This window comes from Hyperoodon ampullatus (genome assembly GCF_949752795.1).
Source record: "Hyperoodon ampullatus genome assembly, chromosome: 5".
Classification (NCBI taxonomy): Eukaryota; Metazoa; Chordata; class Mammalia; order Artiodactyla; family Ziphiidae; genus Hyperoodon; species Hyperoodon ampullatus.
Genome location: NC_136918.1, coordinates 90851266 through 90982478, shown reverse-complemented (window position 1 = coordinate 90982478; position 131213 = coordinate 90851266). Strand labels below are relative to the sequence as shown.

Sequence of the window (131213 nt, the reverse complement as noted above, 5' to 3'; positions counted from 1 at the left end):
GCTCAGTTGAATAACTTTGGTCATTTGTAAACATGCTCTTTGGACCCTCATCATTTATACTTTGGAGAGATTTTTTTTCTGCCTTAAAAGTTTCTAATTTTACTTTCTCATGCTGGGGGATTACTGTTTGTGTATAGTTGTTTCTTATGACAGAGTTGACACCCACTGAGCTAAAGCTGCACATCTAGAGCTTGTCACTGAGAACTTTCATTCTTAGAGGTCAAAAACCTATTTTGAAATTAGTACTGTGTAAATTCTATAAGTGTTGTACATGTCTCTAGCTACAAAATTAAAAGAATTCAGTGACCTTGTTACACGGTTCATATTATTTTCCATAAATTAATGAAATTCATACTGTGAATAAGTGTTTCCTGACTCAGCAACTATTTTACCTGTATATTTCAGTGTAACTATATCTTGAATTTACTTTAAATCTCTATTTAAAATTATTTCTATAATTGTATGCTAAATGTTTTCTTCTCTAATGAGAATAGACTAGAAAATGTGGAGGAAAATACCCCAAATGAAGGCAGTCATCTAGACATGTAAAGTGCCAAGAATGTCTTAGAATTGTACGATTCAGAACTTAAAGGGCCTTTAATAATTATCTTGTCTAACACCTCAAGGTCATGGTCATATAGCAAATTACCTTTAAAACAAATATTTTTTAGTGTATGTTTACAACTGTAATTTCACTTTCATGTGGGAAAGAATAAATGTTTCTTAATTGAATAACTATTTTATCTGTGTATATTACTTTGTGTCCTAAAGCTACTTGAAATCTCTATTTAAAACATCTGTTTCTGTTTCATTGTGCTTAAACTTTTTCTTCTATTGTGAGAAAGGATGGGAAAATATCCAAAAGGAAGGCAGTCATCTAGACTTGTAAAGTACCAAGTATACCTTAGAATCACAGAATGTCAGAGCTTATAGGGTCCTTAATGATCCTCTGATCTATTTCCTCATTTTACAGGAACATCTTGCCCTAGGTCATGTGGCTAAATAGTGGCTGAGCCAGTCCTAATACTTGAGAGTCCTGATACTCAGTAAGTCACATGCTTCCTCCACAAATTCAGGCTGCTAGGCTGTATTGGTGCTGAACTGCTGTTCTTGGCTCCAAGGAGGGGGCCAGAAGACTTAACAGGATAGCTGATACAGTGAGAGTATAGTAGGACCATGCTCTTGAAAGTCATATCCAATTCTGCAGATGCTGAAGGTAATGGGATTTTTTTTTTGAAGTATAATTTAACAATAAAGACAACTGTAGTGGCCATTCTTCTATAAACAGTGATCACTCTCATGCCTGTGGCTGCTGAAGGATCCAGAACACCATACTACACAGAAATTCAGTGAGGGAAGTAGCAATATTTACATCAAAAACAATCTGTAAACATCCTGTAATATCACTGCAGCTGCTGTCAGATAATATGTCTTGTAATGTTTTCCTTCATATTTATTGTCCATGTGTATAATAATATTTTCTAGCTTTTATGGGACACTTTCCTTGATCAAATGTTATTTTATTTGATCCACTAATAACTTTAATGTGGATACTCTCCTTTTTTACAGATGATGAAACTGAGGCTCAAATAAGAAGGAAATAATTTGTCTGAGGTCATAGCTATGAAGTGGCATTCTGGGACCTGAATGCAGATCTTCTGTGCCTTAGCTGGTTTTCTCTTTCAGTACTTTATTGCTGCATCCCAATTTCAGATTGAATGTACGCACAGATATTATTTTAAATAATATTCTTCAAGATAAGAAAATGAAATGAATGGTAAACCTACTGATTGTTTTGGACTACGAACATGGTATTGAGTATATAATAAAATATATAATAATGATACAACATGGTAAGAAAAGTTTGACTTTTCCCTCAGATGTCTTGGTTTGCTTGGGTTGGTTCCAGTTAATGCCCATTGTCTTGACATATTATATTATTAATAGCGCTCCCTTTTACTCTCAACAGTGTTCTAATATGGATGATGAATTATATTTCATCGTTAATTTTTTTACAAGATTCAAAATTTAGCAGAACTCCTCTGCATTTATAAAATGCTCCTGGAATACCTTATCATGTAGCCTGTCAGGTAAGTCTCATCCACACGCATAGCCTCTGAAGCAGGAAATCATCCACACACAGATATGATATCAAAACCAGCAATCGTGAGGAGAGTACAAATGCAGGATATTGGAAATGCATTTGAAATTAAGAGACTTCCGGGGAAGATGGCAGAAGAGTAAGACGCGGAGATCACCTTCCTCCCCACAGATATACCAGAAATACAGCTACATGTGGAACAACTCCTACAGAACACCTACTGAACGCTGGCAGAAGACCTCAGACCTCCCAAAAGGCAAGAAACTCCCCACGTACCTGGGTAGGGCAAAAGAAAAAAGAATAAACAGAGACAAAAGGATAGGGACGGGACCTGCACCAGTGGGAGGGAGCCATGAAGAAGGAAAGGTTTCCACACACTAGGAAGCCCCTTCGCGGGCGGAGACTGTGGGTGGCGGAGGGGGAAGCTTCAGAGCCGCGGAGGAGAGCACAGCAACGGGGGCGGAGGGCAAAGCGGAGAGATTTCCACACAGAAGATCAGTGCCAACCGGCACTCATCAGCCTGAGAGGCTTGTCTGCTCCCCCGCCAGGGCGGGCGGGGCTGGGAGCTGAGGCTCAGGCTTCAGTCGGAGCGCAGGGAGAGGACTGGGTCTGGCGGCATGAACACAGCCTGAAGGAGCTAACGCGCCACAGCTAGCCGGGAGGGAGTCCGAGAAAAAGTCTGGACCTGCCGAAGAGGCAAGAGACTTTTTCTTCCCTCTTTGTTTCCTGGTGCAAGGAGAGGGGATTAAGAGCACTGCTTAAAGGAGCTCCAGAGACAGGCGCGAGCCACGGCTGAAAGCGCGGACCCCAGAAACAGGCGTGGGATGCTGGGGCTGCTGCTGCTGCCGCCAACAGGCCTGTGTGCGAGCTCAGGTCACTGTCCACGCCCCCCTTCCGGGGATCCTGTGCAGCCCGTCACTGCCGGGGTCCTGGGATCCAGGGACGGCTTCCCCGGGAGAGCGCATGGCATGCCTTGGGCTGGTGCAACATCACGCTGGCCCCTGCCGCCTCAGGCTCGCCCCGCACTCTGTGCCCCTCCCTCCCCCCAGGCCTGAGTGAGCCAGAGTCCCTGAAGAGGCTGCTCCTTTAACCCTCTCCTGTCTGAGCGAAGAACAGACGCCCTCCGGCGACCTACACACAGAGGCGGGGCCAAATCCATAGCCGAGACCCGGGAGCTGTGAAAACAAGAGAAAGGGAAATCTCTCCCAGCAGCCTCAGAAGCAGCGGATTAAAGCTCCACAATCAACTTGATGTACCCTGCATCTGTGGAATACATGAATAGACAATGAATCACCCCAAATTGAGGAGCCATGTGGATGAAAGGCTCTTGGTGCTGCGGCCAGGAGTCAGTGCTGTGCCTCTGAGGTGGGAGAGCCAACTTCAGGACACTGGTCCACAAGAGACCTCCCAGCTCCACATAATATCAAAGAGCGAAAATCTTCCAGAGATCTCCATCTCAACACCAGCACCCAGCTTCACTCAACGACCAGCAAGCTACAGTGCTGGACACCCTATGCCAAACAACTAGCAAGACAGGAACACAACGCCACCCATTAGCAGAGAGGCTGCCTCAGACATGGACCTGCCTACCAGAAAGACAAGATCCAGCCGCATCCACCAGAACACAGGCACTAGTCCCCTCCACCAGGAAGCCTACACAACCCACTGAACCAACCTTAGCCACTGGGGACAGACACCAAAAACAACAGGAACTATGAACCTGCAGCCTGAGAAAGGGAGACCCCAAACACAGTAAGTTAAGCAAAATGAGAAGACAGAAAAACACACAGCAGGAGAAGGAGCAAGATAAAAACCCACCAGACCTAACAAATGAAGAGGAAATGGACAGTCTACCTGAAAAAGAATTCAGAATAATGATGGTAAAGATGATCCAAAATCTTGGAAATAGAATAGAAAAATGCAAGAAACAGTTAACAAGGACCTAGAAGAACTAAAGATGAATCAAGCAACAATTAGAAACACAATAAATGAAATTAAAAATACTCTAGATGGGATCAATAGCAGAATAACTGAGGCAGAACAATGGATAAGTGACCTGGAAGATAAAATAGTGGAAATAACTGCTGCAGAGCAGAAGAAAGAAAAAAAAAATGAAAAGAACTGAGGACAGTCTCAGAGACCTCTGGGACAACATTAAATGCACCAACATTCGAATTAAAGGGGTTCCAGAAGAAGAGAAAAAGGAAGGGACTGAGAAAATATTTGAAGAGATTATAGCTGAAAACTTCCCTAATATGGGGAAGGAAATAGTTAATCAAGTCCAGGAGGCACAGAGAGTCCCATACAGGATAAATCCAAGAAGAAATACGCCAAGACACATATTAATCAAACTGTCAAAAATTACACACAAACAAAACATATTAAAAGCAGCAAGGGAAAAACAACAAATAACAAACAAGGGAATCCCCATAAGGTTAACAGCTTATCTTTCAGCAGAAACTCTGCAAGCCAGAAGAGACTGGCAGAACATATTTAAAATGATAAAGGAGAAAAACCTGCAACCAAGATTACTCTACCCAGCAAGGATCTCATTCAGATTTGATGGAGAAATTAAAACGTTTACAGACAAGCAAAAGCTGAGAGAGTTCAGCACCATCAAACCAGCTTTACAACAAATGCTAAAGGAACTTCTCTAGGCAAGAAACACAACAGAAGGAAAAGACCTACAATAACGAACCCAGAACAATTAAGTAAATGGGAATAGGAACATATATATCGATAATTACCTTAAATGTAAATGGACTAAATGCTCCCACCAAAAGACACAGATTGCTGAATGGATACAAAAACAAGACCCATATATATGCTGTCTACAAGAGACCCACTTCAGACCTAGAGACACAGACAGAAAGTAAGGGGATGGAAAAAGATATTCCATGCAAATGGAAACCAAAAGAAAGCTGGAGTAGCAATTCTCATATCAAACAAAATAGACTTTAAAATAAAGACTACTAGAAGAGACAAAGAAGGACACTACATAATGATCAAGGGATCGATCCAACAAGAAAATATAACAATTGTAAATGTTTATGCACCCAACATAGGAGCACCTCAATGCATAAGGCAAATACTAACAGCCATAAAAGGGGAAATCGACAGTAACACATTCATAGTAGGGGAATTTAACACCCCACGTTCACCAATGGACAATCATCCAAAATGAAAATAAATAAGGAAACACAAGCTTTAAATGATACATTAAACAAGATGGACTTAATTGATATTTATAGGACATTCCATCCAAAAACAAGAGAATACACATTTTTCTCAAGTGCTCATGGAACATTCTCCAGGATAGATCATATCTTGGATCACAAATCAAGCCTTGGTAAATTTAAGAAAATTGAAATTGTATCAAGTATCTTTTCCAACCACAACTCTATGAGACTAGATATCAATTACAGGAAAAGATCTGTACAAAATACAAACATATGGAGGCTAAACAATACACTACTTAATAACGAAGTGATCACTGAAGAAATCAAAGAGGAAATAAAAAAATACCTAGAAACAAATGACAATGGAGACACGATGACCCAAAACCTACGGGATGCAGCAAAAGCAGTTCAAAGAAGGAAATTTATAGCAATACAATCCGACCTTAAGAAAGAGGAAACATCTCGAATAAACAACCTAACCTTGCACCTAAAGCAACCAGAGAAAGAAGAACAAAAACACCCCAAAGTTAGCAGAAGGAAAGAAATCATAAAAATCAGATCAGAAATAAATGAAAAAGAAATGAAGGAAACGATAGCAAAGATCAATAAAACTAAAAGCTGGTTCTTTGAGAAGATAAACAAAATTGATAAACCATTAGCAAGACTCATCAAGAAAAACGGAGAAGACTCAAATCAATAGAAATGAAAAAGGAGAAGTAACAACTGACACTGCAGAAATACAAAAGATCATGAGAGATTACTACAAGCAACTCTATGCCAATAAAATGGACAACCTGAAAGAAATGGACAAATTCTTAGAAATGCACAACCTGCCAAGACTGAATCAGGAAGAAATAGAAAATATGAACAGACCAATCACAAGCACTGAAATTGAAACTGTGATTAAAAATCTTCCAACAAACAAAAGCCCAGGACCAAATGGCTTCACAGGCAAATTCTATCAAACATTTAGAGAAGACCTAACACCTATCCTTCTCAAACTCTTCCAAAACATAGCAGAGGGAGGAACACTCCCAAACTCATTCTACGAGGCCACCATCACCTTGATACCAAAACCAGACAAGGATGTCACAAAGAAAACTACAGGCCAATATCACTGATGAACATAGATGCAAAAATCCTCAACAAAATACTAGCAAACAGAATCCAACAGCACATTAAAAGGATCATACACCATGATCAAGTGGGGTTTATTCCAGGAATGCAAGGATTCTTCAATATACACAAATCAATCAACGTGATACACCATATTAACAAATTGAAGGAGAAAAACCATATGAGCATCTCAATAGATGCAGAGAAAGCTTTCGACAAAATTCAACACCCATTTATGATAAAAACCCTGCAGAAAGTAGGCGTAGAGGGATTTCTCCTCAACATAATAAAGTCCATATATGACAAACCCACAGCCAACATCGTCCTCAATGGTGAAAAACTGAAACCATTTCCACTAAGATCAGGAACAAGACAAGGTTGCCCACTCTCACCACTCTTATTCAACATAGTTTTGGAAGTTTTAGCCACAGCAATCAGAGAAGAAAAGGAAATAAAAGGAATCCAACTCGGAAAAGAAGAATTAAAGCTGTCACTGTTTGCAGATGACATGATACTATACATAGAGAATCCTAAAGATGCTACCAGAAAACTACTAGAGCTAATCAATGAATTTGGTAAAGTAGCAGGATACAAAATTAATGCACAGAAATCTCTGGCATTCCTATATACGAATGATGAAAAATCTGAAAGTGAAATCAAGAAAACGCTACCATTTACCACTGCAACAAATAGAATAATCTATCTAGGAAAAAATCTACCTAAGGAGACAAAAGACCTGTATGCAGAAAGTTATAAGACACTGATGAAAGAAATTAAAGATGATACAAATAGATGGAGGGATATACCATGTTCTTGGATTGGAAGAATCAACATTGTGAAAATGACTCTACTACCCAAAGCAATCTACAGATTCAATGCAATCCCTATCAAACTACCACTGGCATTTTTCACAGAACTAGAACAAAAAATTTCACAATTTGTATGGAAACACAAAAGACCCCGAATAGCCAAAGCAATCTTGAGAACGAAAAATGGAGCTGGAGGAATCAGGCTCCCTGACTTCGGACTATACTACAAAGCTACAGTAATCAAGACAGTATGGTACTGGCACAAAAACAGAAAGATAGATCAATGGAACAGGATAGAAAGCCCAGAGATAAACCCACACACATATGGTCACCTTATCTTTGATAAAGGAGGCAGGAATGTACAGTGGAGAAAGGACAGCCTCTTCAATAAGTGGTGCGGGGAAAACTCTACAGGGACATGTAAAAGTATGAGATTAGATCACTCCCTAACACCATACACAAAAATAAGCTCAAAATGGATTAAAGACCTAAATGTAAGGCCAGACACTGTCAAACTCTTAGAGGAAAACACAGGCAGAACACTCTTATGACATAAATCACAGCAAGATCCTTTTTGACCCACCTCCTAGAGAAATGGAAATAAAGACAAAAATAAACACATGGGACCTAATGAAACTTAAAAGCTTTTGCACAGCAAAGGAAACCATAAACAAGACCAAAAGACAACCCTCAGAATGGGAGAAAATATTTGCAAATGAAGCAACTGACAAAGGATTAATCTCCAAAATTTATAAGCAGCTCATGCAGCTCAATAACAAACAAACAACCCCATCCAAAAATGGGCAGAAGACCTAAATAGGCATCTCTCCACAGAAGATATACAGACTGCCAACAAACACATGAAAGAATGCTCAACATCTTTAATTATTGAAGAAATGCAAATCAAAACTACAATGAGATATCATCTCACACCAGTCAGAATGGCCATCATCAAAAAATCTAGGAACAATAAATGCTGGAGAGGGTGTGGAAAAAAGGGAACACTCTTGCACTGCTGGTGGGAATGTGAATTGGTACAGCCACTATGGAGAATGGTATGGAGGTTCCTTAAAAAACTACAAATAGAACTACCATATGACCCAGCAATCCCACTACTGGGCATATACCCTGAGAAAACCGTAATTCAAAAAGAGACATGTACCAAAATGTTCATAGCAGCCCTATTTACAATAGCCCGGAGATGGAAACAACCTAAGTGTCCATCATCGGATGAATGGATAAAGAAGATGTGGCACATATATGCAATGGAATATTACTCAGCCATAAAAAGAAACAAAATTGAGCTATTTGTAATGAGGTGGATAGACCTAGAGTCTGTCATACAGAGTGAAGTTAGTCAGAAAGAGAAAGACAAATACCATATGCTAACACATATATATGGAATTTAAGAAGAAAAAAATGTCATGAAGAACCTAGGGGTAAGACAGGAATAAAGGCACAGACCTACTAGAGAATGGACTTGAGGATATGGGGAGAGGGAAGGGTAAGCTGTGACAAAGTGAAAGAGAGGCATGGACATATATTCACTACCAAATGTAAGGTCGATAGCTAGTGGGAAGCAGCCACATAGCACAGGGAGATCAGCTCGGTGCTTTATGACCGCCTGGAGGGGTGGGATACGGCGGGTGGGAGGGAGACACAAGAGGGAGGGGATAGGGGAACATATGTATATGTATACCTGATTCATTTTGTTATAAAGCAGAAACTAACACCACCATTGTTAAGCAATTATACTCCAATAAAGATGTAAAAAAAAAATTTAAGAGAACAGCAACTTAGAACAATTATATATATATATACACACACACATCATATATATATATATATATATATATATACACACACACACACACATACATATATACACACACTGCTATATCAAAACCTTATGGTAACTGCAAACCAAAAATCTACAATAGATACACACACAAAAAAGTAAAAGCAATCCAAGCACAACACTAAGGATAGTCATCAAATCATAAAAGAGAACAAAAGAGGAAGGAAATAAAAAAATCCTACAAAAACAAATCCAAAACAACAAGATGGCAATAAGAACATACATATTTGTAATTACCTTAAATGTAAATGGATTAAATGTTCCAACCAAAAGACACAGACTGGCTGAATAGATACAAAAACAAGACCCATATATATGCTTTCTACAAGAGACCCACTTCAGATCTAGGGACACATACAGACTGAAAGTGAGGGGATAGTAAAAGCTATTCCATGCAAATGGAAATCCAAAGAAAGCTGGAGTAGCAATACTCATATCAGACAAAATAGATTTTAAAATAAAGATTGTTACAAGAGACAAAGAAGGACAATACATAATGATCAAGGGATCAATCCAAGTGGAAGACATAACAATTGTAAATATATATGCACCCAACATAGGAACACCTCAATATATAAGGCAAATGCTAACAGCCATAAAAGGAGAAATCAACACAAACAAAATAATAGTGAGGGACTTTTAACACCCTACTTTCATCAATGAACAGATCACCCAGGCATAAAATCAATAAGGAAACACAGGCCTTAAATGACATATTAGACCAGATGGAGTTAACTGATATTTATAGAGCATTCCATCCAAAAGCAGCAGAATACAAATTCTTCTCATGTGCACGTAGAACATTCTCCAGGACTGATCACAAAGTGAGCCTCAGTAAATTTAAGAAAATTGTAATCATATCAAGCATCTTTTCCGACCACAACACTGTGAGATTAGAAATCAACTACAAGAAAAAACTGTAAAAAACACAAACGTGGGGGCTAAAGAATATGTTATTAAACAACCAATGGATCACTGAAGAAATCAAAGAGGAAATCGAAAAATACCTAGAGATAAAGGACAACAAAAACACAGTGATCCAAAACCTATGGAATGCAGCTAGGGGCTTCCCTGGTGGCGCAGTGGTTGAGAGTCCGCCTGCCAATGCAGGGGACACGGGTTCATGCCCCGGTCCAGGAGGATCCCACATGCCGCAGAGAGGCTGGGCCCGTGAGCCATGGCCGCTGAGCCTGCGCATCCGGAGCCTGTGCTCTGCAGCGGGAGAGGCCCGCGTACTGAAAAAACGAAAAACAAAAACAAAACAAAACAAAACCTATGGAATGCAGCAAAAGCAGTTCTAAGAGAGAAGTTTATAGAAATACAATCTTACCTCAGGAAACAAGAAAAATCTCAAACAACCCAACATTACACCTAAAGCAACTAGGGAAAGAAGAACAAACAAAACCCAAAGTTAGTAGAAGGAAATAAATCATAATGATCTGAGCAGAAATAAATGAAATAGAAACAAAGAAAACAATAGCAAAGATCAATAAAACTAAAAGCTGGTTCTTTGAAAAGATAAACAAAATTGATAAACCTTTAGCCAGACTCATCAAGAAAAAGAGGGAGAGGACTGAAATCAATAACATTAGAAACAAAAAAGGAGAATTTACAACTGACACCACAGAATTAACAAAGGATCATAAGAGACTACTACAAGCCACTATATGCCAATAAAAGGGACAAACTAGAAGAAATGGACAAATTCTTAGAAAGGTACAACCTCCCAAGACTGAACCAGGAAGAAATAGAAAATATAAACAGACCAAACACAAGTACTGAAATTGAAACTGTGATTTAAAAACTTACAACAAACAAAAGTCCAGGACCAGATGGCTTCACAGGCGAATTCTGTCAAACATTTAGAGAAGAGTTAACACCTAGCCTTTTAAACTATTCCAAAAAATTGCAGAGGAAGGAACACTCCTGAATTAATTCTATGAGGCCACCATCACACTGATACCAAAGCCAGACAAAGCACAAAAAAGAAAATTACAGGCCAATATCAGTGATGAACATAGATGCAAAAATCCTCAACAAAATACTAGCAAACAGAATCCAACAGCACATTAAAATGATCATACACCATGATCAAGTGGGATTTATCCCAGGAATGCAAGGATTCTTCAGTATATGCAAATCAAACGGTGTGATACACCACATTAACAAACTGAAGAATAAAAACCATATGATCATTTCAATAGATGCAGAAGAACTTTTGACAAAGTTCAACACCCATTTATGATAAAAACTCTCCAGAAAGTGGGCATAGAGGGAACTTACCGCAACATAATAAAGGCCATATATGACAAACCCACAGCTAACATCATTCTCAATGGTGAAAAGCTGAAAATATTTCCTCTAAGATTGGAAATAAGACAAGGATGTCCACTCTCACCTGTTTTTTGTTTGTTTTTATTCAGCATAGTTTTAGGAGTCCTAGCCACAGCAATCAGAGAAGAAAAAGAAATGAAAGGAATCCAGACTGGAAAAGAAGTAAAACTATCACTGTTTGCAGATGGCATGATACTATACACAGAAAATCCTGAAGATGCTACCAGAAAACTACTAGAGCTCATCAATGAATCTGGTTAAGTTGCAGGATACAAAATTAATATACAGAAACCTCTTGCATTTCTATACACTAACAATGAAAAATCAGAAAGTAATTAAGGAAACAATCCCATTTACCATCACGTCAAAAAGAATAAAATACCAAGGAATAAACCTACCTAAGGAGGCAAAAGATGTGTACTCTGAAAACTATGAGATGATTATGAAAGAAATTGAAGATGACACAAACAGATGGAAAGATATACCATGTTCTTGAATTGGAAAATTGATATTGTCAAAATGATTATACTACCCAAGGCAATCTACAGATTCAATGCAATCCCTATTAAGTTACCAATGGCATTTTTCAAAGAACTAGAACTAAAAAATTTTTAATTTCTATGGAAACACAAAAGCCCTCTAATAGCCAAAGCAATCCTGAGAAAGAAAAATGGAGCTGGAGGAATCAGGCTCCCTGACTTCAGACTATACCAGAAAGCTACAGTAATCAAAACAATATGGTACTGGCACAAAAACAGAAATATAGATCAATGGAACAGGATGGAAATCCCAGAAATAATCCCACACACCTATGGTGAATTAACTTAGGGCAAAAGATGGCAAGAATATACAATGAAGAAAAGACAGTCTCTTCAATAAGTGGTGCTGGGAAAACTGGACAGCTACATGTAAAAGAATGAAACTACAACATTCTCTAACACCATACACAAAAATAAACTCAAAATGGATTAAAGACCTACATGTAAGACCAGATATTATAAAACTCTTAGAGGAAAACATAGGCAAAACACTCTGACATAAATTGCAGCAGGATCTTTTTGGATCTACCACCTAGAGTAATGAAAATAAAGACAAAAATAAACAAATGGGACCTAATTAAACTCAAAAGCTTTTGCACAGCAGAGGAAACCATAAACAAAATGAAAAGACAACCCACAGAATGGGAGAAAATATTTGCAAATGAAGTGACTGACAAGGGATTAATCTCCAAAATATACAAAAAGCTCATGCAGCTCAATATCGAAAAACAAACAACCCAATCAAATAATGGGCAGAAGATCTAAATAGACATTTCTCTGAAGAAGACACAGATGGCCAAAAAGCACATGAAGAAATGCTCAACATCGCTAATAGAGAAATCAAAACTGCAATGAGGTATCACCTCACACCAGTCAGAATAGCCATCATCAAATGTCTACAAACAATAAATGCTGGAGGGGGTGTGGAGAAAAGGGAACCTTCCTACACTGTTGCTGGGAATGTAAATTGGTACAACCATTTATGGAGAACAGTGTGGAGCTTTCTTAAAAAAGTAAAAATAGAACTACCATATGATCCAGCAATCCCACTCTTGGGCATATATCCAGAGAAAACCATAATTCAAAAAGAGACATGCACTCCAATATTCATTTACTTAGCCATAAAAAAAGAATGAAATAATGCCATTTGCAGCAAAATGGTTGGACCTAGAGATTATCACACTAGGTAAAGTAAGTCAAACAGAGAAAGATAAATATCATATGATATCACTTAGATGTAGAATCTAAAAAAGTGATACAAATGAACTTATTTATAAAACAGAAACAGACTGAAAGACTTCAAAAACAAACTTATGGTTACCAAAGAGGAAGGGGGTGGGGAGGGATAAACTAGGAGTTTGGGATTAACATATACACACTACTATATATAAAATAAATAATCTGCAAGGATTTACTGTATAGCACAGGGAACTCTACTCAGTAATCTGTAATTACGTATATGGGAAAAGAATCTGAAAAAGAATGGATATACGTATATGTATAACTGAATCACTTTGCTGTATACCTGAAACTAATACAACATTTTAAGTCAACTATAATATAAAATAAAAATTAAATTAAAAAAAAGTGATCAGGAACTAACAAAATAATAAAACAACAAAATTTAACAAATCTCCTCTGCATTTATAAAATGCTTCTGAATACCTCATCACATAGCCTCTCATGTAAGAATTCTAGGACTGCAGTAGCTGAGGAATATCTGGTTTATAGCCAGATAAAAATAACAAAGGAATACTAATTTATTATAAAACTATATGGTTTCTGATTTTCTTGAGTAGGCAGTTTTTAGAGCTAATGGACTATTGATCTTAAATATGAATCTTGGCCATGTCACATTTACCCGGTGTGTTCATAAAAATGCATATTCCAAGAGGCCACCTGGGAATCTGTTTGGAATGAGTACCTAGTTGTTCTGAAGCACACAAAATATTGAAAACCATTGGTGTAGAAAAAAGTGGCTTTTTCAGGCAGATCTAGATTTGAACTTTTGAATTCCATCTGGCATGTTGTGTCATCATAAACAAATTATTTAAATTTTTTTCAACCAAATCCTCTGTAAAATGGGGGAAAGACTACTTGTCTGACAGAGTTATTGTTGGTAAATATCTGTATTAGTCTTTGTTCTCACAGTAACAAGCCTTCTATTAGTCACTCAACCTGTTTGAATTTACTCCTTGATGAAAAATTCTTAAAAGTTTTTTTTATCTTCAACTATCCTTATTAAAATGAAGGGAGGAAAGAATAGAACCATTAGTCCCACTTCCAGTTTTACATGGCCCCATAATGTTGAGTAGTAAATCTATTGCATAAAATACCACATCTCCCTAACATTTGATTGATCCGCTTGAACTACATAAACTTTAATAATCCCTAATACTGCCTAGCAAGATTGGTAACTGACAATGATCTAAAAGACTGAAAGTTTTGAAGGTATGTAGGGAAGATTTCATCTCCATTTGGACATTATAAACAGTTATAAACATTATATAAACATTATAACAGTAATTTAAAAATTGGAAATATCACTCTCAATTCCTTGCTCTAATAAATCTACTGTTATTGAACTTTAATTCTTTCTGTTTCTGATACACATGCAAATGGCTACTGAGGTACAATTGTAGCATCAGTACAGTTTCTTAATATTTTTGTCATTTGTCATAGTAAGAAAAAGCCTTTCTGGGGTAACTGCCTGAAATTATAAAAAGAAAACATATTACTATCAAGCCAATTGAAGGGAAAATGGAATAGTAAAAAAAAATAGTTGATTAAGCCAGAAGGCAAGAAAGAAACAAAAGAGAAACAGCACAAAAGACAAATATGAAAACATAGAAATATAGTAGATTTAAATGGCAAATATATTAGTAGTTACATTACATAACAGTGACTGAAATTTTCTACATGAAAGACAAGAACTGCAAGCTCAGATACAAAAAATAAATGAAAGGAATAAATAAAAACAACAATGATTTTTTATATTGAAGGGAAACACCTTAAAGGTAAGAACACAGAAGTGTTGAAATTAAAAGTATGTAAAAAGTAATATGCAAACACTAAGCCAAATAAACTTGGTATAGCTATATTAATATCAGATCAAAGAGACATGAAGGCAAAAATTATTACTAGGGTTACTGAGAGAGATAATGATAAAGGGCTCATTTCAAGGGAGATATTTACAAAAATCCTCAATTTGGGGATATTTTGTAACAAAGCCTTTGTAAAACTGAAATAAGTAAAAGGAGAAAGAGATGAATCCATAATCATTGTGGGATATTTCATATACCTGTCTCAATAAGTGATGGAAAAAGCAGACCTTGACATTAATAGAATACTGCTTTAAGCAACTGCAGATTACATGTTCTTTTCAGCTACATTCGGAAGGCTGACCAAAGCAGACCATATGCTGTGCCACAAAGCAATTGTCAACAACTTTCAAAGGGTAGGAATAACACATGGTATATTCTCTGACCATAGAATTAAACTAGAAATCAATATCAAAAGTAAACATAAGGACTTCCAGTTTCTAGTCCAACATGGGAAGAGCTTGGAATTCATCACTCCCAACCGGATAATAAGAAAAAAGCTGAACAAACTGAAAATCAACAACTCTTCTTGAATCTGTCAAAGAATTGAAGTCAAAGGGCAAATAGCTGCTCTGAAAATGGGGGGAGGAGAATACAGAGAATCACAGCTTACTGGGAATAGAAGACTCTGCTGGAGCCAGTAACTAGTAAAAACACTTAAAAGGCAATTGACTAATTGTTGGAGACTGAGTGTGGACTAGCTTGAGAATAAGCTCCCTGCACTCAGCCTAAAGGAAGGCCTCACCCCAATTTTGTGAGTTTTACCTCCAAGAGCCCCACCAGGTTGTCAGTGTGAAGGTAAGAGAAAAATCCCCATGTGCCTCTTAATTAAGACACAAAAAGGTCTAACCATGAAAGAGTGGATTAATAATCTATATTTCATTACAACTAAGAGTTTACCTCTACCTCTATCTTGCCCCTCTCCTCTTCCCTCTCCCCACTGGTAACCACGAATCTGTTTTCTTTATATGTGAGTCTGTTTCTGTTTTGTTATATTCGTTTTATTTTTTAGATTCCACATAAGTGATGACATATAGTATTTGTCTTTCTCTGACTTATTTCACTAAACATAATACCCTCCAGGTCCATCCATGTTGTTGCAAAAGGCAAAATTTCATTCTTTTTTTTATTGTTGCATAGTATTTCATTGTATGCATATATACCACATCTTCTTTATCCATTCCTCTGTTGATGGACATTTAGGTTGCATCCACATCTTGCCTATTGTAAATAGTGCTACAATAAGCATTGGGGTGCATGTATATTTTAGAATTATGGTTTTCTCTGGATATATGCCCAGGAGTGGGATTGCTGAATCATATGGTAGTTGTATTTTTAAGTTCCATGAGGAACCTCCATACTGTTTTCCATGGCAGTTGCAAAAATTTACATTCCCACCAGCAGTGTACTAGGGTTCCCTTTTCCTCGTATCTTCTCCAACATTTGTGGTCTTTTTGATGATAGCCATTCTGACAGGTGTAAAGTGATTATTGTGGTGTTGATTTGCATTTCTCTGATGACTAGCGATGTTGAGCATCTTTTCATGTGCCTGTTGGTCATCTGTATGTCTTCTTTGTAAAATGTCTATTCAGGTCTTCTGTACATTTTTTTTCTGTCCATTTTTTAATTGGGCTGTTTGTTGTTGTTTTTATTGTTGTTTGATATTGAGTTGTATGAGCTGTTTATTTTGGATATTAACCCTGTATCGGTCATATCATTTGCAAATATTTTCTCCCATTCAGTAGATTGTCTTCATTTTGTCGATGGTTTCCTTTGCTGTGCAAAAGCTTTTAAATTTAATTAGGTCCCATGTGTTTATTTTTGCTTTTGTTTCCTTTGCCTTAGGAGATAGATCCAAAAAAATATTGCTATGATTTATGTCAAAGAGTGTTCTGCCTATGTTTTCTTCTGGGAGTTTATGGTTTCCAGTCTTACATTTATGTCTTTAATCCATTTTGAGTTTATTTTTGTATATGATGTGAGAAAATATTATAATTGCATTCTTTTATATGTAGCTGTCCAGTTTTCCCAGCACCACTTATTGGAGAGAATATATTTTCTCCATTGTATATTCTTGCCTCCTTTGCTACATATTAATTGACCATAAAGGCATAGGTTTATTTCACATAGCTCTCTATTCTGTTCCACTGAGCTATGTGTCTATTTTTGTGCTGTTTTGCTTACTAGCACACGTCTGAAGTCAAGGAGCGTGATACCTCCAGCTGTGTTCTTTTTTCTCAAGTTTGCTTTGGCTATTAGGGGTCTTTTGTGGTTTAGGATTGTTTGTTGTAGTTCTGTGAAAAATGTCATGAGTATTTTCATAGGGATTGCATTAAATCTGTAGAGTGCTTTTGGTAGTATGGACATTTTAACAATATTAATTCTTCCAATCTATGAACATGGGATATCTTTCCATTTAAATGAATAATCTTCAGTTTCCTTCGTCAGTGTTTTATAGTTTCCAGAGTATAGGTCTTTCACCTCCTTGGTTAAATTTATTCCTAGGTGTTTTATTCTTTGATGCTATTTTAAATGGGATTGTTTTCTTGCTTTCTCCTTCCAATAGTTCATTATTAGTGCATAGAAAAGAAACAGATTTCTGTATATTAATCTTGTGTCCTGCAACTTTGTTGAGTTCATTTATTAGTTCTAATAGTATTTTTGGTGAGGACTTTAGGGTTTTCTATATAGAGTATCATGTCATCTGCAAAGAGTGACAGTTTTACCTCTTCCTTTCCAATTTGGATGGATAAAAGTTTCTTTTTCTTGTCTGATTACTGTGGCTAGGATTTCCAATACTATGTTAAATAAAAATGGCAAGAGTGGGCATCTTGTCTTGTTCCTGATTTTAGAGGAAAAGTTTTCAACTTTTCACCATTGAGTATGATGTTAGCTCTGGGTTTGTGATATATAGACTCTATTATGTTGAGATATGTTCCCTCTATATCCACTTTGATGAGAGTTTTTATCATGAATGGATGTTGAATTTTGTCAAATGCTTTTTCTGCATGTATTGAGATGATCATATGATTTTTATATTTACTTTTGTTATGTGGTGCATCACAGTAGTTGATTTGTGGATACTGAACCACCCTTACATCCCTGGAATAAATTCCACTTGACTGTGCTGTATGATCCTTTTGATGTGTTGTTGAATTTGGTTTGCTAATATTTTGTTGAGGATTTTTGCAGCTATATTCATCAGAGATATTAGTCTATAATTTTCTCCTTTTTTGTAGTGTCTTTTTCTAGCTCAGTATCAGGTAGTGGGGGCCTCACAGAATGAATTGGGAAGTGTTCCTTCTTCAATTTTTTAGAATAGCTTGAGAAGAATGGGTATTAGCTCATCTTTATATACTTGGTAGAATTTCCCTGTGAAGCTGTCCAGTGCTGGGCTTTTGTTTACTGGCATTCCTAATTCAGTTTCACTACTAGTGATCAGTCTGTTCAGACTGTCTATTTCTTCCTGATTCAGTCTTGGGAGATTATATGTTTCCAGAAATTTATCCATTTCTTCTAAGTTGTCCAATTTGTTGGCATATAACTGTTTGTAGTATTCTCTTATGATTTTTTTTTATATCTGTCAAATTGGTTATAATTTCTCCTCTTTCATTTCTTATTTTGTTTATTTGTGTCCTTTTTTTTCTTGATGAGCCTAACTAAATGCTTATGAATTTTGCTTATCTTTTCAAAAAATTAGCTCTTGCTTTCAGTTATCTTTTCTATATTTTTCTCTCTTTTTTTGGTTTCTAATTATTTCCTCTCTGATTTTTATTTCCTTCCTTCTGCTGACTTTGGGCTTTGCTTGTTTTTCATTTTCCAATAACATTAGATGTTAGGTTAGGTTGCTTATTTGAGATTTTTCTTGTTTCTTGAAGTAAGCCTGTATTGCCATTAAATTCCCTCTTAGAACTGCTTTTGCTGCATCCCATAGAACAGAAAGTTCTGTTTTTCATTTCATTTGTCTCGAGGTATTTTCTGATTTCCTCTTTATTTCTTCATTGACCTATGACCCATTGCTTTTTTTAAATAGCTTGTTTTTTAGTCTCCACATGTTTTTGTTTTTCTCATTTTTCTTCCTGTAATTGATTTGTAGTTTCATACCATTGTGGTCAGAAAAAATGCTTGATATAATTTCTATCCTCTTAAATTTGTTGAGACTTGTTTTGTGGCCTAGCATATGATCTATCCTGGAGAATGTTCCATGCACATTTGAAAAGAATGTATATTCTGCTGTTTTTGGATGGAATGTCCTGTAGCTATTCATTAAGTCCAACTGTTCTAAGGTTTCATTTAAGACTACTGTTTCCTTATTGATTTTCTGTCTGGATGCTCTGTCCATTGATGTAAGTGGGGTGTTAAAGTCTCCTACTGTAATTGTATTATGGTCAATTTATCTCTTTATCTGTTAATATTTGCTTTATATATTTAGGTGCTCCTATATTAGGTACATATATTAATGAATGTTATATCTTCTTCTTGTATTGATCCCTTCATCATTATATAATTCCATTCTTGTTTTTTGTTATAGACTTTGTTTTAAAGATTATTTTCTCTGATAGGAGTATTGCTACCATAGCTTTCTTGTTGATTCCATTTGCATGAAATATCTTTTTTCATCCCCTTTACTTTGAGTCTGTATGCCTTTAGCACTGACATGAGTCTCTTATAAACAGCTTATAAGTGGGTCTTGTTTCTTATCCAAATCATCCTTGTGTCTTCTTTTTGGAGCATTTGGTCCACTGACATTTAAAATGATTGTTGATAGGAATGTAGTTATTACCATTTTGTTACCTTTTTGTAATCCTTCTAGTTTTTCTTCTTTTAGTTTCTTCCCTTATGGTTTGATGATTTTCTTTAGTGCTATCCTTAGGTTCCTTTCTTTCTAGTTTCTGTGTATCTATTGTAGGTTTTTGATTTGTGATTACCATGAGGTACATATACGTTGACCCCTGACTATATCTACCTGTTTTAAACTGAAAGCTATTTAAGTTGAAACACATTCTAAAATATCTACTTTTATTTTACTCCCCTCCCCCACATTTTGTGTTTTTGGTGTTATATTTTACATCTTCGTATATATTTCTTTACTGTTTATTTTAGTTATACTTGATTTAAAAATTTTTGTCTTTTAAATCTTCATACTAGCCTTTACTATGTATTTACCTTTAGTAGTGGGATTTTTCCTTTCCTATAAATTCTTCTGCTTGTAGTCTTTTCTCTTCCACCTAGAGAAGACATTTTAACATTTCCTTTTAGGGTTGGTTTGGTATTGATGAACTCTTAGATTTTGCTTGTCTGAGAAGTTCTTTATCTCTCCTTCAATTCTGAATGATAATCTTACTGAGTATCTGAGGTTGTAGGTTTTCCCTTTCAATATTTTAAATATATCATGCCACTCCCTCTGGCCTGCAAAGTTTCTACAGAAAAATCAGCTGATAGCCTTATGGGGGTTCTCTTGTATGTAACTCTTTGTTTTTCTCTTGCTTTAGAATTCTCTCTTTAACTTTTACCATTTTAATTATGATACATCTTGGTGTTGGTCTCTATGGGTTCATCCTGTTTGGGACTCTCTGTGATTCCTGTACCTGGATATCTGTTTCCTTCTTCAGGTTCGGGAAATTTTCAGCCATAATTTCATCATATACGTTTTTGACCCCGCTCCCTTTTCTCCTTCTGGGACCCCTATAATGAGAATGTTAGTATGCTTGATGTTTTCCCAGATTTCCCTTAAACTGTCTCTTTTTTTGTTGTTTTTCTTTTTGCTGTTCTGCATGAGTGATACTATTCTATCTTCCAGATCACTTATGCATTCTTCTTCCAGATCACTTATGCTTTCTTCTGTATCGCTTCATCTGCTGTTAATTCCTTCTAGTGTGTTTTTTTAAAATTTCTGTTATTGTATTCTTCAGCTCTGACTTCCATTCTTTTTAATATTTTCTAGTTCCTTGTTAAAATTATCACTGTGTTCATCTATTCTTTTCTCTAGTTCAGTTAGCATTATTATTACTAATGCTTTGACCTCTTTATCTATTAAATTGTTTATCTCTGTTTCAAGGGGTCTTTTCTTGTTCTTTCGTTTGGAACAAATTCCTCTGTCTTCTCATTTTGCTTAACTTTTTCTGTCTCTATGAAATTGGGTGAAATAGTTACCTATCCCAATCATAAAGGCGTGACCTTGTGCGGGAGCATCCCTGTGGAGTCTGTGTGTGTCCAGTGACTTTGGCGGAAAAGCTTGATCTGAAGTGTGCAGGGGTCATTTCTTCTCCCAGGTAGCTGCTATTACCTTGGTGGGAAGTGAGGCTGGAGATGGAGGGGCCAGAGCCAGAGCCAGGTATGAGCCAGGGCTTCTTCCATGCTCAGTGGCTGTCACCACCCTACTGGGGCCAGGAGTAGGTGCCAAGGTGCTAGAGCAGAAACCCTGATGATTGGCTCCAAGCTCTTTCCATTCCCTCTAAGTGTGTGGTCTCTTCACTCCTAGCAATGATACCTTCACCCCAGAGGGGAGCAGTACTGGAGCAAGAGGGGCCAGAGCGGGTTCCCAGTGAGGGCTGGGATGTGCACTGGTGTGGTCCCAGAAAACAATTCAGAGCTCAAAACAGTTCCCAATCCACGCCTCTGCCAGCACTGGTAATGCCTGCCCTTGCTCCATTCAGTTGCAGTGTCAGGTCCTAACCAGCTCTGTCCCCCACAGTTGCACACTCTCCTTGGCAATTACAGTCTTCACCCTAGGAGGGAGTTGTGCTGGAGTCAGAGGGGCCAGAGTGGGCACTTGGCTCATGTCAGGGTACACACTGCGACAGTCCTGGCATACCAGTGAGAGCTCCAGCCTGATCCCCATCTGCTGCCTCTATGGAAACCAGTAATGGCTGCCCTCTCCCTCTTCAGATGCGGTGCTGGGTCCTAGTTGGCTCCCCCTCTCAATCACGCACCCTCTTCAGCAATCGTAGTCTTTGCCTTAGTGTGGAGCTGCACTGGAGCTAGAAGTGCCACAGTAGGTGCTTGGCATGGGCTCAGGCATTCACTGGAGTGGTCATTGGAAACTGGCCAGAGTCCTGGGCAATTTCAATCTTCTTTCTCTGCCTTGTTCCCAGGAGTAGTAGGCAAGTGTGTGCCTGCTCAGCACAAGCAGAGTCTAGGTTTCTCTCAGCCCTCTGGTTAGTCCCACTGGTTTTTAAACCAGCTGAGGGGACTCATCTTCCAGTGTTACACTTCAGGGCTGGGGTGCCCAATATGTGGTTTGTGTAATCCCCCTCCTCTTATATGTCCCCTCCTAGGGGCACAGATCTCAACCTGATCACTTCTCTTCCCTTACTCCATGTAGATCTTTCTTTACAGACTTGGTTGTATAAGACTCTGCCAGTCTCCTGTCTGTTTTCAGTGAGAGTTGCTCCACATGTAGATGTATTTTTGATGTGTTTGTGTAGGGAGGTGAGCTCAGCATCCTCCTACTCTGCCATCTTGATATCCCGACATAACCACTTTGTAAAACTGATTTGTAAGATCTATCAAAGCTAAGAAATGACCTACTCTATAATAGATAGACACAATATAAATATGTACAAATGTACATCAAAATACATGTGTAGGTATGTCCATAACAATACTATTCACAATAGCTATAAACTGGACATAACCCATCAACAACAGGATGGATAAATCATAGATTCTTAGAGTGGAGTACTATAAATCAATTAAAAAGAACTACTTCCTCCCACAACAATAGGGATAAACCATGTAGACATAATTTTGAATAAATTAAATACAGATAAAAATGAATACATACTGAACGACTACCTTTAAACAAAATCCAAAAGAGAAGATAAACTATATCTGATAGAAAGGGCATGTCTGGGGATGGGCATTAAGAAAGAGTCTGAAATTTATGTAGTGATCTATGTATCTTGAACTGTACGTCATGTACTTTGCAATACTTATGTCATATTTCAATAAAAACTAAGGCAAAAAATGAGAATGGCATAAAGCTACAACACAGAAAAACAGAAGGAAAAAAACATTCATAATTCACCCAGTCATGACTGTTAACATTTTTATTTATAGTAGTTTGTGCTTAAAAATTATTTTAAACTAAGGAATATGATTTATCTGGCATAGTCTTTGAATGAGATATGCCTCTTCCAGGGTGTTTTCTATCCCAGCTCATGCACATACTGCTCACAAGCCCACACAGTTTACCTTCCAATTTCCAGATATCAATATACAACAGAATTCTTTCATTAAAGACTCTGATACTTCTGACACAGGTTATCTAGCCTCTACTCAGGCACTTCTAGTAAAAGGGGACTTTCTACCTCAAACGACAGCATTCTCCATGGTTGTATAATTCTAATAGTTGAAAAGTCTTTCTTTATCTCAAGCCCAAGACAGCCATGTAACTTTCACAGATTGTTGGTACTATCCTATTTCTTATTTATGAGAGTATATAAAAGAGGACTTCAACTCCTTCCACAGGACAGGTTTTTGTTATCAACTGTGATAAGATAGCTATTATGAACCCTTTTCTACATCCTCTCTTCTACATAATAAGGATCTTCAGTTCTATTACTCATCCATATATGACATGATTTCAAGGCTCCTAACAATCCTGGTTCTCCTGTTGGTACCAATAAAATGTGATACTTCATCACTTGCTTCCTACTCCCATTCATAACCAAATCGGAGACATCCACTCTTAGTCACCACACCAATAACTTCTTCCATTAAGTTCTTTAGAACACTTATTATTTTGGATTTCTGAGGTTATTTAATCCTGATACTCCAATTCCTAGGGCATGTTTTAAATGTGTTTTAATTCAGTCATTGCCTCCAGGATCTTGCTCCATCAATTTTCTACTCACACCAAAAGAGGTATATTAAACTGCTGGGGTCATAAGAGAAGAATAGATAATCTCCAAGACCACTGTATCACATATAAAATACTCTCTGTATTTGGACATAGCATGCAATAATTGAGATGGGCTAATTCTCAAAGCTTTCTGAGTTTGTGACAAATGGACAAATTAAGAAGATGAAGAGAGATAGGATTGGGCAGGACTAGAACTGGAGATATTGACCTTACTATGAAGCTGGATCCAGGCTTACAGGACCTTTAACTCTTTATCCAGTAATGCTAAGATTTAAGCATGAGAAAATAGAAGTTTACACAAGAAATTTATATAGAATAAGTAGTCTCATTAGTAGGTGTAATGGTTAATTTTATGTGTCAACTTGGCTAGGATGCAGTACCCAGATATTTGGTCAAACACTAGCCTAGATGTTGGTGTGAAGGTACCTTGATGAGATTAATATTTAAGTCAATAAACTTTGACTAAAGCAGATTAACCCAAGTGAGTGAGCATAATCTAATCAAGTGAAGCCCTTAGAAAAAAGACTGACTTTCTTGAGGAAGAGGAAATTCTGCTTGCAGTCTTCCTTTGGACTTGAACTGAAACATCAACTTTTCCCTGGGTCTCCAGCCTGTCAGCCTACTGTGCAGATTTTGGACCTCCCAGCCTTTACAGTCATGAGAGGCATGAGCCAATTTCTTAAAATCTCTCTCTCTCTCAAACCCACACACACATGTGTGCACATACAGACACTCACTCACTCACCCTATTGGGTCTATTTCTCTGGAGAACACTGACTAATACAGTAGGAAAGAGAAAACTTTCTCAAAAACTGTGCAAAGTGAACATCTGCTTCCAGCCAAGATGGAAGACTGGATTTATCCTCTTGTCCAATAAAACTAAATATATATTTAACAACAGTACTTAAGACATCAAACAATGAAAGACAGTGATTGCTGAAATATGGCCAACAAACAATGTAAATTCTATAATTTCCCTATCTTACTGCCTAGAAAGAGTTTCAATTCTATGCTCTGGGGAAGGGAAGCCTAGATACAGCCTGGCAAACTCCCTGCTTGAGGGGATAGAGCTGGGAGTCCATTGCAGCATAGGCAGCTGGATCCTGCAGATTAGAATGCTGGAGAGGTAAGAGATACACAGGGAGAGGATTCCAGAGGTCTACAGAGGGTTCTTATTGAGAATTCAGTTGAATAACAGTTTATGCATCTGAGGAAATAATCCAAAACTAGAGGGAAAAAAACTGAAAAAATTAAGTGGAATAATCAGCAAGGCCAATACAGGGCTTGGAATAGTGCCTTTTCACACCATCTTGAGTAGAGGAATACACAATTCAGAGGGCATGGGTAAAACTACTCAGAATGGTTTCACCTCAGGAGTGTGTTAAATTACAAAACCAGACCATATTCTTGGCCATAAAACAAGTTCTCAAAGAGAATTCAAGTTATACAAAGTATGCTTTATGATCACAATGAAATTAAATTGGAAATCCATAACAGAAAGATATCAGGAAAACCTCAAATATTTAGAAACTAAATGGGTTTAGTCACCCATAGGTCAACCAAAAAAGGGAGACAAAAAATAGATAGTAGTCTGTACTGAATAAAAATAAAAATACAGCATATAAAAATTAGTGAAATGTTGAAATACTGATGCTAAGTACTAATTCAGTGCTCAGAGGGAAATTTAGAGCACTAAAGGCTTATAATAGAAGAATGGTATCCAGTCAATGATCTCAGCCTCTACCTTAAAAAATTAGAGAAGAGCAAACAAATCTAAAATAATAAGGAAAAAGGAAATAATAATTACAATGGAGAGGGGGATCAAGATGGCAGTAAGAGGAGGTGAAGGTCACCTCCCTCTCACAAACACAGAAAAAATACATCTACATGTGGAAAAGTTTTCATGGAAAACTAACTGGAAACTGGCAGAAGAACTATACAACCAAGGTTGCAAGGAAGATTTCCACATAATTGAGTAGGATGGAAAGAAAAGCATCAGGTGAGGACCTGCACCCCTGGGAGGAGATTAAGAGGAAAAGGGAGATCACACGGGAGGACATTCACACTGGGCACTGAATGAGTTGAGTCACAGACTGGACATCCAAGTCCTGGGTTCCTGTGAGGAGGAGATAAGCCCCCTTTGCTGCTTGGAGAACTGCTGGGACAGATAGAAAGGCTGGAGAAGCCTAGATTCCACTCATGAGGGGTACACAGGTGCTGGCTTGACACCAGACAGGGCAGAGAGAGGTCTGCCCAAGAGGTCACTGCCTTGCCATGTTCCCCAATCTGAGCCGAGTGAACACCCTGGCCCCACTCATTCCATGTCATAGCTTGGCACTGGATCTAGGGCAGACAGTTCCTGGGAAAAGACTCAATCTAGGGAAACAGAGGTGACCCAGGGGCCTGGACTATGGTTCAACTGGGGCAGAGGCAGCCATTTTTGGTGCTTACTCAAACAACACCCCAGAAATAGCCCAGACTTTTGATGGCAGCCCAGCTGCTTCAATTCCTGCAAGCACAATGCCAAGATCCCCAGTGTCAGGCAAGAAAACACTCCAGCTCTGCTCACTCCACACCATGACCTTGCACTAGATCTGGGATAACCACAATAAGGAAAGAGATGCAACCCTGGGCTTCGTCTGAGCAGAGCCACAGATGCCTACACAGGCAGCACATCAGACCTCTGTAGGCACATGAGCCACACTTACTAAGTACTCTTCTCCTTTGAGGCAAAGGCCCCAGTGTGGAGAGAAGTAAAAACACACACTTAAAGGGAACATAGCCAGCTCAAGCCCAACCCTTAGGGCATCTGTTCCAACAACTTAGGAGAAGACCCCACCCATAAAAGGGCGGCAACTGCCACTGAGTAGAGGAGAAGTCTCACCTCACACCCCTCGAATTCTCTACATCCTCCAACACCAGCCACACCTACTATTGATTGAGGTGATAGTGGCCAGAACACTGTGAGAAAATACGGGGCTGGCATTCACATCAAATCCAGCACCAAATACACTGGGCATACACTGTCTACATAGGGATGCTCTCACAGAAAAACATTCTTTCAAGATCACAATAGATAACTGTTTTACCTAAATTCATAGAGACAGAAAAAGCTAAGTAAAATGAAAAGGCAGAGGAACTACTCCCAGTTGAAAGAGCAAAAGAAAAGCCATAAAAAATAAATAATGAAACAGAGATAATCTGTCTATCAGACAATGATTTCAATAAGTTGGTAATAGGGCCTCCCTGGTGGCGCAGTGGTTGAGAGTCCGCCTGCCGATGCAGGGGATACGGGTTCGTGCCCCGGTCTGGGAGGATCCCGTATGCCGCGGAGCGGCTGGGCCCGTGAGCCATGGCCGCTGAGCCTGCGCATCCGGAGCCTGTGCTCCGCAACGGGAGAGGCCACAACAGTGAGAGGCCCGCGTACCGCAAAAAAAAAAAAAAAATAAGTTGGTAATAAAAACACTAACCTAATTAAGAAAGAAAATCAGTCTAAGCACAGATCATTTTAACACAGAACTAGAAACTATAAAGAGGACCCAATCAAAATAGATAATCCAATTTCTGAGATAAAAAGCACTCTAGAAGCAATGAAAGCAGACTAAATGACACAGAAGAACACATAAGTGATCTGGAAGACAGAATAATGGAAATGATCCAATCAGAACAGCAGACAGAATGACATGAAAAAAAATGAAAGCAACATACAAGATCTATGTGATAATATAAAACATGGCAACATCATCTTTATAGGGGTTCTAGAAGGAGAAGAGAGAGACAAGGGGATCAAAGTATATTTGAAGAAATTATGGCTGGAAACTTCCCAAACCTAAAGAAGGAAATAGATATTCAGGCACAGGAAGCACAAAAGTTCCCAAACAAGATGAATCCAAACAGACCAACACCAAGAAATATCAAAATTAAAATGGTAAAAGTTAACAATAAAGAGAGAATTATAAAGGCAGCAAGAGAAAAATATTCATATACAATGGAACCCCCATAATGCTATCAGCTGATTTCTCTGCAGAACCTTTGCAGGCCAGATGGGAGTGGCATGATATATTCAAAGTACTGAAAGGGAAAAACCTGCAACCTAGGATGATCTACCCAGCAAGGTTATCATTTAGAATAGGCGAGATAAAGAATTTCTCAACAAAAACTAAAAGAATTCAACAACACTAAAACTACCCTAAAAGAAATGTTGAAGGCTCTACTCTAAATGGAAAAGAAGTAAGAATCTATAGTAAAAGGAAAATCCTAATAGGAAAAAAAAAATCCCAATAGGAAAGGCAAATATATAGTAAGAATTAAAGATGACTTATATAAGCCAGTATGTAGATTAAAAACAAACAAAAAAATGTAAAAGCAACTATAACTACAGTAAACAGTAAAGCGATAAGCATGAAAATGTAATATATGACATTGAAAACACAAAATGTGGGAGAGGGGAGTAAAAACGTAGATCTTCTAGAATGGTTTTGAACTTCATGATTATCAGTTTAAAGCAAGTAGATATAGTTATGGTCAACATATGTGAATCCCATGGAAACCACAAATCAAAAGCCTATGAAAGATACACAGAAGTAAAAAGATAGGAACTCAGAATACCACAAAAGAAAATCATCAAGCCACAATGGGAAAAGAAAAAAAGAAGAAGAAATGAGCAAAGAAGAACTACAAAAACAACTGGAAAACAAGGAATAAAATGGCAGTAAGTATATACCTGTTGATAGTTGCTCTAAATATCAATGGACTAAATGCTCCAATCAAAAGACATAGGGTGGCTAATTGGATTAAAAAAACAAGAACCTTCAATATACTGTCTATGATAGACTCACTTCAGGGTGAAAAGTGCACAGACTGAAAGTGAGGGGATGAAAAATGATATCATGTCAATGGTATTGACAAACCTGGAGTAGCAACAGTATATCAGAAAAAGTAATCTTTAAAACAAGGTCTATAATGAAAGACAAAGAAGGGCATTATGTAATGATAAAGGGATCAATACAAGAGGAGGATTTTATACTTGTTAGCGTATCACACCCAATACAGGAGCACCTAAAATGTAAAGCAACTACTAACAGACATGAAGGGAGAACTTGACAATAATACAATAAGGGTAGGGGCCTTAAACACCCCACTTATATCAATGGACAGATCATCCAGACAGAAAATCAATAAGGCAATAGAGGTCCTAAATGACACAGTGGACCAGTTGGACTTAACTGATATCTACAGGACACTACATCCAAAAGAAGCAGAATACACATTCTTTTCAAGTGTGCATAGAACATTCTCTAGGATAGAAATTATTTCAAGCATATTTTCTGACCACAACAATATGAAACTAGTAATCACCTACATATAGAAAAATGAGAAAAGTACAAACAAATGGAGACTAAACAACATGCTACTAAAATAACCAGTAGTCAACAATGAAATCAGAAAGGAAGTCAGAAAATACCTCAAGACAAATGAAAATGGAAGCACAACACTCTAAAATCTATGGGATGCAGCAAAAGCAGTTCTTAGAGCAAAGTTCATAGGGATACAGGCCTTCTTCAAGAACAAAGAAAAATCGCAAATAAACTAATCTACCACCTAAAAGGATTAGAAAAAGAAGAACAAAGCCCAAAGTCAGCAGGAGGAAATAAATAATAAAGATCAGAGGAAATAAATAAAATACAGATCAATAAAACAATAGAAAAGATCAATGAAACAAAGAGCTGGTTTTTTGAAAAGGTAAACAAAATTGATAGACCTTTAGCCAGGCTCACCAGAAGAAAAGAGAGTGAACCTAAGTAAACAAAATAAGAAATGAAAGAGGAGAAATAACAACCAATACCCACAGAGACACAAAAAAATCATAAGAGAGTACTATAAACATTTATATGCCAACAAACTGGACAACCTAGAAGAAAGAGACAAATTTCTAGAAACACAGCCTACCAGGACTGAGTCAAGAAGATACAACTTGAACATGCTGATCACTAGAAGAGAAACTGAATCTGTAATTTAAAAAACTTTCTGCAAACAAAAGTCCAGGACTGGATAGTTTCACAGGGGAATTCTACCAAACATATAAAGGAGAACTTATACCTATCCTTCTAAACTATTCCAAAAAACTGAAGAGGATGGAACACTCTCAGATTCATTCTACAAGACCACCATTACCCTGATTCCAAAATCAGACAAAGATACTACAAAAAAAAATTACAGGCCAATATCTTTGATAAATACAGATGCAAAAACAAGCAACAAAATATTAGCAAGCCAAATCCAACAATATGTAAAAAGAATCATACACCATGATCAAGTTAGATTTATTCCGAGATCACAAGGATGGTTCAACATACACAAATTAATCAATGTAATACACCACATTAACAAAAAGAAAGACAAAAATCACATGATTATCTCAGTAGATGCCGAGAAAACCTGACAAAATTCATCATTCACTCATGATAAAAACTCTCATCAAAGTGGATATAGAGGAAACATATCTCAACATAATAAAGGTCGTTTATGACAAGCCCACAGCCAACATAATACTCAATGGTGAAAAGCTGAAAGCCTTTTCACCAAACTCAGGAACAAGACAAGGATGCCTACTCTCACTGATTCTATTTAACACAGTATTGGAAGTGCTAGCCACAACAATCAGAAAATAAAAAGAAATAAAGCCATCCAGATTGGAAGGGAAGAGGTAAAACTGTAACTATTTTCAGATGACACAATACTCTATTAAATAACCTAAAGTTTCCACCCCAAAATTATTGGAACTAATAAATGAATTCAGCAATATTGCAGGATACAAGATTAATATACAGAAATCTGTTGCATTTCTATACACTAATACTGAAATATCAGAAAAATAAAGTAAAAAAAATCTGGTTTAAAATCATATCAAAAAATACCTAGGAATAAACTTAACCAAGGAGATGAAAGACCTACACTCTGAAAACTCTGAAACACTGATGAAGGAAATTGAAGATGAGTCAAAGCAACGGAAAGATATCCTGTGCTGTTGGATTGGAAGAATATTATTAAAATGGCCATATTACCCAAAGCAACTACAGATTTAATGCAATCTCTATCAAAATAACCAGGACATTTTTCACAGAACTAGAAAAAATAATTCTAAAATTTATATGGAACCACAGAAGTGTCTGAATTTCCAAGGCAATCCTGGGGAAAAAAAGAACAAAGCTGGAGGCATAACCCTCCCAGACTTCAGATTATACTACAAAGCTTCAGTAATCAAAGCAGTATGGTACTGGCACAAAACAGACACATAGATCAATGGAACAGATTAGAGAGCCCAGAAATAAACCCATGCACCTCCAGTCAATTCAACTATGACAAAGGAGGCAAAAATATACAATGGAGAAAAAACACTCCTTTAACAAGTGGTGCTGGGAAAACTGGACAGCCACATGTAAAACAATGAGATTAGAACAATCCCTAACACCATATAGAAAAATAAAGTCAAAATAGTTTAAAGTCCTAAATGTAAGACCTGAAAACATAAAACTCCTAGAAGAGAACATAGGCAGAACACTCTTTGACATAATTGAACCAATATTTTCTTGGATCACCAAGGCAAAAGAACCAAAAGCAAAAATAAACACAAGGGACCTAATTAAACTTAAGAGCTTTTGCACAGCAAAGGAAACCATCAACAAAACAAAAAGACAACCTAGAGAATGGGAGAAAATATTTGCAAATGATACAACAGACAAGGGGTTAATATCCAAAATATAAATAGCTTGTGCAACTCAATATCAAAAAGAAAAAAAAAAGTCCACTTAAAAAGTGGGCAGAATGGCTTCCCTGGTGGCGCAGTGGTTGAGAGTCCGCCTGCCAGTGCAGGGGACACGGGTTCGTGCCCCGGTCCGGGAGGATTCCACATGCTGCGGAGCAGCTGGGCCCATGAGCCATGGCCGCTGAGCCTGAGCGTCCGGAGCCTGTGCTCCGCAACGGGAGAGGCCACAACAGTGAGAGGCCCGTGTACCGCAAAAAAAAAAAAAAAAAAAAAAAGTGGGCAGAAGATATGAATAGACACTTTTACAAAGAAGACATACAGATGGCTAACAGGCACATGAAAAGATGCTCAGCATCACTAATAACTGGAGAAATGCAAATCAAAACCACAATGAGGTATCACCTCACCCTTGCCAGAATGGCTACCATCAAAAAGTCTACAAATAACAAATGTTGTGGAGGATGTGGAGAAATGGGAACCCTCATACACTGTTGATGGGAATGTAAATTGGTGTAGCCACTATAGAAAACAGTATGGAGATTCCTTAAAAACTAAAAATAGAACTACCATATAATCCAGCAATTCCACTGCTATGTATATATTTGGAAAAAATGAAAACACTAATTTGAAAAGATACATGCACCCCAGTGTTCATAGCAGCACTGTTTACAGTGGGCAAGACATGGAAGAAAGCCAAGTGCCCATCAATAGATGACTGAATTAATATAATGTGGTATACGTGTGTATACATGCATACACACCCACACACACACAAACAATGGAATATTATTCAGCCATAAAACAATAAAATACTGCCATTTGCAGCAATGTTGATGGACCTAGAGAATATTATGCTTAGAGAAAGGCAAATACTATGTAACTTACATTTGGAATCTAAAAAATAATACAAATGAATTATCTGCAAAACAGAAACAGACTCACACATACAAAAACTAAACTTGTGGTTACCAAAGGTGAGAGGAAATGTGGAAGGGACAAATTAAGGGTATGGGATTAACAGATACAAATTACTATATATAAAATAAGTAGGTGGTGGAGCTTCAAGATGGTGGAGGAGTAAGACGCAGAGATCACCTTCCTCCCCACAAATACATCAGAAATACATCTACATGTGGAACTGCTCCTATAGAACACTTACTGAACGCGGGCAGAAGACCTCAGACTTCCCAAAAGGCAAGAAACTCCCCACGTTCCTCGGTAGGGCAAAAGAAAAAAGGAAAAACAGAGACAAAAGAATAGGGACGGGACCTGCACCAGTGGAGGGAGCTGTGAAGGAGGAAGGGTTTCCACACACTAGGAAGCCCCTTTGCGGGAAGAGACTGATAGTGGCGGAGGGGGGAAGCTTCGGAGCCATGGAGGAGAGCGCAGCAACAGTGGTGTGGAGGGCAAAGCGGAGAGATTCCCGCACAGAGGATCAGTGCCGACCAGCACTCACCAGCCCGAGAGGCTTGTCTGCTCACCCGCCAGGGCGGGCGGGGGCTGGGAGCTGAGGCTCGGGCTTTGGAGTTCGGATCCCAGGGAGAGCACTGGGGTTGGTTGCGTGAACACAGCCTGAAGGGGGTTAGTGCGCCACAGCTAGTCGGGAGGGAGTCCAGGAAAAAGTCTGGAGCTGCGGACGAGGCAACAGACTTTTTCGTGCCTCTTTATTTCCTGGTGCGGGCGGAGAGGGGAATAAGAGCGCCGCTTAAAGGAGCTCCAGAGACGGGCATGAGCTACGGCTATCAGCACAGACCCCAGAGACGGGCATGAGACGCTAAGGCTGCTGCAGCCACCACCAAGAAGCCTGTGTTCAAGCACAGGTCACTATCCACACTGCCCCTTCCGTGAGCCTGTGCAGCCCGTCACTGTCAGGGTCCCATGATCCAGGGACAACTTCCCAGGGAGAACACATGGCATGCCTCAGGCTGGTGCAACGTCACACTGACCTCTGCCACCACAGGCTCGCCCCGCATCCATACCCCTCCCTCCCCCCGGTCTGAGTGAGCCAGAGCCCCTGAATCAGCTGCTCCTTTAACCCCGTCCTGTCTGAGCGAAGAACAGAAGCCTTCAGGCAACCTACATGCAGCGGCGGGGCCAAATCCAAAGCTGAACCCCAGGAGCTGTGCGAACAAAGAAGAGAAAGGGAAGTCTCTCCCAGCAGCCTCAGGAGCAGCGGATTAAAGCTCCACAATCAAATTGATGTACCCTGCATCTGTGGAATACCTGAATAGACAATGAATCATCCCAAATTGAGGAGGTGGACTTGGGGAGCAAAGATATATTATTATTTCCCATTTTCCTCTGTTTGTGAGTGTGTATGTGTATGCTTCTGTGTGTGATTTTGTCTGTATAGCTTTGCTTTCACCATTTGTGCTAGGGTTCTGTCCATCCATTTTTTTGATTTTTGTTTTACTTTTTAAAATTTTTTCTTAATAATTATTTTTTATTTTAATAACTTTATTTTATTTTACTTTATTTTATTTTTTCTCTTTCTTTCTTTCTCTCTCTTTCCTTTTCTTTCTCTTCCTTTCTTTCTCTTTTCTCCCTTTTATTCTGAGCCGTGCAGATGACAGGCTCTTGGTGCTCCAGCCAGGAGTCAGCGCTGTGCCTCTGAGGTGGGAGAGCCAACTTCAGGACACTGGTCCACAAGAGACCTCCCAGCTCCACGTAATATAAAATGGCGAAAATCTCCCAGAGATCTCCATCTCAACGCCAAGACCCAGCTTCACTCAACGACCAGCAAGCTACAGTGCTGGACACTCTATGCCAAACAACTAGCAAGACAGGAGCACAGCCCCATCCATTAGCAGAGAGGTTGCCTAAAATCATAAGGCCACAGACACCCCAAAACACACCACCAGACGTGGACCTGCCCACCAGAAAGACAAGTCCAGCTTCATCCACCAGAACACAGGCACTATTCCCCTCCACCAGGAAGCCTACACAACCCACTGAACCAACCTTAGCCACTGGGGACAGACACCAAAAACAACGGGAACTACGAACCTGCAGCCTGAGAAAAGGAGACCCCAAACACAGTAAGTTAAGCAAAATGAGAAGACAGAAAAACACATAGCAGATGAAGGAGCAAGGTAAAAACCCACTAGACCTAATAAATGAAGAGGAAACAGGCAGTCTACCTGAAAATAATGATAGTAAAGATGATCCAAAATCTTGGAAATAGAATAGAGAAAATACAAGAAATGTTTAACAAGGACCTGGAAGAACTAAAGAGCAAATAAACAATGATGAACAACACAATAAATGAAATGAAAAATTCTCTAGAAGGGATCAATAGCAGAATAACTGAGGCAGAAGAACGGATAAGTGAGCTGGAAGATAAAATAGTGGAAATAACTACTGCAAAGCAGAATAAAGAAAAAAGAATGAAAACAACTGAGGACAGTCTCAAGAGAAATCTGGGACAACATTAAATGCACCAACATTCAAATTATAGGGGTCCCAGAAGAAGAAGAGAAAAAGAAAGGGACTGAGAAAATATTTGAAGAGATTATAGTTGAAAACTTCCCTAATATGGGAAAGGAAATAGTTAATTAAGTCCAGGAAGCAAAGAGAGTCTCATACAGGATAAATCCAAGGAGAAACATGCCAAGACACTTCATAATCAAACTGTCAAAAATTAAATACAAACAAAACATATTAAAAGCAGCAAGGGAAAAACAACAAATAACAAACAAGGGAATCCCCATAAGGTTAACAGCTGATCTTTCAGCAGAAAATCTGCAAGCCAGAAGGGAGTGGCAGAACATATTTAAAGTGATGAAGGAGAAAAACCTGCAACCAAGATTACTCTACCCAGCAAGCATCTCATTCAGATTTGACGGAGAAATTAAAACCTTTACAGACAAGCAAAGTTAAGAGAATTCAAAAAAAAAATGTTAAGAGAATTCAGCACCACCAAACCAGATTTACAACAAATCCTAAAGGAACTTCTCTAGGCAGGAAACACAAGAGAAGGAAAAGAACTCCAAAAACAAACCCAAAACAATTAAGAAAATGGTAATAGGAACATACATATTGATAATTACCTTAAATGTAAATGATTAAATGCTCCAACCAAAAGACATAGACTGGCTGAATGTATACAAAAACAAGAGCCGTATACAGGCTGTCTACAAGACACCCAGACCTAGGGACACATACACAGTGAAAGTGAGGGGATGGAAAAAGATATTCCATGCAAATGGAAATCAAAATAAAGCTGGAGTAGCAATTCTCATATCAGACAAAACAGAGTTTAAAATAAAGACTATTAGAAGAGACAAACAAGGACACTACATAATGATCAAGGGATCAAACCAAGAAGATATAACAATTGTAAATATTTATGCACCCAACATAGGAGCACCTCAATACATAAGGCAAATACTAACAGCCATAAAAGGGGAAATCGACAGTAACACATTCATAGTAGGGGACTTTAACACCCCACTTTCACCAATGGACAGACCATCCAAAATGAAAATAAATAGGAAACACAAGCTTTAAATGATACATTAAACAAGACGGACTTAATTGATATTTATAGGACATTCCACCCAAAAACAACAGAACACACGTTCTTCTCAAGTGCTCATGGAACATTCTCCAGGATAGATCATATCTTGGGTCACAAATCAAGCCTTGGTAAATTTAAGAAAATTGAAATCGTATCAAGTATCTTTTCTGACTACAACTCTATGAGACTAGATATCAATTACAGGAAAAGATCTGTAAAAAATACAAACACATGGAGGCTAAACAATACACTATTTAATAACCAAGTGATCACTGAAGAAATCAAAGAGGAAATCAACAAATACCTAGAAACAAATGACAATGGAGATACAATGACCCAAAACCTATGGGATGCAGCAAAAGCAGTTCGAAGAGGGAAGTTTATAGCTATACAAGCCTACCATAAGAAACAGGAAACATCTCAAATAAACAACCTAACCTTGCACCTAAAGCAATTAGAGGAAGAAGAACAAAAAAACTCCAAAGTTAGCAGAAGGAAAGAAATCATAAAGATTAGATCAGAAATAAATGAAAAAGAAATGAAGGAAACGATAGCAAAGATCAATAAAACTAAAAGCTGGTTCTTTGAGAAGATAAACAAACTTGATAAGCCATTAGCCAGACTCATCAAAAAAAAAAGGGAGAAGACCCAAATCAATAGAATTAGAAATGAAAAAGGAGAAGTAACAACAGACACTGCAGAAATACAAAGGATCATGAGAGATTACTACAAGCAACTCTATGCCAATAAAATGGACAACCTGGAAGAAATGGAAAAATTCTTAGAAATGCACAATCAGCCGAGACTGAATGAGGAAGAAATAGAAAATATGAACAGAACAATCACAAGTACTGAAATTGAAACCATGATTAAAAATCTTCCAACAAACAAGAGCTCACAACCAGATGGCTTCACAGGCGAATTCTATCAAACATTTAGAGAAGAGCTAACACCTATCCTTCTCAAACTCTTCCAAAATACAGCAGAGGGAGGAACACTCCCAAACTCATTCTACGAGGCCACCATCACCTTGATACCAAAACCAGACAAGGATGTCACAAAGAAAGAAAACTACAGGCCAATATCACTGATGAACATAGATGCAAAAATCCTCAACAAAATACTAGCAAACAGAATCCAACAGCACATTAAAAGGATCATACACCATGATCAAGTGGGGTTTATTCCAGGAATGCAAGGATTCTTCAATATACACAAATCAATCAACATGATACACCATATTAACAAATTGAAGGAGAAAAACCATATGAGCATCTCAATAGATGCAGAGAAAGCTTTCGACAAAATTCAACACCCATTTATGATAAAAACCCTGCAGAAAGTAGGCATAGAGGGAACTCTCCTCAACATAATAAAGGCCATATATGACAAACCCACAGCCAACATCATCCTCAATGGTGAAAAACTGAAAGCATTTCCACTAAGATCAGGAACAAGACAAGGCTGCCCACTCTCACCACTCTTATTCAACATAGTTTTGGAAGTTTTAGCCACAGCAATCAGAGAAGAAAAGGAAATAAAAGGAATCCAAGTCGGAAAAGAAGAAGTAAAGCTGTCACTGTTTGCAGATGACATGATACTATACACAGAGAATCCTAAAGATGCTACCAGAAAACTACAAGAGCTAATCAATGAATTTGGTAAAGTAGCAGGATACAAAATTAATGCACAGAAATCTCTGGCATTCCTATATACGAATGATGAAATATCTGAAAGTGAAATCAAGAAAACACTCCCATTTACCATTGCAACAAAAAGAATAAAATATCTAGGAATAAACCTACCTAAGGAGACAAAAGACCTGTATGCAGAAAATTATAAGACACTGATGAAAGAAATTAAAGATGATACAAATAGATGGAGAGATGTACCATGTTCTTGGATTGGAAGAATCAACATTGTGAAATGACTCTACTACCCAAAGCAATCTACAGATTCAATGCAATCCCTATCAAACTACCACTGGCATTTTTCACAGAACTAGAACAAAAAATTTCACAATTTGTATGGAAACACAAAAGACTCTGAATAGCCAAAGCAATCTTGAGAACGAAAAATGGAGCTGGAGGAATCAGGCTCCCTGACTTCAGACTATACTACAAAGCTACAGTAATCAAGACAGTATGGTACTGGCATAAAAACAGAAATAGAGATCAATGGAACAGGATAGAAAGCCCAGAGATAAACCCACACACATATGGTCACCTTATCTTTGATAAAGGAGGCAAGACTATACAGTGGAGAAAAGACAGCCTCTTCAATAAGTAGTGCTGGGAAAACTGGACAGGTACATGTAAAAGTATGAAATTAGAACACTCCCTAACACCATACACAGAAATAAATTCAAAATGGATTAAAGACCTAAATGTAAGACCAGATACTTTCAAACTCCTAGAGGAAAACATAGGCAGTACACTCTATGACATAAATCACAGCAAGATCCTTTTTGACCCACCTCCTTGAGAAATGGAAATAAAAACAAAAATAAACAAATGGGACCGAATGAAACTTAAAAGCTTTTGTACAGCAAAGGAATCCATAAATAAGACCAAAAGACACCCCTCAGAATGGGACAAAATATTTGTAAATGAAGCAACTGACAAAGGATTAATCTCCAAAATTTACAAGCTGCTCATGCAGCTCAATATCAAAAAAACAAACAACCTAATCCAAAAATGGGCAGAAGACCTAAATAAACATTTCTCCAAAGAAGATATACAGACTGCCAACAAACACATGAAAGAATGCTCAACATCATTAATCATTACAGAAATGCAAATCAAAACTACAATGAGATATCATCTCACACCAGTCAGAATGGCCATCATCAAAAAATCTAGAAACAATAAATGCTGGAGAGGGTGTGGAGAAAAGGGATCACTCTTGCACTGTTGGTGGGAATGTAAAGTGATACAGCCACTATGGAGAAGAGTATGGAGGTTACTTAAAAAACTAAAAATAGAACTACCATATGACCCAGCAATCCTACTACTGGGCGTATACCCTGAGAAAACCATAATTCAAAAAGAGTCATGTACCACAATGTTCACTGCAGCTCTATTTACAGTAGGCAGGACATGGAAGGAACCTAAGTGTCCATCGACAGATGAATGGATAAAGAAGATGTGGCACATATATACAATGGAATATTACTCAGCCATAAAAAGAAACAAAATTGAGTTATTTGTAGTGAGGTGGATGGACCTATAGTCTGTCATACAGAGTGAAGTAAGTCAGAAAGACAAAAACAAATACTGTATGCTAACACATATATATGGAATCTAAGGAAAAAAATGTCATGAAGAACCTAGGGGCAAGACAGGAATAAAGACACAGACCTACTATAGAATGGATTTGAGCATATGGGGAGGGGGAAGTGTAAGCTGTGACACAGTGAGAGAGTGGCATGGACATATATACACTAGCAAATGTAAAACAGATAGCTAGTGGGAAGCAGCTGCATAGCACAGGGAGATCAGCTCGGTGCTTTGTGACCATCTAGAGGGGTGGGATGTGGCGGGGGAGACACAAGAGGGAGGAGATATGGGAACATATGTATATGTATAACTGATTCATTTTGTTATAAAGCAGAAACTAACACCACCATTGTAAAGCAATTATACTCCAATAAAGATGTTAAAAAAAAAAAGTAGGCAACAAGGTATACTGTATAGCACAGGGAATTATACCCATTATCTTTTAATAATCTATAATGGAGTATAATCTGCAAAAATACTGAATCAATATGCTGTATACCTTAAACTAACACAGTATTGTAAATCAACTATACTTCAAATTTAAAAAGATTACAATGGAAATTAATGATAAGGAAAACACAAACAATAGAGTAAATCAATAAAACTAGAATTTATTTCTTTGAGAGACCAATAAAATTGATAAACCTCTAAAAGAGTGATCAGAAAAATAAAGCAAGAAGACACAGATTGACAATATCAGGAATGAAAGAGCTAATATCACTATAGTTTCTACAGATATTAACCAATAATAAGAGAATACTAGGAACAAGTTTATGCTAATAAATTCAACAACTTAGATGAAATGGACACATTGTTTGAATGACACAAACAACCAAAACTTAAGGAAAAAAATAACCTAAATAGCCCTATATTTATTTTTAAAAATTAAATTTATAGTTATACTTTTTTCCACCAAGAGAACTTCAGGCCCATGTGATTTCACCTGGGAATTCTATCAAATATTTAAGGAAGAATAATATCACCTATACACAAACTCTTTCAGAAAATTAAAGAATGAATCCTTCTGAATCTATCCTATGAGGCCAGAATTATTCTGATACCAAACCCAATAAATACACTTCAAGAAAAGAAAATTATAGACCAATGTCCCTCATGAACATGGATAGAAAATTAACAGCATTTAAAAAATGTAATGTAACAGTATATAGAAAGAATAATGCATCATGACCAAATGGGGTTTACCCCAGGAATGCAATGATGAGTTATCATTTTTAAATCAGTGTAATTCATCATATTAATAGATAAGAAGAAAAGCCATATGATCATCTTAATGCAGAAAAAGCATTTGACATAAGCCAACATTCATTCTTGATAAAAATATTGAACAATTAGGAGTAGAAGAAAATTTACTGAATCGGATAAAGACCATCAATTATAAAACCCTACAGTTAACACTGAGTAGTGAAAGACTAAATGCTTTTCCATTATGTTCTGGAAAAGGCAAGGATGTCTGCTGTCACAACTTCTATTCAAAATTGTATTGAATGTTCTAGCCAGTGAAATAAAGCAAAAAAAAAAAAATGTGAAAGGCATTCAGCTTGGAAAGTAGAAGTAAAACCCTTTTTGTACACAGATGACCTAAGTATATGAAGAGAACTACCATCTTCATGGATTGGAGCACTCAATATTGTTAAGGTCTCAATTCTCCCCAAGTTGATCTATAAATTCAACAGAATCTCAATTAAAATCCCAACTGACTTTTTTTTGGTAGAAATTTACAAGCTGATTGTAAATTTGATTTGGAAATTCAAAGGACCTAGCATAGGCAAATCAACACTGAAGAAGAACAAAGGTGAAGAACTTTCACTACCTGAATTCTACACTAATTTTAAAGCTATAGTAATCAAGACAGTGAGGTAGTATGTCAAAGTAGAAAAATATATCAATGGGAACAGAATAGAGTCTAGCCTTACATATATGGGCAACTGGTTTTTACCAAAAGTTAAAGGCAATTCAGTGGAAAACACTAGTGCTTTCGACAAATGGTACTGGAATAATTAAATACCCAAATTAAAAAAAAAGCATTGAACCATACCTTGCACCCTGCATTGGATCATAGATCTCTGTGTAATATTTTAGACTGTAAAAATTATAGAAAAAAATATAGAAAAGATTTTTTTGTGTCCTTGGGTTAGGCAAAGAGTTCTTAAATAAACACCAAAATGGCAATCCGCAAAAGGAGAAACTGATAAATTAGACTTCATCTGAAAGTAAGAACTACTCTTCAAAAGATGCTGTTAAGAGAATAGAAAGGCAAGCCATAGACTGGGAAAAATATTTTCAAATCTTGTAAGTTACATTTATCCAGTACATATAGAGAACTTTCAAAGTGCAATAATAGAAAAACAAACAATTCCATAAAAAATGGGCAAGAAAATAGAACACATACACACACACTTCAAATGAATATACAAAAAGATGCTCAATATCACTCGTCATTAGGAAAATGCAAATTAAAACCACAATGACATGCCACTATACATTTATGAGAATATCTAAAATTAAAAAGATTGAATATACCAAGTGTTGGTAAGTATGTGGAACATATGGAATTCTCATATGATGCTTTCAAAATGTCACTTTGGAAAACAGTTTGAAATTTTCATACAAAGTTTAACAAACACCTTCTACATGACCCAGACATTTCACTCCTAGGTATTTGTCCAAGAGAAATGAAAGCATATGTCCATACAAAGGCTTGTACATTAATGTTCACAGAAGCTCTACTTGTGAATAGAGCTTAAACTGAAAATAACCCAAACGTCCCTCTGAGCTAGTTTTACTCACAATACTTCTGCACCAAATGTGTGGGGTTTTTCCACACCAACAATCAGTGTTCCAGTGCTCTGGACACCAACTGGGTGACTTACCAATTCAGTTTGGTTCTGACACTAACTACGTAGAGTCAGCACAGACCTCACAGATTAAGGGCTCAGACCCACAAGACTGCACCAACTTCAGATGCCAATCACAAGTCCCTGGACTCCCATATTTCTGACTGACTGGCTGTAAATTGAGGGTTTCCATGACCCCTTCTTCAGGGTCAATAATTTGCTAGAATGGCTCACACGACTCTGGAAAGCTCTTTCCTTACAATTATTACCCGTTTATAATAAGAAATACAACTCAGGGGGGCTTCCCTGGTGGCGCAGTGGTTAAGAATCCACCTGCCAATGCAGGGGACATGGGTTCGAGCCCTGGTCCGGGAAGATCTCACATGCCGCGGGGCAACTGGGCCCATGAGCCACAACTACTGAACCTGCGCGTCTGGAGCCTGTGCTCTGCAACAAGAGAGGCCGCGACAGTGAGAGGCCCGCGCACCACGATGAAGAGTGGGCCCCGCTCGCCGCAACTAGAGAAAGCCCTCACACAGAAACGAAGACCCAACACAGCCAAAAATAAAATAAATAAAAATAAATAAATTTAAAAGAAAAAAAAAGAAATACAACTCAGGAACAGCTAGATGGAAGAGATGAATACCACAAGGTATGGGGGAGGAGCACGAAGCTCCTATGCCCCTCTCTATGTGTGGTACCCTCCTAGCACCTTGGTGTGTTCACTAACTGGGCAGCTCTAGGAACCTGTCACTTAAGGGGTTTAATGTAGGTATAATTGATTAAATCACTGGTTATTGGTGAGTACTTCAATCTCCAGTCCCTCTCCCATCCCTGAAGGAATGGGGTTGGGGCACTGAAAGTTCCAACATGTCTCAGTCTTTCTGGTGACCAGCCCCCATCCTAAAGCTATCAAGGGAGCCCTCGGCCAAGAGTCATCTCATTAGCATGCTGAGCAACTTATCACTCAGACAATTCCAAGGGTTTTAGGAGCTCTGTGTCAGGACCTAGAGACAAAGACCAAATACATATTTCTTATTATATCACAACCCCTTACCACCTAAATGGATAAACAATAAAAAGAACAAATCTTTGATGCATACAACCATTTGGATAATCTCAAAATAATTCTGCTTATTGAAAGAGGCCAGACAAAAATGTAATATATATGATTCCATTTGTGTAAAATTCTAGCAAGATTGGGATTGACATATATACACTAATATGTATAAAATGGATAACTAATAATAACCTGCTGTATAAAAAAATAAATAAAATTAAATTAAAAAAAAAAAAGAAAACATCTATTGTTTTTGGCCTCGCTAGGCGGCATGAGGGATATTAGTTCCCCAACCAGGGATCGAACCCGTGCCCCCTGCAATGGAAGCGTGGGGTCTTAACCACTGGACCGCCAGGGAACTCCCCATAAAACTTATATATATTGACAAAGAGCAGATCATTAGCTATCTGGGAGCATGGAGGAACAAGAAGGAGGTATTACAAAGAAGCACACAAAAAATTTAGGGGATGGCAGATATGATCATTATAGTGGTGATAGTTTCATGGGTGCATGTATATACCAATACTTACCAAACTGTATGCTTTAAATATGTGCAGTTTATTGTATGTCAATTATATCTCAATTAAGCTGTTTTTTTTTTAATGAGTACTGAATTTCACATAGTAATATGGTCATTACTTCCTGAGGAGGTTGCCTTAGTCAACTGGAGAAAAGACAATAAGACAAAGTCTCAATCCAGACCATCCAGCTGGGCAGATCTGAGCTCCTCTAGTTTTCTGCTGATTTTATCCCCAGGAAGCTTTAAGTTTGGATCTTTCCTCACATTCCATTCTGATGACTCTGGAATTGGCAATCACCCTATTTCTACCTATCACTCCTGAAAATGCTCCCACTTAAAAAATCTAATCTACTCTGGGAGGCACAGCAGGAGAGGGGCAATGGTACCTGGGATGGGGAAGGTAATATAACACAACATGAGCTTCAGAGTGCAATGAACACTATTCTCTAACTACATAACCTTGGGCAAATCACTTTACCTCTCTGAACCGCAATTTTCTCATTTCAAAAATATTTAACAATTCCTACCTGACAGGGTTGTCTTGAAGTCATAGATGAAAGGATGAGACGATTCCTGGCCAAAGGACGAGCGCATTAGGAACACCTCTCCTTTCTGCTGTTGTTTGAAACGGCCTCCTAAGCCGGTGATTCTGCGCATTCCCGTTATCACATGCTTTCGTGACTCCAGCTGAAGCCTCCCGTGTAAACTGTAAATGAGGTTCAACACTAGTGAGTCTCAAGTGTGCTATATATTAGAAACTCCTGGGGAGGTTAAAAAAAAAACAGCAAAATAAATGATGCCTGGGTTCTACCTAGGGGTTCTGATTTGAGCCTGTCATGCAGCTGGGCATTGGGATATTTAAAAGCTTCCCAAGCAATGTTAATATGGGGCTATGTTTGTGAAGCACTATTCTAATGCTACTCGAATTCTAATGTCCGCTGAATCGCTGGAGATCTTGTTCAAATTCAGATTCTTATACTGTAGGTTTGAGATTCTGCATTTCTAATAAGCTGTCAGCAGATGCTGAGGCTGTTAGTCCTCGAACAACACTGAGAAAAAAGGCTTAACTCTGGCTGAGCATCAGAATCACCTAGAGATCTTTTAAAGCTGTGCTTCTCTTACTGAAAACCATGGATCTAGTCAACCTTTTACACCTGAGGACACTGTATCTCCAAGAGGCAGTGTGACCTCTATCCTGATGTAAATTTCTGCCAGGAAAGTTCATTACTGAATGAAATGTATTTTCAATGGGAACATTTCCTGGTGTGTAGGTTTCCAGTGCTGATTGGGAACTGCAATCTGTAGCATGAGTCGAGTGTGACCATTTCATTAACACACAGCTCAGAACCTAGCCGAGGAGTAGACTGGATGATGAATGGGGTCCTGGGTTCTACTTGAAGCATTATCACGTAATATATCAGCTTTATGTCAAATGAACTGATGGTTTTATGGCCTTTCCATTCAAGCTGATAGTAGGCTCCTTATCATGGGCTCCTTTGAATATAGCTAGAGGGCATTTTTTGGCGGTGATGACATAGTGATTTATAAAACCCACTTCATGTATCAGCCACACGTATGTAAATCAGAAACATTTCTTTCTGGGGAAAATTGTCACTGCCATCATGTGATAAATAGGTGCATGTTCAATGAGCAGGCATTCATCAAGACACAGATTTGAATTCATTTTTCTGTATACCATACGACAAAACAATTAGCACCATACTGGGAAATCGTCTTGTAATTCAGGGTCCTTCCTAGGAGGGGACATGCAGCAAACTGAGCTTGGTGCCAATTTGACCCTCACTGTGCTGCAGCAAGGTGGCCGGGGACTCAGCTGGAGACCCCACAGCATCAGCCAGAGGTGGAGGAGGAAGAAGAAAGGAAGCATTCTTTTATTTTTTTTAATCGCTAAGTTCTAGAATTCTTATAGAACTTAATATTCTTCACCTTATTTAGTCCTCAAACATGCTGCAAGGTAGGAATTATTATCTACATCTTAAAGATAAGGAAACTAAATTTAAAAGACTCACAGGAACCATGAAGTCAGGTCACTCTAACTCAAAAGCCCATATTCCTCCAGCTCCACTATAATGTTTTCACAAAGCAGGAGCAGCACCTGCAGGTCAGTAGAAGTGAATCGTCACCGTGATACCAGCTTTGATGAGACCAGACTTCGGCTCTCTGCAGTTGTACCTGCCATCTGCTTCCTGTGCCCAGCCTTGAATCTGTAGGGAAATGACATCAGAAGTGCTAATGCTAAAATGTGAAAGGTCAAAAAAAAACCCCACAAAAACTCTCTTTAACTGATGGGTGAAGTCAAATATCTGCAATATTCTTAGCTACTTGTGTGAAATAAACTTGTAACTAAAGAAACTTCCTAGAAATAATTGGCAACAGAAATACATGAAATGAATTTGAAAGGAATACATTTTATTTCCTAAATATTTGTGAAATTTGTTGGAGGGAGGCTTACATAGGGGAGCAAAATTTGCCATCTCAAAATATGTTTCTTTGGCATGAAGATTATTTTAGGCTGATTATTTTTTAAGAAACAGAAGACTCGAGAACTTCTTTCTTTTATGCAACCCCCCCGCCCCCCGCTTAACTACCTAAAAGAATTTAGACAAAGAGCCTGGTCCAGGAGGAGCACTATCCCCAGAGATACCTACAAAGAATACGGGCTACATGTGGTATGGGGAGCTCAGCAGAGCCTGGAACCCAAAGTCCTCCCTGTGTCCCATTGTCTCTGCATGGCCCAGCAAACATTTGTTACCAAACATTTGTTTTTCCATCCCCATGTGAATTCCCTTCCTCCCCTTTGAAGTCCCAATACTCTACCCCCTTCTTCTCTCAGATGGCATATTAAGCCTCAATTGCCTAACTTGTCCCAGGGTCTCATTTTTCTTATAAGGCCCCTGTACATACATAACTAAATTTGATATTTTCCTGTTAATCTGTCTCATGTCGATTTAATTCTTAGACCAGCCAGAAGAACCCAGAAAGGGTCGAGGAAAACGTTTTCCCTCCCCAACACTTATAACATTTCCTCCATGGAATTCTTAAGATGTTATACCTAAGAAAGAGGCAGCTCATCTAAAAAATAATAATAATAATTAACTTTTGCAAAACTTTCAACATTTGTAAGTGACTTTTACAAATATTATGTGAGCCTCATGACGTTTCTATGATATTGGCAGGTATTATTTGATGCATTTTGAGATCATTTTTGATGACCAAGTCTCCAAGACCCAGAAATCGGGATCCTAGCCTCAAAAATGGTCACACAGCCAGTAATCAGGAGACCGTTCTCCACACTCTAAGTTCCATATGTTGTCCACTGCTCAAGAAAATATTTTCTTTAAAAACTACTCTTCTGCTTTCCCAAGTCTCCATATCAAAGCAGAAAAACATTTACTCCAATGATTACAGTTACAAATATATTCTTTCCCTTTTAAAGAGGTAAGAGATTTGTCAACTCAAATATTTGATTGGGGACTTCCTACGTAATTTCATATCCAGAATGTTATCCTGGATTGGATATTTCAAATCACTCTTTTCCTCATTCCATCCTTTCTCTAAATATAAAATCAAAGGTGGATATTTAGTAGACAGAAAAAAGCAGGGGCATTAGACTTCTAAACTTTGTCAGAGAAAATATATAATGTAAACAGGATGCCCACCCCTCCAACACAGCGGAAATGGAAAAAATAGATCATGGGTCTGGATTCTTTTGGAAGAAGAGGGAGGGGACAAACAGGATATATAGTGAAAGAATTGGTTTGGGAAGGGATTCTGGGGCTTCCTTAATGTCAAGAATATTTCGTGCTTTTATCCTGAGTGTTCCTTGTCAGATGGAAAAACTTCAGGTAGTGAAATGGTCTGGATTCTGGCAGGAGAGTGGCCCCATGCCTCTCAGGTGGTGGTGTCGGTGGTACCACGATCTAGCAATGCTAGGAGCAATCTGGAGACCACTTTGGTGACTGGAAACCACCAGTCACTTAGGAATTTGTAGAATTTATGAGTTACCAGGCTTCCATTCCTCTCTCTTCCTGCCATTTCAGCTAAATGAATGAATTAATAATAATAATAATAATGCTAAATTTAAGCCAGATATCACATGAATTTTCTAACTTGATCCCCATGACATATTTATGAAGTGCAATAATTACCCCCATTTTACTGGTGAGGAAAGAAGCCTAGAGAGGGAAAGAAACTTTCCCCAGTGCCTCTTGTAGAGATGGAGTTTGAACCTAGACAGTGTGCCTGCAGTGCATTCAGCAGGCAGTTCCGAAGTTAAGGCCAGACTGAAGAAATCCTCAGTTACTTTTCTTTCTGTTATTCCTTTTTTAATCATAGGCTGGTGGCCTAGAAGACACCTGTTAGATAAGCATATACCGTCCTGATTGATAGAGGCAAAGAAGCAAGTCTATCTACACACAGATGGCTAACAGGATTTATGAAGCATTATTTTAAAATAGATATGGATACCTGGTAGACCTAGCCAGGAGAAGAGGCCTCAAATATGAGCAGATAATGTCTATAGGTCCATCTATAAACTGGAACACCTGCATTCAGATTATGAGGTAAGGGCACTTTTTCAGGAGCCCTTCCCCAGCCTCTGGTCAAACTTTAATCTCCTGGTATTTATTTCTATAACACCCTGTCCACCCCCTCCCTACACTCACCTGGTTTGTGCTTATTTTGTGTTTGCAAGCAAAGCTGTCTTTGTCTGATTCGCCTCTGATCCCTATCAGGTAACACAGGGTTGTATATGGTTTTAAAGAAATATTTGTTAAATTGAAATGGAAAAGGTGTCCTAGAATTTTGGATGACATGGAGAGATTTGTATAATGATTAAGTGAAAAGGCAATCGGGTTAGAAAACTGTATAAGACTATGATCCAATTTTTGTAAAACATTTCTTTTGGATGCATAGCAAAACACTGGAAAGATATGTTCTGAACTATAACAGTGGTTTTCTGGGTGGTAGATTACAGATGCTTTTCATTTTCAGTTTTTTTGCTTGACTGTAGTTCTTTTTTGTAATGATCAACGTTTTACTTATGTAGAAAGAAAATATCAATAGTAGACTATTTTTAGACTCCAGAGAGAAGGCCTGAGCCTGCTGCAGGTGAGAAGAATGACTGATGGTTAACTCCCACTGCAGTCCTTACCTGAAGCCGGCGCATGTGAATCGCAGAGAAAGAAGCAGGCTCAAGTGCAGGGCAGGTTAGCAGGAGGCTAGAAGGAGCTGGGAGAAAGGAAGGGAGGTAACAGAATCAAAGAAGGAAAGAGTCAGCAATGTAGGGAGGAATCCAATTCTTTGAAAACTTAAGTGATCAAGAGACAGAGTCAACCCTTCGTAATGATTCTTAATGACTACCAAGATAATACTCCTGTTTAATTTGCCTTTACATTATTGAATAAGCTCAGCTCAGGAAATTGGTGTCCTGTGACCTATCGGCCTTGTTAAATATCACTAGAATCCATTTTTATCGAAAGATTACACGGATCTAGAATGTGATTCACACATCACATAGAAACGTGTGGTTTCTTAACTTTCTTAATAAACATTCTAAGGTGAAGGGGAATACGTTTCAAATACCATGCTTCTTCCTAACATTTAGATGTTTGCTTTGTAATCCTCACATTGACTATACAGGGCTTTTTGATAGTGATTCTGAGCAGAGAAACATAAGAAAAAACACAAAGGAAAATGATTAGTTCTAGGTCACTAAACTACCATTTGGTCGTTTCCTCTTATTTGCCTGTCTATAACCCCACTCTAGAAAAAAAAAAGTTCAAGAAGAGGCAGACGCTCTCATTTCCTTTGAAACAAGAGTCACATTTAAGGCCATTTAAGTTTTCATCAATAAATGGAATATCTTCTACAAATATTTTGAAAAATGTTTTAAAAGAGAAATAGAGGCACTGAAAGTGGAAGCATAATTTCCATCTTCAGTCTCTCTTGAGACCTGGGCCTGTGTGCCCACAAGTCTACCTAATTGATGAGAAGATAATGATAGCTCCTGCTAATTGAGAGCCTACCATGAGGGAGGCTTTATACCAGTCACCTGACTTAAATTGCTTCTCATCCTCACAACGGCTCTTTCAGGGGTTAGATCAATGATTGATCACAGTTGATTGCCAGAAAATTTCAAAAATGGATAAAGAAAACGAATCTATAATCACCCCAAATTTCATCACTCAGAGACACCCAGGTTGGTTTTTAAATAATTTAATGTTGATCTTTATTTTTAGTTTCTGTGTGGTATTCCATTTTTGTATGGTTTTAATTCATTTAATCTATTAATGGCTATTTAGGTTTATATTTTCCACTATTTTAGATAGTGTTACAGAAGGATGTCATATTTTGGGGGGCTCTTGTCCAATTGTTTCCTCAGGAGAAATTTCTAGAAATGAGACTGATGGTTTAAAGAATATTTCCCTTTTAAAGAACGTTTTAAAATTGCCAAATTGTTATTCTGGAAACAGCAAAATCAGTTCCACTCCTAATAGCAGTATGTGAGAGCTCCTATTTCCTTACACATCCACATTAACACCAGATAATCTTATTCTTTTCATCTTGGTCAATCTGATACATGAAAATGTTATTTTTAATTTGCTTTTAATTACTAGAGGCCAGAAGCCTATCGTCAAGGCAGGTATTTTTCCATTCTGTAGTCACTCCTGCTAATCACAATTGCTTTTCCTGAGGGGAGAAAAAGAAATACCGCCCCCCACCCCCTTAAAACCACCCAAAGCCAGCAAAACAAACTAGGACCAGAGAATTACCCATCGATGGCACTCTCACTGCCTGTTTGAATTATAAGACAGAGATTGTCACCAGATAAAACACCTGGAATTGATTTAGAGTGGTCAGTGCTTCTTCAGCAGTCTGGATTATCAATGTTAATTCTGGGATCTCTGCCATCTACAGAGCCCTAGCAGATAAACACCATTATTCTTCAGCTCTCAAACTCAGGTATAAGTATCACTTAAGGGGAGCTTAGATTTATAGATGATGTAATTCAGAATTCTAGGCTCATAAGTTAATGCTTCAGAAATGTCTTCTTTATCTTTTCCAGAATGATAAATGGACAGATCCCTGGTACAATTCCTCATCTCCTTGTTTAGTCTCCTTGCTTTTGATGAAGGCCTTTTTCTGCCAGATTCACTACTGTTTGTAGTAGAAAAAGGGATGATTTGGTGCAGACAAGAAAGAAAAGATTAATGTCAATAGCAGAGGAGAAATGATACCTTTGGCAAGATAAATAATACTCTAGAGCATTTAATATATACGAGGTCCTAAATCAGTACTTTGGAAAATTACATTTTAAATGTATTTGATTACATAGACAATGAAAGCTAATATTTATGTAAAGTTTTATATATAGTATCTACTTAACTCTTTCAGTATCCTTATGAGGTGTGTACTATTATTATGCCCATTTTACAGATGAGGAGATAGGCATAGATTATGCAACTATCTCATGTTCATGCTTTTTCTTACCATTTAGGTGTTCACTTTCTAATCCTCACATTGGCTATAGAGCAGTTTTGGGTAGTGATTCTGAGCAGAGAAACATAAGAAAAAACAAAGGAAAATGGTTAGTTCTAGATCACTAAGGCAAATGGTGGTTTCTTCTCATTTGCCTGTCTATAATCTCATGGCAAGAAAACAAAAACAAAAATGTCCAAGAAGAGGCAAAGGCTCTCATTTTTTTGGAACAAGAGTCACAGAATCTAAGTTTTCATCAATAAATGGAAAATCTTTTACAAATATTTTGAAAACCATTTTAAAAGAGTAATAGAGGGGGCTTCCCTGGTGGCGCAGCTGTTGAGTGTCCGCCTGCCGATGCAGGGGACACGGGTTCGTGCCCCGGTCCAGGAAGATCCCACATGCCGCGGAACGGCAGGGCCCGTGAGCCATGGCTGCTGAGCCTGCGCGTCCGGAGCCTGTGCTCTGCAACGGGAAAGGCCACAACAGTGAGAGGCCCGCGTACCGCAAAAAAAAAAAAAAAAAAAAAAAAAAAGAGTAAAAGAGGCACTGAAAGTGGAAGCATAAGTTCCATCTTCAACCATCATCTGAGACCTGGGCCCATGTCCCCCCCAAGTCCACACAACTGATGAGAAAAAATAGTGTTCCTGCTAATTGAGAGCCTACCTACTATGTGAGAGGCTTTATACCAGTCACTTTACTTAAACTGTTTCTCATCTTCACAACATCTTTCAGGTGGTTAAATCACGCTGAGTTAGATGTTGCTAATGGGGCCGCCATTGTACCTGGGGTGCCCCTTCTACCCAGTATTTACTGCATTATTTTGAAATCATATTGATGTCTCCCTGACTTTTTTTTTTTTTTTTTTTTGCGCGGTATACGGGCCTCTCACTGTTGTGGCCTCTCCCGTTGCGGAGCACAGGCTCCGGACGCGCAGGCCCAGCAGCCATGGCTCACGGGCCCAGCCACTCTGCGGCATGTGGGATCCTACCGGACCGGGGCACGAACCCGCGTCCCCTGCATCGGCAGGCGGACTCCCAACCACTGTGCCACCAGGGAAGCCCTTCCCTGACTATTTGATGAATACCAAGAGCAGAAGCAATTTCTTCATCATCATTGTATGCCTAGAACTTGCCAAATTGACTAATACACCATAGTTGCTAAATAAACTTTTGTTAAAGAATATTTTAATCAACAAATACTTTAAAAATTCATGATGGCTTTCTGGGTTGAACTTCTGATTATTCCCCACAAAGGAAAAAGTAAAGTTTAGAAAATAATCTCTGTTTTGGGTCAATCTTTCCTTTGTCTAGAATATAGAAATACTACCAATCCTCTTCTGGATTGTCCCCTCATTGTTTTTGTCCCTCCTACCTATGGGATGGGCTCCGATCCCTGAGGCTGAGCTAGCTGAGTCGCTGTTGTGTGTTGTCTGCATTTTCAGATCCTCCCAGTATTAGAAATATGGGCCTTCCTAAGGGCTCCCTGAGCTGGTGACCGGCTAATGACTTCCCTTGAAGAATATGAGCCAGGCTATGGCCAGGAGTCCGTCTGAAAAAGAGAAACAGGTGATGGTAAGGCAGCAGATGTGACCACAACAAACAAAACCGTGAGGCTGTGAGCTGGGATAAAACCAGCCCTGGTGCCCTGAGCCTCAGGAGCCTCAGGAACCTCATGGGCACAGCTGGTTCATGTGCCTGTTCATGCCTCTGAAGCCTAGACAGTGCTCAGAATGAAGTTCAGTAAAGGCTTTTGGGAAGATGAGGGGACGGGGATTATGGGGTATTTATACTGGTTCCTAGAGCACAACTCCCCTTGAGATGAGATGAGAACACTTGGAATTCAGTACGTATGGCTGGGGGCCTCCTACATGATCACCAACTGGGTTGTGCAAGAAGTTCCATATGTTTTTATGTTCTAAGTCAACTTAATTTTGACTCATAGTCCTCATTCTTCCAGGCTTTTAGGAAATTCAACTTCATATCCTTTTGGCAGGCTACCCACCTTCGAGTAGAGTGAACGTCTTGTACAAAGCCAAGGAATGGGGAAGTCCTCTTTGATCATCAGTCATTTACCAGAGACTCATGTTCTCCCAACTCCATGGCCCCTTTGGGGACACCAATTCCACTGCTTTCTCACTAGGTTCAGGGTGCAGAGCTGTCTGGATGCTGGAATATTGTCTCCCTGGTAAGAAATGGAGTTTTTATCTTTTGTCTTCTAAGGTGTTTTCACCTCATTCAGATGGAGTAATGAAGGAGAGGTGTGAACAACCCTGCTACTAGAAGAGTCCTTAGGCTTCTCTCCAATTGTCAGCCCAGGGGATTGTCTCCTCCCTATCCTTCCTCTCAGAAAATGTCTTTCTCTCCTGCCCATCAATGACACATTGCCACTCCAAATGGGTTCATACAGGATGAGCCATGTGCTTGACACTACTTTTGTCCATCCAGAGACCTTGAAGCAAGGATTGGTAAAACCTGGCCACCAGCTTGAAATGAAGGGAGAGGGGAAAACATGGGGAAAATAAATAGAAGTAACTATCTCATAGTTTAACCACTATTCCCTAGGGGAATGCTAGACACAGAGGCAGAGAAATGCAGAGACCATTACTACCTTGGGACAGATGTCACAAGCAGAGGGGATTGGGCTAGAGAAGACATACCCCAGGTTACTCAGTGATGTTTCCTGATTGGGGTTGAGGCTTCCTTAGGGATGATAAGTGCAACATTTAGGTCTCTTCTTTTAGAGCAGATGGCAGCAGCAGGCAGTGGTCCAGTGTATTGTAGCACACTGGTAGTGACAGATGGTTTTCCATAGGACATTCAGGAACCACAGCTATAGCCACAAATGTAACCAGTGATGAGGTACCCTGCAAGGCACATGGGACAGAGATGACAGAGCCCTTAAATTTGTGAAGGGAGGAATTCTTACCTCGGCCTACCCTACTTCACTCTTGCTCACGCTTCATCACCCTATGATTATCCTTTCTCTACCTTTGGGAGTTCAGAAAGTGTCATTGTAAGAAGGGGGCGATGAGGAGCCAGAGGACAGATGGGATGGACTTACAGGTAAGCAAGTGGCAAATTTGACAGTAATCAGTCCACAGGTGACATAATAGCATAGATAATCTAATAAAAGAAGAGAAATCAGAATTTTTTTGAGAGAATTGGTAAAGAAAGTGATAGACTGAGAAGCAGATGCCCAGAACATTGGTTTAAAGATATGAATTGAATTGCATTGACTAGTGAGTTTGTTGGGAATGACAGGAAAAGAAAAGAGAACCTAGGATCACGAGAGTGCCCTTGGGTTAAGATGTTGTTAAGATGAGCCTTAACAACAGGGAGAGTTGTTGCCCACCCCCTCTGGGCAACGCTTGCGGTCATTGGCATGCCTAGTGCATTTGACACCCAGAGGGAATTAGTAATTTTTTATTCTATTCATTTATTTTGAAGTTTCTTAAAGAATCTCTTTTAAAAGATTAAGAAATATTTATGGATAGTCACAGAATTCATGTCTTTAACATTCAAATATGGGTCAGAATTTCCTGAAGACTATTTGGGGCAATTTTACTTCATTGTGCCTTAGTTTATTCTTCTGTATTTTTTCTGACCTCTGGGTCCTTGCCAACATCTATAAGTCCATATTTGTATACTAATCATAGATAGGGTAATATACTTAATATTACTTAAAACAAAATACTAACCATATTACCAAATACAGGGTCATCTATTTATGTTTTTTATATAAAAATCGAACATATTAGAGATATAGGGTACTTTTCATTACAAAAGATTCTTGGCTATTCAAGGTATTCACACGTAAGACTATACATGAATAGTGCCCTTAAAATGGAAACAAATGTATAAAATTTATGGACAACAGAATCTGAGCTTGGAAGGAGCTCTGAGGTGTCAGGTGTCTTAAATTCCTTCTGATGCGCTACAGTCAACTAGGTCTTTGTATGCAAATCATTTAACCGCTTATGTATAAAGAAAAGACTGAATTAGGATCACTGGGCTTCTTTTCTATTCACATACTCTAAATGAAATTTGGAAAATTATGCATCACCTTATACCTTTTGAATTGACATTCAGAACTCTAATTCATAAGTTTAGATAGTAGCAAAATGTTTGATTTCTGACATATTACCAGTTTAAAATAAAACACTTATTAAATTTATGCAATGAAATCTATATATCATAGCAATTTGATATCTACCACCCATTTTTAAAAATGCAAAAGTGAAGCTTGTATTAATACAGTATGATTCCACTTATGCAGGCTAAGTAGAGTGGTCAAATTCACAGGGACAGAAAGTAGAAGGATAGTGGACAGGGGCTGGCAGTAGGGGGAGATAAGGAATTGTTTAATGGGTATAGAGTTTCAGTTTTGTAAAATAAAGAGTCCTGGAGATTGGTTGCATGGCGGTGTGAATGTACTTAACACTACTGAACTGTACACTTGAAAATGGTTAAGGTGGTAAATTTTATGTTACATGTATTTTACCACAAATTTTTTAAAATTAAAAATAGATTTTAATAAGTGAAGCTTGTATTTAATAGTCAAAATTTTTACATTATTACTAGTTTCCTGAATTTATATTTCCATTCCCTTCCTCTACAGAACTTTTTTTTTAAGGCTTAACAGTAATTGGATGAAATTTATTACCTAGTCTAGATTTTTTTTTTCTTTAGGTAATATTGGTCTATAACATTATGTAAGTTTCATGTATACAACATTATAATTCGACTTCTGAACACACTACAGCATGATCACTACCAAAAGTCTAGTTTTCATTCGTCAATGTATAGTTGACCCCTTCACCCATTTCCCCTCCCCCCACCATCCTTCCCCAGAGGGGATCATTCTTTAACACTCCCATCCTTTATATGACAAAATTATTTCCAGTAATAATTACGTAAGCATCAGTAATAATCATTATTTCTTGATCCATTCTATAGTTTAAAACAACAACAACAAAAAAACCTATTAAAAAGAGCAAATGTCAGTTTTAAAGGTACTGTTTAAATTCAGTATATTTTTGTGTGAACTAAAATTTGCACTTAGCACACAAAAATATTATACCTCTCAGTTTGTACTCTCTGAATTTATTTTAAATTCAATTAAACTCAACATAATCATATAGAATGACCAAATTGATATAATTCAAGTTCTGTTAATTTGTCTTAACAATCACCAGGCTATCATTGCTTATTTCGATCCTACTGTTTAACTGCAGGAATGCATAGCAGGATAGGAATTGTAGACACACATGCAAACTTGAATTTTTTTTTTAATTGTTACAAACTGACTTTAAAAACGAAGGCATATAGCTGAGGCCAAGTACAGGGGGCCCAACTGTATAACTAGAAGTAGTCTGAATTAACTTCCATGTAGAATACAATGCTTGTTAAAAGATAAGTAATAAAAATGTACTAATTTGAAACTTACATAAAACTTTTTTGAGCTTATTAAAACTCAACAAGACTAACAAATAATGTTTTGGAGGAGGAGTATTTTATCATTGACATTATTTAGAATTGCCTGTATATGGTGATAATAGAAATTGAATTGACTTTTACTCAGATTTATTATTACTTTTAAATTCTCTATGGACAATACATCCTGCTTCTTGCCTGCACCTCTACCTTTGGTAGTCACTGCATATAGTATAAAGACATTGCCTGCAATCAGTCACTGCAAGTAGAGATTCCACCTCAGCATTTCTGGAAAATATTCACAAGGTCCTACACAGAGAAGGTAGAAGAAAGTTTTTGTTCCTTCAAAATCCATAGACAAACTAAGTGGAGTCTTTTAATATTTTTCTCTCCTTAGAGCTACCCTCTTCCTAAGAGTGCACTCCTTTCCCAATGACCCAAAGGTGGAGGTATATTTTTAATATGTCTTATCTCCTCTCCCCATTTAATTTCCACTGATTATTTACATAAACTAAAATAAAATGAAATGCAAAGTAAAGTTTGAATAGTTGTAGCATAGGACAGAGGTTGCAAAGAGTGGGGGCATAAATCTGGGTAAAAGTAACTGGGCAATTGGGAAAAGTAAAGAAAGGTAGGAAAGATGGGGCTGGGACAGGGTCATTTGTTACAGGTTAAGCTAAGGCACAGCACTGATTTCCTATGACTTCCCTTGCACAAGGGAGCAGGGAAGTGTGGAATGTAGAACCCTAAAGGGACACAAAATAATTCATTATGTTATAAGAAGTAAATAACAGAGCTTCTATATTTATTTATTTATTTATTCTCATTTTTTAACATTTTCTGTTTTGTATGTTTCAGGGTAAACATAACATCTTGCTACATGTTTATAGTTTTAAAATTGCATTTAAATGTGTGCTTAATTTTAAAAAACTCATGGGGGCTTCCCTGGTGGCGCAGTGGTTGAGAGTCCGCCTGCCGATGCAGGGGACACGGGTTCGTGCCCCGGTCCGGGAGGATCCCGCATGCCGCGGAGCGGCTGGGCCCGTGAGCCATGGCCGCTGAGCCTGCGCGTCCAGAGCCTGTGCTCCGCAATGGGAGAGGCCACAGCACTGAGAGGCCCGCGTACCGCAAAAAGAAAAAAAAACAAACAAACAAATTCATGTATCTGAAAAAATAATAGGAGACCAAGAAAACCAAGAGCCACAGGAAGTTTGCAGGTCTCTCAAGCCCAAGTTTCAGCTCCGTTTTTGGCTACAGTTGGAGAGCTCTCTGATGAGGCTTTAAGTGCTGCTATTTTATCTTGTGAATTCATATACTTTAGATACTACATGAGAAATCAGTCAAGTCTATATTAGAGGTAAAAACTTAGATGCAGATAAAAACTGAGAGGCTGACCCACAGTGAATAGAGATTAGTCATGGAATTGCTTGGAGATAGGGCAAAATGTCCCTCAAAAATGGTCCTGGAATCTGCTCAACGGTTGCAGAAGTACCTGATTAAGACTGCAGAATTCTGCACCATTAAACAGGGAGAAAAATTGGTTCTGTGAAACTTGATGAGTTGATGCTTTCAATTAGCTGTGAAACCATAAAGCCTCTGTACTCATCAAGGTTCCAGTCAGGTGCAAGTTGGCTCTAAGAAGAGAATTTGCATTCTGGTGGCCAAAAACAGTATCCTAAAATGGTTGGATGAATTGATTTGTCCAAAGCTGTTGTCCCTTTGGATTCCGGAAACGTCTAATAAAGACAACAGTATGTTCTTGGCATTATCTATTGTCAAGTTAGTTGCAGTAATGCTTGGCTAACAGATTCAGCTGTGGCCAGAGATAGAGATACTGAGTGGAGAATTACAGAGAGGGTCACTGGGGTGGGAATAATGAAAGAAGAGGGTCTAGAGAAGAGAATAGAGAAGAGGATATCAAAAGAAAGAGGGTGAGCATGGTGGAGGCTACAGGAGGTACAGGCACGTGGATTTCCTGGAAGTAGACAGCATTTCTTGGAGTCATTTAAAGGTGATGTAGGTCAAGTCTGCAAGGTCAGATTCACTCTGGGACCATGTGCTGTGGCAGCCATCCTAGCTCAGTGCTCTCTTCCTTACTTGTTTTTCTGTCTTTCTGTCTCTGTGTGCTGCCAAAGGAGAAGCAATGGAGGACTCCAGGGCTCTGATTCAGGAAGGGGATGTGTCCCGGGGGAGATGGACAAGAGCTCTCATAAAAGACGAGAGACCTGTGGAAACTGCCACCTGCCAGAGAGGAGCCAGTAGAAGGTAGTGGGCTGTCAAAAGGTATTTCGTAGCATCACTGCTGCCATCTTCCTAGGATTGGATGCCTACCCATTTGACTCTCCAACTGATGCTTTTCTGATAGAGCCTCTGATTGTCTGCCAGTAAAATGGGGGTTAGGGTGAGGGGAGATTCACCATAACTCAGGCAGTTTAGGAGCCATGTGCCCTTTAATTCTTTAAAGTTGTAAAAGGAGATCAGTACTGATCAGGGACAAACTGAGAGGCCTGAGCATGTCCATGTATCTCTATCTCTCTATTTCTAGTGATATGTACATAGAGATAGACAAAATCTACCACAAAATTGATTCACATGCATTTTAATGACATAATTATTATTGTGCTGCATGGCAACCGGTCATATATGATAAGCAGCTGACATAGTTGATTAATAAATATGGCTTTTCAGAGCCTAATCAGGTTTCTGGTTTTGCATTCTACATATTTGGCCACCTATAATAAACAACCATGTTGATTGCATTTTCTAATACCAGGTTCTGTCTGATTCCTATCATAATCATTGGATTAAATCTAACTGGTAAATCATCTTCATGTACCCAGGAATAGAACATGGGATGGAGAAACATCTGGAGAGTTTTTGACTCACTCTACTCTTGAGATTCCTGGAATGCTGAGCTGGCTCACTGGTAGAGGGGAACCAAATTTATAAAGGGGCCAAAAAGGTTACTGGGAGGAAAGGTATAGTGTCTCCTACAATTCACTTTGAAGTTCAACCTCTTTAGAATGTTATGTCTAGAATCATCCTTTTAGGACTAAGATGAGTCTTTTGACTCAAAGTTTGAGGATTGAGATGGTTGTGATTGAGTCCTGCTAACACAAAAAGACACCAAGATCCCAAATGGGAGCCCATTAGGAAGGAGGAAGGAGTCTGGACCAGGTGACCTGGGCTCCAAACCAGAGATTAGAGGCTCACAATAGAAATTGGTTCTGGAAAATCTTGTGGCTGAGCCTGGAATCCTCTTTGGTATTTATTGGTTGTGATATGATAACAAACAACTTGGGAGATTCTTGCTTGGGGGTGCTGAGGTTGAAGATATGCTTCAAAACAAAGTCATGATTTTGATTTGTTTATTCTTAGTAGTGAGTCAAGCTTAATGTCACAAACCAGTTAAAGTATAAGGATCTCACTGTAGACACATAGTAGATCCATAGTCTAATTAGACACCAGCAGGTGCCTCTTCCCTGCCAAGATGTATGAAACATACCTTCTGTCATATTTTTAAGGACAATCACTGAGTTTGGGTTGAAAAGTGTCAAACCTGCCATTCCCCAGATGCAGAAATGGGTGGTTCAGTCTCCCTGGTTCTCATACAGCATGTTCTTCTCATCTAGCACTACAGAGACATCCAGCCAACAGTAACTTTTTAAAGCTCCCTGATACATCTCTGTTCATAAATTCTAGCTTTTTTTCCTGCCTCTCTCTGCCTTTTCTCTTGAGCAAATAACTTTTTCTTTCTCTTTCCCTCCCTCCCTCCACTTTCATTTTCTTTCCTTCCTTCTATCCTTCATTTCTTCCTTCTTTTTTTTTTTTTCTTTCCTTCTTCCTTCTTCTCTGCCTGACAAGACCTGGTATCTTTGATTAGTGGGCCATAGTTCTTGTTATCACTTTTAAACGGTCATACTTATAGCTAACTACTTGTCTATAGGAAAAAGACAGGGCTTTCCATTAAGGACAGGGCTTTCCATTAAGATTTCTTCTCCATTTTCTCTCCTTGATATTTCTAGAGGGAGGGACAAGCAGTAGACTGAGTTGGTGAGGGAATGCAAATGGCTAATGAAAATGAAGAAAATGTTTAACATTATTAATTCACAATGATATGCAAATGGAATTGCTGTAAACATCAATATGTACCTCTCAGATTCTCCAGGGTTAAGAAAAAGGGGAAAACAGGAATTCCTCATAGTATTCTTCTGCTGAGAACGTAAAATTATTTATACATTTTTATGGGAGTTCATTTGGCAAAATATTTCAAAGTATGTACTTTTTTTTGACCAAGAAATTTCACTTTATGGGCTTAACTTAAAAAAAAATCAGAGATAGGTACAAAGATTTTTATTTTGGGGCTTCCCTGGTGGCGCAGTGGTTGAGAGTCCGCCTGCCGATGCAGGGGACACAGGTTCATGCCCCAGTCCGGGAGGATCCCACATGCCGCGGAGCGGCTGGGCCCGTGAGCCATGGCCGCTGAGCCTGCGCGTCCGGAGCCTGTGCTCCGCAACGGGAGAGGCCACAACAGTGAGAGGCCCACGTACCGCAAAACAACAACAACAAAAAAAAAACCCCAAAAAACATTAACTATTAAACAGTGATTCACAGAAATAACTGTATTTTCACCACTTGTTAAGGGTTAGGATGAAAAAGAAGAGAGGAATCTCCCCTGTGGAAATGACATTTATGTGACTTGAAGATGAGCAGAACTTAGCCTGGGGTGGAAAGCTAAATGCAAAGCAGCAGCCCCTGCCACAGAGAGGTTTCCAAACTGGTACAGGCCAAACTGGGGTAAGAGGGAAAACTCACTCAGATGTAACTCAACTGGTTAGAAAACCATTTGATGGAACTGGATTTTACATGCCACAGCAAATGGCCTATTTGGTTCTTTCTAGAGTACTCAGAAAAGGTACAGGATCTGCTTGAGATTTCATCCTGACATGGAGAAAGTAGGCACAGAAATGCAGGTCTGAAAGTCCATGGGAGAAAGAATAGAATTGCATGATGATTTTAGCCTGTCAGGTCCTGCTCATTCACTAAAAGAATTAGGCAAGATTCTGTTTGTTGAATATCCGCATTTAGGAAGCATTCCCTGGGTACCACGTGGAGAACAGCTTACAGGGGAACAAGGGTACTTTCAGGGAGACCCTTAGGAGGATGAGTAACCTTGGGGAAAGATATTGAAGTCTGGAGGAGGGTGACAGCAGGAGGGTTGAAAGAAGTGCAGACATGTGAGATGTAAACAGTAATACATAGTAACAAAAACTGCTTAGGAATTTAGTGATGCCTTTAAGAGTTTGTGTTTATTCTATCGTTATCCTTACATATTTGAAAAACAGTAAAACACTTTGTGGTATTTTGAGTCCTCTGAGCTGCTGCTGCCAACATGGGATTAAACTCACCAGGATTTTAGTAGGGGAAAGTCCCCGGGAAAGGAAATAGGGAGGCAGCCAGGAATGGGGTTGGGGGGCGGGGGCTGTGACTTGCAATGTATCTCTGATCCCGGGTGAAGGAGGGAGAGAGGGAGAGAGGGAGAGAGGGAGGGAAGGAGGGAGGGAGGGAGGGAGAGAGGGAGAGGGAGAGGGAGAGGGAGAGAGAGAGAGAGAGGCAGCATCCTCACAGGCAGGGTAGGTATCAAGGGGTCTTTGAACCGAAGCTGGCCCAGCAAGGAGCCAGGTCTCCCAGGACTGGGTCCGCCTTCATCTCCCCACTGCGCTCAGTCTGCTGGGAGGAGCCCGTGGGAGGCTCAGCCTTGAACCCCAGGCACTGATGAATTTCTGTTAGCGAATGGGGTTCTCCCCCCATTCCATTCCTTGGAGGAGTAGGTCTACGAGGGCATTCTCGCGGCTGCCACACCCTTAAATAGGTGCATTTTATTCATTCAGGCTACAGATAGACCCTGAGGTTCTTAGGAAACCAGGATCTATCTCTACAGTAGCTCTGACGTCTCTCCTAATGCAGTAACTCAGAGACTCACAGGTGGGAGATACGGAAGCAGAGTAGGTACATCTCATGGTTTCTCACATTTGTCTTTCCCAGGTTTCTCTTCACTTAACATCTCTACACATTCTCCTCTTGTCCTATAAGTCCCTCTCACTTCTAGTATATCAAATTCACAAAAACTTCCTCTTTGTACGAAAAAGTTTTTCCTAGTTTTCCATTCTCCAGCATACGTTCTCATCACTCTCCTCCCACCCCGACCCTTCCCCTCTGCCTTGCCAGTGTGTAGTCTCGTATCTCTCAGTCTCTCTCCCTGGCTGCTGAAATTGTTGGATAACATTAAACAGACAAACAAAAAAAAACCTCCATCTACTAAATAGTGAAGGTGAATGACTTCTATTGACCTTCCTGGAGCTCTTTAGTCGTTTCTTCTTGATATGTTATGGCATGTCCCTCAAGACTGCCCTAAATTCCCTGAAGTCTCCTCAAATCCCCAAATAACCTTCGATTCTACCTCAGGAGCTGACATCACTTCCTACTCTGCTTGCTGTGAGACAAGGGGTACTTAACTTCTCAGGATCTTAGTTTCCTCATCCCCATAATGGGGAAATAATGGTTCAAGGGCTGTGATGAGGATCAAGTGGGCTATTTGTGCAAAATTATGGCAGTTTGTTAGTTATTATTACATCTATTAATAAATTATATGATTGCATTATGTTCCTCTTCTGAATCACATTGCAGTAAGCCAAGTACTGGTTAATAGGCTGTTGGGCCTGAGTGGATTTATTTTGAAGATGGAGAAACAAACTCTTTGCATTGTCAACGTGGTTAGTTTGGTTTGGAAGGTGAAGTTTCACAATGTTTTCTCATTCTAGTATGTCTCTAAGACTGATATCATTAATAAATCACACCCAAACGCATACCGAAATAATAACCTCATACCCAAAGACAGTCTCTCTTTCCAGAAATTATGGCTAAAGTGAAATGTTTCTGGTCTTTACATTCATGTGGTATAAACAGGAGGAGAGTCTAGTCGCATATTTAACTTTCAGCTTTCCTCTATGCTCACATATTGTTTACTTTGGGTTTTTAAAAAACAAACTTCATTATTCAGTGTTGGAAATGACAACCATTAAGCTGATTCCTACTTCAGTTTTTCAGCTGTTGCTCTAGTCACCTTAAAAATTAGCTTTTTGTCTTACGGATGAGACTCCCTAATTAAAACCAGACTCTCCTCATTTGGTCTTATTCTTCCATGCTTCTCTGAGACACATTTTTCTTCTATTTATAGCTTTCACATTGTCATGAGGAAAGAGCAGCAAACACATACAGGGAAAGGGAAAATATTGATAAGGTCATTCACTCCCCTTCTCAGTCTAATTCCTGGGTTTGAATTTGAGTTTTAAATTTGAGCTCACCTGTTTAGTTCCATTCTAGGTCTTAGCTCTGCCTTCAGCAATAACGTGTTTTTGTTGATTGATGCCTTTATTAGTTTGCTCAGGCTGCTATAACAAAGTACTTAAACAACAAAAATGATTTCTCACAGTTTTGAAGGCCAGATGTCTGCGATGAAGGAGTCGGAAAGGTTGTTTCTTCTGAGGTTTCTCTCCTTGGCTTGTAGATGGCCGTCTTCTCCTTCTGTCTTCACATGCTCTTCCCTCTGGATATGTCTGTGTCCTGATCTCCTCTTCTTATAAGGACACCAGCCATACTGGCTTAGGGCCCATCCATATAAACTAATTTTACCTTAATTTCCTCTTTCAAGGCGCTATCTCCAAAATAGTCACATTCTGAGGTCCTGGGGGTTAGGACTTCAACATATGAATTCAGCCCATGATACCTATTGGAGGAAAGCAGGAGGAAATGTGTTTTTATTAAAAATTCATAGTTGCTATTTTTTTTAACATCCTTATTGGAGTATAATTGCTCTACAATGGTGTGTTAGTTTCTGCTGTATAACAAAGTGAATCACCTATACACATACATATATCCCCATATCTCCTCCCTCTTGCGTCTCCCTCCCACCCTCCCTATCCCACCCCTCTAGGTGGTCACAAAGCACCAGGCTGATCTCCCTGTGCTATGCAGCTGCTTCCCACCAGCTATCTATTTGACACTGGGTAGTGTATATATGTCAATGCTACACTCTGACTTTGTCCCAGCTTACCCTTCCCCCTCCCCGTGTCCTCAAGTCCATTCTCTACGTCTGCATCTTTATTCCTGTCCTGACCCTAGGTTCATCAGAACCTTTTTTTTTTTTTTTAAGATTCCATATATATGTGTTAGCATCTGGTATTTGTTTTCCTCCTTCTGACTTACTTCACTCTGTATGACAGACTCTAGGTCCATCCACCTCACTACAAATAGTTCAATTTCATTTCTTTTTATGGCTGAGTAATATTCCATGGTATGTATGTGCCACATCTTCTTTATCCATTCATCTGTCGATGCAGTATGTAACATGTTGAATGAAGCATCTTTTTTTCATAATGCACTGTGATAAAAGTTTAATGAGATGCTTTAATAAAAATATATAAAGGTTTGTTTTGAATGCAGAAGGAGGACAGCAAAAATAGCAGAAAAGCTGGCTGTCCAAAGGGGGTACAACGTTGCTTGGGATGGAAAAATAAATTAGAAGACTTTTATTTGCTGACATAAACATTCTTTCACTGCCATTTCAAGTCTTAGAGGATAAAATAATGAACTATTTATGCTGAATGAGTAGTGTCCTTTAAATTTCAACCCAGGTAGCACTTGAAAGGGATACAGGGATACTGACAAAGAGATAGGGTGTTAGGGAGCCCTCTGCTGCAAGTGGTATCCTCAAAAACTGAAAAAGATTCCAAATCAGTTCCAAATGATCTCACATCCTTTCATCTGTGGGAAAGACTTTTCTGACTGCCTAAAAGGAATAAACATTAGCAAGACCTCAGAATGTTAAGTTCAATGTTTGCCTCCTTGCCTAGAAAAACATTTTGGTATCTCTTTCCCTGACTGGGATATCATCAACTTTGCATCTCTCATTTGACTGAGTATCACACAGTCCTCTTGAGGATTGTTATTAAAACATTTAATTCATAAAATCACAGAATCTTTAAAAAAAAAAAAAAGGGGGCTTCCCTGGTGGCGCAGTGGTTGAGAGTCCGCCTGCCGATGCAGGGGACACGGGTTCGTGCCCCGGTCTGGGAAGATCCCACATGCCGCGGAGCGGCTGGGCCCATGAGCCATGGCCGCTGAGCCTGCGCATCCGGAGCCTGCACTCCACAACGGGAGAGGCCACAACAGTGAGAGGCCCGCGTTCCGCAAAAAAAAAAAAAAAAAAAAAAAAAAAAAAAAGGAAGGATATTGAAGATTTAGGCCAATCCTCTCCTGGATTTAAATTATTCACAAGTAGAGTTTTTAAAAGATCAGATGGAAGTCTCTCAGCACCTACTCACATTTACCATTGTGTTTGTACTACAATTCAACTTGCTCTGGAATATCCTGGTCTGATCACATTGTCCTGTATAAACCTAAAAAGCCTCTTTAACACTCATGATAAAGGTGGTCTATTGTTACTTATGTTAAATAGGTATGATTTGCATATTATGCAATTGAATTTAAGTAAGTCACATTAAGATGGGTTTGCAGCATTCCCAGAAGATAATTGTCAAATATTTAAATAAATAGAACATGTAATTCTTGCACTGTTTCTGTAAAAATCTCTTCTTCATCCAAAACTATGTCTGGTTACTGTTTAATATTGCATCTGTTGCAGCACTGCCCAACAGACCTTTCTGTGATGATGGAAATGTCCTATAATATCCTTACTGTCTAATACACAAATTCAGAGAAGTGAGCAAGCCCTGAATGTCTCATTCATTCATTCATTTATCAAACATTGGCTGAGAGTCTAGTTTGGCCTGGGTAATGTGGCTGGGCACTGGGCATACAATGATGAACAAGATACAGCCCCTACCTCTAAGGAACATGTGAGCTAATAACTCATAAGACAATTGGAATAACAGACTATAGTTGGTTATGGAGGGGGCTGAGGAAGGACACAGAGAGACACCTAACCCAGCTAGGTGAGGGGGTTGGGATTCACAACTTGGAGCACGCTTTGTATTTCGATGAATTATTCACGGTAGACATGACCTCATCCCCATTTTAAAAATGAGGAAACAGTCTCAAAGGGCTTTGTCGTTTACCCAAGCCCATGTGAAATCTACTCAGCCAAATAGATTTCGTTGCAAAATTCATATGCTTTCTAAAAATGTCAATCAACATTTCTTCAAAGAAGATTTTCCAAATCACCCAACTTCTGCCTGTTGCTATAAAAATTTTAAAAAGGGATTTTCAAATAAGGTAAGAAGAGTGAGGCAACTACTGCAGTATTCTGTGTTAAGTTAAACACACGAATGATCAGTTAGTTAATGGTATATGCTTAGACATATTATTTATAGTTGGTTAAATTTTGTTTGTTGTTTTTCTATCAAAAATTAGTGGACATTATAAACTTGGTTAGCAAACAGTACTTCAACTTAAGTAATTCCACCTATCTTCTGTTCCTTCCTAATTGTACTACTGACAAGTAAGTGAGTTTGCAGGGCTTGATTCTTGAGTTTTGCAAAGCTTTATGATGAAAAAAATTATTAAAACAGATACCTTGGGCTTCCCTGGTGGCGCAGTGGTTGAGAGTCTGCCTGCTGATACAGGGGACACGGGTTCGTGCCCCGCTCTGGGAAGATCCCACATGCCACGGAGCGGCTGGGCCTGTGAGCTATGGCCACTCAGCCTGCGCGTCCGGAGCCTGTGCTCCACAACCGGAGAGGCCACAACAGTGAGAGGCCCACGTACCACAAAAAAACAGATATCTTTCTTCAATGAGTTCCTAGAAACAGAGGGAAATTAAGCAAGAATCTAAAGGTAAATAGAAACCACAGATACTGAAAACAACCTTTGAATGGCAGAACTCAAGTTTCTAAGAAAGGAAGGTGGGAGGAAAACAGATGGAACAACAATAAACATTTCTATTTTGAGCACCTGTAATATTCAGAAAAGGAAGAGGAAAGGCAGATTGTCTGTTTCATCATCTGTGGGGTCACAAACTCAGTATTATGACAATCTAAGAATACTAGCTACACTTATTATCTTTCATATTCAGCTGGATGGCTCTCACTTGGGGTTGCTCAAGCAGTTGTGGCCAGATGTTGGTATCCAAAGGCTCAGCTGGGCTGGCTGGTCAGGAGGGCTTGCTCACATTGCTGGCCATTTGCTGGGAGTTTAAATAGGGCTGTTAATTGCAGCACTACATGCTCTTCTTCATGAGCTTGTGCTTCCTTCAGTGTGGTGGCTGGATTTACAAAAAGGGTTTCACAAAAGCAAGTATTCTAAGAGACCCAGGAGGAAACTGCAAGGCTTCTTATGACATGGCCTTGAAAACATATAACATCACTTCTATCATGTTCTATTAGTCAAATAAGTCACTAAGGTCAAACCAGATTCGAGCAGAGGGAAACTGATGGGGAGTGACAAGGTCACGTTACAGAAGAGCATGCAACTGGACAGAGCAAACAAGAGGTGCCTAGTAAGAAGGCAGATCTTATTACATCCATTTTTGGAAAAGACAATTTGTCGCAGTCTTCTATCCAGACATTACAATTCACATCCTCTTACATGCAACATATAATTACTCCCAAAGTCTCATCAGTCCCAAATCCAGATCTTGCCATTGATATCAAGTGCAGGGGAGGATGTCTCCTTAGCTCTGAGCCCCGTTCTTTAAGTACAACTCCTTGGGAACAGTTCTTCTTTTCTATTTTCTGTATCTTATCCTCCACCTAACTCTACCCTCCACCCACAGCTTACCTAAGCCCTTTGGAGTGGCAGTGTAGGTAGGGAAGAAAGGCAAAGCGGGGAAGACTGTTTACATCTACTACTGTCCTAAGAACATTTTGTCTTCTCCGGGCCTGGCGGATGTTTTTTGTTTGTTTGTTTTTTAATTAATTTATTTTTGGCTGCATTGGGTCCTCATTGCTGCACAGGCTTTCTCTAGTTGTGGCAAGCAGGGGCTACTCTTAGTTGCAGTGCATGGGCTTCTCATTGCAATGGCTTCTCTTGTTGTGGAGCACGGGCTCTAGGCACATGGACTTCAGTAGTTGTGGCACGTGGGCTCAGTAGTTGTGGCACATGGGCTTAGTTGCTCCACGGCATGTGGGATCTTCCCGGACCAGGGCTTGAACCCGTGTTCCCTACATTGGCAGGTGCATTCTTAACCACTGCACTACCAGGGAAGCCCACTGGCAGATGTTTAATGCTGCCTCCTTCTCTGTGTGTACTTGGTGGGGGTCTTCAGTCTCCCGTACTGGGCTCCTCGAACTTCAGCTCTTGTGTCTGGGCTGTCCACTCCTCACAGACTCAAATTGCTGGTACCTCATTGGCCTCCTAGCCAGGTCTCTTGAGCAGAAGTTAAAATGAGGAGTACCTTCTGGCCTAGTTGAATTGAAAATCACTTCTCCTCAGCTCAGATAATTCAACCAAAATGATAAATTGGCTTATTTATTTATGAACGAAGATAAAGTGTAACCAATTATCTTCCCTCCCATTTGTCCGACTCTAGTCCCATGGTAGAATGGTTTCACTGAAGGAACATTCTTTCCCTTGAGAGAACATGTAGCTTACTGGGCATCCAGGAAGGGTTAATTATTTATCCCAGACAACAGCTCAACTCTACAGGGCCTCATATCTCCTAACTTTTGAAGAGTTGGAGGAGTAAGTTTGGGTTTCCAAAAAGAAATAAATGTCACATTAACTGTATTGGCTCTGGCATGTGACCAGGACTCAGAACTTTTACAAATTTTCCTTCTTCTGCTATTTCCCAAGTTCTTACACTCCAAAATCATGTCTTCCTGATCACTGCCCTCAAGGCTGCAATATCAAAGATTAGGATCATCTCTCATTGCTTTATTCCTTCTCAAGGTCCACGCAGAAGACTGGGGTCCCATCATTACAGACCTAACTACTTTATTTAATGAAACTAATTTAATAAATTAGAAAAAAGTAGAATTTTAAGCCCCAAACACTAAACTAGACACAGATGACAATTTAATTTCTATCTATAAAAATGTAATCAAGAAGGAAGATAAAATAGTGACAAAAATTTAGATACTGATTAACAGAGCATAAAATACATGAAATTTAAAAATTAGAAATAAAAGTAAAATTGGGAAAAAGAGAGTAGAAGACACTTCTCTATCAGAGGTTGACATTTCAAATGATAAATAATAATAATAACAAGGATATAAAGGATTTGAAAAATAGTTAACCCAAGTGATTTAACAGCCATGTGTATAGAATTTAGATGCCATGCTCTTTGATGCCTCTTGGCTTTAAGTCATACTGTTCCATTTGTTTGCAAAGCCTCTTCCTGCCTTCTCCATCTATTCATTTTAAGTCCTTTCTCAAATGCCAGTTTCTCAGTGATGTCTTCTTGTCACCAGGATTAAGCATAGCATCTTATAAATTCCTTTGTCCTACAGTTATTTCACTGTGCTTTCTAGTATAACTGGTTATTTTCAAGTCTGGGTTCTGCCAGATTACAAAGGCAGCAGTAATCTCATCTCTGTATCCCCAGTACTTAGCACAATACCTGGTAGCTGTGTTGAAAGAAAAGGTAGTAATGCAATGCAGGTACAGCCCACTTTATCAGTATAAAGTGGGGGCAGCAATGAGAACATTCTTTCCCATCTGTGAAAGCCCATTAACGGAGGTGAAGCAGAGCTGGGGGGAACCACGGTCAGCTCAGTGGTTATCCCTTTGAGGCCATAGCAGCCCATTACACTGAGATGGTTTAATTCCTTCTCAGAATAGTACACTTACCTGAAGTGTTCTATCATTTCCCACCTGTGAGGTAAACGGCATCAGAGAGCAAAGTTAAAAGCAACTGAGTGGAGAATGTAGTAGGTTGAAGATATTTCAAGATTGGAGTTGACAAGGAGAGGATATATATAGGCCCAACCACAAAGCAAAATGCCATCCCCCTCCTGACTAAAGCACAGCATCTAGAAAAGCCACTCCGGCCTGTAGGCACAGACAGTGCTGCTTCGTGTGCCAGTGTGGTTTGAGGTGTGCCATCCACACCCCATCCCAGGAGGCATTCTGTGCAGCTGAGAATGAATTGGTCCAACAGCACTCCTCCTCCCCGAGGAAATGGGGCAGAGACTGGCCTGTCTGTGCATTTGCTGGGCTTAGATCCTGCTCTCCATCAGAGCACTGGGGCGCTGGAGTGGCGTTGGGGAGATGTCTCCTGAACTCTTACTCGTCACAACTAGCACCCTGGGTTTGGAAAAGCTTCTGAGAAGCAACTTGTCACTCTGAGCAGAAGGGAAGACACTCCTCTGCTTGTGCTGTGCCAGGTCTTATTCAGCTCCCAGGTGTGAGCACCCCACTTGCCTGCTGAGCTCCCTACTCAATCATGGTAGTGACTGATGGGAATTTTCATGAAGAAACTGATCCAAAACAAGAGAAAAATAAACAGGAGAGCATAATAGCAAAACCAGACTATAAATTGAAATTAATTGAGTCGTTTCAGAGGTAATTATGGAGGGCCTACTTGAGATGAACTCTTCCTAAGTTTCTCTGGGGAGGCCTTTCAGAAAAAGCCCAGTGGAACTGCTTATTGGAACAGAAATGTGTTTGGTGGTTTGGTACATTTACAGGTGAGCCTGCTGGTGAAGTATCAGGCCATAGCCAAATCATATCCTTGGGAGGAGTTTGTTCTTTGTCATTCTTCTTTGTTGTGATTCTTGTGTTAAAAAGCCCTGAGGTGACGTCCAGTATAAATCAATCCAATCCTGGAGCCCACATTGTCCAGCTTTGACAGCCAAAAGGTAATTTAAAAGATTTGATAGTCTAATCAGTCTCTCAATGGTCCATGTAAGAGGAAAGTCTATTTTAAAGCAAAGGCAAACATCTTCAAAAATCTTCTTTTACCATCATCCTCCACTCTGTATCCTCCACCCAAAAAGTGTCTGTTCCCTTCAATTCTATTTTTCCCTTGCTCAACTCTCCCAAACTTCCCACCCCGCCCCCAACTCTTGGAGCAAATGCACACAACCCTAGTGTCATTTTAGTTCCATATTAGACACACCAATGGTGAATTCCCTGTCTTTCTCACTGTTCCCTCCCCATTACTCATTTCTTTAGAACCAAGGAGCGCCCAGGAGGTGACTTGAAAGGCAAAACATCTTTGGAATCCTTGAGAAAGGATGAAAATTGAGAATGAAGAAAGGCCTACTTCTCACGGGGAAAGACTTTATCAGAGTCTTGCTCCAGAGTTATAGCAGAAAGGCATTCCTCTCACTCCGGCCCCATCTAGCCATCCTGCTTCACCTAAAGGAGGTGGGGAGAGCTATGAAAGAAGAAACACTTGTGGAAGTCATCAGCCAGAGACACAGGTCCACTAAAAGGCTGAGATTTAATGGGAAGATTATAGATTGCCTCAACCCGCCCTCCCCAAACACACATACACCCCTTACCATCACAGCAACAGGGTTCTAATATAATCACAATAGATTACAGCTTAAAGACTACAAGACACTGATTCTCCCTGAAGAGAAATACTTAGGGAAGACCAAAGTCAAGATGGGAGGCAAAAAATGAGGACACTAGAGAAATTTTCAGCCTCTGTCCCTATAGCTACAACAAACATGAAACAAAGCCCAACTCCTAGCCCTGTTAATGTAAATCCTCACACCAGACACCTATTCAGCTGAGTTCCTATTTCCAAATACAACATATATGGCTTTCAACAAGGCATGGCAAAGGCAAGGAAAAAGAGTCTGAAGAGACAAACCATCAGAACCTGACTCAGAGAGGACACAGACATTGGAATTATCAGGCAGAAAATTATAAAATAACTATGATGCATTCATTAAAGTTTCTAATGGAAAGAGTAGACAACATGCAAGAACAGATGGACAATATAAGCAGAGAGACAGAAATTCTAAGAAAGAATCAAGAAATGCTAAAAAGATTAGACATGGCTGAAAAATCAGTGTGCCTGAATATAGTGCAATAGAAAATCCCCAAACTGAAATGCAAAGAGAATAGAGAATAAAGAAAATGCAACAGAATGTTGAAGAACTCTAAGACAATTTTTTTTACAGTGTAACATATATGTAATTGAAATACCTGAAGGAGAAGAAAGAGAGAAAAGAATAATAGAAATATTTGAAATAATGTCACTGACTACTTTCAAAAAGTATGACAATACAAGCCACAAATCCAAGAAACCCAGAGAATACAAAGCATAATATATATCAAAAAAGTACACCTAGACAGATCATTGTCAAACTGCATAGAACCATAGACAACGGGAAAATCTTGAAAGAATCCAAGAGGAAAAAAAACAAACAAAAAGGGCTTCCCTGGTGGCGCAGTGGTTGGGAGTCCGCCTGCCGATGCAGGGGACACGGGTTCGTGCCCCGGTCTGGGAAGATCCCACGTGCTGGGCCATGAGCTGTGGCCGCTGGGCCTGCGCGTCCGGAGCCTGTGCTCTGCAACGGGAGAGGCCACAGCAGTGAGAGGCCTGCGTACTGAGAAAAAAAAAAACAACCCTACCTATAGAAGAACAAGGCTGAGAATTACAGCAGACTTGTTGTCAGAAAAGAGGAAAGCCAGAAGAAAGTGTAATGAAGTATTTAAAGTGTTGAAAGCAAAAATCATCAACCTGGAATTCTATATGTAGTGAAATTATCCTTCAAAAGTGAAGGAGGAATGAAGACTTTCTCAGACAAATTAAAATGGGGCGAATCCATCACCAGCAGACCTACTGTGCAAGGAATGCCAAGACTTTTTTCAGTCGAAAGGAAAATAATATAGGTCAGAAACTTGGATCTACATAAAGAAAGAACATATTTTAGAGAAGGAATAAATGTAAGTAAAATAAAATTTAAAAAAAATTTAATTGATCTAAAAAATAACTATTTAGAGCAATAATAGTTAATGATGTACTGGGTGATTATAACATTATAGATAAATGAATGAATGACAGCAATGTCACAAGGGATGAGAAGGAATATTCTGTTAGAAATTTCCTGCACTACACATGAAGTGGAATAGTCTTATTGAAGGTAGACTTAGTTAAAAATAAATATTGCAAACTCTAGGACAAACAGTAAATTTGTTTTTATAAAGTATAATTGACATGCCAGGAGAGGAGAGAAACTAGAATCTTATTAAAGATCAAAGCAGAGAAGACAGAAATAGAAGCCTCTGGCAATTAATAGAAAACAGTTCCAAAACTGGTTATTAATCTAAATATATCAATAATCGTTCTAAATTTGAATGGTTTAAATTCATTAATTAAAAGACAGAGACTGTCAGGGTAGATTAAAAATACCCAACTATTTGTGGTTTACAAGAAATCATTTTAAATATAAAGACACTGATAGGTTAAAAGTCAAAGGATAGAGAAAGATACAGCATCATTAATTGTGATAAATGTACCCAGTGTAATGTATGCTGTTAATAGGGGAAACTGAGTATGGGGCATATGGGAACTCTCTGTGCTATCTTCATTATAAATCTGTAAATCTAAAAGTGTTCTAAAATTAATAATTTATTTAAAAGGTGGATAATAAATTATTTGAATGAAAAACAAAGCAAAACAGTTAAATATAAAATATCTTTGAATTAAAAAAAGAAGCTGCTCTGAAAAGTGCATCTTAAAGATCACAGCATCTCTTTAGCTTACTCTAAATGATAAACGGTAACCATGCGTTAGGCTAATAGAATAAATAATTCAAAAACTAGTCTTCAGGACTTCCCTGGTGGTGCAGTGGTTAAGAATCCGCCTGCCAATGCAGGGGACACAGGTTCGAGCCCTGATCCAGGAAGATCCCACATGCCACGGAGCAACTAAGCCCGTGTGCCACAACTACTGAGCCTGCGCTCCAGAGCCCACGTGCCACAACTACTGAAGCCCAAGCACCTAGAGCCTGTGCTCCGTGACAAAGAGAAGCCACAGCAATGAGAAGCCCGTGCACCATAATAAAGAGCAGCCCCAGCTCACCGCAGCTAGAGAAAGCCCGCACACAGCAATGAAGATGCAACGCAGCCAAAAATAAATAAATAAATGAATTTATAAAAATAAAAACTAGTCTTCTATAAAATCTGCTTATTGTTCATTAAGAACTGCTACTAATTTATCCATTTATATGCATTTGAATTTCAGAAGAGAGAAAAAATATTTAAATACATGACAAAATGAAGTTTTTCACAATATTTAAGTACAGTGTGGATAAGTCATTCTATAGTTTAGGACTGTCTAGGTTTACCAGTTTGACTTAGCACTAATTCCATTCTGTTGGTAAATGAACACTGAGCACCTCCTACGTTTGTGTAACTGGTTTAGGCATCATGGAGAATCACAAAAATGCATAAGAAATAGTCTCTGCCTTAAGAAGTTGCATAATATAGCTTGTAGTCCTTTAAAAACAACTTCTATATTTACCCTTTCCTACAAATCCAGATTTTTAAAATACCAGTAGACTCAGTAAATAAATTGGATCTTTGCCTCATCAGGTTTTGCTGGACAATGAGTTTGTGTGTTTCACCTGTAGGGGGAAACAGTGTTGATTTCTTCTCAACCACAGGATAGTTCGTTTTACATTCAGCAAATAGTATTATTCTTTTATTATAAAACATTAAATGTATTTCCTTACCTGACTAAAATTATTTTTTCATTTTTCTTTTGGTTAATTAATTCAGTGTTGTTTAAATACATGGAAGTTCCTGAAAGAGCTGTGAAATTCCAATATTTATCCTTGGCCACAATTCTCAAAATGATCGATTAGCCTTTTATTTTGTCTGGATGGTTTTAAGGACTTTAATCTGGCAGCTTTTTGGTATCACATGAGGACCTGGATTTCTGAGCAAAGTGATATCCCTGTGCTGTGATCTCTTCCACCCAAACAGTTTTGCTTTTATTAACAACAGGGCAATATTGAGCTTTTTGTATAAACATGGACTGCTAGTAATTTGTTTTGATATTTCTAATACAAAGTCTCACTGATATAAGAAGGATAGTGGCACATAGGAAAAATATATATGAATATTTACTGGAATAATTTAGCAAGGGGAGGCTCTCAGGTATGAAAATGAAAATAGGCAAAAGAGCCTTTTTTAAAAACTTAATTCTCTCCATAGTGAGAAGAGGCTAAAATTGAAAGGGTTTGTACCAATGTATGCAAAATACTTCAATAAGACTAAACAAATAGCAACTGTATATATAACACTTATATGCTCTTTCTTCTCCCCTTTTTGTCTAGAAATGTAGACGCTTAAAAATAATCACATTATTATTATTTAGTAACTCTGCAGAGATTCCTTGAAAATGATAAAATTATGCCAGTTAAGACTTAGTGGTGGGAAGGGGAGGGTTAGAAGCAGAGTGGCGGTTTCCCACAGGAAATCAATCCATCTTGCAGCTCATAGTAAAACTGACTTCAAGGGAAGGTTAATGAGATCACAGCTTGCTAATCATTCTGAAAGGCATCATTTGCCATTTCCAAACAAGATGACAATTGCCAGGCAGCTTTATCTTGTAACACCAGAAAGCCTTAGTATCTTTTAACACTGCCATTGCACATTTATCTGTATGTACTGTTGACAGAAAGATTCAGAAACTGATTATAGTAGCCAGCTGTGGGTTTAGTAGCATAGAACACCAACCTTACTGTAGTAAAAAAAAAAAAAAAAAACCTTGCAAGTGCTTTTGGTGCATTCATTGCAGATGAAATCATAGGGAAAATCCCTTCTCTCAAAGTGTGCTTGCTATTTAATTTAGCAAATATTTAAGAGAATTCTATGTGAAAGTCTCTGAGTTGGACACTGTGAGAGTTGCAAAGATAAATAAGGTAAGACCCTGCAAGATGTGGCCATGGCCGAAGAGAAGCGATTAAATGATTTGCAGTAGTAGATGGAACAACTGTCATAGGTGCAAGGTAGGAAAATTATACTTGTCTCCACCCTACTCTTAGCTGTCAGCTAGGATAAGTCCACAAATACCCAGTGACGGCACTGTCCAAAGCCCTCCTATACAGAGCCAGATCTGAGCCCAGTATCACTGAGCTCCAAAAGAGTCCTCCATCCCAACCTGCTCCCTGCTCTCCCTAGCTCACCAGACTCACAACCACTGGAAGAAACACCAGTAACTTTACACCCACTTACAGAATGCTTTAGCCACATCTAACCATGCTGAGTTCTACAGAGCAGTTTCTACTGGGGCTTTTAAGATCAGTGCTGACTGTTCTTGTCCTGGGGTTAACAGAAAAATTCTTGCTGAGTCTCTGAAGCACTGGTTCTGGATGAGTAAGGTAGTGCATTGGGGAAATCTCAGAAGGTGTCCCTTTGATTTTCAAAATTTCTTAGTCATATTAAGATAACGAAAGTCATGCTTCTGCTCAATGGACAAGTCTATTGAATCGTGTCTTGCCCCACACGTCCCAGAGATGGTATCAATCTATATTTGTTGAATGAATAAATGCATGAATAAATACAAAGAGCAACTAGATGACCTCTAGGAGCTGCGGTCACAGGGTTTGTTGTTATCCTCTCATGCATTTGAAGGGAGAGGAAAAGCACTGTATTCTTTGTGGGAAATTCATATTAGATGTGAAATTAAATGACTGAATGCCATTTAGGAAAGTTAGCTATAGTAGTTACTTTTTAAAAATCAACAAATATTTGCTGAGCACTTATCTTGTGCAGTCACTTTCTAGGTAGTGGGGAAGCAATGCTGAGGAAGACAGACACAGGACCTGACTTCCTGGAGCTTAGAGCCTTGGGGAGCAAAGTAGACCATAAACAAAAACAAGCAAAATAATTTCTCTTTTAATGTGTAATGCAGGAAACAGGATATGATAGTGTAGAGTGCACCTGGGTAGATGGGTGCCCTACTTTAGTGAGAGTTATAAAGGAAGGCTGTACTGAATATTTAAGTTTGAGGTAAGTCACTGAGGAGAAGACGGAAGCTTTGTAAAGAAACATTTTACCCTCTCCAAGCAGAAGGGGGGATGAGTACAAAGACTGGAGGTAATGAAAAGTTTATCTTGATCAAGGGGGGAAAGGAAGCTAGTGAGGCTCTAGAGGAAGAGCTGGCACACTTTTTCTCTAAAGGGTTTGACAGTAAATATTTTAGGCTTTTCGGGCCATATGCTCTCTGTTAAAAGTCAACTCTGCTTTACAGCTCAAAAGTAGCTGTGGATGTGAGAGTAGCTGTGTTCCAGTAAAACGTTATTTGCAAAAACAGGTTATGGGTGGATTTGGCCCATGGGCTATAGTTTGCCGTGCTCTAGACTATAGAGCAAAATAGTGTTACATGTTGAAATTGGAAAACTGCAGGATCCAAACCATTGGGCTGAGGGCATAGTAAGAAGTTGGAATTTTATTCGTAGTGCAATGTAAAGCCATTGAAAGCTCCCACTAAGCAAGGGAGTGACTTGGTCTAATTTAGTTTTTAAAATATTATTCTAGATGCTGTGTAGGGAATAGATCATAAAAGCCATCGGTGTAGAAGTAGGGAGGCGCTTTGCGGTAGTCTGGGCAAGAGATGGAGATGCCTGGCCTCCAGGGGGCAGCAAAGAGATGGTGTGCATGAATTAATAGTCAAATCAGGACATGAAAATGGATTGGATGTGAGAGTGAGAGACATATCAAGGCAGCAAGGATGAGTCCTAGGTTTCTGAGTTGAATTACGTTTCTGGGTGATGATAGTGCTGTTATCAAAACGTGGAAGATGGAGAAGGAAACAGAAGTTCAGTTTCAGAAAGTTTTAGTTTGACCTGTCTGTGAGACACTGAGTCATTCTTCAGAAGAATGCCTGAAAAACTACAAGGGAAAATGGACCATTTCTGAATCAGGTCAAAGAGAGAAGCAAGGCCAGTATCCAGTCATTCACACTAGAATGGCTTTGGAGGGAGTGTACCAAAGCCCTTCTTCTGTAAATCATGAGATATACATACACATATGTATGTGTGTAATATACATATATATACATATATATATATGTGTGTGTATATATATATATGTATATATATATACACTCAACTCAGGACTTTTGTTAAAGTGGTGACAATCACTACTTCCTGTCTCAAAATACAGGGCGAACTCCTTCTCCAGCATAGGAAGCTGCATGCCTCCACTTCGTGTCTCTGTTTCTGCACCATCAATGAGCAAGCCTCCACAGCAGTGAAAGGGGGCTGATTGCAGGCAGATAAAAATAATTGTAGAGATACAGGATGCTAATTGTGACCAGCAAACAAAGTTTGCAGATTAGTTGTGACCTGTAAATGTGCTGCTACACGTTTCTCTTTGGGACTTTAACCACATCCTAAAACACAGTTCATCATGTCAATTTTTCAGAGCTAAGTTTGCTTGCTTGAGTAATCAAGTCATAAGCATAAGAAAAAATGTAACCACATTTTATTGCTTTTACTTAATTCAACTTCAACTGGATGCTCCTAGTAATACTGCTGCAGAAAATAATCACAGAAATAGGGAACAAGTTAATGAACCATAGATCAGAACACACAAAAATAATGTTTCCCAATCCATTCCATGTTAGTAGGTGAAGTTTCAAAAGGTACTTTTTGGTCAAATATGTTTAAGAAGCATAACTTTGCTGAGGTAGGTTTATCTTTGGTAGAACATCTTAATGTAAATAATATCATTCATGCTAATATGCAGTGTGAAATCCCAGAAGGGTGATACAGTATTTGGTCTTTTCAAACTTATTGAAAACATATCTTATTGAAAACATATCACAACTTGATAAACACACACGCATACACACATTACATCTATCGAGTATATATTTTCAATAGAATCATCATCCTATCTTATAACTAGGGTCAGTTTGCAATAGGCTTTCTGTCAGTGGCAGAATATCCAATTTTAGCTGCTTAAATAATTAGGGGTTATTTTCCTTAAAGAGCAAGAAACCAAGAGGTAGGTTTGTGGCTCTGTTCAGTGGCTCACGAAGTCAAAACAAACTCTTAAAAATTCTCTCGACCTTTCTTTTCCTCTCAGTTGCAAAATAACTTCTGCAGCTGCAAGTACCACAGCTGTGTACAAGAAAAGGAAGAGGGAATTAGGAAGAGGTAGGATCAGCTTCATCTGTTCCTCTTTAACAAAGAAAACAAAATATTTTTCAGAATTCCTATAGCAGATATTTCCTTGAGTCTCATTATCTTATTACCATCAGGCTCCCTGACCACATATAACTGCTGCAGAGGGTGGGAGGGTAGGTGGAGGCTCTGGGAAGCCCAGAACAGGATTCTCATAATTGGTTTAGACATTCATGTTATTTCACCTGGCTTGGGCACGTCATGCTTCAAACAAATTAGACACAAGGAGAAGCTGGATCTTGCCTAGGCAACTAATAGTGTCTGCTACACAGACTGTATTACCAGACAAATTTAGCATAATTCATTTGTCATTTGTTAATTGTGGTGAACATTGTAATGTACTGCCCAGATTCCCCTTCAGGAATAAAGGACTGATTACCTGCTGGTAGGGTTGTCAGAAGGAAAACAGGCCTCAAGCTATCAGCTCCCTTTAGGTATCCCTGCAAGTGAAGAGTCACCTTACCAAGGACTTACCCCCTTCAAGGCGGTCTTTTTTTTTTTTTTTTTTCTGCGGTACGCGGGCCTCTCACTATTGTGGCCTCTCCCCTTGCAGAGCACAGGCTCCGGACGCGCAGGCCCAGCGGCCATGGCTCACGGGCCCAAGCCACTCCGCGGCATGTGGGATCTTCCCGGACTGGGTCACAAACCCGTGTGCCCTGCATCGGCAGGCGGACTCTCAAACCACTGCGCCACCAGGGAAGCCCCAAGGCGGTCTTTATCAACATGGGCCTGCAAGGGCCCCACCCCTCCTCTTTCCCTTCATTTACCTCTCCCGGCCGTGCCACACTCAGAACAGCTCTGAAAGGTCATCCTATTTTCAGAGCTGGGGGCTTTGCTGAAGCTTCTGTTGAGACTGCATTGCAGCTTGACTCCCCTCTGCCCAGTCCTGCTTTACACGCTTGTCTTCCACAGGTTCACCTGATTCCAATTGCACTCCTAGTAAACCTACAAGCTAATGTCTATCTCGGAGTCTCCTTCCCGAGAACCCAACCTGCTACAAAAATAGAAATCAGATATACTCAAAACATGTTCCTTTCTCTATTTCAGTCTTGAAGTTTGTTTGGAAGCTCGAAGTAATTTTTTTTTAATTAGAGCTATTAAAGTTAAAATGTAATTTTTAAGGCTGCCACATGGCACTGAAATTCTTTGTCGCTCCAACATTGGCAAGTGTGAGAATTTTTGCCATCTGTACCAACTATTCATTTTCCCAATTGAGCAAACACTTGATTTTGTTTATAAATTTTGGAAAACACCTTTATTTTTCTGAATTAATTAATTAGTACTCATTGTAAAATTACAGAAACAGGTGACAGTTTAACTAAGAAAGAAAAAATTACCTGTAATCTTAACACATATCTGTTATTAATCTTTGAGTGATGTCTGTCCAGACTTTTAAAGGGAGTTAACAGCTGTTTCTCTGACCTTTTTTTTAGTCTTAGGAAAGTCTGAGAATTTGATCCATGTTCATTTTTCCTTGTAATATTAACTGAAAGAATTTTTAGGAACAGAAATAGAGCAGTTCTATACTAAAAGAGGATCTGGACAAGGACTAAAGGACCAAAACATACCTCATCATTGAGACTGAGTGATGACTAACTGCTATTTATGAGATGCAGCTGCAGAGACTTGGGGCTAATCATATACACCTGAGAGAACAACGTGACAAGGACTAAAAGCTTAAGGGTCCCCAGAGCTGATGATTCCCTGAGCTATGAGAGCTGCATGTTTTCATTTCTATGTGTGTTCTATAAACAGCATGGCAGGCACATTGCAAGCTATGCCTGTGAGGTCCAAGACCACAGCTTTATTGTTGTGTGTGCTATTTCCTGTTTGCATTCTTAAAACTAAATAACAACTGGTGCTGGGTGAATTCTAATGTGTTCTATGAGTTTAATTGTTAAGCTGAACTCTAAATAACTACAACTGGCAGAAACAGACATTTTAAAAAAATTTTTCGTTTTTTGATGTGGACCATTTTTAAAGTCTTTATTGAATTTGTTACAATATTGCTTCTGTTTTTATGTTTTGGCCCCGAGGCATGTGGGCTCTTAGCTCCCTGACCAGGGATTGAACCTGCACCCCCTGCATTGGAAGATGAAGTCTCAACCACTGGACTTCCAGGGAAGTCCTGAAACAGACATTTCTATTATCACACAGATAATTCAGAACTCCATTCTCATTGTAGAAGATTCAAATACTATAGAATTTCATAAAGTAAACTCTCCTTCCCTGCATTCTCCCTCTTCCATCATTTTTAATTATTAATTTAATTTACTTATTTTGCATAGGTCTATCCAGATTTTCTATTATTTCTCAAGTCAGTTTTTGGTACTTTGTGTCTTTCTAGGAATTTATCCATTTCATCTAAGTGTTAAATTTATAGGCTTAAAGTCCTTCATGTTTCCTTATAATTCTTTTAGTTCCTATAGGATCTATAGTTATGCTTATCAATTTTATTAATCTTTACAAAGAACAAGCTTTTGATTCCATTGATATTCTTTATTATTTTTCTGTTGCTAGCCCATTGATTTCTGCTCTGATCTTTATTTTCTTCTTTCTACTTTAAGTTTGATTTCTTCCCTCTTGCTTGTCAAAGTAGAAGACAAGATTATTGATTTAGACATTTCTTCTTTAATTATGTAAGCATTTTATGATCAATATTTCCTCCTAAGCTTTGCTTTAGCTACAGCCTATAAATTTTGATATGTTGGGCCTTTATTTTCATTTAGTTTAAAGTATTTTGCAATTTCTCTTATGAGTTCTTCTTTGACCATCAGTTATTTAGAAGTCCGTCATTATTTTTCAAAAATTTGGGTATTTCCCAAATATCCTTCTATTATTGATTTCTGATTTAATTCTGTAATAATGAAAAGTATTTTGTATTATTTCAATCCTTTTAATTTTTTTGAGACTTGCTTTATGGACTAGCATAGAGTTTATCCTGAAGATTGTTCCATCTGTGCTTATAAATAATGTGTATTTTGCCATTGCTATGTGGCAAATACTCCTTAAATGTCAATCATTGATACTATGTATAAAATAGACAACTGAGGGGAACATACTGTATAGCACAGGGAACTTTACTTAATGCACTGTGGTATCCTAAATGGAGGGAAATCCAAAAGGGAGGGGCTATACGTATATGTATGGCTGATTCATTTTGCTGTGTAGTAGAAGCTAACATGACATTGTAAAGCAACTATACTCCAATAAAAATTTAAGTAAATAAATAAAACTTAAAGATATAAAATAAAATGTCAGTTGGATCCTTCTTACAATGTTCAAGGCTTCTATGTCCTTACTAATTTTCTTTCCATTTCTATCAATTACGGAGACAGGAGTTGCTAAGTCCCCAACTCTGGCTATTGTATTTTCTATTTCTTCTTAAATTCTGTCAGTTTTTGCTTCATTTATTTTTGGGGCTCTGTTGTTACGAGCATATACATTTGAAATTATATCTTTCTGATGTATTGACCCTTTTATCATTATGAAATGTTACCAACAAAATCATCTCTAGTAATATTCTTTGTCTTGAGGTCTATTTCACCTCATATTAATGTAGCCACTCTAACTCTGTTATCATTACTGTATACATGCATTTTTTCCCCATCATTTTACCCTCACCTATTTGTATCTTTGAATTTTACATATTTCTTTTGTAAACACAGAGTAAGATCTTGGTGTTTTGGGGTGTTTTTTAAATCCCTTTACCTCTGCCTTTGAGTGGAGTGTTCAGCTCACTCATATTTAATGTAATTATTGATATAGTTGGATTTATATCCACTATTTTGCTTGTTTTCTTCATATCTCATTTTTTTGTTCTTCTATTGCTCCATTACTGTCTTTTGTGTTAAACAAAAACTTTTCTGATACCATTTTAATTCCCTCATTGATCATTTTAGCTGTATTCTTTGAGATTTTGTGTTGTTTTTAGTTGCTCTAGGGTTTAAAATGTTCATTTTTAACTTTCACAATTCAAGTTAGCACTGACATAATTTCATTAAAATATAGCATACTAGTAAAGCCCTATGTCATTTCTCCTTATTCTTCTGTGTTATTGACATATGTATAAAACCTTCATATATATTGTAAATCTAATAATAGTGTTAGAATTATGACTTTAAACAATCTTCTAATTTTAAAGAAATTAAGGAAGGAAAAGAAAAAAATTATACATACATGCATATAGTTCTTATTTACTCACATATTTCTGGTGACCTCCATTTTTTCCTGTGGATCTGAATTTATTGTCTGGTGTCATTTCCTTCAGCCTGAACGACTTCCCTTTTTTTGTCAGGTCTCCTAGCAGTGAATTCTATCAATTTTTGTTTATCTAGAAATATCTTTATTCTTCTTTTTTTTTCTTTCTTTCAGCACTTTATGTCATTTTTCCTTCTTGTGGGCTCTATTGTTTCTTAGGAGAAGTTAACTATTAATCACACTGTAGTCCCCTTTTATACGAGTTGTGTTTCTCTTGCTGCATTCAAGATTTTCTCTTTTCTTTGGATTTCAAGAATTTGAATATAATGTGTCTAGTTGTGTTTTCTTTTTTTTTGTGTATCAGCCTGGTGTTCATTGAGCTTCTTGGTGTTCATTGGGTCTGGAAATAAATGTTTTTCACTAAAATGGGACGTTTATAGCCGTTATATTTTAAAATAATTTTCTACTTCCATATCGCCCCTCCTTTCATGATTCCCAATACATATATTCTTGAAATTGTTCTACAGATCTTTGAGACTATTTCTTTTTTTTAATCTCTTTTATTTTTGTTCTTTGAATTAGACAATTACTATTGATCTATCTTCTAATTCACTGACTTTTGCTATTTCAAATCTTCTGTTGAGTCTCCCTAGTGAATTTTTTATTTCATTTACTATACTTTTCCAATTTAGAATTTCCATTTGGTTATTTCATCTGGGTTTTCAAGAGTCAATTTTTACTGACTACTTTGTTTTCCCTGAATATGGGTCACACTCTTCTGTTTCTTAGCATGTCTTGTAATGATTGTGTGAATTTTAGATAAAATTGTAGCACCTGTGCATTCTGTTTTATTTTTCTAAGTCTCAGTGTTTTGTGGTTTTCTATTGTTTGTTTCTTTGTTTTAGTAACTTGCCTGGACTTAAACCACAGGATATCTTCTTCTGAAGCTGACAATGTATCTGGTCTTTTTTTTAAGTATTTCTTTTTTGGGGACCCCTCTGTCTGCATGATTTAGTGGTCAGCCAGTGATTTGGGCAGACACCTTAATTATCTAAGGCTTCCTCAGATGTTGCCAACTGAGGTATGTGTGTGGAGAACACCTTCAAAGTTGCAGCCAGTTCTCAAGTCTATCTTGGTGTACCATATCAGGAGATACATGACTTTAGTTGTTTCATTACTGATAACATTAACACTGATACTTAGTTAAGATTATATCTGCTAAGTTTCTCTACCAAGAGATTAATATTTTCCTTTTAAATTAATAAATAATTTGTAGACTTTTTGGTCAAAGTTTGTAATTTTAAAATAGGTAAATATCACTTTGCTCATTGATCATTTACTTACTAGCTTAGCACCTACGGACTATTTTTTCTGAATCAGTTATTAAGTTGATAGATGGTGGATGTTCTAACTCCATTATTCCTTCCACTCTATTCCAAGAAACAATTTTCCCTTTTTATTTATTCATCCATTTCTTTATTTACTTATCAACATGGACACATAGATTCTTTTTTTTCTCTTTCCTATCTCCAAATTTTTGGTTTCGGTTTTTTTTTTTTTTGTGGTATGCGGGCCTCTCATTGTTGTGGCCTCTCCCGTTGCGGAGCACAGGCTCCGGACGCGCAGGCTCAGCGGCCATGGCTCACCGGCCCAGCCACTCCATGGCACGTGGGATCCTCCCGGACTGGGCCACGAACCCATGTCCCCTGCATCGGCAGGTGGACTCCCAACCACTGCGCCACCAGGGAAGCCCTCCAAATTTTTAAAGTTAGTCTTACCAAAGTATAATTTTACACAGAGTAAAAATAGACTGTTTTTAATTTTTCCCAAGAGAGTTCCCTTTTGTCCTTTTTCAGCCAATCTCTCTTCCAACCTCTAGCCCCCCAAACCTACTGATCTCATTTCTGTTCCTATTTTAATATTAATTTTTGATTTTTTGTTGCTAATATAAAATTTTATATATTAATCTTATATTATGAAACCCTGCTACACTTGCTAATTAATCCTAGCGGATTGTTTTTTGTAGCTTCCATAGAATCATGTCATCTGTGAGACCTCTTCCTTTACTTCTTGCTTTCCAGTCCAGATGCATTTGATTTCTTTTGCTTATTGCTTGGGCTAGAACTTCTAGTACAATGTTGAATTAAAGTGGTGAGAGTATATATCCTTGCCTTATGTCTATATTAGAGGGAAAACCTTCAGTAATTGACAAGGATAACATCCTTAATGATTAAGGATGATGTAAGTTGTAGGCTTTTTTCAAGTACTCTTAATTATGTTGAGGAAGTTCCCTTCTATTTTTAGTTTCCTGAGAGTTTTATTTTTTTAGACAGGAATGCATGTTGAGATTTTGTCAAATAGCTTTTCTGCCTCTACTGAAATGATCACATGGTTGTTTTTGTTTTTTGAGGTTTTTTAGTCATTAACCTGATGATTTATATTGATTGATTTTCTAAGGTTAAACCATCTTTTGTTCCTGGTGTAAATCCCACTCAGTCATGATATATTATCCTTTTAATATGTTGCTGGATTAGTCTTGCTAAAATTTTGTTAAGAGTTTTCCCATGTATGTTTATGAGGAATGACTTTTCTGTCATTTTCTTTTCGTGTAGTGTCTTTATCTTATTTTGTTATCAGGTTATACTGACAGCATCAACATCTATACTTACTATTTCACATATAGCAGACACTGTTCTAAGTAATTTACATATATTTATTCCTTTTTACATTTGGCATTATTTCAGACTTCACAAAACAACTGCAAGAATAATACAGGCTAGTCTCATATACTTTTCATTTAAACTTCTCAAATGTGAACCCCTTGCCACATTGGCTTTACTGTTCTCTCTCCCCTCTGGCCACCTTTGAGTCTTTTCACTTTAAAATTTTTTATTTTTCTTAAACTCTGGGAACTTTTCACACATAGTTTCCTTTATTATATACTCCTTCCATCATTTTAATACAATCTCTGGATAAATTCTATCCTTAGTTTTCCTGTGGCAGAACCAACTTATCACTCAGGACATCTCAGATATTATTATAGGGTCAATGAAATTGTCTTGATGAATCTAGTTAAAAATTTCAAAATTGATTGCTCTTATTTACTCTTCTGTGCTCTGGAGAATAAGTCTACTTACAAAATTATAAAGTCCATGTCTGGCAGGACAGATAGTATCTACTTAAAATTAAGTTCATTCTCAGCACCCCTTACTCACATATTTCTCTCTCCAGGCCCATTCTCTGTTCTTCATCTTTCTTAGATCATGTGAGGCTGACTTCTACAGACCATATCCTGAGGGCTGCCTTTCCCTTTGACTTGACTGGGTTTGACCAATGAGGAAAATGAGTGGGAGATTGAGATTGGAGGGCAGAGAACAAAATTGGGATGTTTTCCCACTAATCTCTCTTTGCCTGGTCATAACTGGAAATGGCTGGGTTTTTGGGGGGGTGAGGGGGGTTTTTAACTGAAAGCCATAGTTCCTGCCAGGCAGTCCTTTCTTACAGCTATATATAGTTCACTGGGTTCCAGTAACTGATACTTCTCTAATACCTTTAAGCCTAGGAGTTGTCATGGGCTCCCTCTGTTGTTAAGTGGCAAGTGCTTCACCATCTCCTGTTCTTTCCATTAGCCCTGCCTGCACCTCATTCAACTCCTCCTTTTGACAGGTGCACCTGTTTCTAGCCAGGATCCTGACTGTGCATCACTTCTTGGTGTTCCTGTTTCTACTTCTACTCTATGTTCCTCATCCTAGGGTCTCCAACTAGAGCTTACCTTCTCCTAGAAAGGTTCTAGCCCCAAATATCTTATTTTGTTCAAAATTTAATCTAACGCATGTCTCACCTGAAGGAGGATCCACTAGAACGAGTATCACTGTATAAGATATTCTAAGGATGCTAATTTTGTTACCTGTCCTGGGGCATTTGAATTTTAAGGGATAATTCCTTTATAATCTCAAGCAAAACATCTCAAGATGGAAATTCTTATAAAGGTGGTAAAGTTGATATTCTCTGTGGTGCCCCTCAAGTAAGCCAGGCCCCAAGTGTGGAAGGAGGCCAGAAGGTAAGAGCCTGTTCAACAAGAAGAAAAAGTTGCTAAAATACATACCTCAGAACAGTAGTTCTACAAAATGCTTTGAAAAAAATAAGGGAATTATTCTTTTATGTGATAATTTTTGGAAATGCTGCATAATAAATCTTCCTCTTGAGAAGAGAAATTGCATATTAGCTCACTAAAACTATGAGAAGTCTTATGATAAATAAACTGGTTTTACTTTGTTTGAGCCAGTTGTGTTTCAAATAAGAACAAAATTTCTCAGAATGCTTTAACTTTGCTAATAACACTGCCTCTAGGGCATCACATAGAAATCTGTGTAATAGAGCAAATTGTTTTCTTCCAGAAAATTTGGATGCTTAAGCATTTTACACATACAAAAATAGACTATATCTGCTATTAGCTATTTCTCTCTTATTTCTGAATTTTTGTTATCCACTCTTTTATTTCAGTGTTTGATTTTCTAATAATTCTGGTTCTATATGGCTATAATAAAAGTAATAAAAAGATCTGAGAATCTCATGCCAAATCCATGCAGTGTTCTATTGCTTTTAACTTTTTTCTTTTCTGTCTGAATAATTATGTTTTCTGGAGGATCTTATAGTGTAAACTCGATGAAAATATGAATCATCAATATAGTCTGATTAGATGCAACTGTAACACTATAATTAATTCTGAATAATTTCACATTTTAAAACAGCATAATTAGAAGCACAGGGGCCCCTTCCCTCTTGTCTTTCATAAAGTTGTTTGCTTACTTTGTACTAGCTTCAGTCTTAACAAAGAATGATTTACCAGAATAAAGAAAAAAATCACCCAGAGCGATAAATTCTGTTTCTATAAAATAAAGGTATTTTCAAGAGTCTTTAAAATAAGGAAGCATTTTTTATTCCAACTATAAAAGTAGTACAAGTTACCGTAAATAAGTTTAAACAATAGATAAATATATAAAATGTAATGTCAAAGTCCCAGGTAATCCCCTGCTAATACCTACTCTTACTACTTTGGAATTCCTTGGACTTAAAAAATATGTGTGTGTGTTTGTATAATATATCTGTGTGTATATACAGATATAAATAAATACACTATGGTGATAAAGATTAATTATAAAGCTAATAGATAACCATAAAAAAGAGGTTGGAAACCGGGCCTCTTTTTATACTCTGTGACCCATTTTTCTGAGTGTGGAAGCTCTGAATGGTAGCTGCCATTTTGATATGCTTTCTAGTTTCTTTTGGCAACAAAACGTCAATTTTGTTGGCCTTAAACTCCTCATTTCTTGACAGGTGCCCATCAAAACCACATAACTTTCCCTCAAATTTCCTACAACATTTCTAATTTCTTCAGTCTTCTCAGGACGTTTCTGTTTAGTCTAACTATCTTCTAAACTTCATTACTATGACCCCTCTCATGAAAAAGCACTACAGAAGCCTCATGTTTACTTATTATTGAACATGACTCATGAAGGCATCATTCAAATCTCTGAATGCACTCACTAATATATTCCATAACGAACATATATCCGTAGGTGTTTTTATATTCTGATAACATCTTCGTGTGTTCAGCCATCTATATTTAATGAAAAGCTATCACTTTTCCCCCCTGGCAAATTTCAAACATCTGTGGAGCTATCTAATGCACAGACATGAACTTTCTCTGTGACCTTGGACAATCTTGTTCTATCTCCTGAGGGTATAGATCTATGGCATGGGGAACATTGTGATGCAGATCACTTTTCAAGAACATTATGATAATTAGAAATTGTGAAGAGGTTCGGATTTATCAACCTAAGTTTGACTATTTTAGAAATACCAATCATGCACATTATGTGTAATCATGTACATTAACCCTTCTAAGCCATTAGGTAATTACTCAACATGTACCACGGACTGCCTTATTGACCCAAAGTGGGGGGTTATACCCTTCCTCAGTCCCTGCCTGTCTCCTCTGCTCTTGTGTTCCCCAGATCTCTGCAGACTTGTGTGTGTGAGGCTGCAGACTTGAGACAGGCAAACCTTAGCCATCCTCAGGCATTGTCCCACTAGTGGGTTTTGTTTGTCTCTCTCCCTGTTGGGCTGTCCTGAGAGTTACACTTCTTGAGCTAAAACACAGAATTCCTACATTTTTACCTGAGTCATTATTGCTGAGTCTGACCTTCTCTGCATCCAAAGCCAACTACTGAACACCCTTATTGTTTCTAGAATTGTGCTTTATGAATCAGCCAAGATGAGGGCATCCTCATACCTTTCTTTCCCATCCTCTGCACTGTTCTCATTCTAACAAGGGGATGCCTGCACCTCAGTTTCCGGTCTTGAGACTCTTTCTCTCTCCCATGTCCTCCGCATGCTCCAGTTGATAAACATGGGAATCTACTTTGCCCCTGTGCTAAGGTCCTGCTTGGGTAATCTATGCAGTTCCCTTTTGAGCCTGGGGCTTCTACCCTTCTTGCCAATCATCCTGTTTTAGGGCCAAAGGGTAACCCCTCACGGCTACCACACAGCTGGTCCCTCTCCTCTTGAACTGATGTGTCAAGTGTCCAAACCTCCCTGGAAATTTGGGAGTCAGCTCTTTGACAGTCTCCATTCTTGAGTTCTATCTAATTCTTGGACGGATCCTTTTGATTCTCTGTTGTGTTCTGGTCTCTAAATGAACCTGAGATTTCTGTTCCCTTGAGCTCTTGGTCTGTGGGCATCCAGGCCTGTTTCATACAACCTGCCACCCTGCTAACGGATGGAAGCTGAACAAAAAGTTCTCTGAACAAACAGGTTTAGAAAAAGCTCTGGTAAGAAAGCTTCTCGGGTTTCCTCTTTTGTAGGACTTATCTAAGCCTTTAATATACTAATATGCATCCATAGAGGTGAAAATAATATACAACTTTTCCAAATATATTTGCTGAAGGAGTATTTTTTTCCAAGAGTTTCTTAAAGACCTAGAACAAAATGTGTTCTAGGAAACATATTTTGAAATTGCTTTTTTAGAAGATTAGACTAGGGAATCCCATGGTCTCTTTCAGTTTTATAGATTCTGATTCAATGACTCACAAGAACTATTTTGGGGGAAAGTGATCAAAGTGGAAAAATCTGTTAGTGTTTAGTTTAACTCTGTCCAAGGAATAGAGCAGCACTGTATTTTATTTCCTAGGGAGTTGTTTTCTATGATGGAGCAGGGAGAAAGAATAAAACTAACATTCTTTTATTTATTCAATCATTGTGAGAATATTTATTGAGACTCACAATGTGCCAGGCATTATTCTAGACACTGGACTGTTAATGATGGATAAGATCAGTGTTCTCCCTGCCCTCAGGAATCTTAGAGAAATCAGCCAGAGCAAGCCACCTAGTATCTTTGCTCTGAGTTTGTGCATCGAAAGTCTCATTTTTAAGTTTCCTTTAGAGTTTGAGTTCTTAAAGTTTTGAGTACATCTCTTTTTGTAATAAACTGGATTCAGACTTGTCATTCTTCTATAATTAAAGAAAATTGGTGAAGTTACATAAGCAAATATTCATAAGCACATAGTATGTAACAGGTATACATACACAGAAATACATACAAACTGTATACATAGATATGACCAAGACAATTTTTTATCTGACTGAGGCTAGAAATAAAATGCTACTATTCACACACACACACACACACACATATGAGTTTCTCAGAAAATTGTTCAGAACACCTATATTAAAATAAGCAAGGGTAATTGTGAAAATGCAGATTTCCACTCCAGGTATTCTAATTCAGTAGGGCTCAGGAATATGCATGTTAAACTAATGCCAAATAACATACTTATGCACACTAACATTTAAGAACTTCTGATATTGAGACTTGGGGGTGGGAGAGAGCTGGAGCTTGTCACCATGTGACCCTAGATTGGACAGAGGGACTCACATTGGCTGGAGCAAGGATTGGCGGGGAAAAAGGCAGGCACCCAATCTCCTCGTGGGATAATGTACAGAAGGTACCTGATAGACAGTAAGTGTTCAAAAAGTGTTAATTCTCTTCCTCTGACATGCCTCAAAGAAAACACAATCAACAGCTGAGCATGCCTGGGGGCTTCTTACTATTTCCTCCTCAGTTTAGTACATTTTATTTTGTTTTCATGTGACCTCACTTGGGAGGAGATCCCCAGATTCTCTCCAGAGAGACGGGAAATCCCTCCTAGTCTAATTTATACCTTGACTTTATTATATGTTTTAAAATTAGATTTAGGTACTGATAAAAATTCAAATAGCAGAGTACAGAGGCCTGTGGGATTTTTCTTCTCACGTTTCACAAAAAATTTAACAGCTTACTGGTTTCAGATCAAAACTCTAGAAGCCTCCATCACCACATTTCCTGTTTGTAACTGAACAAAGTACACACAAAAGATTTTAAGAAACAGGAGAAAAAACTGAGGTACAGATAAGACAAGGTTTACTGCCACACTGCTTCTAATATAACAGAGCAACATTACTTAGAAAAAAAGTTTGTGGGAGCATTTTTAATCCATACATTTGCCTATGGCTACATAAGGATTTTTCTGAGAAAAGAAGCATGCCAGGTAAGTGGCATTTTAAATTCTTGTGTTCAATTCCTATATCTAAGAATTTACATAATAATTTCCAAGCCTCTAGCAAAAAGACACTTAAGGTTTGGAAAGTAGTTTACAGAATTATTTTTTAAATGTGGGATAACTTTTACCACAATTAGAACATATTTTGAAATATATTAATAAGCATAAATTGACTACTTTCTCTTAAAAAGTTGGACAGCGTTTTATAATATAAAGCTAGTTGTAGCTATTCAGTAAGTGTTCCTTGATAATCACGTCATTTAAAGTACTTGTTTTTAAAGGAACTTTTGTTGACCATGCATATTCCTCTTTAGTTTAGTTCTAAAGCAGGTTAGGAGTAACAACATTCTGGGATTAACATGTACACACTGCTATATTTAAAATGGATAACCAACAAGGACCTACTGTATAGCACAGGGGACTCTACTCAATATTATGTAACAACCTAATCAGGAAAAGATTTTGAAAAAGAATAGAGACATATATACCTGAATCACCTTGTTGTACACCTGAAACTAACACAACATTGTTAATCAACTATACTCCAATATAAAATATAAAGTTAAAAAAATAAAGCTGGTTAGGAGTAACAACATTCTAATTCCTTGGATTTTAGGCACTATATTATCTTCTCAGAAATCAATTCAATCATCAACTTTCAGAGAGATGACAATTTGCAAAGACCAGTGAAAATCCCATCACCTGTGGAATGGACTATGAGAGTTGAATCCACATTGATTAGCCGAATGTCTGCTCCACATTGACTATCATCTATCATTCCTCCTTTATTCTTTTATGTACTTTTAACTTCCTTAATAAGCATCTTCTTGTAATAAGAGAAGACATGCTTATTATATAAAGTGGGAGAACTGTGAAATACCTATGAAAAAAAATTTACATAGTTTTCATCACCTTAGAAAAATAAGATATTATGTTGTATTTCCTTCCAACTTTTGCTTCTATATATCTTCATGGTTTGCTTTTCATAACTGAAATAATAATGTAAATAAAATCATATGTTCAGCTTTTTTCACTAACATAACCATCTCCATCTTTATGATAACTTCTGCTTGTTTTACATGAATGCACAAAGTGACATCTTTTGTGTTATAGTTTACTTAGTTGTTTATTGTTAGACATTAATGTTGTATACAGTCTTTTTATATTTTAAATGACAGAAAGATGAACAGCTCTATAGCGTTTTCTATATTAAGGGCTATTTTCTTAGGAAAGATTTCTAGACATGGATTACTGAATACGAAGTTATGAACATTTTTAAGTCTCATTATTGCCAAATTGCTTTTCCAAGGCTGATGCCAATTCACTCTCATCCTAGAGTGTTTCTCCTTAACAAGCTGGTCTCATTTTAAAAAATCTTTACTAATTTGATAAGCACAACATGCTAACCCATTGTTTAATATGTTTTACTTTGATTATAATGAGGATGAAAAGTTTTGCATGGGTTTTTAAACTGTTTATAATTCTGTCATTTGTGAATTGTCTAATTACATTTTTGCTTATAATTGTGCTAATAGTATTTTTAATATCAATATGTATAAGCCATTTATAAAGATAATAGATATTTTAATTCCTGTGAATTTGTTTCCCAGTGTTTTGTTCCATGGATTTTAAAACTGATTGATTGGATTAATCACACAGGGAACATAAACTGATGTATGGTTTTCACAATTCTCTTTATCTTTTCCAGGTACATATATTAGCAAAGAAATAAAACAATTGTTCCAGTTTTGCTAGTGCCCTGCAAGAAATGGACTTAGCAATACTATGAACAATTGCTATGAGCTGACAGTCATGGGGAACTTGGCAAGGGTGGGAAGGCTGAAGGCAGTGAATATGATGTTCAACTATTTCTCATTAATTAATTTTAAATTTGGAAGGGATGATAAAATTTCCTTCACAGTATTTCACAGTTTATGTTTAGATCCCTTCAGGTGTTATACAGGAGCTCCTCCATTGTCAGTTAAGACCTACAGTTCCACAGAAGAGATAAAATGTATACAGTATTTGCCATTAAAGCCCCATAGATCTTAAAAGCCAAGAAACAAAACCAAAAACCAAAAATCCTTAATGTGAAAGGAGAGACTCAGATTATAGTATTTTTTACACTAGATAGGTGAAGTAAAAAAGAAAATAAGTGTGAACACAATGGAAAAGTGAGATTATTCCTAGTTGAGTAAAACAATGTATGAAAAGAAAAACCCAAGTCTTTCCTTTTCTCCTACCTATATGCCTTGTAGTCACTGCATCAATAAATGTGCCAGCATCATACTTTCTACTGTGTTTCTGCATTCACATAAAATCAATATTAGCTAAATCAAAGGCAAAAACAACTCCTTTGGGCTACCATTAATTTAGTTTAAACAATGATTCACAATTTAGTTACATATCACTGTTTTTCATAAAAAAGGATTTTCATTGTCTTTTCTTACTTTTCTCTTCCCGTGAGCCTCAATCACCTTTTGAGAACAATGAAAGCCTGTCTTTTAGAGACTAGATAGGACTGATTTATGAATCATCTTTTAAATTCAGATGTTCTTTAAATTAAAAATAGGTCAAAGACAGTGTTTCATCATTTAATTTAGGTAACATTTGACAGGCGATTTCAAGAAAACTTGATCCAGGAATGATTGCCACTTAAAGATCACAGCTGTAAGAAATATCCATAAATTGCTAGTTAATAATACATAAATAAATATTGGACTCTTTTCCAGGCATTTTTTTTCATTTAATTATTCATCATTCCTGAATTAAAAAGAAGAGAGAAAAAATTAACAGGCCTTCTTAAAACATTAAAGAAACATAGTAGTTACAGTACTTTGTTGGATGAAAGTTGCCACACACCCACGCCATCTTCAGAGGCTCTAACCAAGGTGCTTCTCCAATAGGAAACAATAAGTACATATACAAAATGGAGCAGCTACATACAGATAAAGAGAGGTCTACAGCAGGGATTTTGGCAGCACTTCAATCCCAGTAGGATTTCCCAAAGTTTACCAATTCCAAGTTTAATTATGAAAGAGACAGAGTCTAGTACTGGAGGAATCATAACATACTGTCTTAAAATCGACCCTCCATCTCACTCCTGTATGTCCACTTTCCTCCATTAAATTCAGCAAGTATTGGTTAAGAGGAATCGTGATGTACTAGAAAGAGGGGACCTTCATGTCACACAGGTGGGGATCTGAACTTCAGTTTTACAGCTGGCTTAGTGTGAGGGTCAGTGTTTTGCAAAAAGTCAACAGCTAGTAAGTGACTTCACTCCTCTTTCCCGATACTGTTTGAAAACAGATGTTCCAAAGCTTCATATTGTCATTGTCCCTCTCCCCATCATGGCCCCTCCCTGATATATATCATTCACTTCTCAAATAACCTTCTATTCATAATAGACACTCATTTAAATTGGGCAGTTTTCAAATTTTGCATTAAAAACAGTATCTTATTTACTTGAAAGCCTGGGACTAGATTTGAGAATCTCTTCCAGTGATTAGTCCACGACTCTAATGCCTTTTAATGATGGGATGATGGGGATGGATAGTGGTGGCAGAGGCTGTGTGGTCAGTGACAACATGCCACATCAAAGAGTCAACAAGAATGTGCCTAGTTTGACACCAAACGATCACCACAGTAGGAAACATTCATTTTATGAGTAGAATCCATGGGGATTGTAATATCAGAACATTCATGTTGAACTTTCTAGGGTGCCTAAAATAAATATACACATTCATGGAATGCAAAGAAGAGATGGTCACTGCTCCGAGAGAGTTTACAAGCCAAGAAAGAGAAACCATCAAGGGAAGCCATATCCTATATACTATAAACTCACACACTTGTCTCAGTTACAGATCCTCTGAAGGAGAAACAATTAAGGCATTATATGTATTGCTTTTCCATTGTTAACTGTTTAAGTAAAGGCTCCTGTATGAATCAAACCTGCCAGCAGAAAGACATTACATTTGCTTAGCTGGGTTTCCTTCCAGAGTACATGTAATTGTGAATTCCAAAGACAGCGCCTGCCAAGAACTTTTGGTTTTAAATGAGTTAGAGGTCTTATAATTAAACCTACTACTATTAGCCCCTGGTAGTTGAAAGCTGTTTAGAAACTTAAATCATGGTTTTCCTAGCTGTCATTGCCTCACTAACAACTTCCCGATGCTTTTGGCTTTTTAACAGTATAAATAGTTAAATGAAAATTGTGTAGGAGTTCTTTTTAAACTGATAAAAGCTATGTAAATGAAAGTAATTGCAATTAATGAATAATGATACTAAAGATTGCATTTGTCGGGCAAGAATTTTTAGGTACTTTGCATACGTACTATTATAAGAGGGACTGTCTATATTGAATAGATACCCACATGGGGCTAGAGTACTTTCCATACAACATGTGGAAAGAAACTGGGTAAGGGGTGGTACAAAGTATGTGTGTGAGTGTGTGTATGTGAACATTTACACAAATCTACCATTCAAGTTGAAAGTCTCCATCATTTAGCTATTCAATATCTTCTTATCTCTGTTTTGTTTCATTTATCAAAATGGGGGCATTTATTGTTGTCAATCAACAAATTATGAAAGATACCAAGAATGTGATGAAATACAAAGCTTCTAAATGAAAATCTTCCTATTTGTAACTCAGATCACATTACAAAAGAAAAATATCTTGGAAAGCAGAAGGGTTAGAAAGGAATCATAGACTCCTAAAAAGAGAGGAAAACTGGAGACTATGCTAAACCAACCCCCCACATTAGAATTTAGCCTGTGTTTTAAAAGGCCTCCAATTGATTATGTAAAACAAATTTACTGTTACAGCAAAGACAAAACCCAGCCCTAAAGGAATGTGCAGTGTGGTCCATGTTCTTACCTTGGAGTTGCTGACATATTTCATGAAAATTATTAGGACTTTCCTAAAGCCTTTAGTATAAGTGTAGTCTTGTGATATTGGTTTGGTTATTTCTTTGTAGCTGAGAGAAAAATTATCTTCTTGTAGCAATTAATGGACTAATACAACTTTTTCAGTGCATCCTTTAATTAAAAAGGAGAAAGGAAAATTTCTAATTGAAATATAATTTTTGTGAATGATAGGATAATTTCTAGCTAGAATTAGTGTAATTTTAAAAATGAAATTAGGGCTTTCTGCTTACTGCCTTGAAGTACACCTTTTTATTTTTTGATGTTTATTTATTTATTTGGCCGTGTCAGGTCTTAGTTGTGGCATGCGGGATCATCACTGCGGCACGAGAGATCTTTCATTGTAGCATGCGGGCTTCTCTCTAGTTGTGGTGCAAGGGCTCTAGAGTGCACAGGCTTAGTTGTCCCATGGCATGTGGGATCTTAGTTCCTTGACCAGGGATTGAACCGGAGTCTCCTGCATTGGAAGGTGGATTCTTAACCACTGGACCACCAGGGAAGCCCTGAAGTACACCTTTTTATACTGTGCTATATTTTATTTACCCAAACCATGGTATATACTAAATACTAGATGCTGTGAGAAATGGAAAAAAACTAAGTACGAAGGAGATTGATTTTATTAGTTCTCCCCAAAGTAATAAATTCTAGAGATTTGTTATAATTTTCTGTGTATTTATTTGCTCTCTTACCCTTCCCCCAGAAAGAGTGGTATTAGAAGTACACAGAACAGTATAAAGGACAACCAAATAAATCAACACAAAGAGAAAATAAGGAGCAAGGTGTATGATTAGTTCACAAATATGAGTAGCATATAATTCCTAGAGATTTAGTTAAGATAGAGTGTGTGTCAGATGATACACAAGGCCAGACAGATTACCAGTGACAATATTCACATGGATTATAAGAGTAAAAATGTATCTGTTCTTGAGGAGATCCTCAGCTTCTTATACCTGATACCAAGTGATGTATTAAGCAATATCTTCTAGTCCATAGCATCTCTATAATGAATAAATTCAACAGCAAGTTTCGTACTGTTGGTTCTTTTTCTTAAAATGAGTTTTATTTTGCTCTGATAACAAAGACAGAAAATGTAGAAATGGAAGAGAACAAAAAGAGCAACAGAGAGTTAATTTTTATTTTCTGACTACAACCTGAAGTTTAGTTCTCTGTTGCTATTTTAGGCAGGTCATCAGCTGAGATGGAAGCAAGTTTGATACTCTCTTAAGAAATCTTGGGAACATAACTGGCACATGTGTCAGTATAGAAATCATCGAAGCCACCATTTAGAGATTGATCCAGGGAAAACCTACAGGGAGGGTCAAAAATCTCCTTCCAAAATCAGTTTCGCACCCTTTAAGCATGTGTATAAATGAATGAACAAATTGCTAAAATATGTCATGGGGATTTGATGCAATAATTCTAGACTGGACTATTCCTAAAGCAAGGTTACAAGTCACCCAATTTGGCTAAAGGTAAGTTATCAAAACATCCATCAAATTCTTAATTTTAAGCAGTGCAGCTTTTTGGTCAATGTGTTGTGTTCTTAGATAAGTTATACTATACTACTTTATATTATGGTATATAATTTCTAGGCTGAAAATAAAAAGAAATAATAAAGAACACCTGCCAAAAACAATAATTTGAGTTTTAAGTGCAGTAGTTAATCTTCAGTCATTCTCTCTCTGACAATGGCTAGACAAAACAATTTCATGAGGTTACTCTTGGTTTATGCAGGTAGAACCACATTGTCAGCATATATGAAAACATCCATTTTTCTGTTCTCATAGTAGGAGAGTGTGCATTTAATACGTAAAGACAAACATATTAGGTCTTTAAGGTAAAGGTTGAAGAAAAGAGAATGGAAGCATATCCCCATTTCATGCTTCTCAAAATTATTATGTGATCTGTGAAGAGGCTGTTTCTACTCACCCTGACTCTTACGTTTTATGCAAGCATCCGAGTTTTATGCAAGCATATATGTCCTAGAGTTGCAATAGAGTTCACAGCTTAGCTCAGCTAGTGGTATTTTCTAAATCTCTTTTTCTGGAGATTTTAATGACACTAATCAAACTTCTCAAAGACTGATTTTCTAAACAAGAAAATAAAATTTTACCTTTATAGTTGTTACCACCCCTATAAATCTAATCAGATAGCTATCTGTTAGCTCCAACTACCTTGTATCAAGTTTCCTAGGAAACAAATAATAATCATCAGATGTTTTTGGCAACATAGATTCGGTGCAGAGAGAATTAGGTTGTGGTTGATGAGTAGTTTCACCAAAGCTACAGCGAGCACTCTTCTCACAGTGATCTGTTTCCCAGCCACTGGGAGATAGATAGGTCCTTTCTCAATAGTGCTAGAGACAAATGTAGCAGAATCTTCACTTGGTCTTTTCCTGGGTTGTGGATGTGTCTAGATGTCATACTTGATCAGAACCTTTCTGTTGGCCCTGGTTATTACATTTATCCTTCTTCAGCCACTCTTCATTTACTTAGTTGGCACGTGTTTAGTGAGCACCTACTTTGTGCTGAATAGGTTGCCACAATAATAGTGGGAGTCTTACTAGTAGTAAGATAATAATAATAACAATAGCTACCATTTATTGAGCATCTATTAGTGAGAAATGCTATTCTACAAATTTCATTATATGTCTTAATGAATACCCATAACAATAGGTACAATGAGGAAATTAAAGAATGAAGACAAAGATCAATAAATCATTCTTTCTGTCCTTTGGGTAGCTCACAGTCTAGTGAGTGAGTGCTTCAGAAAGAAGGTACTTTCGAATAGTTTGTCAGATGGCCAAGGGGGAAAGTATTTCAGGAAAAGGGGCAAATATACAGACATAAAGGCATGAAATGCTAAGTATGGTATCTACTGAAAATTGCAAGTGCTTCAGAATGATTGGAGCATGGTACATTATTGGGTGGATATAGTAGGTAAGTCCTAAAAGACAGGCAGGAAACTTAAAGTAACATTTTGTGGAAATTACTCATGGTAACGAAAGAAAAGTGTTACATCCTCTATGTTTAGGGCAGAGATAGGAGCAGGTACCTTCTCCTGAAGGACCTATGTCACAGGCTCCAAAGAAAAAACAAAGGGACAACTTTCTCCAGAAACCATGGAGGAGAAGAGTGTATGGGGATCGTGTGTGTAAAGACCGTAGCTGGGTTAAGAGTGGTGTTTGATGGAGCAAGGATTAATGGAAAGAGCCATAAACATAAAGTCAGGGCCAATTGAACTAATAGGAACAGAGGCCAAATTGACCTGAGCAGGGTCTGCTTAGTATTGTGTTTTAAAATATTGGCCTTCAAGACACCAAAATTCTTTGAGATGTGCATGTCCTTTGATCCAGCAATTCACCTTCAGGGATTTTTACCTTAAAAAAAATTCAGGTTGAGTGTATAGTTTTAGCTAAAGCTAGTCATCACAAGATTTCTTATATAACTAAAAATTAGAAGCAACTTAAATGTCTAAGGATAAGGGATTGATTAAACAAATTATGGGGGCTTCCCTGGTGGCGCAGTGGTTGAGAGTCCGTCTGCCGATGCAGGGGACACGGGTTCGTGCCCCAGTCTGGGAAGATCCCACATGCCACGGAGCGGCTGGGCCCGTGAGCCATGGCCGCTGAGCCTGCACGTCTGGAGCCTGTGCTCCGCAACGGGAGAGGCCACAACAGTGAGAGGCCAGTGTACCGCAAAAATAAATAAATAAATTATGGAAAATCCATACAGTGGAATAGACAGCAGCTAAAAGAAATGGAAGAATATTTTGCTTATAGGAAAAGACCCATGCTATAAAATTATCAGGGGAAATGTAAATAACAGTATAGTCAGTATAACTAAATTCTATGCCTCCGACCATAACAACTTCTACACAGAAAATAATAATAAGTTTGGAATTGTATTAACCAAGGTGTTCACAGTGATTGTCTCTTGACAGTAGGATTAGAGATGATTCTTATCTTTTTGTTTTGCTTATCTGAGTTTACTAATTGTTTTTAACTTTGAACGTACATGATGTGTATAATAAGTCTGGCCTCTTTATAGCAATTAAAGTTCATTTATTTCAGTGTCACCAAACTCTGACTGTAGAGGGTGAGTGATGAGAGTTTACATTTGGCTGAGTGAATAACCTAAAATGATAGTTGTAACATATCACAATAGAAAATATAGTGTGTGCACTCAAACTGCTTTAAAATGTGAATGAACTTAGAACTGTATCTAGACTGTGGGTCCTTAAGGGACATACACAAGGAAAAGAAAAGAAGAAAACTCTTTAATAATAGAATCATTAATTTAATCATTACTTTAATAACAGAAATCAGAAATTAATAACCCTATACTGTGACAGCAAAGAGGGAAACTGAGACCCATCTGGCAAGTGAGACAGCTTGCTGGCCCGATTGTTCACCATGATAGTTAAATCAACCACCTGAAAGGGGTTATTATCAACAGGAGGTGGGGAACAATCGAGCTCTGAAAGTTTGCCTTAAAAATTTGCTTTAACCCAGCAATTTTACTCCCAGGAACCTGTCTCCAGATAAGTTCACATACATGGAAAATGTCTATCCAATGGAGTTTCTTGCGTTATTGTTTGTAAGAAAAATGTTTTAAAAATCAGAATGTCCATCTTAGAGAATTGGGTATATAAATTATATTGCAGTAACACTATGAAATTCTATGCAACCACTAAAAATAACATACTAACATGGTAAAAATCCCCCAAACACAGTGGTAAGTTTTTTAAAAAAGGCTAGTAAAGGGCTTCCCTGGTGGCGCAGTGGTTGAGAGTCCGCCTGCCGATGCAGGGGACACGGGTTCGTTCCCCGGTCTGAGAAGATCCCACATGCCGCGGAGCGGCTAGGCCCGTGAGCCATGGCCGCTGAGCCTGCGCGTCCGGAGCCTGTGCTCCACAAGGGGAGAGGCCACAACAGTGAGAGGCCCGCGTACCGCAAAAAAAAAAAAAAAAAAAAATGGCTAGTAAGTGTAATATTAGTGTCCCATTTATGTTTTCATAGAGGACCTTAAATGTTACTCTATATTTGGAATTTTTAAAATTTATACTCAGCAGGCACTTGTTTTTTAAATAAACAATTAGACATAAAAATGAAATCTAAAAATATATGCAGTATCATATAACTAGAATTTTTAATATATTTAAAATAGTTTATTATATTATAGAATTCTATAAGTATTTATGGGATTATGTTCATGATGAATAAATTAAGCGCCTCCAAATGTTAGTGTTTTAACCAAATTAATTGGTAGCTCTACTGCAGAAGATAAAAGACTGCTCAAGTCTTCTCAGTTTTCTTATACTTTATGAAATATAAAAATCCCCGGGCTTCCCTGGTGGCGCAGTGGTTGGGAGTCCGCCTGCCGATGCAGGGGATGCAGGTTCGTGCCCTGGTCCGGGAGGATCCCACATGCCACGGAGCAGCTGGGCCCGTGAGCCATGGCCGCTGAGCCTGCGCGTCTGGAGCCTGTGCTCCGCAACGGCAGGGGCCACAATGGTGAGAGGCCCGCGTACCGCCAAAAAAAAAAAAAAAAAAAATCCCCTTAAAGAAAATAAAACCACTCATTTCACTAATCAAGGGCAACTGACAGGCAATATCCCACAAAACCCCCTTTACAGCTCAGGAATGAAAAAAGAGGCCTTCGCAGAGGGGAAGAGCAGAATCAACCCTCCATTATCTGCTCATGGAGCTCTAAATAGTAGGAGAAAACTCCTTATGGCCAGTCTTGACAAAACTGGGTTACTATTATTCCAGTATTATTGTTTTATCCCAACACACAGTGTCCTACAGTACTGGGATTAGTAGAACGTGATAAGTGATTCTCCATAATAATGAAAGCATGTATTCAATATGACTACAGACAAAGGATTAAAGAAAGGGGAAAAGTATAGCCTATTATGACTCTGCATAATTTGGAAGTTCTTAATTTTGAACCAAAGTTTTTATAACCTGTCACTATTTGTCAAATCTTAGTAGCTAGACTAAAAATGTCTTCCATTTCATCTTTACTAAGAATGTGGGACACTTGCTTCCTTTTACCCAGGCGGGAATTTGAATACCCATTTTGAAATCTGTAAAAAGCCTTTGGCTGTCAATGCTAACTGACTTCTTGACAGAGATTTGTCCTTTGTTGTGAATAAACACAGTAGTTTTAATTGTGGGAATACCTAGTTCAAAACAAATGAGTAAGCAGCTACTATATTAAGCATGTGTTTGCTTCTATTCACAGAAAACTCTGAATGCCAGTTTTATGTCTGGGCAATTCTAGCCTTCTTGGGTTTAGCTCTGACTATATCGCTTATCTTCAACATTTCCCACTATGTGGAAAAGCAGCGACAAGGTAAGACATTTTCAGAAATAGCCATATGAAACCTTTTTGAGTGGAGATTGAGTCACTGGAAAACCTACAGAATAAGATGATTTTATGAAATGTTATTCAATAAGATATTTTTATCTGTAGAAAATCTATTTGGTACATTTTTTTTCACGCTGAAGGTTCTCTTAATTTAAACATGTAATCATGTTAGAAATGTAAACAGACTCCCAATTTTAGCTTTATCTCTACTAGAGGGTAGAGCATAGGAAGGGATTATCCTGGGAAAATGTATTTTTCCATCTTCCTCCTCCAGTTGAACAACTCACGAAATTGTAGCCTATTCTGGAGCATCTGTAAAGGTTCCTTCTGGTGTGTGATGAGAAGAGTGAAGACTAGGTCTTTAAGGTTCCACTCAAGTCTATTCAAACTTCTCAGCATCAGTCAGGGCCTCTAGAGTGCAGCAGGCTTGGTTGGGATCAGAAGGGAACTGGAAAAGCAATAGACTTAACCACGGGCTTTTTGTCAAACACTCCCAGGGTCTAGGATCTGCCACCGACAGCTTTTCTTTCCATTAAGCTGGGCAGAAGTTTTAACCACGTGGCTTTCACCCTCTTGTGCCATGATTGAATTAGTGTGGTGCCCATCAAGTGGCACAATATTTGCACACTGTAGGCACTCAACATAGGCATGTATGCTGAATACAATGATGGGTGAATGGAGGAATGAAAGTTCAGCTATTTCTTGGAGTGCTCTTAATATTCTAGAACCAAAAAACTCTTGGGGGCAGGACATTTAAGTGGTAAACAAATAGAAAAGAAAAGGTAAATACATTTTTTTTAAACAGATGAAAATAAATAAAGCAAAGTTAACAAAACTAAGTTAGGTACATGTGTCCAAGAAAAAGTACATGAAGCTAAATTAGAACAATGGTCAGATTCCAAAGAGAGTCCTTGATCCACTTAAGAGTGTCTTAAGTGTTGATAACGCTAATGTAAGGTATGAAGGCATTACTGTCATACAGATTTGAAAAAAAAGATGAGAGGCACTAGCAAATGAAGTGACATGGCTGAGGTCTCACATCTATTCAATACCAAAATTACGAATAAATGCTCAGTTTTTCTAATCATCTGTTTAAAACAGTTTCCACCAGCACATGCTACTTTTACACTGTTGACCAAATGTCCTCAGCCAGAAACCTAACACTGTTTTAGGCTATTATATCATCCCTATACCAAAGATGAAATTCCAGGTAAGCAACACATTTTCATTAGCAATGATTTCAGTAGTTATTTTTTATTTTCAAATATTTTTCAGACTAACAACCTTTATATGTCAGTGCAAGATGACCCATCAGACATCTAAAAAGTTTCCTTCCTTTATAGAAAGAAGAGAGCTAAGAGTAGCACTTTTCTTTGTATAATAGCTTAAGATGACTACATTTCCATTTTATTAAAATATTTTATGAATGCAGATAATATTGTCACCTGAATTAGTAAAAGGTGAATTGAGAGCTGTAAGAGATGAAATAATTTAAGGTGGGAACCAGGACAAGAATAATTATCTGAGCGAGTACTTCACTCTTCCTTGATTCCGGCCAAAATCCTCTGGAGATTTGTATGGGGCCAGGGAACAAGTGGTTTTATGTGTTTAAGGTAAACCCAACTGTTTAACTTAAATTTTATTTAGTAAATTTGACCTATTTACTTTCAACCTAAATAGTCCTTTTTTTCAGCCCTATGATTGCATTGAATTGTGGTGAATATGTATGTTTAGAATCACTTTTTATCAATGTGATCAAGATCAGGGCTGGTCTAATTTTACTGACCTATTACTTCTGCCCAGAACTATTTGGCTGTACCAGTCTATTACAACACAAGGTGAATAGGTTTTCCAATTCTCATTTTTGGTTGTTTGTGTATTGGGATTTATTTACCCATATTCATACCATTTTGCTACCATACAAACTTTTGGGGGGAGTTATTTGCTTGCGATGATTAGTTGACCACTGTTAAAAGACAGCTGCCTAACTAAAAAAAAGCAGGCTTTTCTTTTTTCTACAAAGACAGATTTTTTTTTTCTTCTTTCTAATTGTACAAACCCAGGCATGCTATACGTGACTCTATTGCCTGAAATCAACAGAGTGGGAAAGAACGCTTAAAAAAACAGGAAATTGTGAATTACATTTATTGATGTACTTTTCAAAATCAATTTCAGTTCCCTCAATTGTTTTTCAAATCATGGCCTTTGAAGTCAAGCTGACCTGTATTAGAACTCTGTTTTCAATATCTACCTGGGAGAACTTGTCTGAGGAACATAACGTCTCTGACTTTCAGATTCCTTATCTACAAAATGTGGAAAATACTATCTAGACCATAGAGTTCTTGTGAGAAGTATGTAGATACCTCAGCACAGTGCTGAGGATTTAGTAGGCGGGTCCTGGACAGGGTACAGCCCACGTCACTGTTCCTGGTGGCCCTGGTGCTTCCTTCTTTTGCTCCTTCCACAAATGTTAGAGGTTTACTATGGCTTCATTGAATTTTAATGTCTGTTATTTCAGCGAACATTAGTTTCTCTGGCTTTTTCACCCCTCCCACCGTCCTTAAACTCTCTAAGCCCTCTCCAGCTCTCATCCCATTTCCTGCCCCCCGTCTCTTTATTGTTTAACATGTCTGTACAATAACCTGAGTTTCAGTGATAACGGTTGTGTTCAAGTCACATACAGGCTCATTTTAGAGAGTTTTCTGTAGGCTTCCATGGAGTTGGTTCTAAATATTAGTCTGTCTCAAATTAATTTATCTGAGCAGTAAAGAGCTAAAGACTCTCGCACACATCCCTCTTCTGTACCCTCACCAACTCCTTCATGGTGATCTTATGCCCTACAGATGCATACGAGCCCAGTGGATTGCCCTGCTGCAGAGCCCCGCCTCTCTCTTTCTAAGGATGGTGAAAAAGACAGAGACGCCAGTGGGAGGGGGAGAAAAAGACACCTAGAGAGAGGGGAGTGGAGACATGCCAGAGTGCTCCAGTCTCCACCACAGCCCCCTGATACGCAGGCCCCTCACTGCTGCACTGCACCATCACTCCCACCAGCCAAAGACACTACACCCTTACCCAGGTCTGAGCCAGGTCCCACACACTCTCTCTGACTACTCCAGGCAGGATGCAGTGTCCAGCAGGGGAGTCACAAGTTTCAGCACTGGGTCAAGTATAGGGATGGAGTGCTATCTCATACCCTCATGTGCACCTTCCCATCCTTTTAGGACAGCCTCTTTCCCCCACACCCCACCCCACCCCCAATCCCCTAGACCTGCAATCTGCTAGGAATTATGGTACCACCACTTCCACCACCGGGACTTGGGTTGGGTCATGGGTAGGCTCACCCCCGAGCTCATGGATCCAGAAAAAAACAAAAAAAGACAGACTTCACTCAATCTTTACTCCATAGGCAGAGCACATTACCCTGGGTCTTGCACTTTATAGATGTGCAAATTTAAGATTAGCCTTGGAACAGTGTTTGTTGTTGCCAAATAAGGCCCTTTGTTCTTATCCCATCTCCCCTTTTTCTCTCTGCAGTCCATTCTCAACCACTCAAGTATTACTAATGACCCATCCTTTCTACCTCATATGAACAAACAGCACTGTCTTTCTTTCTCACCCAGAGATTCCAAGTGGATTTGGGATTAGCTCTGCAAACTGTTTGACTCCTTTTCAGTCCTCCTGAAGACTCCTCACTGCTTTGTTTCTCCTGGACAGACTAGAAGAGATTGCATCATATTAGCCAGTTTTTCTGCCCCTTGGTCTGTGTACACAATGCCCCTGCATCTGGCCTTATGTAGCTTTTTATTTCTACATCTTTGTGCTATTCTTTGTGGCTAAGAAACTTGCAAGATATGACTCCACCTTGGCAAACAGTCAGTGAGTAAGTTTTGCAGGTGTATTAAATAGCTTATAAAAGAAAATCTCTATCCCAGCAACAATGCACTATCTACACATTCAATCAGATAGACAAGATAAGCCTCTCCTTGATGTTTTCTGTAGCACGGCTAGGTAGAAGCTTTGAAATGGAGTCCTCCTTCCCCCAAAATAAATCTTTCATTTTTATGTGATTCTTTGTCCAAATCTGTTCTTTAGTAGGATTATATTTATTTCTTTTTCTGATAGGAATGCATTCACTTTTTCTTCCTTTAAGCCCCAAAACTATTTTTTATCTAATCTTTCTTCTCTGTTTTGAGAAGGATAAAGAACTGCATGGTTTGCTCATACATCAAAGTCCTATCAGGGTATCTCCTATTTGCTAGAAAATTATGGCACATATTTCACATTAAAAATGTATCATAAAATTTGTATTATGGGGTTTAAACCATGTGTTCTTGTTTCTTGTTGTTATGTATCGCACATGGAAGAGTGAACACTATAAAGGGGAAAACATAAAAGAAAATGTTAGCTCACACCCTTTCAACCATGAACCTGACCACAGTGTTTATATCTGAATCACAGAGAGGATTATGAAAACTCACCCAGCTTTTCTCACAGAGTCTTGCAAACATAACTGCTTTATAATAAAATAAAAAATGTGTTTGATTTTATTAAATATAACTGAAATGTTTAAGTAGGTTTTAAATCATGCCATTACTTTTAAATAAACCTATAAGGCCTGATGACAGAGCAAGCTCTTTTCGGGAGCCTGAGCTTGCTGACCTTTCTCCTTTGCCGTAACCTCTAAACCTTTGACTGCTATACCTCTATTGAAAGAGATCATATTCTATCACAGTTCTTATGGTAAGTATTGTAAAACTAAAACCACGCAAGTACTGATTGTCCCACTCCAGATTATACATTTAAATTTTAAGAGTAGTGTGATGTGGTGACCTCGAACTTTTAAGGTTCCCTTTCAGGGTGCTTCTTCAGTACAGTTGGTTTTGATGTATAATATCCTTTACCCATTACTTATTTTCTCCTTCTTCACATTGTTTTAGTTCCCTCTCCTTCCACCTAAGCATCGCATTATTATATTGTAGCCTTTATATAGTTGTTTCCTTTTTCACACAAAGCTTTTTGGTCTAAATCTTTTATGTATTTATATATTTATTTGCTTTTCTCTGCTGCTAATACATCGAACTACATTTTCCTTTTCCTTCTGTAGAACTATCCTTTTACATATTACAGCAGTGTATTTTCCAGGCACCATCATTCATACTCTAAGCACCTCCAACTGGAAAATCCACATTATCTTTAAGGACTATTGGTCTGTTTGGAGAAACATTTTTACTCCATACCTAGTTTTTTTAAATTCTATTTAAGTACTGTCACTATTTTTTGTTTGTTTTTATCTTTTCTTTGAATTTACTACTCAATTGGTGAAAATCTTCTTGCGAAAGGTGAGATTTGATTATTTCATTTCAAATCAAGCTTTACTTATAATTCTTTTATCTTTCAAATAGCATTTAAATTATATGAACTACTTTTCAGCTAATCCATTTAATGAAGAAACTTTGCAATTCAAATCAGCACAATTAAACATGGCTTGCTGCAGGATATGGATTTAGAATATATAATATTGATAACCAACTCGGTCATTTTCTAAAGTGTTTTTTTTTTTTTTTTTTTTTTTTTTTTTGCGTTACGCGGGCCTCTCACTGTTGTGGCCTCTCCCGTTGCGGAGCACAGACCCCGGACGCGCAGGCTCAGCGGCCATGGCTCACGGGCCCAGCCGCTCCGCGGCACGCGGGATCCTCCCAAACCGGGGCACGAACCCGTGTCCCCTGCATCGGCAGGCGAACTCTCAACCACTGCGCCACCAGGGAAGCCCTCTAAAGTGTTTTTACATAAATTATTTCATTTATCTTCCACATCTACTCCATGATATAGGCATTATTAACACTACTTTATTGATAAACTAAGAATCAGAGTTTTGCAATGATTTTCATGTTCATTTGCAATGAAATGCATTGAAGAGCTGGTACCTAAATCCAGTGTCTTCTGATTCCTAACCCTGAATTTGTTCCATGATACCTCAGGCTACAGGTGGACTAAATTTTTGTGTATGCACTTTAATTCCAGACAAATTTGAATAATAATTAATGACCTAAGTATAAACATGTACCTCATATAAAAAGAAATCAATACATACTTTATAATTTCCAGTTAACAATTTTCTAATCTATATTAACTAATTTTTATTCCTATGCTTATTGATATTTTTTATATTTCTCAAGCTTTCTGATTTTGCTGGGTTTCCATTAACTTGTGGCTACTGTGCAACAGTAGACTTCTCTAGGCTTCTCCCAACATGCATGTTGCATTCATATTCACAAAACTAGTCTGAAGGTAGTTGAAAACAGCTGCATCTTTTAGATGCAGTCCATGGTAAGACATTTACTGTGGGCTAGAAGAAACATATTTCTGACAGATCCCAAATGGGATTCATCACTTTCGGTCCCATAGCTGCTTGATGTTTGTGCTTTGCAAAAACTTCCCGCATTTGGTCCTTTACAGAATTCTTCCAAAAACATTGACACATGACATATCCATTTCACCCTCCAATGTGGTGATTTTAATAATTTGTTTGAAACATTATTTAATAATGTTTCTCTAAGAGTTAATGACCTCTCTGGAGAAAAACAACTTTGTTGCACATAAATCTAACTAAAAATAGTCTTTGTGGTTGTTTGGTGACTTGCTCAATTATTGGGAAACATTTTTGTTAGTTTCTTACCAACACACAGTGTTTTGCAAATGTTAAAACATAAAGATCACCATTTGATTGCTATTGTCTCTGAGTCACTGTCAGAGACTTAGATAATACTGGGCTTTACTTTCATATGATAGCTTTTGCAAGATTTTGGTTTTTATTTAATGCCAGGCTTAATGATATGCAATCAAAATATAATAAATATCATATTATATACAACTATTCAGTTCAAAGAAAATTTATTGATAAACCATTAATACACACTGCTTCATAATTTTGATCTTAATTATTAAAACTGAACTCTGAATTTCTCTTAATTTTCTCTAACTATTGCCTCTCTAAAAATTTCTTGGAACTATTTTTTTCCAATTTTGAATACACATATTTAATTTGAAGTACAAATACTTCCTCTCATTTGCCTTTGAACCACCACCTCCAAGGTTCAACAGTGGATACTTTGAGATTTGACCCCTATTTTTTCATGATTTTACAATCTTATATCAAATCTCTGGTCAGTCTGGTTTTTACAGACCAGCATACTGTTTCCCTTAAAAGCCATTCTACTGTTTTGATTACTTTTAGAGACTGTGTTGCCAACCTTTTCTGAATTTCTTCTCTCTAGAACCCTTATCTCTCCTTACCTCTCTATTTTTACCATGTGGGTGAAATGTAATCATGACCAGAGGAACTTCCTGAGCATCATTTTTATGATGTTGTTGTCACATACCAAGAAATGATAATGGACACTCCAAGATTAGATAAATAAGTAAATAAATAGAAGTGTCTTCTAGGGACTTTTTTTTTTTTTTCTTGATAAGGAAGAAAAGCCTATCCAAACCAGCAAGGGCAAAGAGGGAAATCTGTCAGAAGGAAGCAGAGGTGTTTCGTGGAACCTGAAGGCAGAGAGTACAGCCAGGCCCCACAACAGACTGGAACCACAGAAAAGGCAGGGACAGGTTTCCAGTGTACTCCGCTTGGTGTTTCCCTGCATGAAATGGCCACACAGCTGGGCTCTGCATTACTGCCAAGCTGCACCATGTTTTCATTCCAGATTACCAAGAGGGAACCTGATTGGCCCAAATCAGAGAATATCCTTATCCCTAGTTCAAACGGTGGTGGTCAAGTGGCTTGATTAAAGATGTTAACTGACATTGAGGCTAAGCTCCCCTCAGAGCATGCTCTAGAAGGTTTAAGACATGTACGTCAAAATTTCTTTTAATGTGTCTATTTTGAATATCTTTCAGATAAAATATACATGTACTCCGATGACTACTTTCCCAGGTATGTAGAAAATGAGTCATAGATTATGATTCCCAAGGAATAAGGAGAAGTAACTAATGTTATATTGCTTATAGGTTTGGCTCAGGAATGTTTCACTTGGGTTAAAATAAAATGTAAAGTGAGTTTTAATTACTTTTGCTTCCACCTGAAGAATAATAGTTATAATATTATTATCTGCCCTAGTTACTTACTCATCCTGAGTCAGTGAGAGAGCTGGATAAAGGACAAAATGAAACTCTAACCTGCTATCTACAGAATGCTCATTAATTCTGGAAGAAGATATCCTAGATTAGGATTCAGTTCAGGTTGTAAAAATGTCATCTAATTAAATATAGAATTGTGTGGCTCTTAAGAATTCAAGGTAGAAAGAAATCTGGCAATATTAATACAATTTAAGATATGTATGCACACATACATAAACAAGGATGATTTGTGCTGTGCCATTTTTAAGGGTATTGCCAATAAATAACTCTAAAATAATATGCAGTTATAGATATAACATAACTTAATCGCTTATACTTATTAAGCATGTTGCAGATAAATTTGTGTGGTATAGAACTTTTTTTAAAGAAGGGTTTATAATATAAAGCATAGTAAAGAAGTTTCATTTTCTTGGACAATACATTCTGACCCAAATGTGTCATTAGATTGGAAATTTCTCTTTTAGGATTAAAAAAATCTAAATATAGAAAATTTCCTAGAGGATTCTTCAAGACCTTTTTGAAATGGTAAACTGAAAGGCTGAAAAGGTCTTTCAAAAACACAGAGCTTTCTCACTGTACAGGGTAAGACTGCAAGCTTTCTATTGGCCTCTAAAATGTCCTTTTTTAAAAAAGAATTCTTCTCCGTGTGGAAATGTCTCTGGAAGATTCAGATCTGGGCTACAGGCAGACCCATACAAAAAAGACAATCTATATTTTATGACTGTTTTTAACATTGGATTCTATAACATGAGATAATTTAAGTCATTAGTTCATTTCAAGAGTGATTTGCTGATTTGGTTACAACAAAAAATATGACAAAAAGAATCCTACATAACCATGCAGAAGTTAATCTGATGATTGATTTGATACTTGTCATTTGAAAGGCAGTTAAGATGCAGTGTGTAGTTTGTGATACTATCGTTCTTCCAAAGACTGGGTTGGTGGTTTTTGGATTAGGATGGGAAGAATCAGAAAGAAAAATTGGTAAAACACCCATCTCAAAGCAAGCAGGCTCTTAGCTGCAGGGAAAATTCAGAAAGGAGGCTTGTTCTTTTATAACATCTGTTCCTTCAATAAATATTCATTCAACAAATAAGCATTTGTTTAAACAACAGAGATACAAAGATGAAAAGATGAGATCCTTCCCTCGAGGATTTAATAACCTGTTATCTATTGTAATAAATCTCCATCTAGGCAAAATTTGCATATACAATGCAGATTGTATCTATTAAAAAGAGGCTGGCATATTAATTCACAAGTTTATGTATGTACTTCACAGTTTGTCTATTTCTCTGATTATGTAGTTTGGGAGCCAAAGTCACCTTTATAGGAGAGCATGGAGGCTTCAGAAAAAAACAAATGAACTATCTCCAGCCATTAAGAAATAAACATTAAAAACAGCAGGTGGAAATAGGACTATCTTTCTTAGGTAGGGCTAGAATTGTGGATGCTTCCTCAGTCCTTAGATGGTTCAAGGATGGGTAGAAGGGAGGCAAGCTTCCCTCACACTGGGTTCCCTGCTGCACTGTCCCCCTGCTCCTACTCAGCATTGGTTTAGGTGGGAAGCTATGCTGGAGGGGAAAGAAATTTGCTTCTCTGGTCTTATCTTCCTGCTTCCCCAAATCCCTGCCTTCCTACATTAGTAAGTCAGGAACATGATCACTTTAAGGACAGCAAAGCGTCTATATCTAATAGAAAGTTAAATATACACTTCCTGGTATTTACCCCTGGGTTACTTTATTTGTCCTTTAAACGTAATTCTACACAATTCTTGTCTTTTGATCTGTGTTAAGAGGATAATGCAGTAAGAATATCATCGGTTTGAGATACAAACAGTTCTGGATGTTAATCACTCTTGCAATTACCAGGTTTGTAATTTTGGGAAAATGAGCATTGCTGAAGTGGAATTTTATCATCTGAAAAGTATGGATTATAATATAATACTGTACTTACAAGGGTAGCTGACTGATTTAAAAACAAAAAAAAAGGCTGAATGCTTTATTAGGTGAAAATTAAGGTCTAAGAAAATTCCCACCCATTTGAATTATATTTACCCCTTAATTTAGGAAAGCAGTTCAGATTTACACTAAGCTTATTGTACCTCCTCAGTGTTCAGAGTCTCTCTCAAGGACTTAGAACAAATCACCAGCAACTTTTGCATGGTCTTCTCCTGGGTGGCACTGAAAGGTGCTTTATCACGAAACATATCTCATCGCAGCTATTCTTCTACCTTAAGATGATTTCTTGGATTTCTAGTTTGGCAGGCTGAGAACCACCCCACTTCACTTCCCCTCTTTGCTAAATATACTGAGCTGGTGCCCTGGAATAGACCTTTAGTCTCAGCTGTCCTCTCCACCTGTTCCCAGGGGTGAGTATCCTGATAACAATAGAACTCCTGGGTAGCCTTCCCTGGTGCCTCAGACTTCCAGGTAGATATTCAGATGAGGGCCTCACCGTGACCACTGCCACACTTGGAACCAAAGTATCTCCATGTTTTCAAGCCTTCTGTTTGTTTTAATGTACAAGTAACCATAATCCAAGCTCCAACCCTGTGCGAATGCAAGAAGTCCAGTCCCTAACCTAAGTATTTTGGGGAATCCCCCAGAATGTGCTTATAGGTTCCAAAAACCTTATTCTTGGTTGCCTCTTGGGCACCCCTAGCTCTGTGTCACTGCTCTAGTTTTCTTTCCCCATCTCGTTTAGAATTCTTCATGCTGGCAGATCTTTCCAGTCTCCTTTCCCCCAAACTTTGAGAAAAGACTCTTCTTTTCAAGGGCTCCAAAGCACTGGCAATATAAGCTCCTGTGTTTAACTGACTTTACAAAAAAGTAGACATCATTAGAAGGACATATGAACACTGATCAAGAGAATAAAAATTTAATGTTAGATATCATTGCCTGAGAGTCCATTAACTTCCCCCCTCATAGGAAATACTACTGGTTCTTAGCTAACCCTAGCCAGACTAACCCTAGTTATACAAAAATTGCTGGGGTTTACACTTTTCTCCTGGACCAAGGGTCTATCTTTGATATCCACTCACCCCAAATTCAAGAAACCTACACCCATGGCACAATCCCTGCCAGAGAAAGTAAAAATTTAATGAGCATATACTCAGGAACACATTGTTGCAACAACTTTCCCTTTTCTCTCCTCCTTCATTATTGCTTTTTTTTTTTTTTTTTTTTTTTTTTTTTTTGCTGTATGCGGGCCTCTCACTGTTGTGGCCTCTCCCGTTGCGGAGCACAGGCTCCGGACGCGCAGGCCCAGCGGCCATGGCTCACAGGCCCAGCCGCTCCGCGGCATATGGGATCCTCCCAGACCGGGGCACGAACCCGTATCCCCTGCATCGGCAGGCGGACTCTCAACTACTGCGCCACCAGGGAGGCCCCATTATTGCTTTTTATTTCCTTATTGTCTCATTCCCATCAGTATATAAACAGACAGTACTGTCTGACATCTTTCTAAAAAACAAGAAAAGAAAAGTGCCCTTGATATTAGATTGCCTGTTGCCTATAGTTACCTCTCCATTGCTCTGCACCCTTTATAGCAAAACTTGGAAGTGCCATCTACATTCTGCCCATATTTGCTGACTTCTCTTCCTCTTCTCTTCTTTCTTGAACCTACTATATTCGATCTTCTGTCCTCAATAATCCACTGACTCGGCTTTTGTCAAGATCACCAATGAAATCTACATGGCAAATCTTAGTCTCATTATATGTGGTCCATCTGTAGCATTTGACACATTGACACTCTACTTCTTGAGACACTTGTTTCTCCAGACTCTGGGCCACCCCCTTTTTGATTTTTCTCAATTAGTAGCAGCTTCCTCTCCTTTGCTGGTTCCTGAACCTTCGACAACAGAGTGCCCAGGGCTCAGTCTAGTGAGCCTCTTCTCTATCTACACTCATTCCATTAGTAATTTCATCCTCTCTCATGGCTTTCAGTAACCTTTAAACACAGGTGAAGCCCAAACATATATCTGCCTATTCAAAGAAATGTCTACTAAGCAAATCAGGTTAACACTTAGCAAAAACAACTTCTGATAGACCCTAAGCTTACTCTTTTTTATCAATCTTACAACTTCCCAGCCCTTTAAAATAGTTTTATTTAGTTTTACAGAAATCTTTCATTTTTATTTGGATATTGGAACCCTACATTTATGTCATAGATTTTGGGAGCTGAAAAGAACAATGGGGATTAAATAATTTAATATCCTTGTTCATAAATAAGGAAATTGAAATTCAGAGAATGTATGTCCAAAATCACCCACGCAGAAGTAATGATTTTTTAAAAATTGAATTTACTTATTTAATCTACTTAGATAATAAAGTATTTGAGGCATTTTCTTTAAAGGACTTTACAATAAAATAATAATAAAATATAAATACAAACTTTAAAAATAGAGACTAGAGAAAATTTATATGAAAGTAGAAAATTTGAACCCTAGTAAAAGATGCAATTAATATTATTTTAAATCTTGGAATGTCAGTAGATGTGCTGATTAGTTAGAAGATCATTTCAGACATGTTGAGAACAATGGAGAATCTGATCTGGCTCAAAACTCAGAGGTGCACTAGCCTCTGGGCATATTTATTAATATATTTTAAATAGTAATCAATCTTCAACATAATCTTCAACATAAAACACTGCCAAACATTTGTGCTTGAAGTTTATTAGGTATTTGCAATAGGCTGGAGCTATTTGGCATTGCCAAGTAAAGACATACATTTTAATTTGTTGGTTAGGCAACTGCTTCTTTATAATAGTTTATTTGCGATGATTAATCATTTGAGACCTGCCTGTAGACACAAGGCACTGCATTATAAATCACGTCTTATTTTCATTCATAGAGAATGAAATGATGTTCATTTTTGGGACATGATTTATCATTTGCAGGTTGTATCTGCTATCTGTGTGGGCTAGGAAAAATGGATGGATTGTCTTATTAAAAATTCTTCACCTTTTGCTATTATATTCTCTGTACAGCCAGAGAAAAACCATGAGCAGGGACTATTCCATATCCCAATATTAAGCTGTAGTGAATTACCAATGGATAGAAAGGTTATGGATGAGTTTCTTTGTTATCAGATAAGCTAAATACATGCCAGCATCTGGATTTTCAAATCATTTCATACAGGTATCATTTGATCTGTTTTTTTTTTTAACGATACCTACTTACTATTTACATATACTGTCTTCTTTCAGAAGCATGGGAGTAATATAGGTGCTCTGCCTTGAGATAAGAGTTCTTTTCTCTTTGATGCAATTCCCTCCAGCTCTCAGTGATATGTAATCTCAAAGTTAAAACACTTGCTGCTGTTTAATGAAATGCCACTCTCACTGCCTGAAATGTTCTTCTGTCCCCAACCTGCTATTGTGAAAGCTGGTCACCAGGGCCATTGTCACTGTTTGGTGACAATGGTAGGTTGTCTACTGTAATCCTAATAGGATTATTCAGATGAGGCTATAAGGAAAGCTAATCAAACATCAAGAGCAAATAGTATTCAGAGCTTTAGGACCAGACTTGCATTACAATCCTAGCACTGACAGTTACTGTCTATGTGTCTTTTGACAGTTTACCTCTCTAGCTTGCAAATTCCTTATGTGCACAATGGGGCTTTTAAAAAATGCATCTCATAGGGTTGTCCTGAGGGTTGAATGAGTACTGGCATAAAGAAAAGCTTTCACAATTGTTATTTATTGCTGATATTACACATAAGGTTAGGGAAAATACTTTCATCTATCTGAATCTCAGACTTATCTGTAAAGTGGAAAATAATAATATTTCTGCAGAATTTCCCTTGGTTTTTGATATAATGCATGTAAAACAGCACAGTATTTGGATGTAATAGGTGATCAATCATTGTATTGCATCTGCCAAGCTGAGTCTACGATATTTCTCTGGCCTCTTATTTTTTAATCATCACTGTCAATTAATATTTATTTAGTAAACAGAGTGTTAGGGGTATGTTCAGAGTGATATTCTTGGCAAATAAACAGGAAGTACAATGTATAGATGAGAGCACAGATAATCTAGGTTCTAATCCCAGCTCTGCCATTTACTAGTCTTGTGACCTTCAGCAAATTATATAACCAGTCTGTGCCTCAGATTCCTTATCCATAAAGTGGGAATGCTGTAGTGCCTATCTGGTCGAATTGTTGTGAGAATTAAATGAATGAATATATATAATGCACTTCAAGTAGTATCTGACACACAACAAGTGCTAAATAAGTATTTGCTATTTTTGTTCCCCAAAAGAGGGTCCAAAACACATCTTTTCAAATTCATACACACATACGCATACACACTTGCATTTACTCACTTACTTGTCTATCTACCTTGGCTGGTCAAGGCTGAATAAGAGCATGCAATAATTTACCCAACATTGATTTTAGCTGAGAGATTAGTTTTGAACTATGTGTAAAGTAGATTCTAACAAGGCAAATTATTTCCTTATTATAGGGAAAATGAGTATGACCTTGAAGACACACCAATTTATGGTAACTTAGATAATGTGGTCCCAGGTAAGTTTTATTTTTCCAGAAATTAAATTTATTTATAAATCAATTACCCCACTTAATTCCACAAAGAATTTGAGGTAGCTTATTTTTTGTCACAGTCCCATTTAAATGTTCCAATGGTAACCATAAATTCAGTATTTTTAGCATATCATTTAGCATATATTTCCAAAGCTGCATATCATAAATCATATTGCAACATTCAGTGTAAATCAACATCCTGTTTTTCTATATTCTCTTTATTTTACTCTAGTAGTAATGAGAATACCGGAAGACTCTATTACCATGAATTTTGACACACACAGAATTCTATGAAATAAAGCTATTTCTAGAACAGTAAATGACCCAGGAAAACAGTGCTTTATGCTCTGTATATAAAAGCAAATCTACAGTGAATAATTTGGAACAAAGAACACGTTCTCTGGTTTCCCTTGTTTTAACTGGTTCTTTTAAAGTAGAGAACCTAGGTTTACACTGATGACAAGCAGGGAAAGAGAAGCGCCAAACCATCACTGAGTGGGTTATACATTTTTTTTTGTTCTTTTGTAACAAGTACTCTTCAATTCCCAGCATCCCTTATTACTTGAAATATCCCAATCACCCCAAAAATAAAATGCCCCTAAATGCCTCAAAACAAACAGCTGTGATCTAATTCCAGCGCTCTGATGAGAGCTGTTGAGAGTAACACTAGCATTTAACGCTATCCTTGCCCTGTAAGAAGTTCACTTAATTCATGATAGGAGACTTGGGGGTTTATTCCTGTTGATCTCTGAGTCTCGAACACAGAGATTTCCAGTAATGGGCTAAATTCATCTGAATCTCTATATATCAAAACAGTATGGAATCTCCTAAAGTTACACACATGAGAATTTTATAGGAGTCAAGAATTTATTTAATTTTTGTCTTTCCCCCCATTGTAAAGTGTCCTCTAAGCTCTGCACTCTGAGGAATCAGACACTATTTTTCAGGAATAGACTATTAAAAATAATTTTCCTTCCCATTTCCCCTTGCAGAATTTTGGTGCCCACCTGTAATATCTGAGGACTTAATTTCTTATGTATTCTGGTGGCTCAAAGCCCACTATATCTGCAGTCTCCATGTCTAATGAGCATAGGTATCACTCCTACAACTTCTGATTTAGTAGTTCCATGATAGAGCTCAGGAACCTGCTATTTAACAAGCCTTCCAGGTGATTCTAATGCATGTTTTCCATGATCCATGCTTTGAGAAACATCACCCTATGGGCCAGTTCTCTGCATTGCTTTTCAGAAAGGGTTGAATGATTTTGAAGTACCTTGTATTATAGTAAACATATATTTTTATCTATGGGGTCAAACTGGTGCAATCCACAACTCTGCCAGGTTACTAGCTGTCCTACAAGTCATTAACTCTCCTTCTTCTCCCTTTTAAATAGGAGTATCTGGGGAAAGAAAGGTACGGATGATTCAGTAAGCATCCCCACAGGATGAAATAAGTGCAGGTCTGCTGGCTGGTGGACATGGTACAAAACCCCTCAAGTACTCAGTACCAGCATTATACACCCCAGACCCTCAAAACAGCCTGGCTGAACTGTCCTGTCACTGATTTATGGGACGACAAACATAATCTAAACCCTCTTTTTCAAAAATGGTATGTAAGGTTAAGAAGGCCTCTTAGTAAAATGTCTTCTTATGGAAAAAATTACCAAATCGTAATCATCAATATATGTGCTCTGTGCTTTATGCCATCTGCACCATCACGCTTAAAGAGAACACAGACAATCCTTTAACTCGTGGGATCTCAATAACATCTAAATGGTAGTTTAAGTTGAGACTGTCATGTCCTACAATGGTATAAAAAATTAATATGATCTAGTCCTTATCCCAAGTGACCTTCTTTGGTCTAACTGTTAATGCTGTAGGGCAACAGACTTCACAGTCTGATCTGCAGAGCAGTTTGTGCTTCCTTACTTCTTTGTTTCTTCACAAAAAAGCCTAGTCAAATGATCCCTGAAGGTTTCACAGTTATAGCTAAATATTGTTTGGGTCATGTATTTTTATTCATGCCAGCATTTTTTATTTTTCCATTGTAAATCTCTTTTCCACTCCCAAGAACCAGTGGATGAAAACTACTATGAACAAATGAAAGCCCGGCCAGAGAGATCTGTGAACAAACTGCAAGAAGACGCCCCACCTTCACAGGTAAGTCTTGTTTTCTGTATCAAGGGCCAAGTTCAGCCTAGGTCATAGCACAGCTGCATGTTTCAAGAGCATAAAAGCAGCACGTTCTGATAAACATCAGAAGCAGCCTTTTAGAAATTTTGCATTCTGAATCAGTGTCAAATTCTGGAGCCTGAGCTCTAATGAAAAGCTCAAAGGCAAATAAATAGTACTCAGGGCTACACTTAAAGAGTCAAAATTACATACAACTACAAAGGCAGTAGATTTCAAGGGAAAAGTGGATTCTCTTCCTAAAGAATTAGTTAAGCTTTTCCTTTCAGAGTGAAAAAAATTACATGTATCATAGAAATAAATATAAAAGTTGACACATGCAGAATTCTCAGAAGACCTAGATGTTGGGAATTTATGGCGGATGGGGAGAAAGAGACCTTTAGTGAAAAGATAAATTAACTAACTATAAAAGACCATACTTCTGTTTTACTTAAAAAAATGAGTGTAAATTTAATACAAGTCCTATGGCTATGGTCTTATGACAAGAGATTTACACGTGGCTTGTGTGGAGATAGGCAGGACTAAAGCCTAAGTAGAAACAGAAAAACCCAAGAAGAAATGGGTAGTTTATCTTTTTACTACCACAATCAGTTCAGCATCCTCAGACATAGCACTGCCATTCACGATTCTTAGCATACGTGAGGCTGAAATGTTATAAATTTCATTTATAATGGTTCTTTCTTCTCCCCAATCTTGTCCCTTTTATTATGTGCTCTTGTGCTATTCCCTAGAAACAGTCATAGGGCCAGCATTTCCTGTGCAGTTTTTACATGTCAGGCTTGTATTATGTGCTTTATAGGCATATCTTTTTAGATTCCTGTAAGGGAGACAGCATGATTATTCCCATTTGACAGAGCCTTGCAAAAGATGAAAAACTTAACCTAGAGACTCAGAAACTAAGTGGGGAGACAGAATCCAAACTTAGTCCTGCCTAATAGAAAACACTCTCCTCCCAAAGATGGGTCAGAACTTGGAAACTTCCCATTAAGATAGAATTTCTATTTTCTTTATATGAATCTCCTAAAAAATGAAATTCTTGACATTTTAATTAAGAAACCAAGATGTGGTGAGGTTTAAGCAAAATGTAAGGTCGTCCTCTCATGGGCAAATCTGTCATGTGATGTTCAATTAATTGTAAATGTATTTCTTAGATAAAAGATATGAAAAACTGCATGTTATAATATGATCTGCAAAATTCATGGTAATATTCATGATAATAAAGAGAAAACCTCTCAAGAGGTTAAAATGTAACTACACCACCTGAAATGCAGAGATTCACAGCACCTTAGTTATGAAAGAACTGAGAATTCTGAGTAGAAGTTGCTGTTTAAAACATATAAATTAAACAGGCTAGTTTTATTTGTGCTGCGTCTGGTTTTTACTCAACTGGAAATTGTGCAAAGCCTTAAAGTATCTTTCAAAGTCTGCTATTTTATAAATTATATATTTAAAGACACTTCTAAGGAGATTAATCTTCATTCTATTTCACCCTTCTGACAAATTTAATTTCAAAAATTATCTCTTTTTTCTTTCTTTCTTTTTTTTTTTTTTTGCGGTATGCGGGCCTCTCACCGTTGTGGCCTCTCTTGTTGGGGAGCACAGGCTCCGGACACGTAGGCTCAGCGGCCATGGCTCACAGGCCCAGCCGCTCTGCGGCATGTGGGATCTTCCCGGACCAGGGCACGAACCCATGTCCTCTGCATCGGCAGGTGGACTCCCAACCACTGTGCCACCAGGGAAGCCCAATTTCAAAAATTAGAAGTAATCTCTTTGGTTTTTTAAATTAATTTTTATTGGAGTATAGTTGATTTACAATGTTGTGTTAGTTTCAGGTGTTCAGCAAAGTAAATCAGTTATACATATACATATATCCACTCTTTTTCAGATTCTATTCCCAGATAGGTCATTACAGAGTATTGCGTAGAGTTCCCTGTGCTATACAGTAGGTTCTTATTAGTTACCTATTTTACATAGAGTAGTGTGTATATGTCAATCCCAATCTCCCAGTTTATCCCACCCAGAAGTCATCTCTTCATATTTGCTCAATTCCATTTTATTAGAATGACCATTATCATCAAAAACACTACCCAGCTAGCTACTATGATACATAGTTACTTTGGTCAATTACAAAAGCATAAAGGATCTATAATAGGGCTTCCCTGGTGGCGCAGTGGTTGAGAGTCTGCCTGCCGATGCAGGGGACACGGGCTCGTGCCCCGGTCCAGGAAGATCCCACATGCCGCGGAGTGGCTGGGCCCGTGAGCCATGGCCACTGAGCCTGCGCGTCCGGAGCCTGTGCTCCGCAATGAGAGGCCACAACAGTGAGAGGCCCGCATACCGCAAAAAAAAAAAAGAATCTATAATATAATGCAATAAAGCCTGATGGATAAAGTGTTTCTTGGAAAAGGGAATAAGCTTCTTGCCCTTTGAAAATGATGTGTACAGTTCAGAAGTTGTAATTTCAGTATCTAAGTCTACTATTAACTAGGAAGAGATGATCAGGAAACCTAACGATAAAATGAGTTCATGAGAGTTCCCATGTCTTAAAAAAATTTGAAGGATGCAAGTGTGAACTTGTTTCTCTTCTCTTATCCTCATGTTAAAACCTCTCACCTATCCCTCCTTTCCCTCCTATGTCAGAAGCAACCTCTCCTCTTTCCAAAGCCAATACTCCTACTTGTGCTCTTGAGTATTTCTCCTATTTCCTTCAAGATCTTGCACATTCAATTATTTAATTTGTCTCCATTTCTTTCTTTAAATGAATTACTATTGACCTACCAATATACACAAATCTCTGCAATATTTAAAAACAAATAAAACAACAAAGCTCTACTTCAACCTGTTTTTCTCTCTAATTCCTAAACTGGTTTTTACTTTCCTCCATGGTTTCCATTTTTTTTCATAGATACAAATTCTTTTTTCCCTGTCTATATTTTCCATCCATCTATTCAAGTAAAACAACACTCTGGAAGTCACAAATGACTATTACACATACACATTGTGGTCCTTTCTCAGGACTCTTGTTCTTTGAACTCTGCAGGACTTGATAAAGTGGACCAGTTGTTGACCAGACATACATTACTTGTTTTCAGTTATAAGTGCAAAAACCCAATTCAAACCACTTCAGCATAAAAGGTAAATCACTGGCTCATGTAACTGGGAGATGAAAGGGTGTCTTTTGTTTTTGAAATGATTGAATATGAGAGCTCTCTCCATTTCTTCTCCCTGCTTCTCTGTTACTGACTTCATTCTCTTCTATTACCAACAGACTCTTCCATTGAGGCTGGGAAAGCCACTGGAGACTCAGATTTTCTTCCTCCCAAATCCAGAAAAAGATATCTTTTCTATTTCTGCATCTGTACCTCAATCCCAAAGATGCCATGTAATTGGCTCTACTGAAGTCACATGTCCACCCTTGGGCCAACTTCTGTTGGCAGGAGGATAGGTAGTATAATTGGTTCCAGCCCGGGTTGCATGCTTAACCCTGTGCTAAGCTTGGAGTACAGCATTGTGATTGATAGGCTCTCCAGGACCAGATAGAAGAGGGAAATTTCCTAAAGGAAAATGGAGAATTTATCAAAGAAAGAGAATAGAACAAAGTGCTGGACAGTCAAAAACGATATCCACCCCTTTGTATTACCGAGTGCCTTTTGGTTATTTTTCTAACTTCACTGACATCTTCTCTATCTATCTAGTCAAAGGCAAAGCAGGTCTGAAAAGCATGAGGTGTATTCAGGAAGCAGTGAAATGTCCAGTTTGCTTGAAATAGAGTTTATGTAGGGGAGTACTGGGAATCAAAATAGAAAGTGTGGAAGTATAAGCATAGAAAACCTTGAATGCCATGCTATAAAATTCAGATTCTAGGCTAAAATTTTTGAGACAGAATGGTAAAATATTGAAGTTATGCCTTAGGAAGATAACTTGAAGACAGTATATGGGCTAACTGGCAGAGTGTAGAGACTCAAGCAAAGAAACAAGTTACCTATCTTCTATACAATTTTCCAGAAATGATTATTTTACAAATAAAAAGTCAGACAAACATACAAGAAAGGTTGTAAATAGAGCCATCCCCCTGCCTGGTAGAGAAGATTTAAGACATTTAACTTTTAGGGCTTCCCTGGTGGTGCAGTGGTTGAGAGTCCGCCTGCTGATGCAGGGGACACGGGTTTGTGCCCCAGTCCGGGAAGATCCCACATGCCGCGGAGCGGCTGGGCCCGTGAGCCGTGGCTGCTGAGCCTGCGCAACCGGAGCCTGTGCTCCGCAACGGGAGAGGCCACAACAGTGAGAGGCCCGCGTACCCCTCCCCCCAAAAAAAGACATTTAACTTTTAGCATGAAAACAAGTGCCTACAGGGAGAAGCTTATCCATGCATAGGGGTTTTGTTAATCCAAATGTTGCTTCTTTACCCTAGACTCCACAAATTGATATACCTTTGGCTTACTCTGAATGGTAAATCCTTAATACAGAATATTTTGGTTTATTCAGTAGCTGTCCTAAAGGTTTAGCCTACAACTCTGATAATTTAGCCTACAGCTCTGATAACCTTGAAAAACCAGGTTTGAACTGCACAGGGCTGCTTAAACGCTGATTGTTTTCACCAGATGCATACTACAGTGCTACACGGTGAGGGGTTAGTTGAATTTGTGGATGCGGAACTGCGGAAATGGAGGGCTGACTGTAAAATTATATGTGAATTTTTACCTGCTCAAGAGGTTGGCATCCCTAACCCCCATGTTGTTCAAAGGTCAACTGTATATTATCTCTATTTGCTAATAATGTTGTAAGATAGGTACTCTCATTTTATAGCAAGAGGCTCAAAATAGTTAAAACAAACAAACAACAAAAAACTGCCCAAGGTCCCATGACCAGTATATTACAGAGCTGGAATTCAATCCTAAACTTTCAAACACCACTTTCAAGGTCTTGTCTTCAGGCCTATTGCTTTCCCCAAGTTTCTCTAGTCTCCTGCCCTTCTTATTCTAGTACTGACGCAGCCCTAGGCCAGAGAGGACTACCAGGCTTTCTTAGATGCAAATGAGTATCTCCAAGACCAACCTAAAGGAGCTCAAACAGGATCTGGGGACAGGTAGGCAAGAAGGAAGTAAAAAAAAAAAAGGGAAAAAAAGGAAAAAATGGGAAAATGGGAAATGCAATTCTTGCCAAATGCCAGTCATATAAGTGGACAGTTAAACTTATACTTTTTTTAAATAATGTAGCAAATACATATAGTTCTTTTTCTTTTTACATGATTTTAATATTTATTTATTGCTGCATTGGGTCTTTGTTGCTGTACGTGGGCTTTCTCCAGTTGCGGCGAGTGGGAGCTACTCTTTGTTGCAGTGCACGGGCTTCTCACTGCAGTGGCTTCTCTTGTTGCAGAGCACAGGCTCTAGGCATGTGGGCTTCAGTAGTTGTGGCACATGGGCTCAGTAGCTGTGGTGCGCGTACTCTAGAGCACAGGCTCAGTAGTTTTGGCACACGGGCTTAGTTGCTCTGCGGCATGTGGGATCTTTCTGGACCAGGAATCGAACCCGTGTCCCCTGAATTGGCAGGAGGATTCTTAACCACTGTGCCACCAGGGAAGTCCCTAACATTATACTTCTGAGTCTCAAAAATGTAGAAAAATTTGGGAGTTTTGCGGGTACCATCAAATGACCAAGTATTAAACATATGTAAAGCAGATTTTTGATTGGTTAAATTCCTTCCTGTCATGCTTTGTTCCCAGTTTAACAAATCAGTATTGTTACTTGATAGGTGAAACATAGGGCAGGCACTCCCTGAGGTGAAGGCAGGGGGAGAGGCAGGTAAAAATCAATCTAAAAGATTATGTATATTTTGAGTATAAAAAGAAATAAAACTATACACACAAAAAGTTCACTTAAGCATTTCCCACCCCAAAGTCTTATCATCCTAATTGACAAATTTGGCAAATAAGGTAGCTGAAGCCCAGAAAACAAGCTGTGTGTTTTTCATAGGCCTTAGAAATACCCAGAGGTCATCAAACTTAAAGAATGGCTAACAATGAAGAATTAACATACCTTTCTTTCTAGGAAACTGAAGCAAAGATGTTCTATGCCTCACTAGATCACAGCTGTGAGGGGAAGCGCAGAAAGCCCAAGAAACAGAAAACTTATTTGTCAGACAAGGATGAAGATGGGCAGGTACATGCAATGGATATCAACCTTTCTAAGACCACTTTGGTGGACAGTTTCCCACCAGAAAGCCAGGCAATAGAGGAAAACATTCATGATGATCCCATCAGGCTGTTTGGATTGATCCGTGCACAGAAAGAAACTGTAAACTAGCTGGACTATGATCTAGTTCAGTGATCCAGCTCTTACTGGAAGTGGTTGTTAAAGAAATGAAGACCCCAAATGACACAACATGATTTGTCAGGGTGATGAGCTGATCGTCTGTTGGTGCGATGGTGGCTTACCTTTTATACAGAGCTTATGTTATACACAGTAAATGGAATACCATACAAATTAGTTATTTGAATTCACTTAAAAAATACTGATGTAGTCAAATGTAAATGAAATCAAGTTTGCAAACTGATCCTGATAACAAAATCATAACTTCAAAACAATTATTAATACTCAGCGAAATAAGCCAAAAAAAAAAAGGTTTTAAGCATAAATATGTTCTGCATCATGTTGAAAGAGAAATGAAAGTCAATGTTTTTTTTTTTTTTAAAGTTCTCATTTCTCATCAATGTGAAACACCCCATAATCGGAAGAAATTTCTGACTGAAAGGCACGGGAGACATTAAAACTTATTTCTAAGAGAAGAGGGATAATCTTCTTAAGAAATATTTTTCACAAATGGAAATATCTTTATTAGTTCTAAAAATTATTATAAAATTAATGCATATTCCTTGTAACAATAAACAGTATCAAAAAGAATTTAGATATTCTACTAGATAGAATATCTAGTAGATAATTACTAGATATTATCTAGAGATAATTACTGTAATCAACTTTCTATATATTCTCCTAGATGTTCTTCTGGGCATGACCATATATATACCCAAATATATGACCACTAGTTGTTTTTTAACCAAAAAAAAAGGGGGGGAATAATTATTTTATACATATGATTTAAACTTTTTCACTTAACAATAATATATTATAGATTTATTTCTACTGTTATTTTTAACTGTAACTAACTACAGTTATAATTTTAATGCCTGCATAGCATTTCATTGATGATTATACCAAAACTTATTTAAATAATTTTGAAGTACATTTAGCTCATTTCCAATCTCTGTTTTTTTGCTTTTACAAATAACATCGTAATGAGAATGCATCTCAGCACATATTTGGTACTTGTCTGACTTCTCCTTGAGGCTAAATGTCTAGGAAAAGAATTGCTGCTTTAAAAGGTGTGCATTCTGTAAGTCTCTACAGAATATATTTCTGAAAGACCAAGAGTTCGGTCAAAGTGTGTGTCCTATTTAATCTCATAAGTGCTCTTAAATTGCCCTCCAAAAAAAAATTTTTTTTAAAATCTTTCTATGTCTCTCCATTTGGAGTAGGCATTTAACTTGGTCTCAAATCATCACTGACCAAGAAAATTGTACATGACAGCTATCAGTCCTGCCCTCTGACCAGAGCTTAGTCACTCTTTCTTCAGTTGTTTGTGGAACTCCTGAGGCAGTTTATGTACTAAGTTATACAATGATGAGGGAAACTGAGACTCTGCACCCGTTGGACTACAGGCTAGGAGAAAAGATGAGTATATCAGGTTAACAAAGAAAAGTGTAGCTACTAGTAAGAAAAATACTATTAAGAAAACAGAAGAAAGAGATAATGGAGAGAGGGCATCTCTGAAGAAGAAATTTTAATTCTGAGAACTGAACAATGAGAAGAAGCCACCCAAGTAAAGAGAGGAAGGAAGAGCACATTTTGTGGAAGAAGTCTATCCATATTTGGAAGTGCCTACTTCTGTCAATAATTATTTTCCATTATGAATCTATAGAAAATTAAATGCTGATGACAAAGTAAAATATTTTAAGTTGTCCACAATGCCATAGGAAAGACAAAAAATACTAATATTTAAGGGCAGAAGAAAATGAATCAGGTTTCTGATTCCAGAGAAGAGCCAAGAAAAATCCACAAGAAATAAAGTTAATAATTACATACTGACTTTAAGTTTTTATGTTTAATTTAAAATAAAATCTTTGCTATCATATGTTTATGTTGTTGCATTTCTATATATACCATGGTTCAGTAAAAATAAAGTTAGATTGTATTTTTGGCAGTTGTTTTTTCCTGTAATTATTCCACATCATTCACTTACATTATTTACCTGGCACCTGGAAATCTTTGAATTTTTTGCCTCTGGTTTATATCATTTGAATTCCAAAATATTTTAAAGTTTTTTTGTACCAGATATATCTGATGCCCATTAGTCAGGAAGGTTTTTAGCTACAAATTTAAATTATTTAATAGATATAAAGCTTTTCAAGTTACCTATTTCTTATTGAGTGAACTTTGTAAATTTGTGTCTTTTGAGGAATTTGTCCCTCTCATCTAAGTTGTTAAATTTATTGGCATAAAGTTGTTCAAAATAGTCTCATATTATTCTTTTAATATCTGTAGAATTTTTAGTGATTTCACTTCTCTTTGATACTGATAATTTTCTTTTTTCCCCATCTAGAGATTTATCAATTTTATTGATTTCCTGGAGAACAAGTTATTGTTCACATAATTTTTCTATTGTTTTTACATTTTCTGTTTCATTGATTTACCCTCTGATCTATATTATATCCTTTCTTCTGCCTGTTTTGTGTTTCATTTGTTCTTTTTTTTAGCATTTTAAGGTGGAAACTGAGGTCACTAATATAAAACTTTTCTTGTCTAAAATAGGGATTTAGTCTCATAAATTTCCCTTTTTAAAAATATTGTTTTGCTTTAGCTGCATCCCACAAATTTTGATATGTGCTTTCATATTCATTCATTTCAAGCACTTTCAATATCCCTTTTGATTTCTTCTTTGACCCATGGGTTATTTATAAATGTATAGTTTCCAAATATTTGAGGATTTTCCAGATCTCTTTCTGTTGTTGACTTCTAATTTAATTCTATTGTGGTCATAGAACATATGACTTGAATCTTTTTATATTTATTGAGCCTTTCTTTATTGTCAGAATATAGTCTATGTTGACGGATGTTGGTGTACACTTGAAAAAAAAAAGAGGTATATTCTACTGTTGTTGGTAGAGTGTTCTATAAATGTCAATTAGGCCAATTTGGTTGATAGAGCTTTTCAAGTCTTCTGTAACCTCACTGATTTTGCCTACTTGTTCTATCAATTATTGAGAGGGGAATGTTGAAATCTCTGACTATAATTGTACATTTGCCTATTTCTCCATACTATTCTGTCAGTTGTTGCTTCATGTTTTTTGAAGCTCTATTATTAGGGGCACACATGTTCAAATGCACTCTTTTTTTGATGAATTTAATCTTTATCACTATGAAATGACCCTCTTTATCCTTGGTAGTACTGTTTTCTCTGAAATCTACTTTGTCTAATATTAATATTGTTATTCTAGCTTTTGAGTAATGTTAGCATGAAATATCTTTTTATATCCTTTTCAACCTAGTTACATCATTATATTTAAAATGCATTTTTTGTAGGCGACATATAGTTTGTTTTACTTTTTTAAAAAATCCAGTCTGAAAATCTCTCATTTAATTGGGTTGTTTAACCTATTTTCATTTAATGCAATTATTGATATGGTTGGGTTAAAAGTAACACTCTTGATATCCATTTTTTATTTGTCCCATCTGTTCTTTATTTTTTCTTCTTTTTATGACTTCTTCTAGATTACATCAGTATTTTTTTTATGATTCCATTTTATCTTCATTGTTGGATAATTAGTTACAAATCTATGTTGTATTATTTTAGTAATTTCTTAGAGTTATTAATAAACATCTCTAACTCATTACAGTCTACATTCAGATGATATAATACCTCTTTAAATCTTAAAACAGTGAACTTTTACTTCCCTCCTCTGACTTTTGTGCTCTGGGTTTTATACATTTTACGTATTGTTATTATTTTTTACTTTAAAAGGCCAATTATCTTTTTAAAAGGCTTAAATAATTAAAAAAAAAAGTTTTCATGTTTATCCCTGTAGTTAACATTTCTAAAACCCCTCAATGCTTTGTATAGATCCAGGCTTCCATCTAGTATCACTGTTCTTCAGCTTAAAGGACTTCCTTTAACATTTATTTTTCAAGCCTGCTGGTGATGAATTCCCTCAGCATTTATGTATCTGAGAAAGTCTTTATCTGC

At 37.9% G+C, this 131213-nt stretch overlaps 1 protein-coding gene across 1 annotated transcript; it reads left to right on the top strand.

Annotated features, from left to right (window-relative positions):
- Positions 1–54429: 54429 nt before the first annotated feature.
- Positions 54430–127219, top strand: TRAT1 (T cell receptor associated transmembrane adaptor 1; the record flags this gene model as incomplete). Its single annotated transcript, XM_079705268.1, is given in 8 exon segments — positions 54430–54465; positions 79855–79911; positions 79913–79925; positions 103924–104034; positions 111946–111982; positions 118649–118710; positions 120796–120884; positions 126965–127219. Coding segments are annotated over 8 exon segments (660 nt in total).
- Between the last annotated feature and the right edge of the window lie 3994 nt (positions 127220–131213).